Source organism: Lissotriton helveticus, assembly GCF_964261635.1.
Source record: "Lissotriton helveticus chromosome 1_1 unlocalized genomic scaffold, aLisHel1.1 SUPER_1_unloc_8, whole genome shotgun sequence".
In the NCBI taxonomy this organism is placed as follows: domain Eukaryota; kingdom Metazoa; phylum Chordata; class Amphibia; order Caudata; family Salamandridae; genus Lissotriton; species Lissotriton helveticus.
Genome location: NW_027611725.1, coordinates 553,482 through 697,660, shown reverse-complemented (window position 1 = coordinate 697,660; position 144,179 = coordinate 553,482). Strand labels below are relative to the sequence as shown.

Sequence of the window (144,179 nt, the reverse complement as noted above, 5' to 3'; positions counted from 1 at the left end):
AAAAAAGTAAAGTTTTTGCGGCATGGGACCTGGCTAGATGCCAACCATCTGGTCAGCTCTCAGCCTGAGTTGGCATCATCTTGCCAACCACGAGCAGCATCTCCTTTTTGATTCTGGTGCAGAACATGTAAGCCCTGTGGGACCCCCCAGGATGACAAATGTGCAACTTGCGATAACGCCCATTGTCCACAATTGCACGGCCTCAAGTTTACACTATGGGAACTGTTGGGGGACACATTTCAGTTGAGGTGGAGTTTTCCGCTTCACTACACCTTTCTTCCCATATCCTTAATTCCTCCAGTTCTCAGGAATATTCACCATGACTGGTCTGAAGCCATTCTTACCACCCATCACTGGTCTTAACGTTGGAGCAGAAACCTCCCTACAGATGAACATACACACAGAAAGGCTTATTCATTAGTACATCAGAAAGCGGCCTTGGAAAGGCAGACAGAAGATAATAATGAAATGCAATATTTTGCTGAGGCAAGCAACGTGAACATTTTGCGACCTACTTCGGGCCTAGTTAAAGCAACCTAATAGGAACTGCAAAAGCTGCAAAAGCTAATAGAGTCACAAGTATACATAGGGGTCACTCATTACTCAGATAGCTCAGTGGGTTGTACAACATGAAATGCGAATTGTATCTATTTAGCCTCGCAATGCTAACCTAACATACTTATGATGTTATGTGACGGGAAGCATTACGCAAATGGGGATTTCAAGTCTAACAGATCCTCCTTTTAGCATAAGTGGCTAAAAAATGCTTTAATTGGCATCAGGTAGGATCTTCACAATACTAAGGGGGTGGTCGAGGTGAGGGAAGCAATAGGCACACACAGGATATAACACTCAGGATATAACAGAGGAATACAACACTCTTAAAAGCATCAATAATGATGCCTTCATCAATCAGCATCAGATCCTGAACTTCTTGCATCATCTCAGATGAAGCCTTTGCATCATGTCCTGGTATTTGCGGAGCAGGTATTATTTTCCTCATACAATAGGTACTGCATGCTGGAATGAAGATAATACAAAGGCAACGTGTGAAGATGACGCCTGCGATAACTATCAGGACAAGGAGTATCTTCCAACCCCATGATGTCAGCAGGTCCCAGAACCACCCTGATATGGACCATGAACCATTATCCTCATGTATTTCTGAAGCAATTCTGTATTTCTGAGTATACTGTAGGGGCAGAATCAGGAATGAAAACACAGCAACTATTGCCGATGACGCAGCAAGCTCCGCCCCATCAGCTAGTATGACATCTAAAACCATCCTATTTTGAAGAGCAACAAGCTTCGTAGCCTGAAGCTCAAACGTGATATTAGTCAATGTACTCGCAGTAGTGTTAATCACTCCCTCAACTACTCTGGTCAAGCGACGTATATTGCAGCTATTGAATATGGGACCCCAGAATGGTATAATGCCCTTCATTATGTCCGTAAATTGATGGAGAGAAGTATCTGTCTGATAGATCTTATCTGAATCAATCACTCTCTTAACTCTGTAGACATGGAGATCTCTTCACTGTAACTTGCTATGTTTGTGATAACTGGGCAGGGAAATGTAGATGGGAGGCAAGAGGAAAGAGACATAGCAACGACCAGACCAGCCCCTAGGAAGCCAAGTATAAGCTCTGTCTCCACAGATGAAATATACGTTTGGAGGTGTAAGCAAAGGCGGGCTACTACTTATAATCAACCTATAGGTGTTACTACAAATGCACTGCCCCACTGGTACATTCCCTGAACCTTCGACACAAAAACTGGCTGAGGCATTGATCACTGGTACGGGCATGGCTTGGTCTTCTGTAATGTTTAGTTCTTGGAAACATTTAAAATACTCAGTAACACTGAACCCCTTGAAGTCTAACATCTCACCTTGCAACCATTCTCGTTAGCTGTGAACAAATTCCTACAGGCTTCGGGATGCAGAGTATCCTCCTTACCATCCTTCCCAGGCGTATAACCCTGGTGTATCACTATATACTCCAGCACTGCTTCATAATCATCCTCTCCCATTTTCATAACATTGCCATAATAATGCATATACACCATGGAAAGCAACTGGAACTAGGCCTCACAACTACCTAAATATGATAGGGGCAAAGAGACTAGCAAATCACCCAACAATTTGTGATATTAGTAGTACTGTGCTCCCGATGAAGCATTTGAATAAATGCATTATCAACATAGGTCTGTCAGTGTCTCTCCTTATGCCGTGCTAATGAAACAAACATATGCTCAGATGGGGATGGGGTAGTTCCCACTAAAATATGCACCGGACACACACATATAGTCCTGGCAGAGAAAGGTGGGAGGGAACTTGGCAGGACGCTCAGCCGCAAAGAGTGGGAGGGGAAATACTACCGGGCTCGTCATTCTCGGGCTCGGTGGCCTCCGGAGTTGGGCCCCACTCCGACCCCGGTGTCGGAGGTGAAGAACCTAGGGGTCTGGTTAGACGCCGGTCTCACATTCATAGGGCACACCAAAAAAAACTGCAGCCTGTTGCTTTGGACTCTTAAGAGGCTTAAGGCCAGTGCTTAGGTTCTTCGATGCCCCCACCAGACAGCTTGTAGTCCAGGCAACCATCATCTCCCGTCTGGACTATGCAAGCTCTTTGTTGGCTGGGGCTAACCAGGCTGAGTTAACCCGCCTGCAGCGGGTGCAAAACGCCGCGGCGAGAGCCATTGTTGGCTTACCTAGGTTTTGCCCGGTGACTAACGTCCTTCGCTCCCTGCACTGGCTCCCGGTCAGGAAGCGTATTCTTTTCAAGGTCTTGTGTTTGACCTTCAAAATCCTAAGAGGCATAGGCCCTGAGATTCTGGCCAACTCTATTTCCTTCTACGTCCCCACCCGCAACCTCCGATCTCAAGGTCAGGCCCTTGCTGTTGTCCCTAGATTTAGGCTCAGCAGGATGGGGGGTCGTTCTTTCAGGGTGAAAGCGGCGTTAATCTGGAATACCCTTCCAGTTGAAATCCGGCTGCTTGAGGACCTGTTGTCTTTCCGTAGAGCCATCAAGACCTTCCTGTTTTAGCCTCTTTTTCTGTGGCATTGTCTCCCTGTTATGTTATGTTGCTCCGTTGTCGCTGCGCCGGGATGCTCCTTCGCTGGGGTCGCTGTGCGCACAATAAATTGTTATAACATAACATAACATAACATAACATTCTGCATACCATATGGGATTGACGGAGACCTTCACAAAAGTAGTGACATATTGGTACTATACTCCGGAGAGGCTACATGCACTGGATCGCCAACGAGAGAAGAACTGCTGGCGTGGCTGTGGCCAATTAGGCACTCTGGTGCACTTGTTGTGGGAATGCGTACATATCCAACCTTACTGGACTCAGGTGCTGGCGGAAGTGGATAAGCATTTTGAGACAGAAATTCCGCGCTTTCCAGTTTATGTGCTCTTGGGTCTTCCTAACCCCTTAACTTACCCGCTAAAATCCCGTAGAGGCAGACAGATAGCTATTGCTTTAGGCTCAGTGGTACAATATACTTACACATTGGTGCACTCCCAACATACCCTCCTTCGCGGGTTGGCTTCATCGACTGTGGCATGTCCTTGGGATGGAGAAGTTGACCCTTACTATGGCGGGAGAGGGATCTACCTATGATGAGCTTTGGCACCCATTTCTGTCGCTCTTGGCGACGGAGTTTCGTAAAGTATTATGCCCACGATATCTTAGATTGCTACGTCTTACAGAACCACGGAAGACGGATTGCTAAATGGGTCATCAGGGGGTTAGCGTGGCAGGGAGGAAGGGGAGGGAGTCAGCGAAAGATAAGGGGCACTGGACCAGGGGAGAGGGGGTTTTCTAGGGAAAGGGGGTTGTTTTGTTCCTTATTCTGCTTATTATAGTTTCCTTCCATATACATGCAACAAACTGATTCTGTCTGAAGCTGGGCTCATGCCCTTAATTTACACTGGCCGGTTGTATTGCATAGATATTGCCTGGCACTAGCCAAATGTATATGGATATGCTTATGTGTTCAAAAATCAATAAAGACATTTGAACCATAAAATATGCAACGGATGCTGTTCCTCCAAATACTAAACCACCCCGAACAGCGTTTTCATCACCATGAGTATAAACACTATCACCACTACCTTACTTCCTGTTGACCACCCGGAACACCCATTACCATTCTGTCTAGGTGGTGGAACCATCAGGGGCTGTTCCTCTCTCATAATTAGATGGCCAAAAGGGAGCATTTTCAATAAAACTTCAATAAAACTTCAAACAACCTATACGTACTATAAGGATACAAAATTTTCACAGGCTAGAGCCACTATTGCAAATACAGCATCAGAGGGAACAAAAGCAAAATCTTCTTTCCACTGTCCATTTATTGACCCTGCACTGGTAGACTCCTATTGTTCATCAGGCGTAGGTGCAGTTGAGCACTGGCGCTGGAGCTGCTCTCTGAGCTCGTATTCTGAACTCAAAAGTCTCTTCTTTCAGGATAGGGCACCCCTCCCTCCTTGGAGGATACCCTCAACGAATCCTGTCCAGTGTTCACACTCAGTGACCAATGTTGTTCGTTCTACTCTAACAGGCACCTTAGGCAGAGCACATGTGCCCTAAATTTAAGTCCTTCCCTAGCTCCTAAACTGCTCAGCTGGTATCCCGTTCTTCTTCCGGGGCCGTAAGTTATACCTGGTTACACTTGGCACTGTGTCATCAGCAAAGCGGGGTTGGAGCTCAGGGTCAGGCAAAGATCTGGGCTCTGAAACAGGCGCATTGGGGGCAGAGTGATCTGAGGCAGCCCTTATCTCCTTAGGAACTGCTTTAAGCAGGACTGTGTCACTCTCCTCATCCGTCTCCACCCCCCTTAATAGAGCATTAGAGAAAGGAACAAATCGGGGCACCTGCCCATATTCTTGATCAGGAATGCCGTCGCTGACTCAGCGGTCATATGGAAGAGAGAGTGGCACTCTCTATGTGGCTTCCGTGCACCCAGTGCTTCCTTACTTACACATTTACTGAGGAGCGGGTGGCAAGCAAGACGATCAGTGGGCCTTTCCACCACGGTTCCAGACTGTTCTTCCTCTGAAAATTCTTGATCATTACATAATCGCTGGGCTGTATGCAGTGCCCGGGCCCATCTGGTACTGGTCGCAATGTGGCATGCACCTGTTGGTGAAGAGAACAGAGATCTTTAGACAACTCATATAAAAAATCTACAAGCAAGGGATACTCTATCTCAGAAAAAAACACTTGGGTCTTGGAATGCCCCAGATATTAGGAGGGCGCTTGAAAACCACTTCATAGTGAAGGACCGGGTTTTCTAAGACCCAGCGGTGCCAGGGATAACACCTAAAACCTTCGTGAGTAACCTGTTCTGGCGTACAAATGACAGAGACACGGGACACTTCCTTCGGCGTCAAAGATTCGAGGTTTATTACTGCAGGGAACACAGAAGTCACGAGAAATACATCGGCTGTAAGTTCACGGAGGACTGCTTCAATTTGCCACAAGTGGGTCGCTCCTTTTATACAGTTTTCAAGCATAGGACAACATGGTACACAAAGGTTTACGACTTGGTTCCCATCGTATAATTCAAAGGGGTCGCTTTCAAATATTCAGAGCCCGGAACATGATTACTGTAACATTTGGCAGTTCCCAACTGTAAAAGTATACCTTCCCACCATTAGTACATTCCAATCAGTAATAAATGAATCGGGGAAGGGACAGAAACAGGTGTAGAGGAAAACGAAGACAGTGAGCAGATCGGAAAGGGTGTAAAAGGGGTGGTATCTGGAAACACGAGTTACAGGCATCAAAGGGGTGTGCTTAATGAAATGCACAACTGAGACAATAGAGCGGCACGGCAAGATGAGCCTCGAGCGGGGCCATCTGCCTTACAGTGCCATTTCCCTTATCATAAAGACACCTTCAAAGAAAACGTGTCTTCCGTAAGAGTTTGGGAATCCCAGGGTCGCGAAGCGGACAGTGTCCGTTCGCTGGCTACTTGAGGGCAAGAAACAAAATGGATGCCGTATCTAAGATGGAACCCGTGGGCTCAGATGTAGAAACCCACAAAACAAACAAACGGTTCAGGACAGTGTAGCGAAAACGCGCACACCCACCAAACTCGTCATTTGCGGTTCATAGATACCAGACTCGACCATATTTGTGCGAGTCGAAAACACCACTTACAATTGTCACAGAACCTCAGACGCTCCTTTTGCCCTCATGTAGGCAAGCACTAGTCGGAATCATAATCGATCTCGATATTCATCAGACCCTCTAGATGCTGCTGCAACATAATTCTATCCAACAATGTTTCCTTGGTAACGGGTGGCTGTCTTATACACGTCGTAGCACAGAGGCCACATAAGGCAGGACCACACTGCACACAAAGACAACACGTGAACAGGAATGCTGCAACAACTCCGATAATCATCAGAATCTTCCAACCCCAAGTCGACATAAGGCCCCAAAACCACCCGAGTAGCGTCCAATCCCCTACGTCCACGTGTATGGACTCAGAGATCTTATGCAACTTCGAGATGGCTTGGTAGACAGTCGGAGCGTTGTCTGGAATAAAAATACAACAGCTCGAATGGATCACTCTACATACTCCACCCCGATCTGCTAAAACGACGTCTAAAACCATACGATTTTGCAACGTCATAAGTCTGTCAGCCTGGAGCTCTGCTGTGATATTACCAAGGGCACTGGCAGTGATATTAGCTGTCGATTCCACCACTCGAGTCAATTGTCTCAGGTTCCTACTATTGACCATAGGTCCCCAAAACGGCAAGAAACCCTTGAAAAAGTCTCCTGCCTCTTGACCGGCAGTGTCTTCTTTGCTAATCACGCCCCTCACAACTCTGGTGTTGTGGTAGTCGGAGGCAACCGTAAACGTTGGAGGCAACAGGTTTGCAATATAACAGGTGCCCGCAAAGTCGAGGGGCAACCATGTATATGCACGGTCGTAACAGACAAAGTACGTACCCTTGGCAGTCAGGAGAACAGGAGAAGAGAGCATTGGTAAGACATACGTCTCAGAGCAAGCACTCTCTCCAAGGTGAGCTCTCGGGCTTCGGCCATGACCTTTTAGACAGAAATTACCAAGGTGGGGTACGACCCATATCGGAGATGAACTCCTAAGCTGTCTTTCGCCCACAAGCGCACTATACTCGACCTCACTGAGATCCCTATAGGCTCGCACCTCTTCCTCTGGGATGAGCGACGGCTCATAGATATCCCTATCTAAATCTGCGATCGCTATTGCCAAAGATTTATGGTACGGGCCGGGACCAAAGTGTGGGGAACGTGGCTCTCGATTGGGGTAAGAATCTAGTGCACTTCGAAACATTGTTTGCAATGCTCGAGCTGAACCCTGGGAACTATAAGGAAGAACTTGATACGGAATTCCCTTATCGGTGGTATGGGGCATTAACCCACACACCCAACAGTTGGTAGTGTTCACCACCAACTGGTGCTGATGAAGGAGCTGAATAAAGGAATTGTTCATAAACTCTGCACGTCTAGCCTGCTCATGTTGGGGTAAGATGTGAAAGGAATGAGGAGAAACAGTGGTAGTAAGTGTAGGTTCAGGAGAAGGGGTAGGTGAGGCAGAAGGCAAAAGTGACTGTATCATATAATACACCCCACCCACCAATAACGAAGAAACAGTTAAGAATAGAAGGAACACCTGAAACATGAAGCATTTTGTACGTGTAATCTTACGCAGTTCGAATCTTTGGGCCTGAGCCTTTTCTAATTCCGACAGCTTCGAGAAAGCCATCCTCTAAAACCGTCCGCAACGTTTTTGACGCACTTCGTTCTGTGTAGCAATAGTCAATCCCTAGGAGTTCCTAGGAATCGACGGCCTTCGACCTAGTGTCAAGACCTACTAACCAGAAGGAAGTACCCGTGCGGCCTTACGGTCCACCCGGATGTAAGGTATCTGAATCAACAATATATACACAAATCTTCTAGCTGTGGAAATAAAAACACATTCATAGAAAAAGACTCAAATTTACAATATTACGATTTCGCAAGTGTGTTCAGACTGGATAATGGCAATGGGGTAACGTAGATGTCAGGGGAGAAAGCAAAATACTCTTATTTATTAGTCTTTGGGATTGGAACGGAGAAAATATTGATTTCTCCCGGGACGTGTCTGTTCGTCAAACAATTGGTCCGGTGGCAAAACAGAGTTCTGTTGATCAGTCAATTGTTCGGATCTTGAGTTTGGTGATAGCAAATGCTCAACAATATCGTTCTGCTGCACTGAGGTATCTCCGACAAGCTGGGCGTCGCTGAAAGGGACGAATTTCGGTATTGTCTCGGTCTCAGATGAAGCGATGCCCTTCTTCACCCACGAGTCTGCTGGCAAAGGTATAGGTACCTTTTTGGTGTGGGTGGCATGTACCCAGTGTTTACGTCCTTCCAAACGAACAGCAGTCCTCGTGGCAAGAAGTACCTGGTAGGGTCCAGTAAAACGAGGCTCAAGGTTGTGTTTTCGGCTGAAGTTCCTCGTTACCACCCAGTCTCCGGGCTGGAGCTGGTGGCCTGGACCCTCCGTCTGCGCCGGCAGTGCTTCAAAGACCTGTTGGTGAATTAACCTCAGTTTAGCAGTCAGATCATGAAGATAATCGATCAACATTGGGTACTCAAGATCAGAGAACACACTGGGTCTAGGGACCCCCCAAACATTTGCAGGGCGGCCGAACACAATCTCGTAGGGACTGAGCCCTACTCGGGAGTGTACAGTCGTCCTTGTTGACAGAAGAGCTAACGGCAAGGCGTCAGGCCATGAGAAACCAGTTGTAGCCTGAATCTTCGCTAATTTTAGCTTAAGGGTGCCATTATACCCTTCAACCAAACCTGCTGACTGAGGATGATTGGCGCTGTGGAATTTTTGTGTAATTCCAAGGCCCTTACACACTTTCTTCATCACACTCCCCACAAACTCACTTCCGTTATCAGACCATACAATCTGTGGCATTCCGTACCGAGGAAAGTATTCCTTCAGTAGGATTTTTGCAGTGGACAGGGCAGTATTGTCTTTGAGAGGGTAGACTTCGATCCATCGGGAGAATGCGCAAACCACTACTAAAACGTATTTCAGGTTATTGCATCGCTCCATATGGATGAAGTCTAGCTGAATCACTTCAAAGGGACATGATGGGGGAGCAAAATGGCCAGGGGGTGTAGGAGTTCCCTTACCAGGATTGTACATCATACATATCATACAATTCTTGACCAATCTCTCAGCACACTTAGTAATGCCATCGTTCTTCCATACAGGGGACAACAACTTACAGATACCTTTCGCACTGATATGTGCCAACCCATGTGCCATTGTCACAACAGCTAACACATATGCATCCGGCAGCATCCATCTCTTATGTTCCGACAAATCAATCCAGCAACCATTCGCATCCAACTTTCCCATACTTTCTTTCCACTTCGTCTTTTCAGTCTCGGTGGCCTCATTCTGAATCGATTTCACACTCTCAATAGTGTCTTCACACATACCAGTTTCCACAGGCCAACTTACCGAACTCGTCACATACATTCTAGTTGTAAGATTCCTTGCAGTCTCCTTAGCAATCTCATCCGCAAACGCATTGCCACGACCAACATCATCCGTCACCTTACGGTGTGCACTACATTTAATAATCGCCACCTGCTTGGGCAATGTAAGTGCATCCAAAAGATCATTCACAAGCTGTCCATGCTGGATCTTCGTACCATGCGATGTCATAAAACCTCTCTCTCTCCACAAACGTCCGAAACTGTGTGCAACACCAAACGCATACTGACTGTCAGTAAACACATTCACCCGTTTCCCTTTTGACAACACGCACGCTCTAGTTAAAGCAATAAGCTCTGCCGCCTGAGCAGAATTCTGATTCAATCTCGCAGTTTCCACAACCGTACTCAACGTCACCACAGCATACGCAGTCGTTACATCACCATTCGGCAACTTAAAACACGAACCATCCACATACAGTGTCCCATCGGGATCTTCCAATGGAGTATTTTTCAGATCAACACGGCCTTTAGTTTCCTCTTCTGTTCGCAGGTAGCAGTCCTGGACTGCTACCTCGTCTGATTCTGTGGAATTTTAGTTTACGAGCTGAACATCATCTGCGCCAGCTTGTCATCCACGTACAACATGCACGACAGCCATTTTGGGTATTATGGTCTCCCTGTCCACGATCGATCGCCAGCGCGCTCCTCTGACCCTGCAAGCATCCTCCGCGCACCCTGGCTCCCCCTCCCTCCCTCACATGAGCAAGTCATAACCCTTCTCCTCCTGCATGACCCTGTCCTTGGGAGTCACGCTCGCGCCTGACCAGCACCTCCTCTCCTTCCATGAATACCCCTCTATTGATAAACCATCCCTCCGTGCTTGATTGTCCACGCGGCATGAATACCTCTCCTTTGATGACCCCTTCCCCCGAGTCCGACTGTCCACACAGGTCTGAGGCCATCGCCTAAGCCGGGAGATACAGTTTACTGCCCTTATTGTATGGAGTCACTCCTCTTCAAAGGACCCACTATTGATCATGGGCTCCCCACCCCGTGGGATACGATCAGGCGCACACATCCTAAGAATCAGCGAAACACTCAGCTGCGTGATGGCCCCCTCCTCTTATCAGCAGGTTGAGGACCTCTATTGTGGATGTATGTGGGGGTGGGATTGACACGAGGATTACGGGGATGTCTTTTTCCTTGCTTCACAATGTATTGATTGTAATAAAGAAAGGTCACATGCCATAAACCAGTGTATAAGAGGCCAGGCCTCAGAGAGGCTGTTAGAGCACCTCGAGACGATACCTTGTTGTCTGATCTGATGTGTTCTGCTCCGTCGGAATAAAACTTCTGCTTTCCTGCCTTCCAGTCTCCAGCGCCTGCCTCATTGCTTGGTAAATTGAATGGTATAGAGGCGGTTAGCGCCGGGCAAATCTTGGAGAAGGCCATAGCCCTACCCTTCTTTAACAATTGGCGTCCCAAAGCGTGGGGCCCATCAGCGACACGTGGATCCAGTGGGAGAGGTCCCGACGACAGAGTGAACGACTGCAACGATCGGGAGAGCTCGTGTCCGATAGACCCTCGTCTGACAGCCGATCATCCGACCTTCACTAGTTCCGAACAGACCTCTCTCGAGTGATCTACGGTCCTGACTGGGAACCATCAGGAGTGCCGCGAACATCACGAAGATTAGAGGACGATCGGGCGCTGGATTCGGAAGACAGGAAACCGTCCATGCGGTCCGGGTAAGGTCGTGTAAACACGACAAATTGAGAAATAATTGTTTGATTTGGATAATACTAGTATTACTCTTTTGTTGATTCCTCTGGAGATTCACCGTCTGCAAACGGAGAAACGACAGGCTCTCTCTTTGCAAGCAGTGAAGGATAGGTAACGCAGACTTTTGTCCCCATTGTAATCCGTCGTGCCTATCTTCCTCCCCCACTGTTTTCCCGAACTGTCGTTCGTGGATTGTTGTCTGGAGATTCTCTGTCGGCAAACAAGGAGGAGCAAGGTCTCTCTCTCTTTGCAGGTAGAAAAAGAGCGGGTAACGCAAACCTTTAACACGTCGTACCCACTTATTCTCCCCACTGATTGTTTGATTGACCGTACATTAAGTGTTCGGTATTGGTTCTTTTGAGGTATTCACCGCCTGCAAACAACGGAGAATAGAAATATTCTGCCTAGTCTTTGCCCGCCGTGATAAGATAGGTAGTGCAGACTTTTGTCCCCGTTGTAATCCGTCATGCCTATCTTCTCCCCACTGATTGGTAGCCTGTTTAGCCCGGACCGCTTATTAGAGATGAACCATCCAGCTCCACTGGAAGGCACCCCTAATAAGGACATGTTCACCAAGCATGGACTAGTCGCCATCGCCTATACTAGGTTATGGCATAAATATACAAAAACGGACCTCAAAAGTCAGTGGCCACTGATAGGTTCCTTGGATGACGATAAAATAAAAACATTAGAAATAGCGCTACAGAAAAATAAGACTACGCCTACTATGCTCGATAGCTTCGGCATGTGGCGCAAAGAAATGGAACAACGAAGAAAGAGAGGAGAAGCAAAAATAGGGAAAGAATTACGAAAGGCAGCCCACCTAGCCGCTAAGCAACTAGAAGAAGAAATAAAAGAAAGAAAGGAAGCTACACAAAAACAAGAATCAGGGTCGACAGGTCAATGTCCTGTTAGGACCCCCTCTGCGCTCTACCCTGAATTGCCCTCCAAACAACGGGCGAACGATGAGTTACTGCTAGGTCCCCCAATCATCTACATGCCCCCTCCATATGCCCCCTGCCAACAACACTTGCAAGCCCCGAGTGCGAGCGAGAGTGACCTCAGCGCTAGTGCACCAGCCCTCACGGCCTCCACACCAGCCACATTAGCAACATTGCCAGATGACCCCGAGGCTAGCAAGCAACCACCAGCCAGACCAAATAGGTTGAGCAAAGATGAGCGGGATGGGATTGACAGAATAGCAAAGACCCTAGTAGAACGAAAGGAGAGCGAAGAATACACAATGAACATGTATAATTCGCATGCCGACAGCCACAGACGGCATTTCATCCTACGATTCAGCTACCACACCCTGAATGCATATGAGGATAGGTATCAGACTAAGGGCCCCGCTAAACTGACAGCGCTATATAGAAAGATTGATGTTGGAGATGGGACTGAACGTGATGCGACGGACCTCTTCATGCAAATGCTTGAGGTCTTCCGCCACCTCACGGAACAAAAACCAGAAGTCAAGGTTACAGTCCCTGAAACAACCGAGCCCTCATCAGGAGTAGTCAACACTATGATGCCCATCAGAGAGGCGGCCCCTTACTGGGTTCCGCCACGTGGTCAGGGAACAAACGACGATATTAACCACGCAGATGCAAAGGGAAGGGTTGTGTACAATTGGGTTTACCAACCATGGGACCGACAAGATATCTTAACGTTTAGACAAACTCTGCCTGATTTAAGAAAGAACCCGACAGCATTTTATACCGAATTAGGCACCGTCTTGGGCTCAACGATAATGACTTTAGCGGACATTGACTTGTTTTTCGGGTTGTGCCTGCCAGCTGACGTGTGGAAGCAAATCTGGAAGGCTGACCACACGGATCTGTTCGGACATACCTGGAAGCAACTCAGTGACCTAGACAGACAGCGAGAGCCCGGAAGGAAGCCAGTAAAGGACATATTAGAACTCCCAGACAAATTAGTTCAGAAGCTAAAGACACTAATCCCAGAGAAAAAGGTAGATTGGTCGGTAGTCACGGCCTGTCGTCAGAAACCCCAGGAAGATGTATCAGAATACTTCTCCCGATTCGAGACAGTGTTCTCCGACTACAGTGGCCAAGACATGACCACCGCAACCGGACAACACCTGTTTGTACAGAATTATGTGAAGGGGCTATCACAAGAGGTCTCCCAAAAGCTGCAGACGAGTGAGAGTAGTTGGGGGGCCTCCAAACCCGCAGCTATCCTTCAGATGGCTCAATATTACGAGCACCAGAAGAATGAGAATGACAGGGCATCCGAGAAAAAGAAGAAAGATTTGAAAGAAAGGGTAATGATAGCCCAGATACAAGGTATAGCGGTCGGACGGGAACCCCACAGGGGGAACTACCAATCGACCGCCCCTAGAAATCCACCTCCTAAAGACCACACCCCAACACCCCACACTGGACGTAGAGACATTAGCGATGACCAGTGTGCCTTCTGCAAAGGATTCGGCCATTGGAAATCCCAGTGTCCGGTTCTGCTAGAGATGAACAGAAATAGGGACCCCAAGGACGTAGCGGGTGGACCAAGAAATAGGGGACAAGGACGAGGGCACACAAACGACACCAACAATGACAGATCAGGGAGATCGAACACATTTGACCGTCCCCGACAGAACCAGTATCAATTATCTGACTGTGAAAATACCCCCGATTTTGCATAGGACTGCCAGGGGCAAGGGAGGGATCCAGTCGAGCTCTGTGTTGACCAGCAAGGTCCTTACGTTACTGCTAAGGTCTTGGGAACAGAGTCTCCATTTTTGGTAGACACTGGGGCGACACGTAGTGTGTTATCAAAACGACTGATTCCAAGGGCACCCTTGTCTGGCTCACACATTACATCGATAGGTTTCGATGGAACGCCCTCCACTAACCCCCTGTCCGTGCCTATCTCCTTTGACTTAGAAAGCAACACCACTGACGTGACATTTTTGCTCTCCTCCAACTCCCCTGACGCCATTATGGGCATTGATTTACTGAAGCATTTTCGAGCTACTATCAGGTGTTCCCCAGATGGAGTCCGAGTCATCCTGTACGACAACCCGGGTGTGTCTAAACCCTGCCTAGCACGACACATGTACTCCCTGACTGACTGTGATCTGTCCTTGCTTGACGCCCTGCCCTCGTACCTATGGGCCAAAAATGACTCTGATGTGGGGCGAATGATGATTGACCCCATACTCATAACTGTAAGACAGGACGCCATGCTCCCGAAACTCCCACAGTATCGGATATCGCCCGAGGGTGAGAAGGCACTGGTAGCGATCATTCAGTCTCTGGTAGATGCGGGGGTGGTTGAAGAAGTGGTTAGCAATGTCTGCAACAGCCCAATCCTACCTATTGTCAAGAAGCAAGGCGAGGGAGATGAGAAAGCTACCGCTTCATCATCGACCTACGAGAGATTAACAAGGTGGTTGTACCCCAATACCCCGTAGTCTCAGACATCACCACCATTCTGACCCTCATCCCGTCCACTGCCACCACCTTCACTGTCATTGATCTTAAGAATGCGTTTTTCTCTATCCCCATCCACCCAGACAGCCGTTATCTCTTCGGCTTCACCCTAAAATCCCGCTCGTACCGGTTTTGTAGAGCTCCCCAGGGGTACACTGAAAGCCCCAGCATTTACAGCCAGGCCCTCAAAAGACAGCTGGATGCCTTCCAGCTACCAGATGGAGTGGAGTTGATCCAATATGTCGATGATATCCTTTTGGCGGCCGACACCACCCCACTTGCAATCACAGCCACTGTTCAACTCCTACACTTTCTTGCAGAAAATGGCCACAAAGTTTCCAAAAAGAAATTACAGTTCTGCCAGCCACAAGTGACATACCTAGGCCATCTCCTGTCCAAAGAAGGGAGGAAACTCACACCCGACCGAATCCAGACCATCCTAGACACCCCCATCCCCAAAACACAAAAGCAAGTCCGCTCCTTGGTTGGCCTTACCTCTTTTTGCAGAAAATGGCTACCCAATTTCAGCCTCATTGTAAAACCCCTACTTGCCCTGTTGGCCAAAGATGCCCCCTTCCCGCTCCCTTGGACCCCTGAGTGTCAAGCATCCTTTAAGGAGTTACGGGATGCCCTTTGCTCGGCCCCCGTCCTAGGAACACCGGATTACTCCAAGCCCTTTTCCCTCTTTACCCACGAAAGGGAGGGATGCGCATTGTCTGTCCTGACTCAGTCTATAGGTCCAAAGCAGCGCCCTTGTGCCTACTTCTCTGCCACTCTTGATCCTGTAGCCAGAGCTTTGCCTGCCTGCCTTCGAGCAGTAGCTGCAGCTGCTGTCTCTATCCGTCAGAGCGAGGGAATTGTACTTTCAAACTCTCTCACTGTGTTAGTACCCCATGCAGTCGACACCCTTTTGAACCAGACAAAGACCCAACACCTGACTAGCGCACGACTGACAGGGTACGAATTGACTCTACTTGCACCCCACATTACACTGAAGAGATGCACGACTTTGAATCCTGCCACCCTGTTGCCCTTGCCTGAAAATGACCCCGACGTGTCTCCCATACACGACTGTGTGACCCTCACGGACGAACAGACTAGGAGTAGAGTTGACCTCCGAGACACTGCTTTTACAGACCCTGATGGAGAGCTATGGGTAGACGGCTCATGCATCAAGCTCCCAGATGGCACCACTTCAGCTGCCTATGCAGTAACAACAGCCCGAACAGTAGTTGAGACAGCCCGCATCACACAACGATCTGCACAGGCGGCAGAGCTCATAGCCCTCACACGAGCATGCATCATAGCCACAGGAACCACCGCGAACGTGTATACGGACAGCCAATATGCCTTCGGGGTGGTTCACCATTTTGGGCTCCTGTGGAGGGAAAGGGGATTCCTGACGTCCCACGGCACGCCCATCCTCCACGGAGATCTAGTCTCCGCCCTGATTGAAGCAGTTCTCCTCCCCAAACGATTAGCGGTGATCAAATGTCAGGCACACAAGAAGGTGACAGACTTAGTCGGACAAGGGAACGCACTGGCCGACATCACTGCACGAACCACAGCTGAAAATAGGACGATGACACGCATGTATGTGACCAGGTCACAAGCAGAGAAATGGACTGACGCTAGGGAAACAATTAGGGACATCCAGTCAGCCAGCACCCCTCACGAACTGACCGAGTGGACACGGGTGGGTTTGAAGGATGATGAGGGCTGCTGGCGGACAAAAGATGCAAACAAATGGTTGCTGCCTGACTCATACCTGATCCCCATACTGACTATGGCTCATTGCCCTGCACACATAGGATCTGCACCCATGATCGAACTCATTTCCAAAGTCTGGCACAACGACAAAATCCCCGACTCAGCTAGACGCCTAGTCCAGCAGTGCCTTATCTGTTTGCAACACAACCCCGGGAAAGGAACTGTGGTACCCCGGGGAGGGTTTGGGATTCCTGATCATCCCTTTGAGGTCCTTCAGATGGACTACATCCAACTAGAGAGATGCCAAGGCTTGAAGTATGTACTAGTCATTGTATGTGCCTTCAGCAAATGGGTAGAGGCCTATCCAACCCGTGACAACACTGCCATGACTACTGCCAAAGTACTTCTGAAGGAATTTTTCCCACGCTACGGCCTTTGTCGAATTTTATGGAGCGACAATGGCCCCCACTTCATAGCTGAGGTTATCCAATTAATCTTAAAAGGGTTGGGGGTGAAGCAAAGGTTTCATGCGGTCTTCCACCCCCAATCCGCCGGTCTGGTGGAACGCCATAATGCCACACTGAAGTTGAAATTGTCAAAAATAGTGGCCACCACCGGACTTAAATGGCCAGATGCCCTCCCCCTGGCCTTGCTATCGATGCGCTCCACTCCCACCAAACACCATTTGACCCCCTACGAGGTTGTATTCGGGCGACCGATGAACCTCTGGACTGCTCCCAAACCGACCTCCATTCATGACGTCCCGGACGTCCTACTGTCTGATTATTTGTGCAAGTTAACTAAAACGTTGTCTGTCATTCATCAACAGGTGCAGCAGGCTATCCCCGATGCTTCCAGGGGCCCAGGCCACGACATTCAACCGGGGGACTACATACTAGTCCGCAACTTCCAACGGGCCAAGAGTTTGGAACCCCGGTGGTCGGGCCCCTGGCAAGTGCTGATCACCACACGGACGGCGCTTCGAGTGGAGGGGAAGAAGCACTGGCTGCACGCGCACCATTGCCGGAAGGTCCCCGCAACCCTGGCCACGACAGAAAACGTCAACATCCAAGAAGAGCTCCTGAACAAAGACCGACCAACGTTGAACTGTTATCCCGATACCGAGGCACTTGAACTTTCAAAATTCTCTGATCCCACTGTGCCATCCAGAGAAGGGTATTTCCTGCGTCGAAAGGAGGGAGCTTCGGCTAAGTAGGCCACGGACTAAGTTGAATCTCAGAACGGTGACCTAAACACAACCAAGGGTTACCGGGAGAGAAGCTAAACGAAGTCTGTGGTTCTGCCTACCACCGAGCACCTTGAAGATGATGGAAGCGCCAGATAAGAAGATGATGGAAGCGCCAGATAAGAAGATGATGGAAGCAACAGGAAATACCCACTACAGGAACCCAAAGACTGACAATTTGCACAAATCAAAGACAATCGCCTTCTTCATTGTCTTCCTCTTTTGCCTCCTCCTCATGACCTCCTTCTGGATCCTGGAGGAAAACACACCTGCTCATCGGGCATTGCTGCCCACTGCGCAACCAACCCCCATGAAAGAGCATCACCTGATCTCCCTGTCGCCTCAGCTCCGAGAGAGGCGCAGGGAGTTCTGGAACAATTCCTTCGTGCAACTGTTGCACCAACACAACCTTGCTGCAAATGCCACGAACTGCTGGATCTGCGGGTTGCTCCCGCATGCCACTGGACACTCCATCCCCTTCATCCCTTCTCCATTTTCAGTTCACGGCTCCTGCCTCGCCTGGTTGATCCTCATACAAGAGAGCCACAAGGAAAATACCACTTCTGACCAGACTGTGTCGCACTTCTACTCTGGGTTTTGGCTGAACAAAACCGGAAGGACCTCTGCTCCCCTGTGTCCTGTGCTCACGGGCGCCACCTCCCTCAAGAACATTCCAGCCAAAGAACGTGTCGAAGTGCAGGTGCTCCACAATCCAGCTAGATCCACCTTCTCTCATCTGCAAAAACAAACAGCCGCCACTCTGACGGTGGCTCTGTCTGTTATCAACGCCACAGGTCTTGTGTGTCTCGAAGGCCAGGGAACACGGCTGGTGGGTCACAGTTCCTGCCGCATCACCAGAACACTGGACTCAGTTGACCCCCCTTCCTTTGTTGCTTCTCCAAATATGTACTTTGTGTGCGGCACCAAAGCTTACACCTGGCTCCCGAAAGGTTGGAAGGGTATCTGCTACATTGCCTTCGTTCTTCCCCCCACGTATGTAGCCCCTGCCAACCATCACCGGCAGAGGCGTGCAGATGACATTGGACAAGCCGACTCCACTGGAGCACAGTTCCTAGATGCAGCAAAGGGACTTGTTCCTCTGTGGGGCCCAATGGCAAACAGCCGCGCTATCCGACACCTGACTCAAGCAGTAGAAACAACGATCAACATCACGGCTGGCATCCTCGCTAACAACACGGCTGAACTTCAGGCGGTCCGCCTTGTGACCCTTCAAAACCGCCTTGTTCTAGATGTGGTTCTAGCCGATCGAGGAGGAGCATGCCACATCATCGGATCTAGCTGCTGCACCTACGTACCAGAGAACTCGCCCTCAGTCTACAAAGCAATCGAGCACCTCCACAGACTTTCCTCAGAGGTTCACCAAGAGCAAGAAGGATGGTCGCTTGGGAGCTGGTTTTGGGACACTTTGAAGGGCTGGGGTTGGAGGTTGTTTTCCTTCGTACTGATACCCGTTGTGATATTATGTGGGTGTTGTTTAGGTATCCAATGTCTGCTATCTTTATGCGCACTCGTTTCTAACTGTATGTGCCCAAAGACTTTGGACTTCCGAAATGAGCACATGAGTCCCCTTTATGAAGTAGAAATACGTGGCCTTATGGGGATAAATCCGAACTGACAAGTTGGCGAGACATGTTAAAAGGGAGGACTGTGGAATTTTAGTTTACGAGCTGAACATCATCTGCGCCAGCTTGTCATCCACGTACAACATGCACGACAGCCATTTTGGGTATTATGGTCTCCCTGTCCACGATCAATTGCCAGCGCGCTCCTCTGACCCTGCAAGCATCCTCCGCGCACCCTGGCTCCCCCTCCCTCCCTCACATGAGCAAGTCATAACCCTTCTCCTCCTGCATGACCCTGTCCTTGGGAGTCACGCTCGCGCCTGACCAGCACCTCCTCTCCTTCCATGAATACCCCTCTATTGATAAACCATCCCTCCGCGCTTGATTGTCCACGCGGCATGAATACCTCTCCTTTGATGACCCCTTCCCCCGAGTCCGACTGTCCACACAGGTCTGAGGCCATCGCCTAAGCCGGGAGATACAGTTTACTGCCCTTATTGTATGGAGTCACTCCTCTTCAAAGGACCCACTATTGATCATGGGCTCCCCACCCCGTGGGATACGATCAGGCGCACACATCCTAAGAATCAGCGAAACACTCAGCTGCGTGATGGCCCCCTCCTCTTATCAGCAGGTTGAGGACCTCTATTGTGGATGTATGTGGGGGTGGGATTGACACGAGGATTACGGGGATGTCTTTTTCCTTGCTTCACAATGTATTGATTGTAATAAAGAAAGGTCACATGCCATAAACCAGTGTATAAGAGGCCAGGCCTCAGAGAGGCTGTTAGAGCACCTCGAGACGATACCTTGTTGTCTGATCTGATGTGTTCTGCTCCGTCGGAATAAAACTTCTGCTTTCCTGCCTTCCAGTCTCCAGCGCCTGCCTCATTGCTTGGTAAATTGAATGGTATAGAGGCGGTTAGCGCCGGGCAAATCTTGGAGAAGGCCATAGCCCTACCCTTCTTTAACAATTCCATACTGATTGGCAACAAAGTCGCCGGGTTCAGGACATTACAACGTTTTATTTGAATATGACTTGCCAAAAGCGTCAGTTCATAACCAGACAACCTTGCACTCGTCAGATGTTGAGTTTTTGTACGATTCAGGAGAGTATCAACTGCATGCGGAACCATCACCGTAAGCATATTATCCATGACCAATCCTGCAGATTGTCGGATGGACGCCGCAGCAGCCGCTGTTGCTCTCAAACAACTCGGCAATGCTCTAGCTACTGGGTCCAAGGTCGAGGAAAAATATGCACATGGACGCTGCTTACCACCGAATTGTTGCGTCAGGACACTCAACGCACAACCTTCCCCCTCGTGAACGTATAGTGTAAACGGTTTACTGTAGTCAGGAGTACCTAACACAGGAGCCGAACACAACGCATCACGCAGTTCAGAAAAACTTTTCTTACATTCTTCCATCCATGGCAAAGGAGTTGGAACATCCTTACACGTAAGAGCCACCAATGGTTTCGCTAGCAATGAGAAATTTGGAATCCATTGCCTGCAGTATGACGTGATACCTAAAAAGGCACGCACATCTCTCTGAGTTGTTGGCACAGTCATTCGAGCAATCGCTGCAATTCTCTCTGTGGTCAACCTTCTTCCCTCCTTTGACAATAAGTGACCTAGATAGGTTACTTCTTGACAACAATACTGTAGTTTAGAAGGTGACACCTTGTGATTTAAGTCACAGAGATGTTGCAGCAATGATACCGTAGCAATTTTGCAAATGTCCTGAGTATCCGCAGCCACCAATAGGTCGTCGACGTATTGGATCAAGGCCGCACCGGCCGGCATCATAAACGCATCAAGTTGGCTCTTCAAGGCTTGGCTGTATATCGATGGACTCTCACAGTAGCCCTGAGGAGCGCGTTTGAACCTAAAGCTGCGGCCACCAAGAGAGAAACCGAAAAGGTCCCTACTCTCTTCAGCAATCGGAATACTAAAGAAAGCATTCTTCAGATCGATCACTGAGAACCAAGATGCAGAAGCTGGAATCAGAGTTAGTAGAGCCGTAATGTCAGGCACCACAGGGAACTGAGGAATCACAATTTTATTCACCTCCCGTAAATCGATAACAAAACGATAAACAGGGGGCTTTGATGGATCAGTGCGTTTTAAAATGGGCAGCACAGGACTATTGCACACGTTTCCCCGAGTCTCCTCAACAACATCTTTCTTAATCAAATCGTAGATGATCGCTAACAGTGCTCGTTCACCATCAAGGGAGATACGATACTGGGGAATACGTGGCAAACGCACATTGGATTTCAGATGAACAACATAAGGGGAGATATCAAGCAGGCCCACGTCATTGGGGCCTGTCGCCCACAAGGATGCAGGAAGAGAACTTAATTCCGGTGGAAGCTTGTCAATGGACAAATACATAGGAGATATTATTTTCTCACCCAATGTAAGCTTTACTCCCGCAGGAGAACAATACAAAGTCGCATACAGACGTTTCAGCAAATCCAGGCCCAAGAGATTTTCACCACAACCAGTGGTCAAAATCAAAGGAGCTTTCAGCTCACGGGGCCCAATTGCAAGGGGCAAAGGGCGTGAGACTGGATTGCTAACGGGGGCGCCAGAGAATCCAACGGAAACATTGGTTAAGCCAGACAAAGGTGCGCCAGGGAGTTTCGAATGCATGATGGAACTTTTCGCTGCACCAGTGTCCAACAGAAAAGGCTCAACGACGCCCGAGGTGGCAACTGCGACGTAAGGCCCTCTCTGATCAACCGGAACTGATACTACTCCCTCTCCTTGTCTATGGCTGTCCTAGTAACTACCGTCGTCAATGTTCTCATCGACGTAATAATCGTCTACATTGTACTGAGCGGATCTGCCTTGCGATGATCCACGCTGATCGAAACAATTATTCGAATCGGAAGAATTATTAGAACGATCATTTTGAACACCACGACCTCTACCACGTGATACTTGTTGAGGACCACTACGACCTCCTCTAGATGAGTTACCACTATTTCGATCACGCAAAACTGGACAATCGAATTTCAAATGACCCTCTTGTCTACAATATGCACACTGATTGTACCCCAACATAGGTCTCTCTGAAGAGGAGTCATTTCGCGTTTGCGATCTATTCGGCTGAGACTGCGATCGATTCCGTTGTTGCGAATCATTCTGATTCGAACGTGGAGGATACGCTTGTTGCAACAACACTTTCGTTTTAAGCTCTTTCGTCTTTTTGTCAGCACGATCAGTTTCTTCTTTCTCTCTATTCTCATAATATTGGGCCGTGGCCAATATCTGAGCAGAAGTGGAAACAGCCCAAGCACTTTCTGAATTTCTTAATTTGTTGCTTAAGTCCGGCAACAAATTCGATACAAACTTGTCTACAAACAACCTCTGACCTCCTTCAGTGCCCATATCCTGACCACTATGATCAATGAATGCCTCCTCAAATCTCGTAAAGAAATCGGAGACACTCTCATCCTTCTTTTGCTTGCAAGCGGACAACTTGTCCCAATTAACCTTCATTGCTGGCATAAGCGTTTTCATAAGGGTGATTATTCTCTGAGGGAGATTAGCAATTAGCTGTTCGGGTTTAGCCCCACCAGTTTGTAAGGCATCCGCAGCGGTAAGCGCACGCCAGTCACCGCCTAATTCTGCTGCATGATCTTGCTGACGAATCTTTGCCCATACTGGTTGCGGTACGACATTGCCAAACAACATGTCGATGTCGGCAAGGTTCATTATCGTAGCATCCACTAGCTGCGATAATTCTTTATAGTACCCTGCAGGATTTTTCCTAGGGTCGGGCAAAGACTGTTTTACCTGCAAAACTTCTGACCGTTTCCATGGAAGATGTATCCACACTCTCTGGAAATGTGGTAGGATCGGAGGTTGAGCACCAGGGTTACCTGGCATATACACTGGAGGAACTTCTCTCATAGGGTACTGACCAGGCGCTATTGATGATCCCTCAATGTCTTCTAAGAACAATGCTCGAGGGATTATACAAGGACGGAGAGATAGCAACTGCTCGACAGCACGTCGAACATTGCTTCCCACTATCATTCCGCTCGCAAACTGAAGCTGAAGATTAGTTAGAGTAGTCAATGTATCATCAGACGCATCGACCGATATTTGGTCACGCAAAACCTTGCACATTTCCTCAAATACAAACCTTTGTGTCGGTTCATTAAATTGAGAGAATGTGTCAAGTACCACACGTGGTGAATTTCTAAGGGGATATTTCATCCAAGTCATCGCCATATTATATAGGCAGTCACGTTCCCTGCTACCGGGAAGCTGACTTCGCCTTTGGGGACCATCAGAACCAGCTGACTCGAGAATCGGTCCAAGAGAATTAAAAATGTTAGCAGCAACAGAAGGGACACGACGTCCAGTAGATGGGGTATTAGGGTAAAGCAAAGGGGTGACTAGAGAAGTATCAGAATCAGAGGGAACAGCAGAAGTAACCAGAACAGTAGGAGTAGCGAGAACAGGAGTATGAGGGAGTACAGGCGGAGGAGCAGTGGGGACAGGAGCAGGTAGAGAAACAGGAACAATTGGAGGAACGAGAATAGGTTGGGGAACAGGAACAGGAACAATTGGAGGAGCAGGAGCAGGGGGAACCACAGGAACTACGGTACCCTGTGCATACGGAGGTGGTGACTTCAAGAGTTAGGACATTAAAGGGTCTTCTGTAACTTCCTCCTTCTTATCCGTACCCGTCGGTAAAACGGGGTAACATTTATCTATATTCATACGCTGTAATCTATCGAAAACTTCCTTTTCTTTCTCCTCTTTATCTCGCTGAAACTGCTCTGCGTTTCTTACCGTAGTAACAATACCTTCTCTCTTATTGCGTTTAAGCTGCTTGATTTCTTTCTGCTTGGCTTCTTTACGCCACAACCGAAAGGAATCAAACATGGCTGGCCTTGCTTTCCTTTTGAACAATTTAGCTTCAAGGTTATCTAAAATCGGAGTCTCAAAACTACCATGAGGTGGCCAACTAAGGACACCGTCTTTTTTAGTATACCGAACCCAACACGCATTGAATGTAATAGGACCTAAGCCGTGTCGGCTGTACAGCTCATTGGAGTTCCAATCGGAGGTATCGGGCACGAGTCCTCCAATCGGGAATCCGTACCACAACTTCTGAAGCAACTGAACAAAGTACTACAGTTAGGCATCGTGCACACTAACCGAGTTTCACAAACTTCAAGGGTTACAGGACAACAATATCCCTACAAGAGCAAAACCCTCGGTTTTTGGCGACTGCAGACGTCAAATAATACAACAAAGAACAAAATACTAAGAACCACAAATGCAATGGAACCATGCAACAACAAAGCGCCAATAAAGCGCTAACAACGACTAAGGACTCTGGGAGCGACCCACAAATACTTAACTCAAAGATCAATGGCGTCACCAGGAAGGCCCGTCAATCGTCTCGCTGTACAAAGGTCTACGCCAGGCACCAAAACAGGTCGACAGGCAGGGCATCAGTCCGTCGCAGCCGTCAGGAGGCGGGAATCTTCGCGGGAAAAGTCGTCGGGCCACTTATTTCGACAACAGGATCGATGAAGCGGGGTGCACCTTCCCTCGGAGATTTCACACGAAGTTCCTCACGATCGTCGGGCTTGGACCGGTACCGCTGATGTCGCCCCACGTGTCGGGCGCCAACTGAAGGACCGGGTTTTCTAAGACCCAGCGGTGCCAGGGATAACACCTAAAACCTTCGTGAGTAACCTGTTCCGGCGTACAAATGACAGAGACACGGGACACTTCCTTCGGCGTCAAAGATTCGAGGTTTATTACTGCAGGGAACACAGAAGTCACGAGAAGTACATCGGCTGTAAGTTCACGGAGGACTGCTTCAATTTGCCACAAGTGGGTCGCTCCTTTTATACAGTTTTCAAGCATAGGACAACATGGTACACAAAGGTTTACGACTTGGTTCCCATCGTATAATTCAAAGGGGTCGCTTTCAAATATTCAGAGCCCGGAACATGATTACTGTAACATTTGGCAGTTCCCAACTGTAAAAGTATACCTTCCCACCATTAGTACATTCCAATCAGTAATAAATGAATCGGGGAAGGGACAGAAACAGGTGTAGAGGAAAACGAAGACAGTGAGCAGATCGGAAAGGGTGTAAAAGGGGTGGTATCTGGAAACACGAGTTACAGGCATCAAAGAGGTGTGCTTAATGAAATGCACAACTGAGACAATAGAGCGGCACGGCAAGATGAGCCTCGAGCGGGGCCATCTGCCTTACAGTGCCATTTCCCTTATCATAAAGACACCTTCAAAGGAAACGTGTCTTCCGCAAGAGTTTGGGAATCCCAGGGTCGCGAAGCGGACAGTGTCCGTTCGCTGGCTACTTGAGGGCAAGAAACAAAATGGATGCCGTATCTAAGATGGAACCCGTGGGCTCAGATGTAGAAACCCACAAAACAAACGAACGGTTCAGGACAGTGTAGCGAAAACGCGCACACCCACCAAACTCGTCATTTGCGGTTCATAGATACCAGACTCGACCATATTTGTGCGAGTCGAAAACACCACTTACAATTGTCACAGAACCTCAATAGGGCTACAATCCTACTCGTGAATATGCAGTTGCTCTAGTAGATAACAGGGCTAGGGGAAGCGCATCTGGCCATCGCAATCTTGTACTTTCTTGAATCTTTGCCAGTTTCAGTTTGAGAGTACCATTGCACTTTTTAACCAGGCTTGCTGCCTGGGGGTGGTTCGCTGCATGAAACTTCTGTGTAATCTGTAAACCTTTGCACTCCAATGCAATCACTTTAGCATTAAAGTGACTTCCGTTATCACTCCAGATCACGCGTGGCAATCCGTAGCGCGGGAAGTATCCCTTTGAATGGGCCTTCGCCACAGTTGTATTCTCTTTAGTAAGGTAGGCCTCGATCCATTTACTGATTGCGCAGACCACCACTAACACGTACTTCAAATTATTGACTCGTTCCATTTCAATATAATCTATTTGAAGGTCCTCAAATGGGAAGGAAGGTAGGGCAAAGTTACCAGTGAGCGTAGGAATGCCTTTTCATGAATTGTGCTTCAAACAAATAATACAAGTCTTCACTAGGTGCTGAGCTACCTTGCTAATATTATCATTTTGCCTTATAGGGTCTAACAATTTACATATTCCGTTACTGTTAATATGTGCTGGACCATGGGCCATTGTAACAACAGGAAGCGCATATGAAGTAACCATTGCTGCTTTCCTGACAGATCAATCCAACGCTCATTTTCGTCAAATCGGCCTGTCCTCTCCTCTCCTCCTGCCAATTTGTCTACAGTAGGCCCGCCTTGAATTTCTCTGACATTGTCCAGTGTATCCTCAAACATGCCATTATCCGGAACCAACCTAGCAGGACCAGCTACAATTACCTGAGTCATTTTTGATCTTGCTGTATCCTTGGCAACTTGGTCCGCAAACGCATTGCCCTTCCCCACATCACCTGTAATGGGTTTGTAAGCACTACACTTTATTATTGCTAAATTATCAGGGAGCGCCAAAGCGGACAGCAATCTTTGTATCAATGGGGTATTCTGTATCCACTGTCCATGCAATGTTAGGAAACCTCTCTCCGCCCAGAGGCGCCCAAAGTTACGGGCTACCCCAAAGGCGTACTGGCTGTCTGTATAAACATTAACAGCGAGTTCCTCACTCAGCTCACAAGCCCTTAAAAGCGCAACTAATTCTGCAGCTTGGGCCGATTGGTGTGGGATGCAGGATGTCTCAACTACGGAATGCAGTGTCGCGATTGCATAGGCTGCAGTAGTGATACCATCTGGCAGCTTGAAGCACGAGCCATCAACATACAGTTCCCCTTGGGATTCAGATAAGGGAACGTCAGTCAGGTCTACCCATCCCTTTGTTTCCTCCTCAGTCTGAAACAAACAATCATGGACGTAATTGTCCTTTTCTTCCAACGGGAGAGGTAGTAACGGGGCTGGGTTCAAAGTAGTAATATGCTGTGTAAACAAAGTCAATTCATATCCAGTATTTTAAAAATCTATCATGAGCACTGTTCATGCAGAGGATTCAGAGGGTAGTACTGTCCATATAAATACTTTGGATTTGTTTTCTTTACCCATTTAGTTAAATTACTATGTCAAAGGAAGTTCAGAACTATTAAGAATCTCTTCCCAGATATGGCCCCATACCAGTTCACTTGTCTCTGACATGATAGATTTTTAAAATACTAGCATGCCACGCAATGCAGGAATATCCATGAATTTTAAGCTGACCCCCTTAAATATACTCACGCTTATAGACTACAAGCATAAATAAAATCAAGTTCTTCTATCTTTATTGGGTGGTAATTACCCAGATCAATCCCCCGAGAGAGATCAGCATGACTTTAATATATTTAGAATTTTTTCCTAATTTCCATATTCGTTCTCTACTTTGCTCTAGTCCACTTTCTATATTCGAAATTGGAGCATCAGATGATCTGGGGCCCCACCGGGTTGGAAGTATCACCGGCAGAGCGGTGAGCTTCAACTTTACCTACTGTGCCTTGCTGAGAAATAGTCTCGTCAGGCCCTGTGTTTCAAACTACATACATCTTATTCTTATAGCAGAGTTTATACCAAACCTCTGCTAATGACTTCGTCCATATCTTTCTTCCCCTCCCCTTTTCTCTTTTTTTCCCTTTTCCTTCTATCTTGTCGTTTTCTTCTTCTCTTACATTTATACAGACCTATTTGCTCAAACACAGCTACCTAGAGGTATGTGTTGGATTGCACTGTAGCGTTTCACTGACTACGATATTCACTCATGTCACTTAGGTCACGAATAAGAGTGCCGAGTGTCACATAAGAATGATTTCACCACAGACTCACTGATTACTGCACACATGCCCACTGCATCTTTGCGGGTGTGCACACTTGCATGATACCTTTTTTAAGCACAAGTTGCTGTTATGGTAACGTAAAGCTAGAAATATGATTCAAGACGTTGATAGTTCAGCATGATCACGGGTTTTGAAATCTTCCCTTCTTGTGCATCGCACAATAAGATGTCTTCCACATACCATCTCAGGATCCTCGACGCAGTCACGTTACAAAATTGCTTGATACTGGTCTTCACCGCCGGTCACGGTATACTCAAGTTGTATTCCATCTTACTGTATATGTATACTGTCCACAACAAGTTTTTTCTGTGTTATTTCCAGCCCTGAAGATTCGCGTGATGCGATGAAACACGTGTCGGCTGGCTGTTGTTAAGCCTTGAAAATTAAAAGAGGACACAAGGATTCTCCCTTGTCATTATATTCATTTCCTATTATTGTTCACTCCAACTGTTTCTCTGCATGTTTTTACAACTATGAAGAATGTATACATTGACCTACGTCTACAGAAATTTATAGTGTGTGCATAGGGTACGTCTTTGTAGTAATTGTTAGGTCCTGTCAGCTCGCTGGCATCACCATTGGGTGGTTACATGGTTTTCCACTCACCCAGTTGCACCACAAACTACTGCACATTAGTGCTTCCATACAGGCAGTGCGCCCATTTCAAGATTGACATCTAAAAACCATTCCCACTTTTAACCTTCAAGCTCCTCACCCACGCACACAAGGCCCTCCACGGCACCGAACCAGCGTACCTCAACAGACGACTCAGCCTTTAAAATCCCGCCCACCAGCTCCGCTCCGCAGACCACGCCCTCACCACTGTCCCCTGCATTTGAAGAATGACCGCCGATGGCAGATCATTCTCCGAACTCGCCGCCAAGATGTAGAACACCCTCCCCATCCGCCTACGGCAGACCGAAGACCTTCTAAACTTCAGAAGACTCCTCAAGACATGGCTCTTCGAACAGTAGCAGCACACCCCCTCTAGCGCCTTGAGACCCTCACAGGTATGTACTGCACTTTACAAATGCTATGATTGATTGATTGATTGAAGCCCGGCCTGGTGATAGGCGGAGGTCAAGTCCAAGGATGAAAAATGCCTTGCCCCCTCAAGAGAATCCAACATTTTAGTTATGTTGGGTAAAGGGTAATGATCAACAATAACTGCTTTGTTGAGCTCCCTCGAGCCGACACAGAGCCTGGCTTCCCCATTGGCTTGCGGGCCATAATAACAGGAGGGACCCACTCCGTTGCTTCAACTTCTTGAATGATGCACTTGGCTAAGAGATTGTCTAATTCAACTTTCATGCACTCCATTACTAACAGAGGTGCATTCCTAACCTTAGCAGTTTTTGGAACAGCATTAGATTTGACCTTTATCCGATGTACATAGCTTTTGAGACACACCCAGCTCACCAGCAAAGACCTCAGGGAATTCCTTGATCCAGTTTCGATTAGCATTACTAACAACCCCAACTGGTAGTAATTCTTTTACGCAGACAGATCTCATCGTGATCAAGGCAGATATGTAGATCATGCTGATGGAACCAACTTATGAGCGAATCCCCTTTCATCAAGACATAGGTTTTAACAGGCATGGCTCTACCTTTGAAGTCAATTGTGCCCCAGAAATAACCCAGCAACTCAATAGTCACCTATTGGTCTTATGTCTGGCTTCAACAGGGTGACTTCGCCCAGCAAATTACGCTCATAAAATGTTTTTGGGACTAGAGTTATCTTGGCCCCAGAGTCGAACAGCATGCTCATTGGAGCATCATTGATCAAAACTAGCTCCTGAGGGCCATCACTAGCTTTCCCTGTGACTGGGAGAATATTGATTCCTTCCAATTCTTCTTCATAATATTCAACTTCCATGACTTTTTTATGCTTGTTACCCTTTCTGCAGCTTTTTGAGACGTGACCTTTTCTCATGGCCTTCCAGCCTGGGCGGTCTTTAAAGTTGGCCATAAGGCCAGGGTTGCCACACCTGAAGTACTTCACCTGAAAATTCTTTGTGTTAAAGGGTTTTGAAGTGGAGCTCGATTTGGGTTCAACGAATCTATCCACCAGCACCTTGACATCAATGTACTCCTTTTTTCACCTGAACTGTCTGTGCGTATAATATCAACACACGCTCTTGAATGCTTGAGACTTTTGGCTATGGTCAGCACTTCTTGAAGCAATGGCTTTTCTTTTTGCCACAGGGCATCTCTCGTTTTGCCGAGGGCGCATCCCAACATGAACTGATATCTTAACCGCTCCTCTAAGCTGCACCAAAATTGCACGTGGAAGCCAATTTGCGCAAGGTAGTGATGTACTGTTTGATTGACTCATCCTGCCTTTGCATCCTTCTCCCAAAGTGATATCGTTCAAGGACAGTACTCACTTTGGGGAGGTGGTGCAAGTCCAACTTTTTGAAGCAGATTTCGTATTCATTAAGAATGGCAGAGTCACTATCAGAGAGTTCAGGAAGGTGTTCAAAGAATTCTTGTCCCCCAGAGCCCACACAATGCATTAATAATGAGGCTTTCCTCTCTGCGCTGAAGGAAGTGCCACAGACACGAGCATAATGTGTGAAAACCTTCTTCACTTCAGCCACGAGAGAGAAGGAACTGCTGGAGATGTCAACAAGAAGGGAGGGGCAGTGACATTTTGTATGATGTACATGCTATGTTTTGACTTAGTTACTACTTAAGGGTGAACTTCAGTGATCTGCTTACAGTGCGCAATATCCACAAGCCTTATACGCTGTGCGTATCAGCGAAACTGCGTGAAACTTCAGCAATAAAAATGTTGTCCAATGTGTGCAATCCCAGAAACTGTATTTGCTGTGCGCACCAGTGGAACCATCAGCCCGATTACTGATGGCACATATTCATACAGGGAGGAGTCACATTAGTCTGGTACTCAATTACATGTGTAGATGTGAGTCTGGTGGTGCCTGATAACTGAAAGGCACACATTTGTTTACATACAATTTCATATATGTCTGATTTATTATTCCTATTACAGTGCCTTCTACATTGAGAAGGCCCGTCCTAGACCAGTGGGAGGACAAAACCCATGCCTACAAATGAGCGACCTGAAGTGTAATACTGAGAAAAAGTAACCTGGAGGAATGCTGCAAATTAAAGTAAATGAAAAACAATTAATAAAGAACTACATAACAACAGCTGTGTGACCTGGAAGCCAATTGTTTCTCAATTTAGCCCTAGTTTGTGATTACCTTACAGTGCTCACATTATCATCCGCGCTAGAAGAGATGGGAGCCTGGGGTGTCTGGTCACAGAAGCTCATTTACATACAAAGGGGGTGACAGCCTGTTCACAACGCACAGCACAACTTGTTTACGTAAAGTGCTAGTACACAGAACAGGTTAAAGTCTTGTGTCTCTTTTTTTCATTTTCTTTAATATATCCTGCACCTTGCTCTGTTCTTCTCTTTCTCTCATTTCAATTCATCATAAATTACTCAATTCAATTCAAAATTCCTTTATTCGACTGTATGCATTACAGTCATAAAAGTACAGTAAAAAACATATACATACATGACACTATAAAAACATTTCATCAGGAGCGAGAAAGCGCACAAGATCATATAGTCTCTAAAACAAATATAAATATACTGTTTATCTGAAACATATTTCCAGGGGACGGATGATTCAAAGAGCTTTTTCTAAATTTCAGGGCTGTTTTTAGAAAGTTACATAGAAACAAAGTGCTTTCACAATGTAGCATTTGGAGATAAAGCAGTGCTGGCCTTATTTGTACATAATTCAATTGTTTAAAAAGGGGTTTTAAAAACAGTTTTCTAGGTATCATATAGTAGGAGCATATAAATAAAAAGTGAGCCAGGTCTTGCGGAGACTTACTGTCGCAGCCGCAAGCTGGCAACACTTGTCCCCTATGGGCCCCACTAGGCACAGATAGCAACAAGTGAAATAAGTCAAAGCGAAACCTAGACAACAAGAAGCGTTCATGTCTAGAGATGGACCAGGATAGGTAGGGTTCAATTAGCATACACGATTTTGTTAAAATATGCCTCCTCACACTACCTTTTTTAAGCTCTGACTCTTCCCTAGCAAGCTGTCGATTCAACAGAAAGGTGTCCTTTACATAAGTTACATCGTGTTTAGATACTTGCTGCGGTGCTAGGAAAAGTTCCAAACGACCCAGTTCATGAAGACAGTTTTTGATGTATTTTAACCAGGGTATCTTAAGTTTTCCTTCCCAGGTTAGTGCTTCAAGAAGGATATTTTTGGTAAAAGGTATGTCATCATTCGTCCAGCAGTTTAACCAGCACAACAAGGGGTTTACAGCAATCTTGTCCCCCAAGTAAGGCATACCCAATTCCTCGTGGATAGAGAAATTGGCTGTGCCTTTAGGTAGACATAATACCTGTTTTAGGAAGTTGTTTTCAGTTGTTACCAGGTCGCCCGCAGGGACAAAACCCCAAATTTCACTCCCGTAACAGGCTACGGATATGCTTTTAGCTTGGTACAATTTCATCAAAGCAACCACTGGTGTGTTTCCGATTTTACGTGCAAAGTCAGCTATTGCAGCATTAGTCCTTGCTGTTTCTCCCTTTTTCTTCCTTACTGCAGGACCCCATGTGAGTTTATGATCAAACAGCACACCTAGGTATGAAAAAGTCTTTGTTATTGGTATTTCTTCCCCATTAACAGAGGAGGGATAAGACTTTTTTGAACCAGATCCTAACTTCATAACAAATGATTTAGTATTATTAATGCTTAGGCCCTGTGATTTCATAAATTGGAAGAAAGAGTCAAGAAATATTTGAAGGCCCAGTGCAGTCCTGGAGATAGGACGGCGTCGTCTGCATAAAGCAGAACAGGTACGCCCTTTCTCCCTATGTATGGGTAGTCAGTTTTTGTTTTTAAAAGATGCTCCTCGAGTCCATTAATATATAAATTAAAAAGAAATGGCGCTAAAATACAGCCCTGCCTAACCCCCTGATTTATCTTAAAGTCTCTAGTAACTTTCAAGTCTTTGGTATAGCGAACATTTGCTCGCGTGCCACTATGAAGATCAGCTAAAAAGTTAATCAAGTTCTTCTCGACCCCCATTTTGAGTAAAACGTCCCAGAGCTTATTTCTATCAACACAATCAAAGGCCGATGAAAGGTCCATAAAGGCCATATATAAAGATCCATTTCTGGCCAGGGTATACTTGCCAGAGATTAGGTATAGATTCAGGCATTGAGTTATTGTTGAGTGCCCTGGCCTGAACCCGTATTGAACGGGTGACATTACATTGTTATTTTTAGCCCACGTGGTCAGCCTATTTAAAATTATTCCTTCCACTACGTTGGCAACTGAGTTTATCAGGGAGATGGGCCTGTAACATGCTGCGTTACTTCTGTCACCCTTCTTGTAAACGGGTACTATAGTTGAAACCCCCCAGGATTTTGGACTCCCGATTGCAACAGCAGCATTGACAACCGCAGTAAGAATTGGGGCCCAAAATGAGATGTTTGATTTGTATAGATCCGGGGGAAGGCCGTCTGGGCCCGGGGCCTTATTACTGGTTAAATCACGGATCCCCTTTTCGACTTCTTTGACTGTGAATTGCAGGGATGCTTCCTCTGGAAATTTAATTTCTTGTATCGTCACCGGATCATCGCTCTTGAAAATTATACTAAAATGAGAAACCCACTCATTCTCAGGTATGTTGGTTCCAATACTGACAGCATTAGGGTCATCAAACAGCGGTTTATTGATTATGTTCCAAAACTTAGAGCTATTTCTCAAGATTGAGGGATCGAGCAAAGACTCCCAAATATTCGCTTTTATATTCTTTTTGCGGGATGCCAAGGTTGATTTATATTAGAATCGCAAGATTTTGATGTAAGCGGTATCCCTTGGCTTTTTCTTGAGAGCCATTTTCAAATTTCGATTAGCTGCTGAACAAGCGTGGTCAAACCATCTAGGCTGGCAAACATTTGGACCTTTTATTGGAACAGATAGCAGTTTGTCAATCCTTTGAAGGATAGTAGCAAAAGCAGATAGAATAGTTTCAGGTGGGGTAGACTCAGAGGCACAAATATTCAGTTCCAGATTGCAACTTGCTTTTACAGACTTATACAAGGTGTCACTGTTTATCATGGACCATTTCAAACGACGATTTCCGTTGATCAACTTTGAAGTACCCATATCTCTACGTTTTTTCCGTAGTTCAAAAAGACCCTCTCCTAGTTCAATTGTGATTGGGTTGTGGTCGCTAAAAATGCTTTCATGTATATTACAATTTGAAACTAAGTTTACCAAGTCAACAGAAAGAAGAATATGGTCTATGAAAGAGCCGTGCTCAGAGCCATTATAAGTTGGTACTTCATAGATGAAGGAGTCATCTTTCAGGGACATAGCGATGCTCAGATTCAGGTAATCTATTAGCTTATTGACATTAGTACCTCGCGGGCAATGAGCAAAATGAAGTCCCGACTTATTCCCACATCCCAAGGAGTCCAAGGTTGTCTCAGTCGGATTTCCACAGATATGTGCGTTGAAATCACCGATGATTATCTTATTCCGTGGCAATTTTGCTAATTCATCTCGCAAATAGTTGTGGAGCTTGATGATGTTGCACTCTCCTGATGGTGTTACTGAATTATAAAAGTTAACTACGGTTAGTGCTTTTTTACCCTTCCTTAGCTCCAAGACCTGGATGTTCCTGTTTTCCAGTTTCTTGGTGTTAACCTTGAGAATGAGGGAAAGGCTGATAAATGTTGCCAGACCCCCCTTTGATCTGCCACTAGGCGATGGAATTGCCGGGACAAAGAAGCTCTGAAACCCCTCAATGGAGACACTATTATCTGTAAGCCATGTTTCCTGGAAACACAGTATAGCAAATTTCCTAATAAATTTCATCCACGTCTGGTCTTTTACTTTTGCGGCCAATCCTGCGATGTTCCACGAGAGAATTTTTATAGTGTTAAATACATCGTGATCTTTCAGTGGCTCATAAGTCGTGTTAGGAGATAGGTGTGGATTTTGAGTAGGTCGGCTCGTTGCAGCTGCTGGTTGGTTGCTAATACTGTGTAACGGGTTAAGAGCTATAGTAGGAGAAGAGCTACCTAATTCAAGAGTGAAAAGAGTAGGTGCTACTTGTGGGGGGAGATTCTCAAGGGAGGGTGTTACAGGCTCTATTGAATTAATGACCGGTCCCACTCTTGCAAGGTCAAAAGTGCTTATTAGATTATCAGTGCTTATGATATTAACTCGTTCCATGCAGTTTGACAAGTCAAGTAAATTACTAGGGGGCGAGACGGATGTCAGTCAATCCACCTCATCCAAATAGTCATAGGAATACAAGGCATCATATCTATTTGATGTCGGAACCTCATATTGATTTTGAAATAGATAGGGATATGCATGATCTCGTTTATGCGTGTATTATACGGGTCCCATTCTCTCGTACGCTATTGGAGGTGGATGATTAATTAGTCTACCTTCCCATGGTTGTGCATGTCTTCGATGTTCAAAATCTAAGGTCATCCTCTGACTAGGGGCGAGAGGGGGTGCCCATGATTGAAGATGGGCTTGGGGCTCCAAAGACCCCTCATGGTCATAGTTTAGTTGGAAATTTTTACTTTGCCCGTGTGTGTTATGGGGGTAAAAGTAGCTTAAACCCATAGTACGAATCAGGCTATTCGTTGACGGACTCCTCCAGTTAATGATAAATTTCGTCACTCCTCTGTCTTTAAAATTAACTACAATACAATCACCCTCTGTTGATTTAAATCGAGAGCCCACCCAATCTACTCTCTTCACTTGGGATATAGTCCCGTTTATATGAGAGGGAAGTGGCCTGTGTGTTGTTAACCATTGCATAACCTTATTTTTTAGTTCCACATAAGTCTCCCCACTGTTTTCTGCCAGTTTGGGAACCCCAATCATGACAATTGTATGTGCGTTAGATTCAGGTGGAAGGTTTATGTGGATAGGTCTTTTTACTATCATCGGTTTAGGCTGATTTGTCCCTGTTGTCTTGATGGGAATATTCGGCGTTAATGATGTAGGGTGCCTCATTGATTCCACTTTTGCTGTAGCTGATTCTGATGGAGAACCCTCAGCAGCCCATTCACTGTCATCGGTTTCATCACGTTCCTGTATAGGTTGTATATTAATCACAGGTAAGGCTATTGCCTGCGATGGATTGGACACTACTTGTGTAGTTATTACTGAGTTAGATGTGGCTGGAGATCCCTGTCGCTGAGATGATGTCTGTGTAACAGTACCTTTTGTAGCTTCTTTAGTGGTTTTCATGATTTTAGTGTTAGTAACTTTAAGAGTTTTGCTTGCTGGGACGAAAGTAGAATTAGAAATAGGCGTGTTTAGCATTTTGAGAATGTTAGTGGATACTTCATTTTGTGCTCTCTCAAATTTGCCTAAAGCCTTCTCTATGTTGATAACTCGATTACTAATAGGCTGTAGGAGAGATTTAACCATAGATTCTATTTCACTCAGGAGGGATATTTTCATTATCGATATTTGATCTATTTGCCTCGTCTGATCTTCAACCAAAATACTTTCAGTATTATTCTTCTCATATCGGAGTGTATCCGAGGCTTGGTTGGATGTCAAAGAAATCCCAGTTGTGGTTACTGTAGAAGGTTTCACCTGTCTAGATTTTTGCCACATATCTTTGATTGATTGTTTCGGTTTAACTATTGAACAATGAGTTTTTCTCGACAAATGTTTTGTTTTTCATTTTTTCTTATGATGCTGAGTTTTACTTATTGGATCTTGAGTTATTACCGGGGTCAGTTGAGTGTCAGGTATTTGATCCTCCACTAATTGAACATCTAGTTCTAAGGACGATGTGTGCAGGCAGCTTATGATGTTATCAAGGCTAGTTGACACCAGAGGACTACTCTCCATTGTATTCCCTGCAGGGCGTGTAAACAGGGATTTCGAGGTATTGCCCTTCATATGCGACCCTGGAAGTTCTGTGAATGACTGCATTAATAAAGATTCCTGGGAATTAATTGTGGCATCCAATTGATTTATGTTATCAGTAGTGTGCAATGACAGGTTTGGAAAACACAAATCTGGGGTCAAGGAAAGTTGTCGCTCTGTGTCCTGGATGGCATCCGCCACTACATTAATAGTTTTTTGTTACATGAGGTCTATGGCAGTTATGATAGGTCGCGGTGTGCTCACAGAATTTGATCTTGTTGTGGATCTCGTTGCCATCGGAGTTTTCTTAACTTTGGACATCCTTGAATTATAGATATATAACTATGTACCGTATGTCTAGTAAGCAGATTACCTTATGACAGGATGCCTTATAAGGAGATGTTAAGGGGGTGGCCCATCCCGGCCGCTTCAGGCCTCTGAGGGCCACAGAGGGCCCGCCCTTTGCCCGGGCTTAGCCCGGCACGATCCCGCGCGCTCCCGCGACGCGGGAGGTGAGTGCCGATTTATAGCGCCTCCTGGCGCGCTCCGCCTCGACGCGACTTCCGGTTGCAGAGGCCTCTGGGAGTTGTGGTTTTTTCTCTGTCTCCCCCACACTGCGGCAGCGCTGTTGGAGTGAGGCTGCGGCAGGGGGATGACAGGCAGCGGTGGAGCAGCGCCGCAGGCAGCAGTGCCGGTGTCTCAGGATTCCCTCTGGCAGGTATGAGGTCCGTTATCTCTGTGCAGGCAGGAAATGATTGTACGAGCACCCGCTCCTCAGCAGGTAAGTGCCGATTTATAGCGCCTCCCGGCGCGCTCCGCCTCGACGCGACTTCCGGTTGCGGAGGCCTCTGGGAGTTGTGGTTTTTTCTCTGTCTCCCCCACACTGCGGCAGCGCTGTTGGAGTGAGGCTGCGGCGGGGGGATGACAGGCAGCGGTGGAGCAGCGCCGCAGGCAGCAGTGCCGGTGTCTCAGGATTCCCTCTGGCAGGTATGAGGTCCGTTATCTCTGTGCAGGCAGGAAATGATTGTACGAGCACCCGCTCCTCAGCAGGTAAGTGCCGATTTATAGCGCCTCCTGGCGCGCTCCGCCTCGACGCGACTTCCGGTTGCGGAGGCCTCTGGGAGTTGTGGTTTTTTCTCTGTCTCCCCCACACTGCGGCAGCGCTGTTGGAGTGAGGCTGCGGCGGGGGGATGACAGGCAGCGGTGGAGCAGCGCTGCAAGCAGCAGTGCCGGTGTCTCAGGATTCCCTCTGGCAGGTATGAGGTCCGTTATCTCTGTGCAGGCAGGAAATGATTGTACGAGCACCCGCTCCTCAGCAGGTAAGTGCCGATTTATAGCGCCTCCTGGCGCGCTCCGCCTCGATGCGACTTCCGGTCGCGGAGGCCTCTGGGAGTTGTGGTTTTTTCTCTGTCTCCCCCACACTGCGGCAGCGCTGTTGGAGTGAGGCTGCGGCGGGGGGATGACAGGCAGCGGTGGAGCAGCGCCGCAGGCAGCAGTGCCGGTGTCTCAGGATTCCCTCTGGCAGGTATGAGGTCCGTTATCTCTGTGCAGGCAGGAAATGATTGTACGTAAAGTGCTAGTACACAGAACAGGGTAAAGTCTTGTGTCTCTTTTTTCATTTTCTTTAATATATCCTGCACGTCGCTCTCTTCTTCTCTTTCTCTCATTTCAATTCATCATAAATTACTCAAATTCACTATTGCTTTATCAGCACGGCACAAGTCGGGGGTAGCCACAGTTTGAAGGGGTCCCCCGACTATTATCTAGAAACAGGACTCAGTTCCACATAGCTCCTTAGCCTGCAACCGGTAATTGTTACTTTGTGCCCCAGCACTGCAGACACAGGCCTCTGAGTGTTTGTTTGTGTGAGTGGCGCAAGAGAGGAACAGAGAACTTGACACAATTAGTCCTTCTATTGCTTAATACATTGTAAATGTGAAACACTTTGGGGCTTAGGGGCTGTATAAAGAATAACGTCAGGAAACAAACGCAAATTAAAAGCACATTTCATTTATTTGCTGAAAACTGTTTAAAAATGTAATTTCCAAGTTCCACATATCTGTTTAAAAATATTTACACTTAAATGCTATGGACCTAGATACCGAAACGGCTGAGTAGGGTGGGCACAGCTGGTGCCTGTAAGGAACTCATCGACCCCACGAGAAAGTAAGGTGGTTGGGGAGGGACTAAAGCACTCTGCAAAGTTGGGGTCCCGGGCGGGGGTTTGTCCGGGGAGCAGGGGAGCAGGGAGGGGGGAAAGAGTTACAGTTAGGTTCTTCTTAAGAGGGAAGGATGGGTTTTTAACGGTTACAAGATTGTTTGTTAGGAACACATATGTACGGCCACATGATACACCATGCCACTCAGGGGGTGTGTCGGTCCGCCTGACACAGCTAGGCTCAAGAGCAGAGAGGAGAAATTGCTTTGTGCTATTCCTACCGAGACTATACCCGTATAGGTCTACACGATGCTTCCACCATTATGGGATTCATTCCAAGCACACAGGGGCCCCCGAGGCGTCTGTGGGCTCTTCGCTGTACGGTGGTACGGCTGCTAATCCGCTGGTGCCTCCTGAGTGCTCCATCTCATGCCTCATAGTCCCCAATGGCTAACGACATGGCACCACTAATGGGAACGGAATCCACTGCTACACAATGCCCGACTCTGTCCTTGTTGTCCTGGAATGTACGGGGCTTGGGAGACAAGGTTAAGCGGGGGTTAGTATTGGCTGCTATTAAGCGACTGCGGCCTACCGTGGCTTTGCTGCAGGAAACTCACCTGGTAGGGGGGGCTGTAAAAGCGCTAGATAGACGGGGTTACAAAATGTGGGCTCATTCTGACTTCACGTCCGGCTCCAGGGGATCGGGCGTTCTAATAAAAAAGAACTCACAATTCATACCTCTATCATCACAAAAAGATGACCAAGGCTGCTTCGCGGCTGTGCATGGGCAATGGGAGGGGTCACTTTTCAATCTTGTGTCAGTATATATTCCTCCGGCATTACACTCAGTACACCTCCCGAGACTAGGGGACTTCCTTCTGACTCTCCCGGAGGGTGAGGTTGTCCTGGGGGGAGACTTCAACGCAGTTATGGACACGCAACTGGATAGGCACCCAGCACCGACCCTGGCAGGGGGGGGACACATACCTGCGACGGTTTGCAACGGCCATGGGAATGACTGACATCTGGAGACAATTACACCCGGGCGCTAAACAATACACCTTTCTCTCCGCAGTACATGGAAGCCTATCCCGCATCGACTACTTCCTGTCGATGGGTGGTGGCCTTCACCACGTAGATAACCTAGTGATACACCCTCGGGGTATCTCAGACCACTCGCCCCTCACACTGAACCTCACCAAGCACACGAGAGCGCGCAAGCGCATCTACCCCATTCATGCATCCTACTTTAAAGTTCCACAGGTCCGCAAGGCCCTTAAATATGCCACGAAACATTACTTTCTTGAAAATGTTCACTCTGTACGCTCCTCAGCGACAATATGGGAAGCCTATAAGACGGTCCTGAGAGGGCATGCAGTTAGCACTATCACCGGATACAGGAGGCAACAATCCCAGGCACTGACCGCTTTAGAGGTGACACTGAGGGAACGGACCGCGGCTCATGAGCTGCACCCCTCCCCCTCCACCCTGCACGCACTCACTCTCCAACAGCAGTTATATAACGATCATCTACGCGTGGTCGTTAAAGGATACATAACAGATACTCAAAATAGAATTTATGATATGGGGACAAAGCAGGAAAAATGCTAGCATGGCTGGATAAGCGGGAGACCAACCACAAGGGGATACAGCGACTCATGGACATACATGGGGTGCCACATTCAGATCCTAGGCGCATCACGGAGATACTAGCGGCCCACTTCCAACAAGTGTACGCCCCAGAACGGATGGTCACATCTGAGACCGCAAGAGCTCTCTTGGCTCCGATTGAGGTCCAAACACTGTCACCAGAGGCATCAAGTGAATTGGAGGCAGATATTACTGTGGAGGAAATCCAGCTGGCCATTCGGGCACTGAACCCTGGCAAAGCGATGGGACCAAATGGTATACCCGTAGAATGGTACCAGGCGATGCCGGAGACCCTCAGTGTGCATTTGTTGGGGATGTTCAGAGACAGTCTCGAACGGGGCTCCCTTCCGCTGGACCAACGAGTGGCGACTATTGTGACAATTCCCAAGCCGGGTAAGCCGCCGGAGGAATGTTCCTCCTATCGACCCATTTCCCTACTAAACGCGGAAGTGAAAATTCTGGCTAAGCTCCTGGCTCAAAGAATTTTGCCCCATCTGTCATCGATCATACATCCGGATCAGTCCGGGTTTATGCCGCACAGAAACACGGCGTTGAACCTGCGACGGCTACATGGAGTACTGGCCAGGACGGACGCCATTACCTCGCCAGCGGTGATTCTAACGCTTGACGCCAAGATGGCGTTTGACCTGGTGGAGTGGGAATACCTGTTTGAGACGCTGACGCATATGGGCTTTGGCCCTCGTTTTCGTGCATGGGTCAGGCTGCTATACACGGACCCAATGGCGCACGTGGTAGCTAACGGCCATATTTCACATGCATTCCCGTTGGGCAGGGGCACGCGGCAGGGGTGCCCTCTGTCACCCTTGCTGTTTGCCATCTCTCTGGAACCCCTTGCAACCCTCATACGAGCTTCACCCCTAGTTAAAGGCATAACATGGCCAGGGGGTTGGGAAGATCGGCTGTCTTTATACGCCGATGACATGCTAGTATACCTAACCGACCCCGATGAAGGCATACCAGCGTTGTTGCGCATCTGCGACACACACGGTAGTGTCTCAGGCTATACTCTGAACTGGGCCAAGTCGGAAGTGTACGTTCTGCGAGGTCCAGCCCCGAATCTCGACAATGCGTGCCCACTGAAGCAGGCGGGCACGTCCTTTAAATATCTAGGAATCCATGTCACTAGGGACCCGGCAGAATTCATGGATAAGAACCTGAATCCACACCTGGTCCGGCTTAAACGAGATGTAGAATTTTGGTCGGGCCTACCGTTGACGCTCCTGGGCAGGGCGGCGCTCTATAAGATGTTGGCATTACCGCGGTTTTTATATGTCCTTGAAAACTCACCATATCCTGTGCCGCCTAAGTTCTTCCAGAAAGTGGCGGCTCTGGTCTCCAACCTTCTATGGGGTAACCTCCCGGCACGAGTGGCACAGTCAAAGCTACACAGAGACTGGTATAGTGGGGGTCTCGCACTACCGAATTTGAAATTGTATTACTGGGCAGCACACCTCAAACCGATTAATCAGTGGATCCACGCACCGCATACTGACCCAGCATTTCATTCGGATAGGACACAACTGGGCGCACATAATTTATTGGGTCCATTGTACGATAGCCGCAAGATACGGAAGCTACTAGGTCCCACGAAGTTAACTGTTCAAATATGGCACACGGCAACGGCGGCCCTGGGTTGGAAAGGGAAGATAACCAAGATGACCCCGCTGTGGGACTCCCGAGCACTGGGCAATCTCAGAAACACCAAGGGGTTCGCACAATGGGACACGATTGGCGTCTCCACGGTAGGAGATCTGTGGGAGAGGGAGGAAGTACTTCCCTTTGCCCGACTACAAGAGCTGTATGATTTCAGTGACAGGGAACTTTACAGATACGTCCAAGTCCGCCATGCACTGCTCACAATACTACCACCCGGCACACCCCTACCGGAGTCTTCACCTCTGGAAGACCGCCTCCTCACTGACTACATGCTAGAAAAAGCGACGTCCCTAACGTATCGTAAATTGCTTAATAATACCCCAGATCCAACACTCCACCTGAAGGAGAAATGGGAGGGGGACATTCACGATATGGATGAACACGACTGGAACGCAGCACTTGAATCGCCTAGGGTGGTGGGCATCTCTGCACGCATGAGACTAATACAATTCAAGATCCTCCACAGGGTTTACTACACGAGGATGGTGCTACACCGCATACAGCGCGCGCCCCATCCTTACTGTTTGCGCGGATGCGGAGAGGAGGGCACATTCTTCCACACCATATGGGACTGTCCCAAAATTCAGGAGTACTGGAGACAAATACACCGCACACTCTCACAAACACTGGATCAATCCCTACTGCCTGACCCGCGGAGGTGCTTACTGAATATATGGGAGCCTACTGACCTGTCCAGATATGAACAACTCTGGTTCACAGCAGGGGTCATGGTAGCGAAACGCGACATAGCACAGCGATGGGGGGCAGCAGACATGCCGACTAGATCCCAATGGTGCCGGACCATGGACAAAGTAATGTTAACCGAAAGGGCAATATACTCCAGCCGAGCCTGCCCGGGGAAATGGAACAAGATTTGGCTAAAATGGAATATATTTAGGGGAGATATTTGTGAGCCCTTGCCCGAGGACGACCAGGGCGACTCCGATGACGGAAATGATGAGGATTGAGGGGGGAGGGAGTGGGGGGTTGGAGGCATGGGTGGATTTCAGACGGGGTATGCCATGCTGATCAGGCAGTGAGGGAGAATGTATTGATTGTTGAACAAACTTGGGCACAAAGGAATGTGGTTCGACTTACTGTCCTCTGAAATGACGCTCTTAGCTGGCACTGTATTGTTTTGTAGCGGACCGTACTGTCGTTCCTAACAGGTTAATGTTACTAGTTTGTTGTTTTAAACAGAAAAAGTGAAAAAGATCACCAAAACCGCATCTTCCGAATGTTTTATTTGCTAATACTGCGCTTTTCGTACACAGCATGTTTTGATAAATACTAGTATGAGCTTTGCCTAACGTCACACTCTTCTACTGTATGTTATAAGTAACGATCCTAAAATGGCGGCCGGCCCGCAGGGTTGTAGGCATCCCGCTGTGTATTGTGCAAAGTGCAATAAAGGTTTTGGAAAAATTAAAAAAAAAAAAAAAAAAAAAAAAAAAATATTTACACTTTCAGTCATTTTTCGATTTTAGTTACAAACTAATAGTGGGCAAAACACATGATGTATAAAAACTGAAACCAAAAACTTATTTTTACATTATTTTGTTTCATGTTTTTAAAACAGGCCGTCAACCTTTCACGTGAAAATTATTATAAGGGCCTGACATCACTTCTTGTGATGTCACTACATGTGACGTCACTGTGATTTGCATATGATAATGGGCTCCTTCACTATTTTCCTTACTTGTGCCCTGTTTATTGGCATGACATGGGTCTATAGGTATTAAAAATAAACATTAAATTCACAGGTGTTCAGCCCATTTCCCTGGTGATGTCACACATTGGCATGTATTTGGCTGCTTCTTCTATTTTTAGATGAGTACAAATAACGTACCGTGACCACCTGGATCTCATCCGAGACGGTCGCTCCCCCCCACGCTCCCTGGCAAAGAATTCTGCTGCAAAATCATCTGGCTGGTATCGTAGCAGCACGCTTGCTCGCACTTGCATCTGTGTCAACGCGCTTGTTTAAATAGCTGCTTCCGACTTCGCGCTCGTGTTATTTAGCCCTTTAAATATCGCGCGTCATTTATAAGGAACTAATAACATCGGACTCCATTGGAATAGCACTGTTAACATCGCGCTCGACATTTAATCACAGCGCCCAAGTAATTTTGCATTGTTAAACATCGCGCACGACAGGATTAGCAAATTCACATAGCGCTTTGTTGACTCATAGCGCCGTACCTCACACTAAGCTAGCATTTTGGTAATACTTCGTGTGACTGCCGCCTTTTATAATCTGCATCTTTTTCTGCTGCCTCAATTGTGTGCACTATTGTTATTTAGCTTTGCACTGACCAAAGGCTGCCCAAGTTTCACTTTCTAACTCCATTTTGTATCCAGGTTGTTGTCTACTCCCTTGCCCCGCCTACCCTCCCGGCTAACTCCTCCCAGCTGACCCTCCCACGCTCCGCCCCCTCCACTATCCATTTAAAGCAGATGTCCCAACGCGCAGCGTCCACGCGCTACGGCCGCGCCGAAGGTGCGCCAAAGGTAAGCCCGTCTACGCCCGTCTGCGCCTGGACCGCGCCGAGCGCCAGACCCCCTGGTCCACGCAATGCCCAGCCCACCCGCATTACATACGACTCAGCCACCCTCCTAGCACTTAATCCTGGCCGACTCCCCAACTGCGCCCAAGCCTCACCTGGACACACCCATGGACCCTTCACATGCATCTCCTGCAAGTTTGACGGCACAAAAACCAATTCCGCATCCACTAACACCAAACATAGATCTGACGCCAACCACCTTAAATGCTTCCTACTGAACACCCGATCGGTCCACAGCCACGCCATCAACCTTTGGAATCTACTAGACACCATCTCTCCAGACGTCGCCTTCCTAACAGAAACATGGATGAACGCCTCTTCGGCCCCAGACATCACCATAGCCATCCCGGAAGGCTACAAGATCATCCGAAAAGATCGCCCCAAACAAACAGGAGGAGGCATCGCCATCGTCCATAAGAACTCCATCCGCATCTCAACCAGCTCAGACGACAACCTCTCTAGCGCCGAACACCTTCACTTCCAGATCCACACCGACCCCAAGACCACACTCAGAGGCACACTCCTATACAGGCCACCAGGACCCCATGCACAATTCACTGAAGACATCACTGAAAAAAACATTCTGTCGCCAATCCAATACGGGTTCAGACCAGGTCACTCCACGATAGCTCAATGTCTGAACCTGTACTTAATAAATGGCAAATACACCATGGCAAGAAAAGGGTCCATCTACATGGCCTTTATGGATTTATCATCCGCCTTCGATTGCGTTGATAGAGGTAGGCTCTGGGAGGTCTTGCAAAAAATGGGTGTGGAGCAAAACCTCATTAACTTTTTAGCGGATCTCCACTCGGACACTAGAGCAAATGTCCGCTTTACACAAGATATGAAAGTAACCAGGGACTTTAGGATAAACCGGGGGGTTAGACAAGGGTGCATCTTAGACCCGTTTCTTTTTAATCTTTACATCAATGAACTGGAGGAACATCTATTAAAAACTGGTACAGATTACCCATACATAGGGAGGAAGGGCGTGCCCGTCTTGCTATATGCGGACGACGCCGTCCTTATCTCCAGAACGGCGATTGGCCTTCAAACTCTGCTAGATTCTTTTTTCGCATTTATGAACTCCTGTGGCCTGAGCATTAACAATTCGAAATCTTTTATTATGATGACTGGCTCAGGTCCAAAAAAAAGTTACCCCCATTCTGTAAATGGCGAAAAAATACCGACAACCAGGACCTTTTCGTATCTTGGTGTCTTTTTTTACCATAAATTAACTTGGGCACCTGCAATACAAAAGAAAAAGGGCGAGGTAGTGCGTGTAAACGCAGCTATAATGGATTTTGCAAAGAAAATGGGTAATAGCCCAGTGGCCGCTGTTTTGAAGTTATATCAAGCCAAAAGCATTGCAGTTGCGTGCTATGGGAGTGAAATATGGGGATCCGAACCCCTAGATGCCCTTGAGGTCACTGAAAATAATTTTTTAAAGCAAGTTTTAAGGCTCCCCAGGGGTACGGCAAACTTCTCTGTTCACGCGGAACTAGGTATGTCCTATTTAAGTGACAGGATAGCTGTAAATCCCTTGCTATGCTGGCTAAATAGCTGGCTAAATCTAGATATACCCCTCACTAGAAACATCCTGCAAGAGGCATTAGAGTGGGAAGGGAAGTATAATATCCCGTGGATAAAATATGTCAGAAGATGTCTCTCTGAATTAGGCCGGCCGGATCTTTTTCTAGCCCCTGAGAAAATAACTAAATCTGATGTAATTTATGTGAAGAACACTTTTATGGCAACTAGGTACTTGGCAAGGGAGGAGAGAGAGTATGAGAAAAATAGTGTGAGATTGCACGCTCTCACAAAAACGAGCCTTCAAATAGAACCTTATTTAGTCTGGCCTTTGTCGGGTTACGAACGCTTTTTGCTGACAAGGTTCCGATTTGATATGTTCCATCTTTTGCTAGCTGTACCAAGTGGGGCACATAGAGGACAAGTGTTGCCAGCTTGTGGCTGCGACAATAAGTCTCCACAAGACCTGGCACACTTTTTATTTTTCTGCTCATATTATACAGTCCCTCGTAACTTGTTTTTAAAACCTTTACTACAACGGCTCCATTTTGCACAATTCAGACCAGCACTTTATTACCTTCAAATGCTAAATAGCGACTGTACCCTGTTTTTATGTAGTTTTTTAAAACTTGCATTTAAACATAGGAAAAGCATGGAAGGTTAATTAATTTTGCTACTGATATGAATCTTTTTAAATTAATATTGTATTTTTATTGCTTTTAAATCACAAATTTGTAATTTCGCTTGTGCTCGTGTTTATGTGGTAACAAACATTTTCTCGTATAAATTTTATTGTGTGTCAAATGTCTTTGAAATGCACTTTTATGATTGTTATATGTAAACAATCGAATAAAGATATTTTACTTACTTACTCACTGACTTTATCACCCAACACGCCCTCTCCTCCGAGGACTACATCCTATTGGGAGACCTCAATTTTCACCTGGAAAAGAGCAACAACAACACCACCCTTCTGGACAATCTCGCCAACCTAGGACTCAAACAACTTGTTAATACCCCCACACACCGCGCAGGACACACTCTCGACCCTATCCTCACCTCCAGCAAACATATTTCCTTCAGTCACACCGCAGTTCTCCAATGGACGGACCACAGCTGCGTTCACTTTGTCTACAAAAAGACCACATCCCACAACCATCCTCAACCTACTCTGCAAAGAAATTGGAACAAAATCACCATCGACCAGGTCTCCACATCGCTTCTTCAAAACCCCCCTGCCCACTCATCGAACCCCAACCAAGCAGCCATCAACCTCACACAATGGCTAACCGACACTGCCGACAACCTAGCACCTTTGAAAAAACGTCAAATCAAACTAGGCAGCAAAAACGCCCCCTAGTTCAACGATGATCTTAAGAAATCCAAGACACTCTGTCGCTCCCTTGAGAAGACCTGGAAAAAAGACCCAAACACCAACACCAGGGACGCCTTCCAAAACGCCTCCCGCATACACCACCAATTGATCCGGACTGCCAAGAAAACCGCATTCAAAGACAGACTAGACAAAAACGCCCACAACAGCAAGGAACTATTCAACATCGTCAAAGAGTTTACCAACCCCATTGCCAACTCCAACGACATCACCCCCTCTCAAACCCTTTGCGACTCACTAGCTTCGTTCTTCCACGACAAAATCGCAGACATCCACAACAGCTTCAACAACCAACCCGAAGACCAACCCACCAAACCCTCTGCCGTACCTTCACCCCCCTTGAACATCCTTAATGACTGGAACCCAATCTCCACTGAGGACACCATTCGCCTGATGAACTCCATCCATTCAGGATCCCCCTCAGACCCTTGCCCTCACCACATCTTCAACAAAACAGACTCCATCATAGCACCACACCTCCAAGACGTCATCAACTGCTCCCTCAAATCCGGCACCTTCCAAGAAAGCTGGAAACACACCGAACTCAGCGCCCTTCTGAAAAAACCCACAGCTGACCCCACCGAACTCAAAAACTACCGCCCCATCTCGCTCCTCCCATTCCCGGCCAAAGTCATCGAGAACGCTGTCAACAACCAGCTCGCCGCCTTCCTCGAAGCCAACAAATCCCTCGACTCCTCACAGTCCGGCTTCCGAGCCAAACACAGTACTGAGACCGCACTCATCGCAGCAACAGACGACATCCGAACTCTACTGGACAATGGAGACACAGTCGCCCTCATCCTCCTCGACCTCTCCGCAGCCTTCGACACAGTCTGTCATAACACCCTGTTACAACGACTTAGAAACATCGGAATCCAAGGAAAAGCACTGGAATGGATCACTTCTTTCCTTGCCGGAAGAACTCAGAGAGTACGCCTCCCACCATTCAAGTCAGAGGCCACTGAAGTCATCTGCGGCGTGCCACAAGGATCTTCACTCAGCCCCACCCTCTTCAACGTATACATGAGCCCCCTCACGACCATCGCACGCCAACACAACCTCAACATCATCTCCTACGCTGATGACACTCAACTGATCCTCTCACTCACCAAAGACCCAAACATCGCCAAAACCAACCTACATGAAGGAATGAAAGAGGTAGCCGAATGGATGAAGCATAGCCGTCTGAAACTGAATTCAGACAAAACAGAAGTCCTTCTCTTAGGTACCTCCCCCTCCGCCTGGGACTACTCTTGGTGGCCAGAAGCCCTTGGAAAAGCACCCATCCCAACGGATCACGCACGGAACCTAGGCGTCATCCTGGATTCCTCACTCTCGATGACCAGACAAGTCAACGCCGTCTCCTCATCTTGCTTCAACATTCTTCGCATGCTCAAAAAAACATTTCGCTGGATCCCCACCGAAACTAGAAAAACGGTCACCCACGCACTGGTTACAAGCCGCCTTGACTACGGAAACACCCTTTACGCCGGTACCACCGCAAAACTTCAGAAAAAACTCCAACGCATCAGCCAGACTCATATTAGACATCCCGCGTAAAGAACACATTTCTGGTCACCTGAAAAACCTCCACTGGCTCCCCGTCAATAAGAGAATAACTTTCCGCCTCCTCACCCACGCACACAAAGCTCTCTACGAACTTGGACCCGAATGCCTCAATTCACGTCTTTCCTTCTACACCCCCCCGCCCACCCCCCCCCCGCCAGCTGCGCTCTTCCAACCAAGCCCTCGCTACTGTTCCCCGCGTCAACAAAACCACCATGGGAGGAAGATCATTCTCCTACCGAGCGGCCAAAAACTGGAACTCACTTTCCATGCACCTTCGCCACACCTAGCATTCAGAAAGCAGCTTACAACCTGGATATTCGAGAAGTAATTCCCCACCCCCCCTCAAGCGCCTTGAGACCCTCTGGGTATGGAGCGCGCTATATAAATTCATTGACTTGACTGACTTCCAATTCGTTCTTTTTTTCCCCCCTTTCTTTGTCTCTCTCACTCTCTTTATCTCTCTCCCTCTCTATCTCCCACTCCTGTTAGCTTTAGCTTCATGAATGCCACTGCCACTTCTGGCATTCATACGACAAATCCTTCAGAACATTTGAGGACAAGGGACAATAAAGTGTGGAAGATGAATTGCTGGGAGTGCAACTGATTATCCTGTCACATATATGCTTTTGATGTGGGATTTCGCTATTTCACCACATTCTTCAAACAGAGTCTACTGCTTACAATGGCTCAATTCTGATACAAAGTAGAGTTTGGCAAGTCACAAAATGAATAGGGAGAGCCAAGTCGGAGAGGAGCCACTGGTCGCACTTAGTAATAATGCGCGAGGCACGAGCTGAACCATCAACCGATAACAGTGTGTAAAAGATACAGCAAACGTTACTGAAAAACAAGGTATATGCTCTTTTATATCTAAAAATAGGTTATTTCTTGAACACCTGTGCTTCGCTTTATTTCATTACATATACTGCAGTGGCATTTGTTAATAGTAATACATGCATTTTACCAATGAAGCTTCCATCTCCAGAGCCCTGACAACATGTCCACTCTGGGTGTTTTGAGTTTATAGGTTTTATCACTAATCCGACAAGTTAGCTGAAAATACCAGTTAGTCCCAGTATTGTTCAGTGTTGCTTTTACAGGTAGTGTGATCAGGTGCGATTGAATGTTTTTCTTTGTATCTCTTCTTCACCAAATAAAAATCAACAATGTTTCTTTTCTTTTAATCCACATTGTGCTTGTCTCCCACTGTGTATCCTGGTACATAATGTCACTTTGCTATGTGTACGGAAGTGAACAATCACTGGAAGCAAACACTTTTATAATTCTGCAAATACTGTTATCTGTTTTTCTTCTTTATTGCTATTTGGGTCTTTTATCATCTGGTATTTCAATGTCCTACATAATTTAAATGTTATCTTTTTCCGTAATTCATTCCTCTTACAATAACTGCACTGTTTTGCTCTTTTCTATGTCCTCAGAAGTGGAGAAGTGTGGCTCAATGGTTAGAGTGGCAGACCCTGATGCAGAGGTCTGGCCTCGGTGCCTATTCGAATCATTGGTCCCACTCTGCAACTTTGGGCAATAGCTTGCTTAATCTCCACAACAGCCCCAACAGCGCTGGGATGCCTGGCTTCACCTTGGGGGTGCCCAGGAGTGGACATTTCACAGGGAAAAGCCAGGAAGGGTTCCACAGCGGTATGCGTTACAGCGCCAGGACACCCCAGTTGGGGTACTGGTGCACTTTACAGGTACAAATTACATTTACATTTACAAGGGTCAATATTATTTTTGATGTTCTTAAGTTCTTTCCGGTATCTCTGCAGCTCTAGGATTATTTCCATGTGAGTTAAATGAAGGAGTGTATTCACTGAGGACTGTGTGGGATCAAAAATTGACAAAATCACTTCTCACTTTTTAGTGCCCTTCTATGTTTTCCTCCTGTGTGTTCGCTGATGACTTTGTAGCTCTAATTGTTGACACATTCATTGCACTTGAGTGGCTTTCCCCCTGTGTGTGTTTGTTGATGTTTTCGTAGGGTTGATAACTGACTAAAGCTCTTCAAACATTCACAGCAATCATATAGTTTTTTCCCTGTGTGTATTCGCTGATGTGTTTGTAGGTCTGATAATAGACTAAAGCTCTTCCCACATTCATTGCACTTGAATTGTTTTTCTACTGTGTATGTTCGCTGGTGATACCTTAATGCTGAAGAGCTGCAAAAACTACTGTAACATTCACTACGATAGGGTTTTTCCCCCGTGCGTGTTTGCTGCTGACTTTTTAAGTCTGATTAACTGACTAAAGCTCTTTACATATTAATTGCACTTGAATGGTTTTTCCCCGTGTGTGTTCGCTGATGTCTTTAAAAGGTGTGATAACCGACTAAAGCACTTTGCACATTCACCGCACTTGAATGGTTTTTCCCCTGTGTGTATTCGTTGATGTTTTTGGAGGTTTGATAAGTGACTAAAGCACTTTGCACATTCACTGCACTTGAATGTTTTTTTCCCTGTGTGCGTTCCCTGATGATACCTTAATGTTGAAGAGTCGCAAAAACTACTGTCACATTCACTACAATAATAAGGTTTTTCCCCCGTGTGTGCTCGCTGATGACGGTGTTCGGTCTGATATTTGACTAAAGCTCTTCCCACATTCGTTGCACTTGAATGGTTTTTCCCCTGTGTGTATTCGCTGATGTTTTTGGAGGTTTGATGAGTGACTAAAACACTTTGCACATTCACTGCACTTGAATGGTTTTTTCCCTGTGTGTGTTCGCTGATGATACCTTAAAGCTGAAGAGTCGCGAAAACTACGGTCCCATTCACTACAATGATAGGGTTTTTCCCCTGTGTGTGTTTGCTGATGACTTTATAAGTCTGATAACCGACTGAAGCTCTTTGCACACTCACTGCACTTGAATGGTTTTTCTACTGTGTGTGTTCGCAGATGATACCTTAATGGTGAAGAGCTGCAAAAACTATTGTCACATTCACTGCACTTGAATGGTTTTTCCCCGGTGTGTGTTCGCTGATGGCTTTGAAGGTGTGATAACCGACTAAAGCACTTTGCACATTCACTGCACTTGAATGGTTTTCCCCCTGTGTGTATTCGCTGATGTTTTTGGAAGCTTGATAAGTGACTAAAGCACTTTGCACATTCACTGCACTTGAATGGTTTTTCTACTGTGTGTGTTCGCTGGTGATACCTTAATGCTGAAGAGCTGCAAAAACTACTGTAACATTCACTACAATGATAGGGGTTTTCCCCCGTGTGTGTGTTCGCTGCTGACTTTTTAAGTCTGATTACCTGACTAAAGATCTTTACATATTAATTGCACTTGAATGTTTTTTCCCCGTGTGTGTTCGCTGATGTCTTTGAAGGTGTGATAACCGACTAAGGCACTTTGCACATTCACTGCACTTGAATGGTTTTTCCCCTGTGTGTGTTCACTGATGTCTTTGAAAGGTGTGATAACCGACTAAAGCACTTTGCAAATTCACTGCACTTGAATGGTTTTTCTACTGTGTGTGTTCGCTGGTGATACCTTAATGCTGAAGAGCTGCAAAAACTACTGTAACATTCACTACAATGATAGGGGTTTTCCCCCGTGTGTGTGTTCGCTGCTGACTTTTTAAGTCTGATTAACTGACTAAAGCTCTTTACATATTAATTGCACTTGAATGGTTTTTCCCCGTGTGTGTTCGCTGATGTCTTTAAAAGGTGTGATAACCGACTAAAGCACTTTGCACATTCACCGCACTTGAATGGTTTTTCCCCTGTGTGTATTCGTTGATGTTTTTGGAGGTTTGATAAGTGACTAAAGCACTTTGCACATTCACTGCACTTGAATGTTTTTTTCCCTGTGTGCGTTCCCTGATGATACCTTAATGTTGAAGAGTCGCCAAAACTACTGTCACATTCACTACAATAATAAGGTTTTTCCCCCGTGTGTGCTCGCTGATGACGGTGTTCGGTCTGATATTTGACTAAAGCTCTTCCCACATTCGTTGCACTTGAATGGTTTTTCCCCTGTGTGTATTCGCTGATGTTTTTGGAGGTTTGATGAGTGACTAAAACACTTTGCACATTCACTGCACTTGAATGGTTTTTTCCCTGTGTGTGTTCGCTGATGATACCTTAAAGCTGAAGAGTCGCGAAAACTACGGTCACATTCACTACAATGATAGGGTTTTTCCCCTGTGTGTGTTTGCTGATGACTTTATAAGTCTGATAACCGACTGAAGCTCTTTGCACACTCACTGCACTTGAATGGTTTTTCTACTGTGTGTGTTCGCAGATGATACCTTAATGGTGAAGAGCTGCAAAAACTATTGTCACATTCACTGCACTTGAATGGTTTTTCCCCGGTGTGTGTTCGCTGATGGCTTTGAAGGTGTGATAACCGACTAAAGCACTTTGCACATTCACTGCACTTGAATGGTTTTCCCCCTGTGTGTATTCGCTGATGTTTTTGGAAGCTTGATAAGTGACTAAAGCACTTTGCACATTCACTGCACTTGAATGGTTTTTCTACTGTGTGTGTTCGCTGGTGATACCTTAATGCTGAAGAGCTGCAAAAACTACTGTAACATTCACTACAATGATAGGGGTTTTCCCCCGTGTGTGTGTTCGCTGCTGACTTTTTAAGTCTGATTACCTGACTAAAGATCTTTACATATTAATTGCACTTGAATGTTGTTTCCCCGTGTGTGTTCGCTGATGTCTTTGAAGGTGTGATAACCGACTAAGGCACTTTGCACATTCACTGCACTTGAATGGTTTTTCCCCTGTGTGTGTTCGCTGATGTCTTTGAAAGGTGTGATAACCGACTAAAGCACTTTGCAAATTCACTGCACTTGAATGTTTTTTTCCCTGTGTGTGTTCGCTGATGTCTTTGAAGTGGTGATAACCAACTAAAGCACTTTGCACATTCACTGCACTTGAATGTTTTTTTCCCTGTGTGTGTTCGCTGATGTCTTTGAAGTGGTGATAACCAACTAAAGCACTTTGCACATTCACTGCAATTGAATGGTTTTTCCCCCGTGTATGTTCGATTATGACGTTGAAGGTGTGATAACAGACTAAAACACTTTGCACATTTACTGCACTTGAATGGTTTTTCCCTTGTGTGTTTGTTGATGTTTTTGGAGGTGTGATAACCGAATTAAGCACTTTGCACATTCACTGCACTGAAATGGTTTTTCCCCTGTGTATGTACGCTGATGTCTTTGAAGGTGTGATAAGACTAAAGCACTTTGCACATTCACTGCCCTTGAATGGTTTTCCCCGTGTGTGTTCGCTGATACCTTAATGCTGAAGAGCTGCAAAAACTACTGTCACATTCACTACAATGATGGGGGTTTTCTCCTGTGTGTGTTCGATTATGACTTTGAAGGTGTGATGACCGACTAAAGCACTTTGCACATTCACTGCACTTTAATGTTTTTTTCCCTGTGTGTGTTCGCTGATGTCTTTGAAGGTGGGATAACCGACTAAAGCACTTTGCACATTCATTGCACTTGAATGGTTTTTTCCCTGTGTGTATTCGTTGATGTTTTTGGAGGTTTGATAAGTGACTAAAGCACTTCGCACATTCACTGCACTTGAATGGTTTTTCCCGTGTGTGTTCGCTGATGATACCTTAATGCTGAAGAGGCGCGAAAACTACGGTCACATTCACTACAATGATAGGGTTTTTCCCCTGTGTGTGTTTGCTGATGACTTTTTAAGTCTGATAACCGACTGAAGCTCTTTGCACACTCACTGCACTTGAATGGTTTTTCTACTGTGTGTGTTTGCAGATGATACCTTAATGCTGAAGAGCTGCAAAAACTATTGTCACATTCACTGCACTTGAATGGTTTTTCCCCTGTGTGTGTTCGCTGATGGCTTTGAAGGTGTGATAACTGACTAAAGCACTTTGCACATTCACTGCACTAGAATGGTTTTTCCCCTGTGTGTATTCGCTGATGTTGTTGGAGGCTTGATAAGTGACTAAAGCACTTTGCACATTCACTGCACTTGAATGGTTTTTCCCCTGTGTGTATTTGCTGATGTTGTTGGAGGTTTGATAAGTGACTAAAGCACTTTGCACCTTCACTGCACTTGAATGGTTTTTCCCCTGTGTCTATTCTAAGCATGGGCGGCAAATCCGTTACGTCCACGGATTTTTCGGATTTTTGGTGAATACGCAATCCGTGTATTTTACGTATTTTCCCAAAAATCCGACAAAATCCGCGGATGTAACGGATTCCCCCCACCCTTCCCCCCACCCACTCATGTAATGGCGCCAGCAAGCTTCCAGCGCCGTTGTAAAATAGTTACAAAGTTAGCTTGCACAGAGCAGGTGCAGCTAACTTTGTAACTATTTTTCAACGGCGCTGGCAGCTTGCTGGCGCCGTCGGAAACAGTGCACACATGGTCCCTGGAACTTGTTGAAGCTCAAATGCAGTGACTCACTCATCAGCCCAGAAACAATCGAGAGTGCTGTCTTGCAACTTTCAAGACCGAGCTTAAAATCCTTCTGACCCATTGATATGTTGACTGCTAGCTAGACGTTTCAGGGGCTTTGTTTTATTTCTGTTCTTTGCCTAACTTTCAGGCCTCCGTTTATTTATTGAGGTGGGTTTGCACCGTCGAAAGTCCGCTTTGATGCTGGATAGAGAGGCCTTTGCATCCTTGACTTTCACGAGCACAATCCCTGTGCTGTCCCTGTGAGCAGGAGTCTCTGCATCTTCATCTGATCGGCCTCTGACCTTTTATACACACAAGAGGCATGCCCACTCGCATGGAAGCCCGTCCGTTTGGCCATGAGTAGCCACATTGTGTTCGCACGGGTTTCTGCACGTTCGCGAGCGTTTTGTACAATAAAACCCTCGCGAACTTGCAGAAACCCGTGCGAACACGCAAAAAAAAAATACGCTGGGATCCGCGGATTTTGCGTATTGTCGCAATCCGCAAATACGCAAATACGCAGATCCGCGGATTGCCAATACGCAAAATCCGCCCATGCTTAGTCTATTCGCTGATGTTGTTGGAGGTTTGATAATTGACTAAAGCACTTCGCACATTAACTGCACTTGAATGGTTTTTCCCCTGTGTGTATTCGCTGATGTTGTTGGAGGTTTGATAATTGACTAAAGCACTTTGCACATTCACTGCAATGATATGGCTTTTCCCCCGTGTGTGTACGCTGATGTATCTGTAGGGTTGATAACTGACCAAAGCACTTTGCACATTCATTGCACTTGAATGGTTTTTCCCCTGTGTGTATTCGTTGATGTTTTTGGAGGTTTGATAAGTGACTAAAGCACTTTGCACATTCACTGCACTTGAATGGTTTTTTCCCTGTGTGTGTTCCCAGATGATACCTTAATGTTGAAGAGTCGCGAAAACTACTGTCACATTCACTACAATAATAAGGTTTTTCCCCCGTGTGTGTTCGCTGATGACGTTTTCGGCCTGATATATGACTAAAGCTCTTCCCACATTCATTGCACTTGAATGGTTTTTCCCCTGTGTGTGTTCGCTGATGATACCTTAATGTTGAAGAGTCGCGAAAACTACAGTCACATTCACTACAATGATAGGGTTTTTCCCCCGTGTGTGTTCGCTGATGACGTTTTCGGTCTGATATCTGACTAAAGCTCTTCCCACATTCATTGCACTTGAATGGTTTTTCCCCTGTGTGTGTTCGATGATGATACCTTAATGCTGAAGAGTCGCGAAAACTACTGTCACATTCACTACAATAATAAGGTTTTTCCCCCGTGTGTGTTCGCTGATGACGTTTTCGGTCTGATATCTGACTAAAGCTCTTCCCACATTCATTGCACTTGAATGGTTTTTCCCCTGTGTGTGTTCGCTGATGATACCTTAATGCTGAAGAGTCGCGAAAACTACGGTCACATTCACTACAATGATAGGGTTTTTCCCCCGTGTGTGTTTGCTGATGACGTTTTAAGTCTGATAACCGACTGAAGCTTTGTGCACACTCACTGCACTTGAATGGTTTTTCTACTGTGTGTGTTCGCAGATGATACCTTAATGCTGAAGAGCTGCAAAAACTATTGTCACATTCACTGCACTTGAATGGTTTTTCCCCCGTGTGTGTTCGCTGATGACGTTTTCGGTCTGATATCTGACTAAAGCTCTTCCCACATTCATTGCACTTGAATGGTTTTTCCCCTGTGTGTGTTCGCTGATGACACCTTAATGCTGAAGAGTCGCGAAAACTACGGTCACATTCACTACAATGATAGGTTTTTTCCCCCGTGTGTGTTTGCTGATGACGTTTTAAGTCTGATAACCGACTGAAGCTCTTTGCACACTCACTGCACTTGAATGGTTTTTCTACTGTGTGTGTTCGCAGATGATACCTCAATGCTGAAGAGCTGCAAAAACTATTGTCACATTCACTGCACTTGAATGGTTTTTCCCCTGTGTGTGTTCGCTGATGGCTTTGAAGGTGTGATAACTGACTAAAGCACTTTGCACATACACTGCACTTGAATGGTTTTTCCCCTGTGTGTATTCGCTGATGTTTTTGGAGTTTTGATAACTTACTAAAGCACTTTGCACCTTCACTGCACTTGAATGGTTTTTCCCCTGTGTCTATTCGCTGATGTTGTTGGAGGTTTGATAATTGACTAAAGCACTTTGCACATTCACTGCACTTGAATGGTTTTTTCCCTGTGTGTATTCGCTGATGTTGTTGGAGGTTTGATAATTGACTAAAGCACTTTGCACATTCACTGCAATGATATGGCTTTTCCCCCGTGTGTGTACGCTGATGTATCTGTAGGGTTGATAACTGACCAAAGCTCTTTACACATTCACTGCACTTGAATGTTTTTTCTCCTGTGTAGGTTTGCTGATGAAGCTTGCGTAGTGATGACAAACTAAAGCTCTTGCTGTATGTGTAGGATTCTTCTTTCTTGGTTAGTGTCTGTGGGTCGGGTATATATTTGTCTACATCACAGGACTGCATTTCCTGATGGGCCGACATGGCTGATAAAGCACTTGTGTTTTTCTCACACACTTTATATGTGTGCAATAATTTGCACGTTTGATTTCTGTTTTAACAATAAAATGCGATAGCCACCAAATATTTGCCACACTCCTAATAGAAGCTGTCTTTGTAGGCGATTGTGCCTTTAGATTGGATTATGGCAATGCACTCTTGCGGGTAAAGATGTATCTTCCTTCTGGCCGGTGCAAATCGGGACAGTCTGTCGTATTGTAGATATAAGAACTCCTCTTTCCTTTACCCGTCAGTTGTCTGGCTCCACTCTGTTGTGCTCTTCTCTGGTTACTGTGGTTTGGCCAGAAAGAGTTTACAATTCACCTAGAGCACGGAATGATGGCTTGTCATCATTTTATAAAACAGAGCACTGTGGTAATCACATCATACCGATCCCATGATCAAAGCTGGTGTTGGACACTTGTTCATACAGGAGGCAGTTTGTTATTGTTGTTGCCTTAATTTTACTAAGGTCATTTCTTCGTCTTGTAGCGTGGAGGTGCACAGCTCAGACTCTTACAATCACCGAACTGCCCTTGATGCTTCATCCGGGATCTGTCAGTATGTGTGCAGGTTCCTCTGTCGCCGACTGCGCTGATGTTTTCCTGAATACTGTAGCTCAATATTTCTGCTATTATTGAAGATTTACAGCATTCACTTCATTATTGATGGTCATTTCATACATTCAAGGCTTGTTTCTGTTGGATGTAAAGATATTTTAAATTACTAAATTGAAACATAATGGAATGAGAATACACAATGTTTAACTGGTTGTAACAGACATTTCAGGGGAGATTTACCAAATCTCCACACAATGCAGCGCAGCCCTCCCCCGCGAGGCTACGTTGCGTGGTGCGACAGGAAGGGAACAGGAGAGCACCATATTTTCAGAGATATGGCTCTCTCCTTTCCTTTCCCTTGCGCCGGCACTGATTACAGATGGCCTGCGCCATGCACACACTTTAGCACCAGAGCACTAGGGTGTGTGTGTCTGTGAGTCCAGCATGGGTTTTGTAAAGGAAGGACACCCTTACTGTACAAATTACTATGCCTCAACACGAGGGAAAGCTTTTACCATTTTGCATACGTGTTGCACAGTGCAGCACACATGCAAAGTCAGAAAAGGAAGGAGAAAGGAAAGCATTTCTCCTTCCTTGCACCTAGTTTTGTGGTTGCACGGGAACGCCCATGCACCACCCTTGGCATGCCCCATGGCACAAAGTAATGCGAAACAAAGGTATGCGCAGTGTCACATTACTTTAACGTTATTTCCAGTCTTAAACAAGTTTAGCGCTGGAAAGTAAATTAGGAGAAAAGATTTTGCGCAATTTTGTGCCTCTTTTGTGACGCAAACACAGTGCAAAATCTTAGTAAATCTCCCCCTTCTTCTTTATCGCTTTCGAAACTTAGCAAGGAATATTTCATCATACACAGATATTTAACTAAAAGTTCTGTTGATCAGGTGACATCTTATTAATGTCTGAAAAGGAGGTGATTTACCAGTGTTTACAGAGTAACTTTGCAAAGTAAAGGCACTCACGGAGCACCCAAGTGCTTGAGGTATAGCTTAAGATAGACGCTTATGGTCAAGATTTCATTTAAAGAACAATAGAGTTTAGAGAAAGAGATGGATCAGGCTGGGCTGTAAAATTTCCAGTAACTCTTTACGAAGTATAAAACAAAAATAACTCCATTTACACACTTTTTCTCATTCTTTCCGATTCACTTAAGATCATCTCAAATATCAACTCCTGTCTTTACTCGCTGTTCATAAGTCACCTTTGACACTTTCAACAGCTCCCTTGGTTCAAGCATTCCTGGTTTCTTCTAACCTGGAAGATTGAATATTATTGTGAGTTGAGGGGAGTTTCCTATCACCATAACATCTCTCCATCTCCCTGAAACTAGTGCCGCTTACAGTGCACGGTTCTGGCCCAGAAAGATAACTTTAAAAAGCAAGTCTTTAGTTCTTCCTAAAGTAGATAAAGTTCTGTAAGATGCAGCTCCTTCCGGGGCTTTTGTGTAAAACAGAACGAGGGGTTCACTGTAACCCCCATCCTTTACATTATAAGCGCTGATAAGGTAAACCAACGTTGATTCATATATTTTAATATTCAACTTGATCAGTCATTTAGTACTTAAAGAGAATCCATCACAACCAATAATTTACCTGACATATCCCCGCAGCAGATGTGTGCCTATTACTCTTTTCCCCCCTTTTCCAACATTACATGGCATCTGGCATGACGTTGTCCTTTTGGGGCCCAGGATGCCATTTGTGACCGGATGGGCATTTGGAAGAGCGGGAGGAGGTGTCAGTTATCCACAGGTGATGCAGCATTTCTACCTTTCCATATTTCTCATATTCAAGTTTATCTAATTTCATGTCCTTCGGCCCCCCTACTGCCCTCTGGCTGCACACTCACTCTGTGGGGTTCATCAGAAGTCAGATAACTGCCTCAGACTCACAAGGCCATGGATCTCACTTCTTCTACAACACTTATTGCAGACAAAGGGCCTAGTTAGGAGTTTGTCCAACAGATTATTGCCTCAAAACTAGGGGTGGGTAAAGAATTCCGCTCTGCCGGCGGAGCTCGCAAAGTTTTGCCCACTCCTGGTCCAAAAAACTCCATGTAGAACAGAGTTATTTTCTCAAGCGGTTCGCCAACGGTAAGGTGACGAGCGCTTGTGAGAAAATATAGCACGCTAGACCTCCTCCTGGTAAAATTTCTCATTGCGGGAGGTCAAGGCAGGTCGCGACCACTCGAGTGTTAAAATCTGCCATTCTTGTTGATGAAGCTGCCACTCGATTAGAATATCAATTAGAGCGGCAGAAAGCAGCAATGCCCTCTGGCACGACGCGTAGTGCTGTTCGTGCTGATTTTACAGTGGGGGTTAAACTCCTGGCACTAAAAATCAGTACGAGCAGTGCAACTTAAACTCTGCCACTAGCGGAAGTCTGCAGAGTGCGGCGGAGTTTCCCTGACACTTCATGGAGTTCCGCGGGGTAAACTCTGCAAACGAAGCCAAGGCATTATCAAAATGTGACAGATATCCTGCCTGCCTTATTATAATTGCCACAGGATGTAATGCATTTTTAATGGGGCGGGCAGGATACCTGTCAAATTTGTGATGAAATAAACCATCCGCTGAAATATAAATCAGGAATTTGGTGTACATTGCGTCCACTGTGGCTAGCTGGGCGTGAAGGATCTTGTGGTTTGTGGGTCTCACACTGCGTTGAGGTCACCGCCAGGCAGACCTTCCATCAGCTGTGTCCTGTGCAGATCTTCCTTCCAGGCAGGACCTCCGTCAGCTGTGCCTTGTGCAGTTCTTCCTTCCAGGCAGGACCTCCGTCAGCTGAGCCTTGTGCAGATCTTCATTCCAGGCAGAGGCTTCGGTCAGCTGTGCCTTGTCATGCAGATCTTCCTTCCAGGCAGGGGCTTCTGTCAGCTGTGCCTTGTGCAGATCTTTCTTCCAGGAAGGGGCTTCGGTCAGCTGCGCCTTGTGCAGATCTTCCTTTCAGGCAGGAATTCTGTCAGCCATGCCTCATGCAGATCTTCCTTCCAGGCTGTACTTCTGTCAGCGGTGCCCTGTGCAGATCTTCCTTCCAGGCAGGGTCTTCTGTCAGCTGCACCTTGTGTGGATCTGCTTTCCAGACAAGGGCTTCTTTCCTCAATGATCAGTTCAAAGGTCGGGAGAGGTAGTACTGGTCTAGGTCATCTTCTTTATTGCAGTTCAACTGGTCAAGCCACAGAGCTCGTGCTCTGAGAGGACGGAGAGTCTGGGTTTTCTGAGCTCCATGAAACATTAAGACAGTTCTACCGCAGCCAGCACACACTACAAGACTCCAAGAGTCAAGACTACAAGTGCTGCTCCAAGGTTTAATTCTACCACTGTATTTGAACATCCCCTGGCAAATGCCAACTAGAGACTAAACATCCAGCCTGCACCAGCAGAGGGCAGAAAGCTTTTCAAGCAACTCGAGGTAAATGGACTTTCACTATATGTCATAACTGAAGATGTTAATCCTTGGTAACATCAATCCCGTTTGGACAAGGTCCTCCATTTTGCTATAAGATTGCAACTCATCCTGCGCAGACACAAACCCTTTAGTCCCTATTGCATGAAGCTCGGTGGTTCTCCCCTAAAAGAAGGCCCTCCACAAATTGCTGACATTTTCTTACACCCTCTGAAAAACCGTGGCAACACACAGACCAACTACACCCCATCAGAGATCACCCGTCCATCTGCCAGGATCAAGACTCAGATCTTTCACCCTTCTCTGTTACCGTCTTTGGAACGGCCTGTCTCTGGGATTCGTGGAAGCTCCACACTCAGTGAGCTCAGAGTTGCTTTGTAAAACCATCTCATGAGAGTGGAAGAAAAGAACATTAGTGACACGCACCGCACAGAAGTGTAAATAAATCTACTATTATCGTTCCATGTACCATTGTCCTACTGCTGATGTTTCGACATGGATGTTTTGCCGTCTATCACAGCAGCTTCTTCATTTAAAATCTTACTCACCACTGACCTATGTACTGTTTCTGACCCTACAACATCTCTGGCAGACATGCTGGGCTGACTGTTGCTACATTAATAGGAAGTAGATTGCTAATGCAGGGAGAGTGCAGTGTGTTTGCAGTCAGATGCACTTGATTGGGATAAAAGGTACCATGTTTGTTAGAAAAGCTGCAACTATTAGAATAATAACATACCAAAAGCAGCGCACATAATGCAATAACAGACCAGGTACTAGAAAAACGTGACGCAAACAATGTAATAACACAGGCCAGGAACAAGGAAAATCTGATGTAAACAATGCAATAACATAGGCCAAGCGTTGGGAAAATCTGATGTAAACAATGTAATAACACAGGTAAGGCACTAGGTGCATCTGATGCAAACAATGCAATAACACAGTCCAGGTACAAAGAAAATCCGATGTAAACAATGCAATAATACAGGCCAGGCACAAGGAAAATCTGATGTAAACAATGCAATCACACAGGACAGGCGTTGGGAGAATCTGATGCAAACAATGCAATAACACGGGCCAGACACTAGGAGAATCTGATGTAAACAATGCAATAACACAGGCCAGGCACTAGGAGAATCTCACACAAACCATGCAATAACACAGGCCAGGCACGAGGAGAATCTGATGCAAACAATGCATTAACACGGGTCAGGCACTATGTGAATGTGATTCAAACAATGCAATAACACAGGCCAGGCTTGAGGAGAATCTGATGAAAACAATGTAATAACACAGGTCAGACACTAGGTGAATCTGATGGAAACAATGCAATAACACTGGCCAGGCACAAGTAAAATCTGATGTAAACAATGCAATAACACAGGCCAGGCTCGAGGAGAATATGATGCAAACAATGCAATACCACAGGCCAGGCACTAGGTGAATCTGATGCAAACAATGCAATAACACTGGCCAGGCACTAGGTAAATCTGACACAAACACTGCAATAACACAGTCCAGGCACAAGGAAAATCTGATGTAAACAATGCAATAACACAGCCCAGGCACAAGGAAAATCTGATGTAAACAATGCAATGCCAGGCCAGGTGTTGGGAAAATCTGATGTAAACAATGCAGTAACACAGGCCAGGCTGGAGGAGAATCTGATGCAAACACTGCAATAACACTGGACAGGCACTAGGTGAATCTGATGCAACCAATGCAATAACTCAGTCCAGGCACATGAAGAATCTGATGTAAACAATGCAATAACACAAGCCAGGCATGAGGAAAATCTGATGTAAACAATACAATAACACAGGCCAGGCGTTGGGAGAATCTGACGCAAACAATGCAATAACACGGGCCAGGCACGAGGAGAATCTAATGCAAACAATGCATTAACACAGGTCAGGCACTAGGAGATTCTGATGCAAACATGAATTAACACAGGCCAGGCACAAGGAGATTCTGATGCAAACAGGCAATAACACAGGTCAGGCACTAGGTGAATCTGATGCAAACACTGCAATAACACAGGCCATGCACAAGGAAAATCTGATGTAAACAATGCAATACCACCGGCCAGGCACAAGGAAAATCTGATGTAAACAATGCAATAACACAGGCCAGGCTTGAGGAGAATCTGATGCAAACAATGCAATAACACAGTCCAGGCACTAGGTGAATCTGACACAAACACTGCAATAACACAGTCCAGGCACAAGGAAAATCTGACGTAAACAATGCAATAACACAGGCCACGCACAAGGAAAATCTGATGTAAACAATGCAATAACACAGGCCAGGCGCGAGGAGAATCTGATGCAAACACTGCAATAACACAGGTCAGGAACTATGTGAATCTGATGCAAACAATGCAATAACCCTGGCCAGGCACTAGGTGAATCTGATGTACACAATGCAATAACACAGTCCAGGCACAAGGAAAATCTGATGTAAACAATGCAATAACACCTGACAGGCACAAGGAAAATCTGATGTAAACAATGCAATAACAGGCCAGGTGTTGGGAAAATCTGATGTAAACAATGCAATAACACAGGCCAGGCTTGAGGAGAATCTGATGCAGACATTGCAATAACACAGTCCAGGCACTAGGTGAATCTTACACAAACACTGAAATAACACAGTCCAGGCACAAGGAAAATCTGATGTAAACAATGCAATAACACAGGCCAGGCGTTGGGAAATTCTGATGTAAACAATGCAATAACACAGGCCAGGCTCGAGGAGAATCTGATGCAAACAATGCAATAACACAGGCCAGGCTAGAGGAGAATCTGATGCAATCAATGCAATAACACAGGCCAGGCACTAGGTGAATCTGATGCAAACAATGCAATAACACAGTCCAGGCACAAGGAAAATCTTTATGTAAACAATGCAATAACACAAGCCTGGCACAAGGAAAATCTGATGTAAACAATGCAATAACACAGGCCAGGCGTTGGGAGAATCAGACGCTAACAATGCAATAACACGGGCCAGACACTAGGAGAATCTGATGTGAACAATGCAATAACACTGACCAGGCACAATGAAAATCTGATGTAAAAAATGCAATAACACAGGCCAGGCACAAGGAAAATCTGATGTAAACAATGCAATAACACAGGCCAGGCAGGAAGGAGAATCTGATGAAAACAATGCAAAAACACAGGCCAGGCACAAGGAAAATTGCATGTAAACAATGCAATAACACTGGTCAGGCGTTGGGAGAATCTGACGCAAACAATGCAATAACACGGGCCAGACACTATGAGAATCTGATGTAAACAATGCATTAACACAGGCCAGGCACAAGGAGAATCTAATGTAAACAATGCAAAAACACAGGCCAGGCGTTGGGAGAATCTGACGCAAACAATGCTAATAACACAGGCCAGGCACGAGGAGAATCTGATGTAAACAATGCAATAACAGGCCAGGTGTTGGGAAAATCTGATGTAAACAATGCAATAACACAGGCCAAGCTTGAGGAGAATCTGATGCAAACAGTGCAATAGCACTGGACAGGCACTAGGTGAATCTGATGCAAACAATGCAACAACACAGTCCAGGCACATGGAGAATCTGATGTAAACAATGCAATAACACAGGCCAGGCATGAGGAAAATCTGATGCAAACAATACAATAACACAGGGCAGGCACGAGGAGAATCTGATTTAAACAATGCAATAACACAGGCCAGGCGTTGGGAGAATCTGACGCAAACAATGCTAATAACACAGGCCAGGCACGAGGAGCATCATACGCAAACAATGCAATAACACAGGCCAGGCACTAGGAGAATCTCACACAAACAATGCATTAACACAGGCCAGGCACTAGGAGATTCTGATGCAAACATGCATTAACACAGACCAGGCACTAGGAGATTCTGATGCAAACATGCAATAACACAGGCCAGGCTAGAGAAGAATCTGATGCAAACAATGCAATAACACAGGTCAGGCACTATGTGAATCTGATGCAAACAATGCAATAACACAGGCCAGGCACGAGGAGAATCTGATGCAAACAATGCAATAACACAGGCCAGGCACAGGAAAAATCTGATGTAAACAATGCAATAACACAGGCCAGGCACAAGGAAAATCTGATGTAAACAATGCAATAACACAGGCCAGGCGCGAGGAGAATCTGATGCAAACAATGCAATAACACAGGTCAGGCACTATGTGAATCTGATGCAAACAATGCAATAACACTGGCCAGGCACTAGGTGAATCTGACACAAACACTGCAATAACACAGTCCAGACACAAGGAAAATCTGATGTAAACAATGCAATAACACCGGCCAGGCACAAGGAAAATCTGATGTAAACAATGCAATAACAGGACAGGTGTTGGGAAAATCTGATGTAAACAATGCAATAACACAGGCCAGGCTTGAGGAGAATCTGATTCAAACAATGCAATAACACAGTCCAGGCACTAGGTGAATCTGACACAAACACTGCAATAACACAGTCCAGGCACAAGGAAAATCTGATGTAAACAATGCAATAACACAGGCCATGCCCAAGGAAAATCTGATGTAAACAATGCAATAACACAGGCCAGGCTCGAGGAGAATCTGACGCAAACAATGCAATAACACAGGCCAGGCTCGAGGAGAATCTGATGCAAACAATGCAATAACACTGGCCAGGCACTAGGTGAATCTGATGCAAACAATGCAATAACACAGTCCAGGCACAAGGAAAATCTTTATGTAAACAATGCAATAACACAGGCCTGGCACAAGGAAAATCTGATGTAAACAATGCAATAACACAGGCCAGGCGTTGGGAGAATCTGACGCAAACAATGCAATAACACGGGCCAGACACTAGGAGAATCTGATGTAAACAATGCAATAACACTGGCCAGGCACAAGGAAAATCTGATGTAAACAATGCAATAACACAGGCCAGGCACAAGGAAAATCTGATGTAAACAATGCAATAACACTGGCCAGGCATTGGGAGAATCTGACGCAAACAATGCAATAACACGGGCCAGACACTAGGAGAATCTGATGTAAACAATGCAATAACACAGGCCAGGCACTAGAAGAATCTCACACAAACAATGCAATAACACAGGCCAGGCACTAAGAGAATCTGGGACAAACAATACAATAACACCAGCCAGGCACTAGGATTGATGCAAACAATGCAATAACACATTCCAGGCACTGGAAGAATCTGATGCCAACAATGCAATAACACGGGCCAGGCACAAGGAGAATCTGAGGGAAACAATGCAATAGCATGGACCAGGCACGATCAGAATCTGATGCAGACAATGCAATAACACAGGCCAAGCACTAAGAGAATCTAATGCAAACAATGCAATAACACATGCCAGGCACTAGAAGAATCTGATGCAGGTGAGCATGTAATAGCTGGTGGGATCTAGTGTGAAAGACAGGACTCTAACAGGATAAACTGATTCAACACAATTATGCGGTCAATGTATTATTTATTGCCTTAATGGTGTTAAAGTCACTCTGGAATTAAATCAATACTATTCGAATAATCAATGTTCGATTTATAATAGAGGCATTGCTGTGCTGCAATAAAAGAAAGCAGCAGCAACAATAGCTATTCTCACAACGTACGTGTACTTATTTCAATATTTTACAAGAAGGGGATAAAGCGACAACTGATAGACAACATTATAAAGCTTACCAACTTGCCTTATAAAGGTTACTGGTACTTTTATAACAACACAAAGGTTGAGGAAAAGCCGAAGTATCAAGGTAGACAGTGTATCTGCAATGGCGGACAATAACCCCTTACTAATAGTGACCACATACCCACCGTCTCCAGGTAGGAGCGCCTAATTACAAAAGACCTGCTAATACGGTGAACGACTACAGTGCATTAAACTGTGACTATGACATTGGCCTATCAAAACATTTGAATTCTGCGTTTGTTCTTCTCGTTAGGTCTTGATCCTGGAAGATATAGGCTGATGGGTTTCGGGCTTGTGCTTTATGAACGCTTCAGGACTTCGCGGAACGAATGTCACCCAAACATCGCACCATTTGAGGAGGCCATTGGGGTGAGAGTTGGTCACTTAAAATGGAGCGCCACGATAAAAGAACTGTTCGAAGAAGCACTGGGGTTACCAGCTTCTCAAAAGGCATGTCCTCTGTTTAGATAGCTGTCCAGAGGGCCAGAGACCTGGGTGGGGCCATCAATGTAAGCAATGGCCCGTAGCCACCATGGCTAACTTGTAACTCCTGGGTCAGTTTGCCTGTGTGGTGGCAGCACAGTAAAAATATACAAGTCACTATTCATAGTGCACCAACCAGGATTCAAATTTGCGACCCTCCAGTTTGAGACGAAGACATCAGAAATTATAACACTAAGCCCAGTGCCCCAGGCGATCTGAACGGCATCGGAGTTGAGCCCATTTACGTAATGCAGGCCACAGGCTGTGTGTCCAGCAGCTTCATACGTGATCTCAAACTCCCAGGCGATCTGAATGGCATCGGAGTTGAGCCCATTTACGCAAATGCAGGCCACAGGCTGTGTGTCCAGCAGCTTCATACGAGATCTCAAACACCCAGGCGATCTGAATGGCATCGGAGTTGAGCCCATTTACGTAAATGCAGGCCACAGGCTGTGTGTCCAGCAGCTTCATACGAGATCTCAAACTCCCAGGTGATCTGAACGGCATCGGAGTTGAGCCCATTTACGTAAATGCAGGCCACAGGCTGTGTGTCCAGCAGCTTCATACGAGATCTCAAACTCCCAGGCGATCTGAACGGCATCGGAGTTGAGCCCATTTACGTAAATGCAGGCCACAGGCTGTGTGTCCAGCAGCTTCATACGAGATCTCAAACTCCCAGGCGATCTGAACGGCATCGGAGTTGAGCCCATTTACGTAAATGCAGGCCACAGGCTGTGTGTCCAGCAGCTTCATACGAGATCTCAAACTTCCAGGCGATCTGAACGGCATCGGAGTTGAGCCCATTTACGTAAATGCAGGCCACAGGCTGTGTGTCCAGCAGTTTCATACGAGATCTCAAACTCCTAGGCGATCTGAACGGCATCGGAGTTGAGCCCATTTACGTAAACGCAGGCCACAGGCTGTGTGTCCAGCAGCTTCATACGAGATCTCAAACTCCCTGACATACCAAGCCGCCTAAACATCTCCATCATAAAAGGCTACTCCAGGGAGTCAAAGGCCTTATCGGCATCAGCTGACTTCATGTCTGGGTTTACCCGATGCAGCACTGCGAATACCGTCCGTAGATGAACCGCTGTGGATTTATGTGGGACAAATCCCGACTGTACCGGGGAGACTATTTTCTCTAGTAGGAGGGATAGCCGAGTCACATCACCTCAGGCAGGAATTTATTATCACTGTTACGCAGTGGCAGAGGGCGATAAGAGGTACACTTACAGGGTCTTTCCAGGCTTAGGGGGCACCGATATGACTGCATCACTTATAGACGTGGATTGTAGGTGAGGTTTCAGGGGGCATCTCTAAGATGCCCTCTGTAGTGCATTTTGGGATTAAATTTGTTATATTGGTTTAAAAAAATACAGTGCAATGCATTGTTGAGTCCATGAAAACATGCATATGACAGACTTAAGTAACCACTGGGCATGAAGTTGCGCATACTCTGCAAGGGCTGTCAGGCCCCACGGATTTGACATTAAATCCCACACTGGCTTCAGTGTGGGTTTAATGTGCTGAGAAGTTTGATATCAAACTTGTCAGTCTTCAGTGTAGCCACCATGGTGCTGTGGAGTTTGTAATGACAATCTCCCAGCACCATATACTCTTAATGGCATCACTACACTTACAGTGCACAGGAATGGCTCTGGGTACTGTAGGGGCACAGGGCTCATGTACATGTGCCCACACCATTGGCATAGGGTACCCAGCTAGAGGGGTGGCTGATGTATGCCAGGGCAGTGGGTGTGTGGGCATGGCACACAGGGATGTGTGCCATGTCGACTCTTTGTTTAGTTTTGCACCAGGACACTCAGCCTGCAAAGGAAGTGTGTGTGTGTGTGTGTGTGTGTGTGTCAGGGTACATGGCCCCTAAGGGTGGCACAATAAGTGCTGCAGCCCTTAGGGGTATTCTCTGGTCACAATGCCCTGGGTACCTAGGGTACCATTTACATGGGGCTGACATGTGGCCAGGGATGCCAATTGGGTTTAGGCTTTAGTACAGTTTTTAGAGAAGGAACACAGGCCCTGGGCACCTGATTGGCAGGGACCCAGAGCACACCAAGGAAAAGTGCATCAGGTATCAGGTAAAAAGTGGGGGGGGGGGGGTACTGCAACAGAAACTCACTTTCTCACAGTCCGTAGATGAACTGCTGTGGATTTATGTGGGACAAATCCCGACTGTACAGTAGAGACTATATTCTCTAGTAGGAGGGATAGACGAGTCACATCACCTCAGGCAGGAATTTATTATCACTGTTACGCAGTGGCAGAGGGCGATAAGAGGTACACTTACAGGGTCTTTCCAGGCTTAGGGGGCACCGATATGACTGCATCACTTATAGACGCCAGCGACACACCGCCCTTCAATGCCTCAGCATACACCTCCAGCAGGTATGCAGCTGGTATTTGTTTGTAAAACTCGACACCAGACCTTCAGATCCCGGTGCCTTTCCTCCTCCTAGGGCGTCTATAGCGGCAACAATCTGTGGCCCAGAGAGCGATGGCTTATGACGGGATATGAGAGCCAATTTATATAGCGCTGCACAGCTAGTTCAGGAAAGAAGTGTCCTGGCGCTAATATGAGCACATAAGTATCAAAATCCCACAGCCCCTGAACACAAGCAGAAAGGTTTTGATTTATTTCCTGAAAGAACTCATGTTTTCTTGGGTGCACAGGGCAGGTGGGACGGCATTCCATTCCAGGTACCTGCAGTCACCACAGGCAGAGAGCAGCCATCTATTCTGATTTTGCTAAACTTACGAGACTTTACTCAGAAAAGCATGGTGGGATCTCACCACTTGGCAAGCTGATGCCAGGGAAAATGAAAGGACAAATAAGAATGAACCCCTGATTGTAGAGTGTTTATGACATAAAGTGCTTTAAATTGACATCGTTTCAGGACAGGAAGCCGGTGCAATTTGACCAGTTTGATGGAGATCAACGTTGATTTTTTTATCCACAGAACCAACCCAGCTGCTGTTTTTGTAGCAGCTGCAATCTACGAAGGCGATACGTATAAAGAGATGTAGAAATTCCTTCTCGATAGAATCAGAGCCAGGTCCTTCCTAGATGAAGCAGGGATGAACGGAAGTGTTTTTCTGATAACTTTCAGCAGTCAGAAGCCTGTAGAGCAGGTGATTTTAAAGTATCCTTTTAAGGACAGATGGGAATCCACCCAAACTCCCAGGTTAATGACCCGATGGAATGGGTGGACAGAGATCCCAACGACACCGGCCGCCACCCTTGTGCCGCGAGGCTCCAGACCCAAATACCACTATTACCGTTTTTTTCAATGTTCAGCGTCAGGAATTTGAGCTCATCCAATCATCAACTTCCTGGCGGCAGCTCCTGAAATTACTGGGCCTTTTATCTGTATTTAATTCTAATCTAATGCTTTGTGTATATTCGAGTAGAGGTGATGTCGAATGACTTGATCAGGCTGGCCAAGTGGGCCATGTAAAGATTGAAAAGATTGTGGCTCAAAACAAGTCCCTGGGGGGCTCCTGTGGTGATCGTCTGAGGGGCTGAAGTTAGCTGATGCCACCCTTGGGTCAGATCTTTCAAAAAGGATAATAACCATTCAGGCACTTTACCCTAAGACCAACCATCCCCAATCTCTGTAGTAAAGTGGAGTGGGGGATGGTGTCAAAGGCTGCAGCCAGATCTAATCAGATCAGAGCCCCCACCTCCCCACCCCCTTACATAATGTCTCTAATATCCCACGTGGCTTTAGCCAGCACGGTCTCTGCAGAGAGCTCTGTGGGGGCCCTGGATGGACTTTGTGCAGAAGTGGGTGGGACTCAAGGTATTTGGTGAGCTGCTTGTTCACCCTGGCCTCAGTTACTTTGGTGAACATCAGGAGAAGAGAGACAGGCCGATCCTTAGAGTTAGAACTGCTGTGACCACTGGAGCAGACATCTGGAAGTAATGTTGGGTGAAACACTATGAATGGCTGCACGTTGAGGTGCGACGGACAGCAAGAACAAGAAGGCTGGACAGGGATGTGTCCCAGAGTAATTACCAGAGCCTGCGATGAACTCAAACATTCCACCCATCATTTCCCTTATTCCTAAATACGACAGGTGTGCATAGATGTGGGTACCGTGCTCGCTGCAGCGCTGAAATCAAGCTGCACCCTAGAGTCAGGGCCCAGATGCGGGTCCCTTGCTCGCTGCACCGCTGGAATCAAGCAACACCCTACAGTCAGGGCTCAGACGTGGTCCCAAGCACGCTGCACCGCTGGAATCAAGCTGCACCCTACAGTTAGGGCCCAGATGTGGGTCCCGTGCTCGCTACACCTCTGGAATAAAGTTGCACCCTACAGTCGAGGCCCAGATAGGCTGAAACCAGTCTTGGGTTGCTTCTGTTCCGGTTCAGAAAGGATCTGATTGGCTCTTCAGGCTGGAATGCTCCTATTGGAAGGAGTCTAAAGCTGATTTGCAAATGTCTGCTTCCTGTTTGAGGTGGCATTGTGGCCAAAAACCAGTTGATCTCCCACTCTGACTTGGCCTGGTTGGGACCAGGAGGTGAGCCGGAGTCTAGTGAGCACTAGCATGTGGGCAGGGCTTGTTATAGACCAGGATGTGAGCCGGAGTCTAGTGAGGGCCAGGACGTGAACTGGGGCCTGGTGGGGGCCAGGACGTGAGCCAGCACCTTGTGAGGACCAGGACGCTAGTCGGCGCCTGGTGGACCAGGCCATGAGCCAGGGTCTTGTGAGGACCAGGATGTGAGCCAGGGTCTTGTGAGGACCAGGACGTGAGCTGGGGCCTGGTGGACCAGGACGTGAGCCAGAGCTTTGTGAGGACCAGGACATGAGCCGAAGTATGTTGAGGACCAGGATGCTGAGCCGGGGGCCTGGTGGACCAGGATACTGAGCCAGCTCTCGCTCCCTTTGTGAGGTCAGACTAAACACCCGGTCCATCCTCTCTTGCAGGACCAGGCACGGGCCAGCACAGTGATCCAAGGACACCAGAGCCTGGGGCGCTGGACTTGCACCCCCAGTTTTTCATTGTATTTCTCCCTGAAACAGATAAAACTGTGTGACATCTCCTTGAGAGAGATCCACGTTATCTCTGATCTCACTGGACTCACAATCTGCAGAAAGAGGTTGAGAATGAAAGTCCTTGCACATTAACTGTTCTATTCTTCTCTGCCACGATGCCCAGAGAGGTACCAAATATTTCTGTAGAGTGATCCCCCGAATATTCATGCCTGTACTTTCATATAATACATAAGTGCATTCGGGGGTTGTAGTATCCGTTACTTCACTAAAGACAGTGGTTTAAAAAATAAACTCTATACTTGATGGAGATGTGTGCCTTTGTCAGGAGCCATCTGGGGCTAAATAATAACTCGGGGTACTTTTCAAAAACTCGGATTATGAGCTCTTAAAATAAAATTATATGTGTGAAAAGGAGTATCTCTGGGCGGTGAGAGCAGCGGCTGAGGCATTCCACACTCCTCCTACCCAGAGGACAAGCCAGGACAGGCCTCTCCTCCTAACCCAACATGGCAGGTTTCATAACAGCACAGGACAGGAATCACCTCCTTTGCATCACCCCACTAGGACAAGACAGACCTCTCCTCCTACCCGCGCAGGACAGGCTTCACCTCCTCTGCATTCCCCTGGACAGGCCTCAGCTCCTCTGCATCCCTGGACAGGGTCCGTCTCCTCTGCAACCCCTGGACAGGCCTCACTTCATCTTCACCCCCTGGACAAGCCTCACCTGCTCTGAATCCCTTGGACAGGACTCACCTCCACTGTAACCCCTGGACAGGCCTCACCTCCAATGTAACCCCTGGATAAGCCTCACCTCCTTTGCATCACCCCCACCAGGACAAGACAGGCCTCACCTCTTCTGCACCCCCCCACCCCCCAGACAGGCTTTACCTACTCTGTACCCCCTGGACATGCTTCACCTCCCCTGCACCCACTGGAAGGCCTCACTTCCTCTGCACCTCTCAGGACAGGCCCCACTTTCTCTGCACACCATCTGGACAGTCGTCACCTCATCTGCACCCCCTGGACAGGCATCACTTCATCTTCACCCCTGGAGAGGCCCCACTTCCCCTGCACCCCCATGGACAGGCCTCAACTCCTCTGCACACCCTGGACAGGCCTCACCTCCACTGTAACCCATGGACAGGCCTCACCTCATTTGCACCCCTGGACAGGCCTCACCACCTCTGCACCCCCTGCACACACCTCACCTCCTCTGCACCCCCATGGACAGGCCTCACTTCCTCTGCACTCCTAGGACAGGCCCCAACTCCTCTGCACACCCTGGACAGGCCTCACCTCCTCTGCACCCCCTTGGACAGGCCTCACCTCCTCTGCACCCCCTTGACAGGCATCACTTCCTCTGCACCCCCTGGACAGGCATCACTTCATCTTCACCCCCCTGGACAGGCCTCAACTCCTCTGCACACCCTGGACAGGCCTCACCTCCTCTCCACCCCTTGGACAGGCCTCCCCTCCTCCGCGCCCCCTTCACACACCTCATCTCCTCTGCACCCCCAAGGACAGGCCTCAACTCCTCTGCACCCCTGGACCGGCCTCAACTCCTCTGCACCCGCTTGGACAGGCCTCACCTCCTCTGCACCCGCTTGGACAGGCCTCACACCTCCACACCCCGGGAGAGGACTCACCTGCACTGTACACCAACCCAGAACAGGCCTCAACTCCTTTGTACTCCCCTGGACAGGCCTCACCTCCTCTGCACCCCTCCAGGATAGGCTGCACCCCGACTGCACCCCCGGCCCAGAGCAGGCCTCAACTCCACTGCACCTCCGGCCCAGGACAGGCCTCACCTCCTCAGCACAGTACAGGCCTCAACTCCTCTGCACCCCCTGGACAGGTGTCAGGGTGCAGGAAAAAGGAATCAAAGCTCTTCTTTGTTCCGCAGTATCTGCCATTGAACCGGCATTGCAAGGATCACCTGCTCGCAAAAGGTCGCGGGTGATTATAACGCGGAACCAGGCATTCTCCCCTGTACTACCAACAGGGAGGACAGCGGTGCAAGTTGCCGGCCTAGTCCTGCGCTCCTGGACACGGGCGTGAGGTCTAGACTAGCTGTGAAGTGCGCCGGTTTATTTTAGAACCGAGGCACTTCACCAACGGATTTTCAGAGATTAGTCATGTTCTTTCTGTAGTCTAGTTAGATAGAAATAGTGCAGTTTTATGCCAGGCTTAGGCACAGATTTGAGTGCGGCGGTTAGTTAGTTCGGTAATTTAGAACTAGAGATAAATACCAATTTAAAGTAAATAGGAAAAAAGAAATATAAAGAGAAGAATTAATACTTACCCATTGAATACTTCAGTTCCTGATTTCTTCGATGCTTGGTTGACAGCGGAGGCTCCAGAAGGTTCCTAAGGGAGAAGTAAGAAGAATTCAGATAAGAAAGTAAGGCAGAGAGTGAATGAACGAATGAGTGAAAAAGAATAAATTAACTCACAGAGTTAAAGGGTGCTAAAATGTTGTTTATAATGCAGGTTACCAAAGAATAAAGTACTTATATTAGCCCCTTCGCTGCGGCGGCTATTCCGCCGCAGCGCTAAGGGGGAGGCGGGGCCGCACGGCGCTCCCGTACTCGTGACGGAACCGCTCCGTCACGGCCCTTGGGTGAGCTGTGCTTGTGACGGAACGGTTCCATCACGGCCCGCCCGCTCTTTAGAACGTCAGTGGAGGTGCGGCGAGCGGGCCGTGACGGAACCGATCCGTCACCAGCACAGCCCACCCGAGGCTCGTGACGGAACGGTTCCATCACGAGCATGGGAGGGGTTAAAGAATAGAAGAGGAGCAAATGCCATAGGCACTCTGGGTAAGCACATATATATATATATATATATATATATATATATTACCTACTGGCGGTCGCCAGTAGGTATATATAGTTAGGATTTTTTCTCTATGGGATTTTTGAAAATTCTATGTCTAATAACTTTGGCGTTTGTGGACGGGATTGGCTGAAATTTTCAGGAAAATTGAACATTTTGTTTCTGAGCAGCCCCTGACAATTTGGGGGGGTTTCATCAAGGGGGGGCCGAGAAAAAAGGGGGGTCCCAAAACGCATTTTTCCCATGTTAATTTCCATAGGGCGGTTGGCCTCACTTTTAGCTCGAACGGCTGAATGGATTTGCACGAAACTTGGCAAAATTGTAGGGACTGTTAGCCCGATGTGCCTTTGCTAGGTCTCAATATATGTGCTCCAGTGGATTTTGAGTAATTTAGGTTCAAAAAAAGATATATATCTGGGCGGAGCCTAACCACACATCTGATCTGATTGGCTGTCAGCACTTCATCCAAGAAGTGTTGGCAGCCATCTTGGGACCAATATACATGATAGCACCTCATTAAAAAGCATGGTAGTTAATAGAGGGTTTTAGGACTTTAGTTACATTATAAATCATTTGTTGATGGTACCATACTCGTTTTAGGAATTGTGGTGGGTTCTAAGGTGATTTTACCATGTGAAAAAACCTTCTGCTGTGATATCATGAAAATTGTTTGAAAGAAAACTAATATCTCATGATTTTCCCACAGTGGTTTGGAAGGGGATCTATAAGCTAAACTGAAAGCATATTTTCTGTAAATTCACATTATCTTTCTCAGTCATGTGAAAATGAAGTCTGACATTCTCAGTAAAACATAAACATCCAACAAGGACAGAGACTGTCAGTTGATTCCTTTGTGTTCTACTGCAGCCTCCTAGAGTGTTCTAAAGAACAACTAGAGCGCTAACAGTCCTACTTATTACAAAGGTATGGCACACCTGAAGCCATCTTGATTGGAATAAAGTGGTAACTCTTAAAACATTTAATTTAAAAAGAAACAACATGAGGGGGTATATTTTGCCATAGAAAGTATGATTAGTGCTGCAGAATGAAAAATTAGGGCACATTTTGAGTGACTTCTCAAATCCTTTTCTATTTCATTAAAACATTCTGACATGCAGTCTCCCAAAATGGCCACCAGAGACAAAAGAGCCCAAATGTAGCCCAAATATCACCCAGATGTAGCCCAAGTATAGCCCAATGACAGAATGTCCCAGAGTGTTCTAAAGAACAACTAGAGCGCTAACAGTCCTACTTATTACAAAGGTATGGCACACCTGAAGCCATCTTGATTGGAATAAAGTGGTAACTCTTAAAACATTTAATTTAAAAAGGAACAAAATGAGGGGGTATATTTTGCCATATGAATTATGATTAGTGCTGCAGAAAGAAAAATTAGGGCACATTTTGAGTGACTTCTCAAACCCTCTTCAATTTCATTAAAAAATTCTGACATACAGTCTCCCAAGATGGCCACCAGAGACAAAAGAGCCTAAATGTAGCCCAAATATCACCCAGATGTACCCCAAGTATAGCCCAATGACAGAATGTCCCAGAGTGTTCTAAAGAACAACTAGAGCGCTAACAGTCTTACTTATGACAAAAGTATGGCACACCAGAAGCCATCTTGATTGGAATGAAGTGGTAAGTCTGAAAACACTCAATTTAAAAAGGAACAACATGAGGGGGTTAATTTTGCCATAGAAAGTATGATTAGTGCTTCATTAAAAAAATTCTGACATGCAGACTGAAACATGCACTTTGAATACCAGCAGCAGACGTCCCTGGTGAGCAGTAGCTTTACTACAGTGATCTAATGTGCAACTAGAGTGCTAATATTCAGAATTTATGGCAAATGTGTGACACATCTGAATGCCTTCTTGATGGAACCAAAGTAAACAAGCATTGAAAATGCAATAGATCTCGCCCTCGTTTAAGTTAAAGCCATTCTGTTTGTAATGAGGTGGCTTTTTAGCTTTGCTTTTATTAGTGTTTTTTCAACTTTCATGTAAATAACATGCATCTGTATGCATATAAGTATATGTATGCATGCATTTATGTTTGTATTTATATAGATATACAGATGATATATGTTTATATATGTATGTATATATATATATTCACTGAAAAAACCATAGGCTATAGACCATATATAGTTAGGAATTAGCATTTACAAAACCTTGAAAATTCACTGAAAAAACCATAGGTTATAGACCATATATAGTTAGGAATTAGCATTTACAAAACCTTGAAAATTCACTGAAAAAACCATAGGTTATAGACCATATATAGTTAGGAATTTGCATTTACAAAACCTTATTTTACTCACACAAAACCATTGAAATTCCATATATAGTTAGTTGCACTAACTATATATCGCGCACCCGCAATCCACTGCTGATGATGTCACATATTACATCATTCATGACATGGTCAGTGACATCACTGATGACATCACTGATGACATCTCAAATGACATCACTGATGACATCTCAAATGACATCACTGATGACATCTCAAATGACATCACTGATGACATCACTGATGACATCTCATTTGACATTACTGATCACATCACTGATGATATCATTCATGTGATAATACGATGAACCTCTTCAGACTCTAATATAACCTTAGATACAATCAGTGTAAACAGACACTCACAGACTGTCACTCATCCATGGAGTTACTCACACACCTAGTCAGTCATGCAAAGAATCAATCACACCTCCATTTCCTCAACTATACAGTTATACAAACTTTACTTATTCAAACATATACTAACACATATTTACTCTCCTATACAATCCCTGATACAAGTTCACAATGATCCATACAGCCACTCACACATTCACTGGCTCTTATGCACAGTTATTTATATATGTCAACTCTCACATGTACTGTGTTTTACATATGTACTTACTTTGACATGTAGCACTGAGATATCCATTCACTCACCAATACACTCATGCACACAGTCAACCGCCCATACAGCTGTTTCCACATGCACTTTTGAAACCATACATCTAGTGAATCAACTGCTCACACATCTATGCACAGAGTCATACACCTCCCAGCCACCCACACACACACTCAGTCTCCCATACAAATACTTGGGCAACCAATCAATAACCCATATAGTTACTCATATAGCTACTTATCAACACATGCAACAGTTTACAGAACAACAGACATAATGATGCACAAATTAAGACAGTTTAGTCACTAACCCATGCACTCAGTGAGACACATTTAAACACTCACTCATACAGTCAGTCATGCATCTACTAAATCCTTCATCCAGACACTTATACATCCACTCATTCTTCAATATGTAAGACATATTTTAATTTTACAGAAACATACAGTCACATGAGGTACGTAAAAGATACACACAGAAAAAATGTAGAGTCACACACGGAAGAGATAAACACAGAAAAAACTGCAAACGTACAAGTTGCAAGTCACTCAAGGAAGAGATACAAATGGATATACTCAAAGAGTCACATAGGAATGGTAGAGACTACAAAGGTCTACTGCACATACTAGTGATTAGAGTTATCTCTATATACATAGGGAAGGGATACGAATGGATTTACTCAAAGAGTCACATAGGAATGGTAGAGTGTACAGGTCTACTACATATACTAGAGGTTAGAGTTATCTCTATATACATAAATATACAAATAGTAGATTTTCTCAGGTCTAGACCCAAAAAACCAGGAGAGCAGAAATCCATTAAGGAGGGGGGACGTAGTCACAGCACCAAGGGAGGGTGGGAGGGATACAAGGGAATGGAGAAAAGGCAAATCAGAGGATCGTCAAAGAGGAAACGAGGGACAAAGGGTTAAAGGACGAGGGAATGGACAAGATGGCCGGTCAGGGTCCAGAGAAAAGCGGCCGAGAACAGCAGAAAAATGGCGGGCAGGACAAAATTAAAGAAGTCCATGAGAGTGACCCAGTTAGTATGAATCAAAGTGCCAGAAGAAGTCCAGGGGGGTACACAGTCCAGAAATCAAATTAGTAATGGTGTGCTTTTCTGGTACAGCGATTTCCACTCATGCTTGAAGATAGAGAGGGAGTAAGAACGGCATAAAATGGAGTACAGCAGAAAGGAAGAAGTAGAGTGGAAGAGCAAGAAGGTCAGGTAGTCTCTTCTCTGTCCCATACCCCTTTCTCCCAGCTGGGTTCGCACGGCCACTAGTTAACTCTTCAGTTGGTGGCTGTGGGAAAACCAGTGGTGGAATTTGAAAAATCTCATCGTTCTGCTCCTGGGCGTGTCGGCACTGTGAGTAAACACAATCCTTGACAACAGGCCTCCCCTGCACCCCCTGGACAGGCCTCACCTCATCTGCACCCCCTAGGACAGGACTCACCTCCTCTGCACCCCATTGGACAGGCTCACCTCCTCTTCTCTCCCTGGAAATGCTCACCTCCTCTTCTCCCCAGGACAGGCCTCACCTCCTCTGCACCCCTGGACAGGCCTTGACAACTTTGGACCCCCTGGACAGGCCAAACCTCTGCACCCCATGGATATGCCTCACCTCCTCTGCACCCCAGGACAGGCCTCACCTCCTCTGCTCCCGCTGGAGAGGCATCTCCTCTGCACCCCTCAGGACAGACCTCACATCCTCTGCACCCCTGGACAGGCCTCTCCTCCTCTGCACCCCAGGACAGGCCTCACCACCTCTACACCCCCTAGACAGGGTCACCTCCTCTGCCCTCAGGATAGGCCTCACGTCCTCTTCTACCCATGGACAGGCCTCAACTCCTCTGCACCCATGTACAGGCCTCTCCTCCTCTGCACCATAAGTGAGCAGTAATTGGGCCAAACCATACTCTAAACCGTAATAGGTAAACATTTGATGTTCTGATGGCGAGGAATCTTTGGTTTTTGTCTGACATGTATGGTTCAGGACACACTCTGGGCAGTGATCTGTATTTTCTTACAAAGCAGACATCCCTCACTGAAGGACGACTATTATGACAAATACTGGCCTCTCAAGATGGAATCATTGGGCCAGATGCATCAAAGGGTTTTGCCCATTCTGTGTCTATGGGAAAATGTGTTCATGCATATGGCCCATTGTGGTTAAGCTGCTGCCGAAGTCTAATTCTATCACAGCTCTGTGGTAAGTATTAGCGGTGAAACCTCGCGGCTCCAACCACAACCGTTTAGTTGGCACTGCCTTCTTTTCTGATACCTTGTTCATACTGATAACGCAGGATTCATCCAGCGGTGTATCATAAGCATATAAACACATTTCCATACACAGAATTCCTTACAGTTTGTACCAAGGAACAACAAAAGCCTGCTGGAACAGACAAGATTGATAAGAGTTTCCCTTCCTTAGCCCTGATACCAGCTAATCACGAGTATTGCCATTTCATATTTGAGCATTGCTACACGGCTTGTTCTCATATCAGTTGTGCCTCGCTAGCACAGGCAATGGAAATGGCTCTGGGATCTAATCAAGCCCTCCACGACTCTCACGTAGCACTCTCCTTTGGGTAGTTTTATCGCCCTTTTTGTGCCTCTGTAAAAAAAATGAGGTCTTGTTCGTTGACGATCCTATAAACTCATCACCAAGTATCACTGTAAGTTTTGTTTGGGACTGCTGGTAAGACTGCAATACCTCAGTCATAAACCTGTCTACCCCGCCGCTTGCCTCACAGTGAGGTCAAGCTGGGGTACACCAATGAGTTTTCTATATGGCCATTATGTGTTGCAATGTCACAGTCATTCAAATGAGAATCCTTTACACCTTGTGAGATGATACTTTGCTGTAAGTTGAAATGAAATCTTCAGAACTGTCTCCTAAGAAAGGATTCCTCACACCCCTGCTCTTGCCTGATCTATTAGAAAAGCTAACCATCACATTGCCGGAGAAAACAGAGCTGTACTTGAGATACACTCAAACATTTATGTCCATTTCTGACTTACGGCTGGATCACAGAAGTTTTGTAAATGCCAGCTTGGGTCTGAAATGCTTGTTACTGTATTTTATTGCTTTGCAATACCTTATGCAAAATGTATACTGTATATATATATGATACTGATTTTCCAGTACAGTGGACACCATGTCATTTTATAGAATTTTTTTCCTCAAGCGAAAGCTTCACTGTGTAAAGTCAATATTGTCATAGTCTGCACTACACATAAGAGGTACATTTTTTTGGAAGACCGTATAATTGATTTATGAAGTAGGCCAGGCAAATTGATTTATGTGCAGTGCTAGTAGATTTGTGTAGCTTATTGTCCCTTGGACAACTAGATTTGTAAAATATTTCCACATCCCAGATAGGGTCACACTCTATCTGCGTTGTGCATTTTGTTTCCTTAATTTTCCAGGCCACATATAGATCTGCATACATTGGTGACATATTCTAGAACTAACTTTTCACACAAAGCAATTGCAACACCCAACTGAACACACTGTAGCCAATATAATTAAATAACCAGGTTCTGATGGACATGGGGCAACCCCATTATTTTGTAAGGTAACTTTCTATAAGTGGCATTTTCAGAATTGTAATTTAAAATTCGACATCAACATGAGTTAGGATTTTAATTCAGGATTCCAGAGACACCAAACTTGAACCAAATATCTCTTACCATTAGGAAATTACACTTCTAAAATGTAACAAGGCAACTCCAATGTTATCCTTTGGGATGACAGGCTGCGCTGTAGTAAAAAACAAATGCAAGAGCTTTTCACTACCAGGACACGTAAAACCTAAAAGTACATGCCCAACTTTTTTAATACTGCACCCTGCTCTTGGGGCTATCCAGGGCCTTAGAACACCAAAGGAGGTCCCAGGGGAATTTTTAACGACCCTAACTGCTAAGCCCCCTAAATGATAATGAAACCAACAAAGAATAGCAGTGAGTCAAAAGGCCAACTAAATTATGTATCCAACAGAAAAAACAACCAGAGTGTTGAAAAACAAGGAAGAGCCGTCAATGTGAGCGAGTTCCCATCAGTCCACCATCGAGACCGCCCTTCATCATCTGGGATCTCTTACTCGTTTGGAGAACTGGTAGACCACAACAGACCAGCAGATTTTGATGACCAGGTCTAGGGTGTACCAGACACACTAACTCAGATGTGAACAGGGTGTGCCTAGTGGGGAACTGAATAGCAGTGCTAAAAAGTGTTGAAGTGAAAAAAGAAAAACAAAGAGAAAAGCTCTAAAATTGGATAGTGATAGGGGAAAAAACTTTTAATATGCACCCTTTCACTCCCAAATCAATAAAAACAGTGCAAGTAGTAGTATAACAAATGACTACCGACAAGAATGTTAGGTCGACATGTTTCTGCAGTCACTGGAGCCACTCGGTCTCCTGCTGCTTCCTCAGGACCATTAGTGCTACCGCTATATGTTAAAAGGTAAAGGATATCACCTGATAAGTGCGATATGCATTCGTCTTCCCAACTTTAAATCCAGATGTTCAGCAGGGGAGATGTATGGATACATAAAAAAAGACCAAAATAAAGCACAGTCAGTGATTTTCCTAACGTGCATTGATTGTGATGTTTTCATCTCAATAGACAACATGCTGGTTATAAAAGACCAGCCTATCGTGGACAATAACAATTTGTCATATATGTTTGTTTTTCACTCACCCATTTGCTGGGAAGGAACAACCCCACCTCACCTGGCACCAGCTCAGGTAGTGGGTGCACCACTCTGCAGTAAAAATAGAAAGGTTTCGCTTTAAATATGGGGAAAGTATCCCTCACACTCCACATGTCACCGGTCCCTCGCACGCCCCATCCGGCGCTGTACTCTCTCACAATTTAAATCATGTTTTTACGTTTGCGAACCCCAGCGTTTGATAGTAAAGAATCGCTGGTTTCACTCTCTGTGTCACTGATTTAAATGTGACACATGAATCGATGTCTCTAATTACACTCGGGTGACGAAACAGCCAAAGGAATCGTCAGTGTCCTCCCCATTAAAGATTATCTCAAGGGAGTATGCTTGATTAATTACAAATGCGCAGCTGTGCCCCTTAGTACGCGTGAGCCTCTTACCTCTCCGTCGGTACACCGGTCGTCCCTCTGGATCTTTTTCGTGGGGAGGTGCCGCCACGGTGTACCGGCGGTCGCTATATTGTTTCTTGCTTCCGCGTTGGGCGTCAGCCGCGTGCGTGTGCTTGGCGTCATGACGCTTTGCGGTACTCGGGAAATGTAGTTCCCGTTTTACTTAGCTGAGACCCAGGAAAGGTACCAACGAAAAGAGTCACTTTCAGCAATTTTATTAAAGAATAACAAATATCATAGTGTTACATAATCCTATCTGAGGGTCGCAATCATAACAGAACTGGCGATCACGGTCCCTGGAAGTTATATTCCCCATTTGAAAAAAAGGCTGGCACCTAAATTGTTGCCGTCTACCAAAGGGGCTTTTATGATTTATCAAGGTGTGCTATTCCATGCTCTTATGCAGGGCATAGTATCCTGCTGAAACTAGCCTATACCTTATAAAAATCAATCGATCTAAAGAATTGGCCCACACGAAATATAATCTGAGTCAAGCAGACACGTTAGGCTAAACACCAGGTTAGGATGTAAACAGTGACATGGGTTCTCAGAGTGACATCCAGGGAATTTCTTCATTTAACCCTGATTTGTCTGTCTTAAGTCTAAAGACCCATTTTTGTTCCCGTTTGAAAAGAAATTTGGGAATGTCAGTGACTGCTGATGGAATCCACGGTTGGTCAAGTACTGTCCAAAACAGATCCGAGGGTTGATGTCCCACTTCTAAGAAATGATTAGTCAGTTTCGTCGCTTGTCTGCTGCATCTAATGGAACTTTTGTGCTCAGAGATTCGTACCTTAATTTTCCTCGTTGTCATCCCTAAATAGTTCATTTTGCAGGGACATGTAATTAAATAAATAAGATTAGAGCTGTTACAATTTGTGAATCTTCTGAGTTGCCATGGTCGGTCAGTGCCTATGTCGATAGTGTGTGTCCTAGTTGTTTGTGGACACGCCGCACAGTGGCCACAGGGATGATGTCCCATGACGGCAGGCATATCCCACAAAGTACCAACTGCTCGTGGGATAGTTGTTTTGGGTCTGGTGTGTACAAGCTGATCCTTCAAATTCTGTCCTCTTTTAAAAGCAAACAAAGGAAGTGTCAACATAACAGTGCCCGTATTTAGAATCTTCCAGTGTTTCTTTACGATTTTTTAACACACGTGATTCTTTCTTGTTTAGGTTTTGGGGGTGTCAACTCCAAAAGGCTCTCCCTGTTATTATTGGAGGCCCTTTTCTTAGCATGTCGAATCAGGCGTCTCGGATATTTCTTGACCACCAAATTCTTTTTCAAGTACTTTTGAGTGTTCTTTGAATGCAGATTTCGTGGAGCAATTCCTCTGAATACGGAGGAATTGCCCAAAGGGCAAGTTATCCCTAAGGGCTTTCGGATGGAAACTTTCATAATTTAATAGGGAGTTCCTTGCCATTGTGTAGGAATGCAGGAAGCATGTTTAAATTCAAGGAGCTTTATTCAGCAGCACAGCATCATGTAATCAGCTTCAAAGTCCAAGTACAACTGACTCAAGGATGCAGAATGTATCACCAGGAAAGTTCTGAGAACCAGAACACCATGAACAAGGTCTCATGCCATTAAAGGGGAAGTAATAAAAGGTAAGATGTATAATGCAGGATGTAACACATTGGCTTTCGGTACAACTCCGATTGTAATCCCCCTCCAGATGAAGAGATCAGTAAGTCTAGGAAAGGCAGTTGATGTTTGTCGAATTCTATGGTGAAGTTGAGAAAACGATTCCTACCATTCAACCATAGATGGAATTGGTGGAGCTCCTCAACAGCACCCCGCCACACTACCAGGATTTCGTCTATATACCTCTTCCACACTCGCAGACACCGAAGATGGGGGTTGGTGTCTGCGAGTATGTGGGCCTGCTCAAATTTGTGAACATACAGGTTAGCGAGACTAGGGCCTACCTTAGGGGTAACCTACATGTATTAACAGGTACTGGCATAGCCAATAGGTCTCACCAGCTTCAAAAGAGACCTTAAAATACACTTTCTCACTAAATATTGGGGAAATTAATTCCCTGCTCTCCTTTCTGACTACTTTCCCTCCTCCCTCCTCAGGCAACTCCGCCTACCTCTCGCACTCACACACCCCCCTCCTGACACCCCTCTCTCCTCCCTTACCAACCCATTCTTTTCTCAATCCCTCCACTGTTCGCTTTCCTATATTCTCTCACACCCTACCAAGTCTGCCGAGCCCTCCTTGGTATACAGTAAAATTGGTATCAATGAAGACATTCTTGTTCTTTTAATTGGTTTTTGTTTACCTTCTACTCACTCATCTCACTACGAACTCTACATTTTTCTTTTTGCTCTGTCAGACCACCTTGTATAATTTGTTTCACTCATAACAATTGTTGCTTTCTTGTTTATAATCTTGCAAATGTAAAGCGCTCTGATACCCTCGGTGGAGCTAGCGCTATATAAAACCTTGAAAATAAACCTTTGGGATCTTATAAGTGATTAGCCAGAGCTACAAGAAGGGGGGGTTTGGCCCAGTAGGGAAGAGGGTAGGTAGGGCCTGTAAATACCAAAAATGCAATTTACCTATGCCTCTATGTACATGATTGTGACATTTAATGTAACTCAAAGAGAAAACCACACTGTTAGTTAACTCAGACAATTGATTTATGTCAATTATTTTTCGAACTCAGAAATTGTCAATAATTTGCGACAAGAGAAAAATACATAGTCAACTTTACATTGAAAACACAAAGCAAGAATTTTGCAAGGGAAAAAGCGTAATAAACAACGTGTAAATCATAATTGTAATTGTGTGCATTATAGTGAACATATCACCAAAAAATACATACACATTGTGAGCAGTGATTATAAAATTGTGTCAAAACAGTAAACAACAGACTTTCATAAGTTGCAATGAGATAATGAGCAAATGTTGGGGGTACGTCTTAATCAATGCCTGCCCAACCTCCTGTAACACTGTTTGTAGTAAGATTCACAGTTGTGTGGATACAGGAAAAGAACCCAATGTTAATTAGGACATGCCAGTGATTTTTGGCCAAAACAATGATACTACATGCCAACGCGTTTCGAATACCAATGGTTGAATCATCGGATTCTCATCAGGGCGTGGAGTTTATCCGTTGGTACTGTTTGGGGGAAAAAGGACAAGGGATTGATTTTTAAAAAAATGAACTGTACAAATACAAAAAGGAGCTTTTTCCATGTAAATGCATCATCTGATGCAGCATACCTTATGCGACCAAATAATTAGGGTCGATTGGTTCTTTTTTAGGAAATAGTCATCATATGCCAAGGGAGTCGACCTGCAATGTAGTGACATTGGCGTAGTAAGTATGTGTAAAATTCAGTACAGGCAGGCACTAAACCGTGTATACATTTATGAAAATTACCTCTGTTTCTGGAGCAGCCGCTCCGAGGTCGAGGCCGGGGGGACTAGTTCTCGGTTCAATAATGTTCCTTAAAAAATCTACAAACACAAGGGATTGTGTATTAGCGAGGAAAAGTGGTGTTTCTTGTGCCCCAGGAAAATGACAAAATTGGTGGATCTCTACCTTGTCTCCAAACATTTGGAAGGCGAAATGTATCATCACCGTGTTTCTGGAAAAAAAACGGGACAGCGGGGAGCTGATCAATGCCCTGTCTAAAATTATGCACAACAGAGAAAACAATGCGGTTATGCGCCGTGCGCCGTCTTACCGTGAAATAATTTTAGACAGGGTATTGATCAGCTCCCCGCTGTCCCGTTTTTTTCCAGAAACACGGTGATGATACATTTCGCCTTCCAAATGTTTGGAGACAAGGTAGAGATCCACCAATTTTGTCATTTTCCTGGGGCACAAGAAACACCACTTTTCCTCGCTAATACACAATCCCTTGTGTTTGTAGATTTTTTAAGGAACATTATTGAACCGAGAACTAGTCCCCCCGGCCTCGACCTCGGAGCGGCTGCTCCAGAAACAGAGGTAATTTTCATAAATGTATACACGGTTTAGTGCCTGCCTGTACTGAATTTTACACATACTTACTACGCCAATGTCACTACATTGCAGGTCGACTCCCTTGGCATATGATGACTATTTCCTAAAAAGAACCAATCGACCCTAATTATTTGGTCGCATAAGGTATGCTGCATCAGATGATGCATTTACATGGAAAAAACTCCTTTTTGTATTTGTACAGTTCATTTTTTTAAAAATCAATCCCTTGTCCTTTTTCCCCCAAACAGTACCAACGGATAAACTCCACGCCCTGATGAGAATCCGATGATTCAACCATTGGTATTCGAAACGCGTTGGCATGTAGTATCATTGTTTTGGCCAAAAATCACTGGCATGTCCTAATTAACATTGGGTTCTTTTCCTGTATCCACACAACTGTGAATCTTACTACAAACAGTGTTACAGGAGGTTGGGCAGGCATTGATTAAGACGTACCCCCAACATTTGCTCATTATCTCATTGCAACTTATGAAAGTCTGTTGTTTACTGTTTTGACACAATTTTATAATCACTGCTCACAAAGTGTATGTATTTTTTGGTGATATGTTCACTATAATGCACACAATTACAATTATGATTTACACGTTGTTTATTACGCTTTTTCCCTTGCAAAATTCTTGCTTTGTGTTTTCAATGTAAAGTTGACTATGTATTTTTCTCTTGTCGCAAATTATTGACAATTTCTGAGTTCGAAAAATAATTGACATAAATCAATTGTCTGAGTTAACTAACAGTGTGGTTTTCTCTTTGAGTTACATTAAATGTCACAATCATGTACATAGAGGCATAGGTAAATTGCATTTTTGGTATTTACAGGCCCTACCTACCCTCTTCCCTACTGGGCCAAACCCCCCCTTCTTGTTGCATTATCAGCGCGGGTTTTTACCCGAGTGGGTAGGGATTGACACTACGCGTCATCCTTATCAACAATTGATTCATTTCACTGCAGGGGATACGTCTCCTGTATACTATGGCAGAGAAAGACACGCTGTCCTTTACGGAGAGCCACATTGCGAGTCTCATTGAATCATCCCCTTTTTCTAACATAACATTGAGTACCTCAGCCAAACAACAAAATGAGACAGACAAATTGACTCGTCTTCAAAAAAAACACATACGAACCGAATTACACGGCCACTTTCTACTCAAACACCTCAAAGCTGGGACTATCCCTTGGGGACTCCAGGTGAAGAACATTGCGGTGATTTTCACCGAGGACGCAGATTATAAAAAAGGTTTTAGTCAAATCAATACTAAATGCAGCAGGGACCTCATGGTCCACACTATACAGACAGCCCAACGTATCTGTAGCCAAGAAGAGAAAGAAATTGAGGAGTTAATTAAGACCATATCTGACAATCAAACGGTAACTGAAGCCAAGAATCTTCTAGATAAGATTGAAAAAGAAATTCAACTTTTCAAGGATAACACACTTAACGCCAAAGTAGCACAATTTGAAAGGGATTCTAAATCCTTCAAATTGGAACAAGTTTATCCATTCTTGAAAGAGGATTTCTACACGTCAGGTGAATCAAGAGGGGCTTTAACATCATTCCAAGGCAGATCCAGGAATAGGTTCCTCACTTTCTCAGATACAACATCGTCTGACTCGTCATCTGAGTCTCGACAAGATAATTCTAAAAGACGAGGGGCTGCTGTATCATCTCCTTTTTTAGGCAGAGGCGGACAGTCACGGGTCCGCTTCAAACAACCATGGGAGATGCGCACACGCAACAAAACCTACAAGAGCTAGAGAAATCAGCCATAGTCAATCTTTCCGATAAACAACTTACCCAGGATGAAGTTAAACTTTTATCCCTTGGCCTCAAGTTTGTCCCCAATAAAAGAACCGACTTCACCCAACTGAAATTAGAGGCATTAGATTTTTGTCGTAAGATTAGGTTGAAGGTGTTTTTCGCGGATGCCGAAATGACGTCCCATTCAGAAACCACAGGGCTTAGAGTTAAATCCAGATTCACTCCGACCCAAAATATTCCTAAACAGGTCATGGCCTTTGAACAAGCCGTCCTCTCCTCCCTCTCAAAACTTGAGAAACAAAAATATTTTGTCCACAAAAACATGTCTAAAGGGTTAACATCTGCCATTCAGAACCTCAAATCAGATACGTCTATTTTAATAAAACAAGCAGACAAGGGTGGGGCAGTCGTAATATGGCCCCGCACCATGTATCTGGAGGTAGGAACAATGCATGTTAACAATCCTGATTGGTACAGACCAATTAAGGAGGACCCTGTGCATGCCATACAAAGCAAGATCGCAAGCATCACCAAGACAGGACTTGATGAGGGATTCCTAGGCCCTAAGGAATTTGAATTTTTGAACAAAAAAGCACCAAGGACACCTGTCCTGTATTTTTTACCAAAAATTCACAAAAATGACAAAACACCGCCTGGCCGACCAATCGTGTCGGGGTGCGATTCTGCACTTGAACCGGTCTCAAAATATATTGATTTTTTCCTCAAACCCTTTCTACCGCAGGTCAAGTCATATCTCAGAGATACAACTGATTTCATTAACAAGATAGAGGGACAATCATTCAATCAAACTACTCAGCTGATGGTGACCCTAGACGTCACCTCACTTTACACCCAAATCCCTCAGGATGAGGCTTTGCAGGTCTTGGAAATATACCTTGAACAACGGGAAAGACCGCACCGGGTCCCCACCTCTTTCATCCTTTCATTGGCTGAAATCACGTTACGCACCAACTACTTTAAATTTGAGAATGAGTTCTTCATTCAAGTTAAAGGCATCGCTATGGGCTGTCCATACGCACCTGAGATGGCGGTACTCTATATGGCACAATATGAACAAAGATACATATTTGAGAACAATCCATTTGTTGGCCATATAACCCAATGGCTTAGATACATTGATGACGTCTGGCTCCTGTGGCAGGGGAGCCAGACGGAACTAGACCAGTTCTACAATTGGCTTAACTCCAGGCACAGAGACATTAGTTTCTCCATAGAATCCAGTACAAGTAAAATGACTTTTTTGGACATCACTGTAGGCGTCCGCGATAATATCCTCACAACGACCCTACACAAGAAACTTACAGACAGGAATACCATCCTTCACTTTAAAAGCTCGCACCCACAGTGCCTGAAGGAAAATCTCCCTTTTGGGCAACTGCTAAGAATAAGAAGGAATTGCAGTGAAATTTCGGACTTTGATCAACATGCCTCAAACTTTTGCGCAGAAATGGCAACAAGGGGCTACCCAAAGAAACTTCTTAACCATTCTAAGAAACGTGCCAGATGCACCGCCAGGGAGAATCTCCTGGAGAAAAAAGACAAAAATGCACCAAATGAACTGGTGTGTGTCACAACTTATGGATCACACACAAATCAGTTTAAACGCATTATTTTGAAAAATTGGCATCTATTGGAAGATTTACCAAGTCCCTTACAAAAGCCCATTTTTGCCATGCGCAAAAATAAAAGCATTGGTCAACAATTGATTAGGGCAGACAGCTACATTCCGAAACCCAAAAGCGACTTGATTTCGTCATGGAACTTAAAACCTATAAGCGGGCATCACAAGTGTGGCAATTGTGTATCGTGTTCCTCTACCTTGGAAGGTAACAGATTTGACCATGATGGGGTCACATGGAAGCATGAGATGTTTACCAATTGTCGTACAAAAAATGTCATCTATGCCGTGGTGTGTCCCTGTGACAAAGTGTACATAGGCAAAACTTGTCAACCTGTCAATTCACGCATCACACAACATCGATCCCGAATAAAGAAAAAAGTGTCCTCTGCACCCATGGTTGAACACTTTACAAGTCATAACCATGTTGAAAATGATTTTAAGTGGACGGTCCTCGCATGGGCGGACCCCAAACAGTATGTACAGGACATTGAGGCGGCACTACTTCGCAAGGAGGCCTATCTCATCATGAAATTTAATACTGTTAACAACGGGCTAAATGTACTCAGTGAAGTCACCAGAATATAATTGGCTTCTCTTTCATCTGTTCTAACCAATGTCCCTATAAACTACATCTCCCACAATCCCTAGCGAGATGGTCCGACGCTCTGGTTGGCTCCTTTCATCATGTTTTAACTCATGTCCCCACAAACTACATCTCCCACAATCCCTAGCGAGATGGCCCGACGCTCTGGTTGGCTCCTGACATCATGTGACCAACAGATACAACTTAGTTCTTTCTACTCGCGGCGGCGAGCTGTTGTGTCCATTCCAAACTTGAAATATACAAAGCTGTCATCCATCAATCTGAGGTGAGACCCACTTTGCAACTAGCGCACACATATGCGCGCTCTTCACGGTGTAACCGGGCACTAATTCCGCTTGGTTCCCCTCCCTTCTCACAGGATTTATTCATTTTTTTAATTGAAAATTTCCCTTCAAGCAGACGGGTGACCCGATGTACTGAGGGTCGCATTTCACGGTAAGACGCCGCACGGCGCATAACCGCATTGTTTTCTCTGTTGTGCATAATTTTAGACAGGGCATTGATCAGCTCCCCGCTGTCCCGTTTTTTTCCAGAAACACAGTGATGATACATTTCGCCTTCCAAATGTTTGGAGACAAGGTAGAGATCCACCAATTTTGTCATTTTCCTGGGGCACAAGAAACACCACTTTTCCTCGCTAATACACAATCCCTTGTGTTTGTAGATTTTTTAAGGAACATTATTGAACCGAGAACTAGTCCCCCCGGCCTCGACCTCGGAGCGGCTGCTCCAGAAACAGAGGTAATTTTCATAAATGTATACACGGTTTAGTGCCTGCCTGTACTGAATTTTACACATACTTACTACGCCAATGTCACTACATTGCAGGTCGACTCCCTTGGCATATGATGACTATTTCCTAAAAAGAACCAATCGACCCTAATTATTTGGTCGCATAAGGTATGCTGCATCAGATGATGCATTTACATGGAAAAAGCTCCTTTTTGTATTTGTACAGTTCATTTTTTTTAAAAATCAATCCCTTGTCCTTTTTCCCCCAAACAGTACCAACGGATAAACTCCACGCCCTGATGAGAATCCGATGATTCAACCATTGGTATTCGAAACGCGTTGGCATGTAGTATCATTGTTTTGGGCAAAAATCACTGGCATGTCCTAATTAACATTGGGTTCTTTTCCTGTATCCACACAACTGTGAATCTTACTACAAACAGTGTTACAGGAGGTTGGGCAGGCATTGATTAAGACGTACCCCCAACATTTGCTCATTATCTCATTGCAACTTATGAAAGTCTGTTGTTTACTGTTTTGACACAATTTTATAATCACTGCTCACAATGTGTATGTATTTTTTGGTGATATGTTCACTATAATGCACACAATTACAATTATGATTTACACGTTGTTTATTACGCTTTTTCCCTTGCAAAATTCTTGCTTTGTGTTTTCAATGTAAAGTTGACTATGTATTTTTCTCTTGTCGCAAATTATTGACAATTTCTGAGTTCGAAAAATAATTGACATAAATCAATTGTCTGAGTTAACTAACAGTGTGGTTTTCTCTTTGAGTTACATTAAATGTCACAATCATGTACATAGAGGCATAGGTAAATTGCATTTTTGGTAAGTAGAAAAGAGAGCGTTTGATGTACCCAGCAGATGGACCGTGAAGTTTGCGAACTTAGTTTGGTGTTGGAGCAAATCCTGCAATGTCCATTTTGACGTGTTGCACTACTACTGCTGAAACAAGGCCCATGGAGGCACCAATGGGTGAGGTGTACTGGCGTCAAGGGTCCTTTGACCTCAGTGCCAAAGTTACTGTCGCTATAGGGTGTGCTACTTCGTAGGCCTGCCTGCAAAACTGGAGGTGAACTTCAGTATGGATTGTGGTAACCTTTATGGTTAACCCACACCTGCCACTGATAGGGTCCACCTGCTGGTGCTGTAGTGTAGTTCCTAGTTTCCCACTAGGCCCTGCGCATTGGAATAACATAAACAGTAGTATCGACGTGGAACTGCTTATATTCCAGGCCTCCACTGACTATGCTAAACTTAATTGGGTTGTGTTACCAACTAGCTCAGAGGTCACTGGAAACTTTCTTCTCTGCATAGGAAGTGATCAGCTTCCTTGGCACAGACAAGAAGGGATTCAGTTTTCCAACAACCGTGCAACATGACAACTTTGCTCCTCAGATCAAGAGTCGATCTCTAGGGTCGTGTGAAACAATAGACATGTATTTCACTCAGTCAGTCTAGTGCAGTTTACTTTCACGAGATGTAGAGAATAGAGAGACGGGCGTGTATCAATAAAGGGTTAACATTTATTGAACAGTCTTTCTTCTCGTACAAGAGAAATGTATTGCCACAATTGCAATAATTGTTATTATAAAAAGTACGTACAGTAGGATAAGTATTGCGAAATAGAACTGTAAAAGCATTGATATGGTTTCTTAGCCATACAATGGTTTAAAAGTAATAAAACATATATACAGTCATATATACATTAGGCTAACATACTCAACTGGTGCTTCTAACTAAGCCTACCCCAGTGTGCCTGACCTAAGCCTAACACGTGAAAAGGGGGAGTAAGTAAGTAGCTTTAAGTTAAGTTGGTTTTGCCAAGGTTTGTTTCAAGAATTCTCGTCTAAGGGTTTAGTCAACACCATACCTCTGAATAGAATGATGGAGGATTGGTATCTCCTTCAGGGGTCTCTCTCGATATCCCAGTCACCCGCGAGGGTAAACCGGAAGCGCCGGGACTGGATTTCTCTGCACGAGAAAGGCAGCGGCTTCTTCAGCGCGTCGAGGAAGGAGGGGGGACAGCGTCCGCGGGCAGCTGGAATCTGCTGGATGTCTTCGCAGAGGGACGTCTGTTCAGCTCCTTAAGCGTACTGCACCATAGGTCGCGCTTTAGCGGCGATAATGGTATCAGCAGCTTCACCACCACAGGATAGCAGGCTGCAGCGACAGAGTGCTAGATTTACCAACACAGGGTCATGAAGGCAGCCAGCATCAGTAGCTCGCAGCTCACAACAGCTCACAGTCGGGGATTGCTTAAGGCAACGTTGGTAATATTTATACCTGACAGGTGCCGGGTTTGACGCAAGTTTGCTGGACATAAGACGTCAATTAAAGATGTCACTAGGAAGTGATAGTTATCAGTTGCTCATTAGAGTTCCATTACTAATCAAAACATAGCAAGCGGGGATTTCCAGGTTTGCTAAGTTTTTATCTTGTTGAAGAACTCGGAGTGTTATCTAGGAATATCAGATAGTGACTGCTGCTCTGTCATTGCACTAATTGGTCGCAAAGGAAGTGGCAGAGGGAACTATGCTGGAATGTGGCTCTGTTCGTGTGAGGCCAGAGATGACTTTTCAGAAAATCGCACTTGAACGGTTATGCCAATATAGGGAATAAATGGATTTATAGCCGAATAGGGGCATAAGGTCACAGTATCGATCAGGAACCTAGATAAACACGCAACACCCACTCGACGGGTTAATGTCCATCAAAATTACTAAAACTAAGCAATTAGATGCATGTGTAACATTGCCCACCCCAAAATACATAAATGCATTCGAAATAGGCGTACTTGTAATACATGGATTTTAGGTACTGTACGTTTTTTAAAGCATAGAAATCATTCAAAAAATTATTGCATATGAAATCAATGAACGATTATGCATAAAGAATTACACATGAAGTATCTCTGACAGAAGAAAAGCGAGATAAATCATCACATAAAAATGCATTGTAATAACATGTGTGCTAGAGGCTGGTGTTATGTAGTTATGTCTCTAGATGTGTTTAGAAATAGAAGTGTGAAGCTTCTGTTCTCTAAGAATAGTTTTTACGTTAAGCAAAGATTTGTTCGTGCCAAAAAAGGGTCAATATTAAAAAAATTGTCCAATTCAAAGAATTATTGCTTGAACGGGGAAAAATAGATTTCCAAAGCTCTTGGCAGTTTTTGTTGATCAAAACTGAAGGCCGAATTCAGAGTTCATGGGAACACTGTGTGTCGGAAAACTTCTAAAAGTTATTGTTTCTCTACGGGTGAGAACATCGTATCAGACAGGCTCTCAAAGAATTGGTCATCAAATTCAGGTGATAGTTCAACCAAATTAGATAGCGCTGTAACTTGGCAGGTGTGAGAATGATTGCTGTCATCGAAGGCAGGACCAGCAATGCTCACAGAACGTTGTACCTGGATGATGTTGCTTTTGTCACTCGCTCCACTGTTACCACTTGGCTGTAGTACAGGAGTCTCCACGAATGCCGTCATCAGGATTGGTAGCCGCTGGGGACAACACAATGCGTGAGCCGTTATTGGACTGAGCAAAGTATCGACGTCCATTGGTACTGCTGATGGAAGTGAAAGACAGATGTCCAACACGCATTCATCGCCGCAAAGCATACACCGTAGCACAGGTAAAATGCAATTTTGCCATATCGGTCTGAATGAAAGGAACCAGGTCATGTTTAGATCTCTCAGCCTGGCCAATCCAAGGACGTTAGTTATCCTGTCCCGGTAGCGCATTGCTAGGATTGTCTCTTCCATTCCCATGGGAGCTATGTCTGAGCCGAGGCTTGCCATAACGTAGCAGGAGGGTTAAAAATAGAATCCCTGCGACGAGTCCCAAAAATAATGGTATGCCGCCAAAAATGGAGTGCACAAAATTAGGAAAGATTCCCAAAATTGCCTGGAAGGGTGTTAGCAGTCCCGTAAAGACTGTCTTAAATATGCCTGGGATGCTTGTTGCACTAGACATGTTAAGGAGTTGGCTGAACATTTCTACGAAATGCACGGGGCAATTTGTTGATAAAAGGTCATGAACCTCAGTAGCCGTCCTTGCGACTAGAAGATCATACGTCTCTTTAGATGACGTTATAGGCACTGTTGTCTGTAAAAGTACAGATTTCATTTTGCTTAATGTATCAATTCGTATAGAATAGAGATTCAGACGAGGCCAGATGGGAGTCACTATGTCTGGAGGCCCACTCGGGAACAATGCTTGCATACAACATTTGACCATGGACGTTACTTGTACTAGATAACTTTTCCCTGGCGTCAGGCCACAACATCTGTGATCCGTTCTAAGAATGTAACTCCCGTTTGCGAGTTGCATAAAGAAGGGCTCTATCTGAGTTGCAGGTGTGACTAGCTGGTGGCATGAAAGGTTGTTTGAATTTCCATCACATGCTCCGTGTAAATTAATACCCTGACACAAAAGTATACCGCTTAGTGAATGTTTACAGTTCTCACCACTAAGAAATACATTTTTGTCGCTGTCACTATAGCAAGAATGAGTGTATGGTAATTTCCATTCAGATTTTACAAATCCTTTACCCAATTGTTCATATTGGCCAGCAGGTATGTATTCAAGGCACTTTTTAAATCGGAAAGTTGTTATCGGAATAGTGATAATTCCGTGTATTATCCATTCAATGACAGGACTCTCTGACATTGTCAATGGTAATCTCTCGAGTTTTTCGATGCTCAGGATTGTATAGTCTGCTCCTTTCTGTGCCAAACTGATCTGTTTATCAGTAAGGTTAAAACTGGAAAATAATGACGTTGTGTTGATTAAACGCCAAGGCACATAGCCTGAACGAAGATTTTGCAGCGTCCAGCCTAATTCTATAATAGAGCGTAATTGAGACTGGCCATGTTGTAACATAAGCAAATCTCTGTCTATCACATCAAAGGCAGAGGATACAATATTGTCCAACGAATATATTCTGGAAGACAGAGTCATTAACCCATTGTCTACCACAGAAAGTGATTTCTCCAAATTAATACGATCAATTTCTCGTATTTTCTCAGCAGTTTCAATTTGCTTTACTTTCCAAGCCTCGTTGTAAGCAGCATAGATGCTGGTCGCTATGAAACGCTTTTGACGCTGTTTGCGTGGTCCAAGAATGAAATCGCGCAAATCAGCACCATCTTTTAGTAAAGACAAGTGTTGCTTAATTTCAGCCAGTGTGGATGATTTTAGCCATTCAAGGCAGAGCTTCCCTACACTGTATGTTGTTATTATTCCTGGATGTTGTCTCTGGGAATATCTTGAGTCTAATCTGGTCATTTTTAAACCCTGTGTTTTGTTCAGGAATCTATCTTGACAGCTATTTGTGTCTGTAGGCCAGATTAACCACTTTTTCCAATCAGGATTTGTTCTGTTGAAATGTAAAATTTGTGACACGTCTAACTCAATATCTGTGGTTGCATTCTCAGGTATTGGCTTTGGTATAGACGGTGTTCTAAGGTCTTTTATCTTAGCTAGGCAAAGACAAGATGTTTGGTGTATTGTGTTATTTAAAAATAACATTTGTTCTGGTATCATGCAGGTTCTAAATAGTGCTTCAATGCCTTGCACCTGCCAATCTTTTGTACCCCAAATTGTTTTCGTTTCAATATTATTTTTCCAATAATCAAAACCAAATGTCATCATTTTTGTCATAAAATGCTTCTGAATATATCAATTTAGAATTTGTCAGCATTGTTTTCATTCCTGTTTTATCTAACAGTTTATAATAAAACGTTTCTGCATCACTGGTGTTAAACCCTGAGAAGTATTTGAATTTCTCAAAAAATGCTTTAGAACTGCTTTTAGGTGGTGTAGAACAATGTTCCCATTGATTATACATAAAAACATTTCTAGGCTGTGCAGATTTATGCAAGTAATGATCCCCATAGTGGGTGTAACAGAATAACTGCTCATAACTAGATGAACCTTGTAAATAATCATGATCTGTGAATCTAGCTGACATTACTAAATCAGACATCATGTCATTAATACTGTTAAAGTCCCAATCATCAGAGAATGTACTAGGTGTTACAAAGTCACTTAAGGAAACCTTTAGTTGATGAGGATACTTCAGGATTTCGACCGGACCATAGATCTCATAGTCTGTTTTCTCCCATACTACCCCACCAGGTATTGGAATTGCTGTGACATTTACTGTTGACAGTTCTCTTTTCTTCACGTGGGATGATCTGTGTGGTTCCAGGACTAGGTTGATGTTCTGACTTGCTGTGTCCATTGTAATATACTTTCCCTCAATGAATTTTCCCAAACACAGTACCATGATGAGCCAAAGCAGGAGGAAAAATACACCTAGACCGAACCAGAACTCTAGCCAAGGGGAAATAAGGTAGATTTCCTTCAGTTGATGAAAGAGTTCCGTTGCTTTTTCTTTAAAAGACTTTTTTGTTTCAGGCATCACTTCGGGCTCGTTTTGATCTTCAGAGAAGTTGTCGAAGTTGATGAAATAACCAGAGGCAGTTCTGTCAATTGATGGGATTGTTCTTTCAATCTGTCTCTCGGTAGCACTTTCTGATGCCACATCATTGTAGACTGGTGTTGTTTCTTGACGAACTGTTTCAATCTGTGTTTCAAGAGGCACGAGTTCCATGGCATTATTGCATAGTCCTTCATTGTGCACTGCAGGCTGATCGAATGTGATGAGTCTTTCAGTTTGAACCTCTTGGATTGTTGCAAGTTTGGGTATTCTGTTGTTTCTTGGGAGTCCACTGGGCCTACTGTTGATTATAGGCCACATGCTTGTGGTTTTACCAGATCGATGGACACGATTCTGTTCTCCTTTTTACCAGCAAGGGGCGGTAGCACAACTGATCTTGTACCGGTGACTGCCAAGACAGGTACTGCTTTTCTGTAAGAAGGCCCAAATTCCTTCTTCACCGCGATCTTTTCTCTGACTAGATCCCCAATCTTTGGAATCCAGACAGGCCTTGCTGGGGCTGTTGCGGGTGGTGCCTCGTCAGTGGTACTTGGCTGTTGCTTTAACTTTATGTTGCTTAATGATTTTCTTGTTTCATTCAGTTCCTGTAAAACAGCCAAACGATCCTTTACATCAAAGTGCGTTGTTTCTTCTTGTACCACTGACATTTGACTACGAGGTCCTGAACTCGCATTCTAATTCCGAACAATAGTTCGTATGGGCTGAAACCTTTTAGAGAATTTCTTGGCATGTTGTTAAGACTCGTCTGGACACTTATTAAATGTTTGACCCACCCAGCGCCTGAACCTAATACCTTCGCTGTTATAGATTGCTTTATGTCACGGTTTTTTCTTTCTACCACACTATTCCCTTCGGGGTGCGACGCACAAGAATACCGCAACCCAATTCCCATGCTGGCCATGGCCTCCTTATAGGCTCGAGAGCTGAAAGCAGGACCCTGGTCAGAATGGAACGTGGTAATTGCATATGTGCCGATAAAGACTCGCAAATCTTTTATAACCGTTCTAGCGTCAGCCGAGCGCTGGGGCCACATCCATATGAACCTCGTACAGGAATCCACTGCTACCATGATATATCTATAGTTGCCGTCCCTTTCTAGGGGACCACAGTGGTCCAGGTAAACGCATGCAAATGGTTTATCCGAGATGAGAAGGGGTGTCTGCACTGGTCGTTTCACTGTTGATACTTTTATCCTTTGGCATATGTCGCATTCCAATACATACTTTTTAGTTTGTATTCTCAGGCGAGGCCACCAATATCTCTGTTTTAATAGTGATATTGTTGCGGAAACGCCAGCGTGTGCAGAAGCAAGCCCTTCGTGTGCCGCTTTGATTAGTCCTAGTCTGTGTTCCCTGTTTGGAATTACTCTATCCCCCACTCCAGGGATTCGAGCAAAAGGAACATTATTTGTATCCGTTAAGTACAAGTACTTTTTAGGAAAGCCTTTTGGGAGTGTTTTCTTATAATTTTTTACTGACGTACTGACAGCTTGTAGAATATCGCTGTCTATTTTTGTTTGTGACCGAGTTATCGCAGCTACGGAAGCCGTTTGCACAGCTGCCTTCGCGGCTTCATCAGCCAATGAATTCCCTGCAACGTGAACGCCATCACGTTGATGACTCAGTGTATGTATCACGTGAGTCTTTTGTAGTTCTTTTTGTAAAAGAACTACCTGTTCCCAAAGCATTTTATGCTTTATTGTGCCACCTTTTGCATCTTTGAAACCATTTTCCACCCAATTCTGCAAGTATTCATTATAAGATTGTACGCAATAGAAAGAATCGCACACTATTAGTGTGGGGAATTCGCGATCGGTATTTTCTAGCGCCATCTTAAATGCTACTAATTCAGCTCGTTGAGCCGAGCAATCTCCTAGAGATTGTGTTTTAGTGACCAGTGGTCTGAATTTTCCATTGTGCCAGCGACCTTTTACAATCGCGCACGCAGCACTGTAAGCTTGCTTACCCCCAACTGCGGGTTGTGCTGATCCGTCAGTATATATAATACTTCCGTATTCTTCAAAAGGCAGGATTTCAATTGGCAGAGGACATTCATATTCATATTGTAAAAATTCCTGTGTTTTTAAGTTAGGATCAAATTCGTAAACTACGTCTGTTGCAGCAAGAGAATTAACCCATTGAATCCATCTCGGATGCAAAGCTTTAGCATTAGGAATGCTTGCTTTAGTTACCGCTTCTAAAGCCGGTATAGGAGTTACGATTATTATTCGTTTACCTTGTGCTAGGGGCCTTTCTTTCGCTACAGCAGTCTGAACCGCAGTTAGAATTTTCTCCGTTGAACTGAATTTTATTTCAGCCTTTGTGTACAAATGTGATTTGTAAGCTATTGGTACCTTTTCTCCCTCATTAGAGGTTAGGTATGTGAATCCGCATCTTCCTGGGATGACTCGGATTACAAGATCACGTGTGTTGTCACGTGTATCTAATTTTGTTTTTGCTAACATGTCTGTTTGCAGTGATCTCAAAATTTCTGTGTGTTTTTGAGTCCAATTGATTTGTTTAAAATCAGGTTTTATTAGTTCGTAGAGAGGTTTAACCCTCTCTGCGTAATTTAGGATGTAAGTTCTTCCGAAATTCAGAAAACCTAGAATGGATTGTAAATTGTTCAGCGTTTTTGGAGCTTGGAGTACAGCGCACTTCTCTAAGAAGTTGTCCGCTAGGCTTTTCCCTTCACTTGATAATTCGTACCCTAAAAATAGTACTGTCAGATGGGCAATTCGAGACTTTTTAAAGTTGAATTTGTAACCCTCTGCTGCGAACCCAAGTATGATGGTGTTCACTCTTTTCAAGTGAGTATCCAAGTCGTCGTCTGTGAGATAAATATCATCTACGTAAGATAATGCTTCATCATCATAGATTTGTAGTAACTCTGTTACCCTAGCTGAGAATAGTCCTGGGCTGTTCTTGAACCCCTGTGGGAGTCGACAGAATTTTTCTGTGACCCAAATGCGGAGAAAGCGGTCAAATATCTGCTTTCTGGTGCAATGTTTTGACAAAAGAAACCATTAGAAATGTCTAATGTCGTTTTATATTTTTTCCTAACTATATTATTCATTAGGGCTGCACTATGCGAGTTTTGTACTGCAAAGGTTTTGCAACATGTATTAAGATGTCTGTAGTCCAAAACTAGACGATATGAATTGTCTGGCTTGGAGACAGGAAACAAAGGATTGTTCATTTGAGAGGTGCATGTTTCAATCACCCCCTGGTACTCAAGTTGATCTAAGATCTCCCTGACTTGTTTTTTAGCTTCTTGCTTTATGGGATACTGCCGTTGGGCAGTTGGTTCACTTTTTAATTGGATTTTGTGAGGAGGTGAATCCTCATCCCATCCTACATGATTTTTATATAACGCAGGTGCCTGGGCCACTGCCCATTTCCTTGCATATGTATATTTTTTATGAATCGGAATGTGATTCGAGAAGGCAGGCATAATCACTTCTTCGCCACGAGGGCACTCCCTGACAAACTCTGGGGGCCAATCTTTTTCAGCTAACAGAATATCATAGCCTTTTGAGAGCTTATCCCAAAATAGACCCTTAATTTTCCTAGTCTTATCACCCTCTATACGCAATGTTATTTCGTATATTTTATGGGGCTCGCTAAGTCTGGCGTCGGCAGTTTCAACCTGAATGTATTCATTCGCGTCCACTGTCTCCAGATGACTCATCAAGATCTTGCGCGCTATACTGATCTCTGCTGCACTGTCCAACATTGTCAATGCCCACTCCCCGTTTTTCAACTGTGTCCTCAGTATTCTCGGCATGGTTGATTACTCTAATACTGGCTACCTTCTTTTTAGGAAATTGAGATTTCTTATTTTGAGCCGGTTCCTTGTCTTTGGACTTGGTGTGCTCTCCTGGGTCTGACCGTCCTCTTCTTTCCGAATTCTGTGGAAGAGATCGAGAGGGACGTTTATCAATACTTTGATATCTATCAGGTTTTTTCAGATTATCCCTATTTCTAAGGTTATATCTTTTCTCAGAGGGCTCCCGCTGGGGAGACTGGCGTTCTCGAGTCGGAGTTCTTTCCCTCCGTCGAGGAGACCTTCCTCTGGACTGGAAAACCTTTTCCTTGGGAGTGGATTGTTTATTTCCATCCCAGCTCTTTTTAGGAGTGTTTAAATTATTTTTAATAAATAATTTTTCAGGATTTTCAAGCAGTTGGGGCTTTACCGGTTTCCCACCCAAGCTGTCTCTACCTAATTCTTCATAGCATTTTTCTATGATTTTTGCTAGCTCAACAGGATCTTTTATATCTGTTTCCTTCAACTTCTGGCGAATCGCCACAGATGCTGCTTCTCCCCTAATGTTGGCTAATAATATAGCCGAGACCTGCTTGAAGTCTTTCAGTAATTTCATACCTAGATTTAAAGCGGGCTCTGGACCGAATTCATTTTGAATCTGTTTTAGCACTTCTGGTATTACCGCCATAGACGGAACACCGTGTGTTTTTGTGTAAATGGAAGCAAAGACTGTACCCCAAGTGTCACAGTCCTCCACGTGTGGTGCGATTCCCATAGGAAGGCAGATGGTCAAGATTCTGTGTTTCTCAATAGGGGTAGTATCAGGAAATACTGCCTCTATTTGAGTGATTTTCTGTGCTAACCAGAAAGGAATTTGTTCCCGTTTTACGGGTGTTTTACCAAGACATGACTATGTTCTGTGGTGTAATTTTATTTGTGTTCCCCTGATGAGGGGTCAGCTGTGGTGTATTAACAGCTGGTTGGACTGTTGCAGTCCGCATTACATATTGGACTAATTGCCTATGTATTTTAATTAGTGTTTTGAGCTGTGCTAACAGCTCTTCTCTAGACATTTTTACAATGTCCGGATGTGGTGTGTAGCTGGCTAGAACCGGCCACGTGGCTCCTGGTCTACCTAGTGGACCGAGCCTCGTAATGTGATCATTGTGTTTTAGGGCGCCATTAAACCAGAGCAGGTGCTCTTGAAATTTAAGTGGAATTTCAATCTCCTCGAAAGGAGCGTACTCTTCCGGAGGTTTCTCTATTTTGTAATAGTGAAACTCTTTTGTTCTAGCGTTTACCGCTGGAAAGTTTATCCATGAATAGAATACCTCTGTCTGCCGATACTCGTGAGCCTCTATCACGAAGACTACTGTACCACCTTGAGGTGTCAGTCCGTTCTCTATAAGTTTTAAAGTTATAGATCTTCTTTTGTGGACCGGGATGATAATAGCATCCGGGTCTGTGTGTTCGGGACCTTGCTGAGTCGCATCTGCTGCGCCCCCAGTGGTTCCGTTATTTTCTACTGACATTGTATAAATGCAGGTTTTGCAGAGTAGGTCTCCAAGGAGACAAAGATTAGGTGCACAATATTTTGGAACACTGTATCCTTCAACGTTGAATAAACCAGAGCTTTACATAGGAATCTCTTCCTACTAAGGTCGGGCGGATTTTAACCTTTCACCCACTCCAGACGTCTATTGGAGTATTTACGGGAGAAAGGGGTGTGAAATATGCACGACTGAGTTACTCTAACTGCCTTGCGTTAGTTTATCGCCTTACCAAACGTTGGGCGCCATGTAGTGTAGTTCCTAGTTTCCCACTAGGCCCTGCGCATTGGAATAACATAAACAGTAGTATCGACGTGGAACTGCTTATATTCCAGGCCTCCACTGACTATGCTAAACTTAATTGGGTTGTGTTACCAACTAGCTCAGAGGTCACTGGAAACTTTCTTCTCTGCATAGGAAGTGATCAGCTTCCTTGGCACAGACAAGAAGGGATTCAGTTTTCCAACAACCGTGCAACATGACAACTTTGCTCCTCAGATCAAGAGTCGATCTCTAGGGTCGTGTGAAACAATAGACATGTATTTCACTCAGTCAGTCTAGTGCAGTTTACTTTCACGAGATGTAGAGAATAGAGAGACGGGCGTGTATCAATAAAGGGTTAACATTTATTGAACAGTCTTTCTTCTCGTACAAGAGAAATGTATTGCCACAATTGCAATAATTGTTATTATAAAAAGTACGTACAGTAGGATAAGTATTGCGAAATAGAACTGTAAAAGCATTGATATGGTTTCTTAGCCATACAATGGTTTAAAAGTAATAAAACATATATACAGTCATATATACATTAGGCTAACATACTCAACTGGTGCTTCTAACTAAGCCTACCCCAGTGTGCCTGACCTAAGCCTAACACGTGAAAAGGGGGAGTAAGTAAGTAGCTTTAAGTTAAGTTGGTTTTGCCAAGGTTTGTTTCAAGAATTCTCGTCTAAGGGTTTAGTCAACACCATACCTCTGAATAGAATGATGGAGGATTGGTATCTCCTTCAGGGGTCTCTCTCGATATCCCAGTCACCCGCGAGGGTAAACCGGAAGCGCCGGGACTGGATTTCTCTGCACGAGAAAGGCAGCGGCTTCTTCAGCGCGTCGAGGAAGGAGGGGGGACAGCGTCCGCGGGCAGCTGGAATCTGCTGGATGTCTTCGCAGAGGGACGTCTGTTCAGCTCCTTAAGCGTACTGCACCATAGGTCGCGCTTTAGCGGCGATAATGGTATCAGCAGCTTCACCACCACAGGATAGCAGGCTGCAGCGACAGAGTGCTAGATTTACCAACACAGGGTCATGCAGGCAGCCAGCATCAGTAGCTTGCAGCTCACAACAGCTCACAGTCGGGGATTGCTTAAGGCAACGTTGGTAATATTTATACCTGACAGGTGCCGGGTTTGACGCAAGTTTGCTGGACATAAGACGTCAATTAAAGATGTCACTAGGAAGTGATAGTTATCAGTTGCTCATTAGAGTTCCATTACTAATCAAAACATAGCAAGCGGGGATTTCCAGGTTTGCTAAGTTTTTATCTTGTTGAAGAACTCGGAGTGTTATCTAGGAATATCAGATAGTGACTGCTGCTCTGTCATTGCACTAATTGGTCGCAAAGGAAGTGGCAGAGGGAACTATGCTGGAATGTGGCTCTGTTCGTGTGAGGCCAGAGATGACTTTTCAGAAAATCGCACTTGAACGGTTATGCCAATATAGGGAATAAATGGATTTATAGCCGAATAGGGGCATAAGGTCACAGTATCGATCAGGAACCTAGATAAACACGCAACAGTGCCAAGACACCAGGGCTTCGAAGGTCCAGCTGGGCCTCCTAAGGTCTAGCATGGGAATATGCTCCCTCAGGAGAATGGCCTGGTGGTCTGGTAATGAAAGCTGAACCTGGTTCCCCAGTTCCAAATTCGGCATCTTTGGCCATAGAGCCAAACTCTCACCCCCACTGAACACCACACTGCCCCACTGAGAAAAACTTGCAGTGCCTTCAGCTACAACCCAATTGTGCCCCGCTATAAACACCTGGATGCGACACATTTCAAATTATGCAACAGACAAGAGTAATATGCTGCCTGAAAGAAAAACAAGTAATAACATCCTAGAAAATCAAACACTTATAGGGAATGCAAGATTAGGTAACGCATGTGAAATATAAACAGGAACAACATGGTTACCTCAACACTTTTACACTCGCTATTTAGAAATCAAAGAGTGCGTTGCCTGAAAAGCAATGGACATGACTACAGGGCCTGGAAGGGACCCGTTCAATGTCCATTGCTTATATCCTTATAAAACGTAAGCAGTATGATTTAAAAAGACCACATCCCTGAACACAGAGCTGCGGTACACATTTTATAAACAAAAATAAGGAAAACAGCCGATAAGGATTGCATTGAACGTTTTCCACTCCACGCACCAACAGAAAGACGAGAAAACGAAAGTACTGTTTCACTGGCAAACTCTGTGAAGTGGCGCTAATGTGTTTAGGTGTGAATAAAACCAATCTGGCCACTTTGCGACCCCTCTTTTTTGCTTTACTTTATTATTTTTCTTATTTTGAACCTTTTTAGGCCGAGGACTGCGTCGCACTGCGTAGCACTGCGTAGCAGTGTGGGCGGAGCTCTGAGATTTAATGTTTCTTAGTTAAGGGGCTTGAACCCGCCCCTCTTCTCCATTGCTGGCTTCCTAAACGGAGGCCAGCCATTGGAGGAGAGGGGAGTCACTCGGTTCAAGCCCCGTCTTTTATGGATTAGGGGGCGTTTTTTAAGCTTCTTTCTTGTTTTCTTTCTCTCCTCTTCGCATTGGCTGGAATTTTACCTTCCAGCCAATGGGAAGAGTAGAGAAAGAAAACCACCCCCCCAAATCGGAAAATGACTGTGCTTTCTCCGAGGCATTTTTTCCTCGCCTCGGAGAAACATGGTTGGTGTTATTTAACTCATTTCTTTGTTTTTTTGGTCCTCGTCTCTGACCCTGCCTCCACAGCGCTCTGAAGCGCAGTAGCCTTACTCGGTTTGGTTGTCAAATGGCTTCAGATAGCAAAACAAAAATGTTCGCCCAATGAATAGCGATCATAAATATAGACGCACTTTTCCCAGTTTTGTAAGGCAAGTCCAAAATCAAACCCTCGAGCAGTAAAATTGATCGGACGTTTACTTGTTTTATCTACATTAAAAATAATGAAAGAGCGAGTCGGCCCTTGGGCCTCTAATTTTTCACATGCCGGTTGCGCAGACCTCTTTTAAGTGGGTGCATTGACCCGCTGAGCTGCCTCGCCAGCCTGCAGGCCAGGAGGTTGTTATGTGTCATTAGAGCTGCAATGATGCATTGTTTTACGCCACATCAGCCTCCTGCAGAGGCTCGTGCAGCGTACTGAGGGGTTGTTGAACCGCTCCTCCTGTCAGGATGAGAGGGGGCTGTGTCATGCGCGCGCAGTTTATTTCCCAGATATCTCGCGCTCTCCAGTGACGCCTAGATTGATGGATCGAATACAGACTGCGCAGCACACATTTTTTGAATTAGGGCCCGGTTGCCATGGAAACGCCGCGACAGCCACGCAGCCTCCAGGCCCAGGGCAGCCATTATGGGCCGGCCCGGGCAGGGTGACCAGGCGGGGGAGCGAGGCCTGGCTGTAGCACCGCCGCTCGGCTTAATGTGTAACTGCTTCGGAGATAGGCGTCTGCCGCAGAGTAGGAGCCGGCGACCCAGGGCAAAGGTAACCCCCCCCCCTTTCAGCAGAAATGGTGACTGTAGTCTGGCTTGCTGACTGAAGCAGTTTATAACCGCTGATAGTATCTTAATGCGGAACACACGGCCTGGGGAGCCGAGGCTGGCGTTTCTGTAAGGAAATGTCGCGATTTCGGTAGCATGGTGTCTATGATGTTCTAGCAGGGCTGGTCCGTTCATTAATCCATCATCCCTTTCCCCTGGCCTATTTAAGAAAGATCTCGCTGTACGTTGACAGTGCTGCTAAATGAGCACTGAATAGGAAAACTTTAGGAAGTAAAGTTAATTTGGTGTAGTGAAATAATATTTCACTGGGCATATATGCCTGTAGGGATGTTATTTAGACCTTACGTTACAACACCCCCACTCAGTTCTGCTTATTTTTATAATGGGGTATTCAAATTATCTAACTGTACTTTCGTTGTCGACATCTTCACCCCAGAAGGCAAAAACGTAAAGCTCAACATCGTCTCATAATAACAAAGAATCAGATCCCTATTTATAAAATAATTAAAAAAACTAGCAATCTTTAAAGTTGACTGAGCTGTTGTTTGTGGCCCCCTTACATGCCACTTTTGGTTGTTGGTGTCCTCCAGAATGGCTATATGTCTTATCAGTTTCATGAATGTGCTGAGGTCCGTGTTTAGTTCATCCTTTTCAACGTATACATGAGCCCCCTCGCGGCCATCGCCCGTCAACACAACCTCAACATCATCTCCTACGCGGATGACACTCAACTGATCCTATCACTCACCAATGACCCTAGCACCGCCAAAACTAACCTACACGAAGGAATGAAAGAAGTAGCCGAATGGATGAAACACAGCCGTCTGAAACTGAACTCTGATAAAACAGAAGTCCTCATCTTAGGCACCTCCCCCTCCGCATGGGACGACTCCTGGTGGCCAGAAGCCCTTGGAAAAGCACCCATCCCGACAGACCACGCACGGAACCTGGGCGTCATCCTGGATTCCTCACTTTCAATGAACAGACAAGTCAACGCCGTCTCCTCATCCTGCTTCAACATTCTTTGCATGCTCAAAAAAACATTTCGTTGGATCCCCACCGAAACTAGGAAAACGGTCACCCACGCTCTGGTCACGAGCCGACTGGACTATGGAAACACCCTCTACGCCGGGACTACCACTAAACGCCAGAAAAAACTTCAACGAATCCAAAACGCCTCAGCCAGGCTCATATTAGACATCCCGCGTAAAGAACATATCTCTGGTCACCTGAAAAACCTCCACTGGCTTCCCGTCAATAAGAGGATCACTTTCCGGCTCCTAACCCACGCACACAAAGCACTCTACGAAATCGGACCAGAATGCCTCAACACACGACTGTCCTTCTACACCCCCTCCCGCCAGCTTCGATCTTCCAACCAAGCCCTTGCCACTGTACCTCGCATCAACAAGACCACCATGGGAGGTAGATCCTTCTCCTACCTTGCAGCTAAAACCTGGAACGCACTTCCCACTTACCTTCGCCTTACCCAGAACCACCTAGCATTCAGAAAGCAACTTAAAACGTGGATATTTGACAAGTAACTCCCCACCCCTCCTTAAGCGCCTTGAGACCCTCTGGGTATGTAGTGCGCTATATAAATCCTTTGACTTGACTTGACTATATTAAAGAGTTCTAATTTTTCTAGGACTCGCAAGCCTGCTTTGATAATAGGCATCCATTATTTAAAATCAAAGTATTGGCAGATTTTGAAGCCAGAGTCAGATGCCTTAAACACAAATTAACTTCCAGTTGAGCAGGGGTCATTTATTTTATTAAGAAAGAAGTGGAAAAGCTAAACACAAGCATATTTAGTTTAAACAAATATTTTTCTTCTAACCTGACACCTTTGGTTGGTTTGTATTCCTAGCCCAGATAAAACATGCCATTATCTTTACACAGTCACACTGTTGAGCAGCTGCCTTTGATATGAGATAACAAATGCACAATATGCTAATCTGGTCCTGCCCTCTATTGACAAAGCATAAAAAACTTGAAGACCACCCATATAGAGATGTCTTTTTGGCTCAGTCTGTCTGAGCACATGCTGTAGTTAGAGACACCTTCTAGCTCAGAAGAGTAGCATCTTGACTTCTGACACAGTGCTCTATTTGTACCTCATAGAAACAGTCTTGCATGCGACCCGTTAATGTGTGCTTCACGATTTTGTTTTTTTTTAAACTCACCCTCCATGTGTGCCACTGCACTGTTTTTTTTAAATATATTTTTACTTCTAATCCTTCATTTGTGTGTGTGGGGCGCTGTGTGTGTGGGGCTGTGAGGGGGGCTCTGTGTGTGTGGGGGGGGGCTCTGTGTGTGTGTGTTGGGGGGCTCTGTGTGTGGGGGGGGGCTCTGTGTGTGTGGGGGGCTCTGTGTGTGTGGGGGGGCTCTCTGTGTGTGTGGGGGGAGTTCTCTGTGGGGGTGTGTGGGGGGGGCTGTGTGTGTGTGTTGGGGGGCTCTGTGTGTGTGGCTCTCTGTGTGTGTCGGGCTCTGTGTGTGCGTGGGGGGCTCTGTGTGTGTGTGTGTGGGGGGGGCTCTGTGTGTGTGGGCTCTGTGTGTGTGTGTGGGGGGGCTCTGTGTGTGTGTGTAGTGGGCTGTGTGTGTGTGTGTGTGTGTCTGGCTCTGTGTGTGTGTGGGGGGGGTTATGTGTGTGTGTGTGTGTGGTTGGGGGCTCTGTGTGTGTGGGGGGCTCTGTGTGTGTGTGTGGTGGGCTCTGTGTGTGTGTGTCTGGCTCTGTGTGTGTGTGTGGGAGGGGGTTTCTGTGTGTGTGTGGTTTGGGGGCTCTGTGTGTGTGGGGGGGGGCTCTGTGTGTGTGGGGGGGGCTCTGTGTGTGTGGGGGGGGCTCTGTGTGTGTGGGGGGGCTCTGTGTGTGTGGGGGGGGTGGGACTCTGTGAGGGGGCTCTGTGTGTGTGTGGCTTTCTGTGTGTGTGGCTCTGTGTCCGCGAATACTCTCTACTACTCTCTAATGCTCACCTATTGCCATTGTAAATGACAATACCATTTATTTATGTTTTTTTTTTAAAAATGAAAAAAAATGTCATGAACAATGCCAATAGCTCTACCTTTAATAATGCCGAGACCATTGCATTGTAAATGTTTGTTTTCTCTTCATCCCAAGGCTGCACTTTGGAATAGAAAAAATTGAGAACAAGACTACAATTCCAGCAAAAGTGTTTCTTTCTCTTTTGGATATCTTTCACAGGGGAACAAATGAAGGAAAAGAGAGGGTAAGAGCCATGTCATGAAGTCACGCTTTCATTCAGCAAGTGAGGAAGAGCGAGACAGAGAGAGGGAAGAAGAGGAAGAAAGGAGGGGCTGCTGACCACGGCAAAGCAGGAGAAGTGGACACTCTCCTTGTCAGAGTAGAAGGCGGAAGTGTCTCTTTCTGGCCAGACACACCCAGGCGCGGCCTGTGCGTCGATGGGTGTGCGAGTCCAACCTCTCATGGTATAAAATAAATCAGCAACAATGAGAATTTAAATGTCCCTCAAATGTGCAGGTGAAGAAGTGTGGTGGCAAAGATTTCTCACAGTGCAGTATAAAGCAGTGCAGTGATAATGCATCTCTCCTAGTGCAGTAAACAACAGTGCAGTGTACACATTTTCACTGTGCATGCCCCCCTGTAGTGCAGTACAAAGCAGTCCATTGTGAACATAGTCCTCATAGTGTAGTAAAAGTAGTACAGTGTGCAAAGATTTCTCATTGTGTGGTAAAAAGCAGTACATTGCACAGAGATTTCTTATAGTGTGGTAAAAGCAGTACCCTGTGCACAGATTACCTCTTTACGCTGTAAATATCCCTTGCAGTGCCATGAAAAGCAATGCAATGTGCACATATTTCTTCTGGTTAAGTAAAAACACGTACAATGTGCACAGATTTCACATAGTGTTGTAAAAAGCAATACAGTGGGCACACATTTCTAATAGTGTATAAGAAAAAGTTTTCTCATAGTGCAGAGCAGGGTGAAGAGAGTTCTCATAGCGTATTAAAACAGCAGTGTAGAATTCATCCATATTTGCTTTGTGAATGCTGCTTGTAGTGCAGTAAAAAGCAGTCCAGTGTGCAGAGATGTCTCAGAGTGTAGTAATACGCAGTCCAGTTCACATAGATTTCTCATACAGTATTGAAAGTCATGCAGTGTGCGCAAATTTAAAGATTAAGCGTTAAATACCTTTGTGAGCAGTGAAATGCAAAGTAACACGCAGGATTCCCCAGAGAGCAGTAAAAAGAAGCACAGTATGCACAGATGTTTTATATAGTAGGCTCTCTGGAAGGGGGGTGGGGGGGGCAGATTTGGAGTCTGAGGGGGGGCAGGTTTGGGGTTTGAGGGGGGGGCAGGGGCAGATCTGGGGTCCGAGGGGGGCAGGTTTGGAGTCTGAGGGGGGGGCAGGTTTGGAGTCTGGGGGGGCAGGTTTGGGGTTTGAGGGGGGGGCAGGGGCAGATCTGGGGTCCGAGGGGGGCAGGTTTGGAGTCTGAGGGGGGGGCAGGTTTGGGGCCTGAGGGGGGCAGGTTTGGAGTCTGAGGTGCGGCTGGAGCTGAAGCTAGCTGCACAGACACCCTGGGAGGGTCCTCCTGCCTCTGCAGTCAGACGACCCGTAAAGAAGTCGGAAGGTATCAGCACGTGCTGTTTATGCTGACTCTGTAGCCCTTGACCCGGAAAACGAGTTTCACCTTGATTGGGCCGTGCACGAGAATTGACCGGAAGTGAAGCGGGATCCGCTGCTGCTGACTCTGCTGTTGCTGATCCTGACGTCCTCCTTCTCACAATGAACGTCGCCCAGGCCGGTCGAACACGACACATGCGCAGACTGCCGAGACACCGGAAGTGACTGGACACCGCTCCTCCGCACATGCGCAGACTGCTAAGAAGCCGGAAGTGGCAGGACACCGCTCCTCCGCACATGCGCAGACTGCTGAAAGACCGGAAGTGGCTGGACACCGCCCCTCCGCACATACGCAGACTGTCCTGGTCGCCGGACGATAAAACCGAGTATTTTCACTTAAATGAGCATAAAACACTCAAAAGGTAAATAGACTTTCTCGCCAGAAATCCACACCCTGCACTTCACGTGAGAGACACAAACCAAAGACGATGTGGCGTAGCGGCCCGAGCTGCCGTCTTTGGGTCGAGTCCCGGCGTCGGCTCAGACCTGTGACCCTGGGCGAATCACTCCCTCGCCCGGGTCAGGAACGAGTGAAGGTGACCGGGTGAGAAGTGACTGGGCCTCATATAAAGCCCCGCCCCCCCAGGAAACGAGGCAGAGCTTCCCCCCCCCCTCCCCCAAGGCAGAGCTCGGATCCAAAAAGAAAGAAACAAAGCTCCAACCTCGAGTTTAACACATCTATGATTCATACAAAACAGAGGAGGAGGAGGAGGGCCCAGAACCCAAGGGAGAGAGAAGAATCCCAGAGGAAAGCAGAGCCCTGCCTACTGCACTGCGACTCACTCACTCCCTGACACTCACTCCGCGCACTGTCACTTCCTTCCTGCACTGACACTGACTCCCTGCACTGTCACTCATTCCCTGCACTCTCACTCACTCCCTGCACTCTCACTCACTCCCTGCACTGACACTCACCACCTGCACTGACACTCACCCCCTGCACTGACACTCACTCCCTCCCTGCACTGACACTCCCTCCCTTCCTGTACCAAAGACGATGTGGTGTAGCGGCCCGAGCTGCCGTCTGTGGGTCGAGTCCCGGCGTCGGCTCAGACCTGTGACCCTGGGCGAATCACTCCCTCGCCCGGGTCTGGAACGAGTGAATGTGACCGGGTGAGAAGTGACCGGGCCTCATGTAAAGCCCCCCTCGCCCCCCAGGAAACGAGGCAGAGCCCCCCCCCCCCAGGAAACGAGGCAGAGCCCCCCTCGCCCCCCAGGAAACGAGGCAGAGCCCCCCCCCCCCAGGCAGAGCCCCCCCCAGGAAACGAGGCAGAGCCCCCCTCGCCCCCCAGGAAACGAGGCAGAGCCCCCCCCCCCCCCCCCCCCCCCCCCCAGGAAGAGCTCGGATCCAAACAGAATGAAACAAAGCTCCAATTAGAGAACTAGACGAAAATTCCAGCAAAAGTGTTTCTTTCTCTTTTGGATCCCTTTCACAGGGGAACAAATGAAGGAAAACAACCTCCAACCTCGAGTTTAACACCATACATGCCAACATTTCAGGAGATTGGAAGTGGCTGCTGCAGGATCGGACATTTTAAACGCACGTTTTTTTCTTACCTTTTAGAAACATTAAGCATAATGGCAGGCAGAGAGGGTGATGCAAGTATTGGGCACTGGTCTGGCAGGTTGTTGGCAGTACATGCACCCCCCACCCCTCTGTGGCAGCCTGGGTTGAAACAGCTCCCCCCCCCCAGTACTTCGCAGGTCTTTAAAAGACGATTCCCTTGTTAATGACGCTTTGTTAGTTTTTCACCCCTTCCAGAGCCCCTGCATCGCTACTTTGTTGGAAGAATCAGCACTTTACACAATACCGAGCCCTGTCAGCTGAAACACACGAGGAATCGGGTTTTTGCTTGTAGGAATCAAAAATTAGCTAGCATTCGCGCCAAGAATTTTCAATTCTATTAAGGACACGGAGGCGAGGATTATGCTTCTCTTTCTTATATTTGCTACTCACAGCAGCCAATGAAAAACGTTTTGTATGCAAATAAAACTACATTTCCCATGATGCTTGTACATACATCACATCCTGTATAGCCCAGTAAGAGCTGCTGTACCCTGTGTCTCCTCCTCTTTCTTTGCTCGAACTTATATAGTCCACACATTAATAAATCCAGTCCAATCCACAGAATATGAGTCCCAATAAACATCTTTCAACATGGAAGAACCATCTTCAAACTGGAAAGATTATGTCTTTTAAGCCAGAAGAACACCTGCTCCTTCCTTTTTTACTCGAAGCTGGAAGAACCCTCTTCAAGCTGGAAAGTTTACGTCTTGTAAGCCAGAAGAACACCTGCTCCTTCTTCGTTACTCGAAGCTGAAAGGAATGAGACAGGAAAACCCGTAACTTCTGCTGATACAGAGTATCAAGTACATGCGGGTGGGTAATTATTACAATACTGTACTAAACCGGGTGGGATAATCCTCGCCTCCGTGTCCTAATAGAATTGAAAATTCTTGGCGCGAATGCTAGCTAATTTTTGATTCTATTACAGGACCGGAGGCTTCGGATTATGCTAGTTCAACGCTTATCCACACTACTACACTCTTAAATCTCCCACCGGTACATAAAATACTGTTTAAATATTCTGAGAAAATCAATCATTAGAATTGAAACTTGTTAAACAATGAGAATCATCAAAACACGAATGATAAGTATGGTTCTTGAACAGACTGCGTCTCACCATTGATTCTGAATACCCATTCCGGCAAAAATGCCCTCAACCATCGGCTATAATAGCCCCGAACCCACATATGAAATGTCAATAATCATCAACAGTAATATGACCAATTATATGTGAAAACTTCAGATAGTAAATCCGAGAATCACTGTTGTAATCCTTCAGGAATGGGAAGAAAACCTCAAAAAAATGCATTACTTCGAATTCGTGTGACCAGGCACTGTCCACATGCATTCCAGACACTGCTTAGAGCAAACTTCTTAGAGTAGATACTGTACCTGTAAAGCGCGGGCTTGCCTCGCCGTAGAAACATCTAAAGGTGTAATACCTCGTAACACAGCTTGACCATATTTAATGTCCGGTCGACATACTATTATTTGTCTATTAATCAAAAGAAAAATCACTAGAATTAATCCGGGCTGGGATTTTTTCCCCATCAAAAAAGAACTCGAAAAAAGGACCCGACGCAAGTTCATTATTGGTAAATAATTCACAAACTAGAGAAATCAGTCCTCACAAGACTGCCACATGGTGTACATACCAACAAAGTGACCCTCTATTGCCTAACCATATTGCGTGAGTGGAAGGACCCAGAAATACGAAATGGTCGCCCTCAGCGTGTTACAAAGACGTGGAAAGCATTCTAGGTACCGGAAACTTGATCCTAAATAAAAGCAAAGCCGGAATACATACCACCTTGGGAAAAAACTGTACTTACCACATTGCCATGTGCACACCCAGATCCGTGCTTACTGAAGGCAACAAGTAACCTACGAGCCGTAGCTCCCTGGTGAATCATAAAACCTTTGCCTCGATCTACATGAGTATCGCTGCATTAGAAAAAAGGAAAATTGAAAGGAAAGGCAAGGGACCGAGCCGGCCGCCGCCGATCCAAGGAGCATTGGAATACAAAATGGAGACCTTCATGCGCGAAAATTGCGACCCCAGTCGCCGGAAATACTCCCAATCGGAGGGAACAAAATCCTTTCCCTCGACTTTCGTGGGAGCAGACCTACATTCTTTTCAGATGGAACTGACGTCCAACTGTAACGACTGTAACTGACAAATCAATCCTGCCCCGAAAGGATCTGTGAGGAAGAACACAAAGGGCTTACAATTACTGACTGTCTCTCGGATGAGATGCCACCCCCAGCCATCTGAAGGTACCAAAGGCACCAGTCCATTACTGTCCTGTATGCTATAGGAGGTATTCCGCAGTAACCCAAATCTGAGAATTTCGGCAGAATGGCCTGAATCCTGGAACGAGTCCACTAAGAAGGTGCCCTATATGCCTATACCCGCTGATAGTTCCCGCAGTCGAGATATTGCGCATGCTGATAGTAAGCCTCAAGAGGCCTGCACGATAAAGAACCAGAATAACAGAAAGATCGAATAACTGATTGACGGTGCCCAACGCACCGCCACTTTGGCACTCACCCGATGGAACACTTGCACTGATACCATCGGAAACATATTTCTAGCACTGTAGTTTGGGTCGTACAACAACTGAGTTGCAAAGGATTGAGATAAACCTGGAAACCTAATCTAAGAGTCACAATTGCATGAAGGTTATAACCTGACTTGTCCAGAACATCATAATCCGATGTCTGGAAGTGTGAAGGCTAAGGCCTGTGACTGTGTTAAGATAGACCTATCCCTACGTATATATACACCGCTAACTCGAAAAGTCAAATAACTTGTTACTCGGAGAGACCTAGAGTGCTGAGAGCTTGGGATAACATACCCAGCATCAACTATCAGAACCGTCACCAAAACAACCGCCAATGAAGGGAAGGAGGAGACCACTAGACGCTCTCCTGAACGCTACATGGAAGAAACTGCAGAATATGATGGGAATATATGCCAGCAAAAAAGTCTACCCATTATAGATGCAACAAATCTGTCCCAGAGGGATCTGTCACAAAAGGCCTACCTGGAACAGATGTCAGGATGCCCAACCTTGAAGGATTTGCGACTCTGGGAGGAGCTGGCGCGAGAGGCGTCCTACCGACGCCTATTGCCGAGCGTGGCTGACTACGACTAGGATATTGATTTGCAGCCTGTCTAGTCTGAATAATCCCTTGCTAGTCTAGATCCCGTCGCACGCCGAAAGGGAAATACAAAATAAAATAAAATAAAAAATAAAAATAGAATAAAACAAAATAGAATAAAACAAAATCATGTTCAAGGATTTGTGGTAGAAGAACAATGACGGGCATCAATCAAGCCCTGTAACCCTGAGTCAGGGAATGTCATACCTGGGGCCCTGTTGACCACACAAGAACTTGGAGAACCTGAGTGTCAACATAATTAATTCAGGAGACTCATGCGCTCCGATCAATTAGTTGTCATCCTCCAATATACATCCCACCAATCACCTTCAAGGGATATCTGTAGTCAATATATAGTAGTGCAAAGCACCGCGCAATGGAGGAGTAGAGGGGGAGCCAACCCTGTGCACACTAAAACAGAGAAATGAATAATGTATCGGCTCCTCAGCAAAGCTGTAGTCATTATTTCAGCCCAGTGGGCGTCGGAGTCATCATAAAATACAAGGAGCGTGTGCGCACTCCGAGGGCCAGCCTATTGTTATCGCCTGGAGGCTACCAGGACATCTGCTCATATAAAGCACGAGGCAATGTGACCTCGAAACAAATAGGGGACGCGTGCGACGTGCGTAGGCCAAATCGCCAAAAATGAAGCTCAAGTGGGTTACGCACACCGGAGCGTTATGACTCCATAACCGCTCTCGGCTACTAGGGAAAGCCTTTGGCGGAGAAAGCGCGAGACCGCGCAATGATCAGAACAAACCTAAGGAAGCGACAGGAATAGTGTTAATTCAGCAATTATAATCATTGAAACATCTAATCTTTGAGCCAAAATCTATACACAAACCACCGTAACTCATTTTGTAGCGCGTTACAGCGCAGTATCGCAGCTCTTGAAGGAGCGTTTGATTCAGTGTGCGGCCAAGCCAGGTCTTGTCATGACAATCAATTGCAGGTCCAACAGGCATGTTGCAGATATCCTCTGCGTGACATTTCCACTCTCGCAGGAGATCGCATTGTGGACTCTGGTGGATGAAACCAATAGCGCTAGCACGTGCACACAAACCATTACAGTACAACAACTGTAAACACTCATCCGATTAATACCAATCTTAAGTGTAATTTAATATAATTTCGTCATTGTGAAAAAACACAACCTGAAGAACCTGGAATCGAACCCTGAACCTCTTGGATAATAGACAAAATCCTTGCCCCTAGGCCACATGGACTTAGGCACGTAAGTCCGAGTGGGTCTGTAGACTCTGTCAATGGGGGAAGGTTACCAGCTACAGCGCGGGTGTGAGGACAGCGGGGCACAATTAAGCCTTATTAGGCCACCCGCGGTGAATTTACACAGCCGAAAAAAACGCCGTTTAGAAAAATACATGGCGGCGTGCGCCCCCTAAAGATCTAACTGGGCCATGACAGCAGCGCGGCGCTCAGAGGCCGCAGGGAGTGAAGCGAAACCCGAACGGGCCGTTGTTGAAATCCTGAAACTCTGCTCCGGGCGGGAGCACAACTTAATTACGGCGCTCCCAGCGGGAACCCTGTCAATCATCAGTGGGCAATCGGGAAAGTGAAAACGTGCCGGGGGGGGGGGGTTCCCAGATAACCACATACAATGCTTCAGTATGAGCCCCCCCACAAAATCACACCGCTCCCAGCGGGAGCTTCTGAGGCCGACAATAGCCTGAAAGCAATGGTGCCAGCGCGCGCTAATCAAAAAACATGGCATTTTACAAGGAAAAAACGTAATGGCCCCTAATAGCCAATACACATACCGAACACAAGTATGTAACATAGCGCGATATAAGCGCAAACATAATCGACACATCACCAAGATAATTCAACAATCAATTACGATCATCACATAATGTTCAGAGCACTTAACTGTCTGCGTGAGCAGCAAAGAAAGAGGAGGAGACACAGGGTACAGCAGCTCTTACTGGGCTATACAGGATGTGATGTATGTACAAGCATCATGGGAAATGTAGTTTTATTTGCATACAAAACGTTTTTCATTGGCTGCTGTGAGTAGCAAATATAAGAAAGAGAAGCATAATCCGAAGCCTCCGGTCCTGTAATAGAATCGGGAGGCGGGAGACTAGCCTTCAAATCGGTAGTCTCACGCCTGAATCGGGAGGGTTGGCATGTCTGTTTAACACATCTATGATTCATACAAAACAGAGGAGGAGGAGGAGGGCCCAGAACCCAATGGAGAGAGAAGAATCCCAGAGGAAAGCAGGGCCCTGCCTACTGCACTGCGACTCACTCACTCCCTGACACTCACACTCACTCCCTGCACTGACACTCACTCCCACCCTGCACTGACACTCACTCCCTGCACTGACACTCCCTGCACTGTCACTCCCTTCCTGCATTCACACTCACTCCCTGCACTGTCACTCACTCCCTGCACTGTCACTCACTCCCTGCACTGACACTCATTACCTTCCCCGGCCCTCACTCCCTGCACAGTCACTCCCTTCCTGCACTGAGACTCACTCCCTGCACTGACACTCACTCCCTCCCTGCACTGACACTCTCTCCCTGCACTGACACTCACTCCCTCCCTTCACTGACACTCACTCCCTCCCTTCACTGACACTCACTCCCTGCACTGACACTCACTCCCCCTGCACTGACTCATTCCCTGTACTGTCACTCACTCCCTGCACTGTCACTCACTCCCTGCACTGACACTCACTCCTTCCCTGCACTGACACTCACTCCCTGCACTGACACTCACTCCCTCCCTGCACTGACACTCCCTCCCTTCCTTCACTGACTCTCACTCCCTGTACTGACACTCACTCCCTGCACTGACACTCACTCCCTCCCTGCACTGACACTCACTCCCTGCTCTGACACTCACTCCCCCCTGCACTGACTCTCATTCCCGGCACTGTCACTCACTCCCTGCACTGTCACTTACTCCCTGCACTGTCACTCACTCCCTGCACTGACACTCATTCCCACCCTGCACTGACACTCACTCCCACCCTGCACTGACACTCACTCCCTGCACTGACACTCACTCCCTGCACTGTCACTCACTCCCTGCACTGTCACTCGCTCCCTGCACTGTCACTCACTCCCTGCACTGACACTCACTCCCTGCACTGACACTCATTTCCTGCACTGACACTCACCCCCTCCCTGCACTGACACTCACTCCCACCCTGCACTGACACTCACTCCCTGCACTGACACTCACTCCCTGCACTGTCACTCACTCCCTGCACTGTCACTCACTCCCTGCACTGACACTCACTCCCTGCACTGACACTCACTCCCTGCACTGACACTCACTCCCTGCAATGACACTCACTCCCTGCACTGTCACTCACTCCCTGCACTGTCACTCACTCCCTGCACTGTCACTCACTCCCTGCACTGACACTCACTCCCTGCACTGACACTCATTTCCTGCACTGACACTCACTCCCTCCCTGCACTGACACTCACTCCCTGCACTGACACTCACTCCCTGCACTGACACTCACTCCCTGCACTGTCACTCACTCCCTCCCTGCACTGACACTCACCCCCTACACTGTCACTCACTCCCTGCACTCTCACTAACTCCCTGCACTGACACTCACTCCCTGCACTGACACTCACTCCCTGCACTGACACTCACTCCCTGCACTGACACTCACTCACTCCCTGCACTGACACTCACTCACTCCCTGCACTGACACTCACTCACTCCCTGCACTGACACTCACTCCCACCCTGCACTGACACTCACTCCCTGCACTGTCACTCACTCCCTGCACTGACACTCACTCCCACCCTGCACTGACACTCACTCCCTGCACTGACACTCCCTGCACTGTCACTCCCTTCCTGCACTCACACTCACTTCCTGCACTGACACTCATTCCCTGACTGTCACTCACTCCCTGCACTGTCACTCCCTTCCTGCACTGAGACTCACTCTCTGCACTGACACTCACTCCCTCCCTGCACTGACACTCTCTCCCTGCACTGACACTCAATCCCTCCCTGCACTGACACTCACTCCCCCCTGCACTGACTCTCATTCCCTGCACTGTCACTCACTCTCTGCACTGTCACTCACTCCCTGCACTGTCACTCACTCCCTGCACTGTCACTCACTCCCTGCACTGACACTCACTCCATGCACTGACACTCACTCCTTCCCTGCACTGACACTTACTCCCTGCACTGACACTCACTCCCTGCACTGACACTCACTCACTCCCTGCACTGACACTCACTCACTCCCTGCACTGACACTCACTCACTCCCTGCACTGACACTCACTCCCACCCTGCACTGACACTCACTCCCTGCACTGTCACTCACTCCCTGCACTGACACTCCCTCCCACCCTGCACTGACACTCACTCCCTTCACTGACACTCCCTGCACTGTCACTCCCTTCCTGCACTCACACTCACTTCCTGCACTGACACTCATTCCCTGACTGTCACTCACTCCCTGCACTGTCACTCCCTTCCTGCACTGAGACTCACTCCCTGCACTGACACTCACTCCCTCCCTGCACTGACACTCTCTCCCTGCACTGACACTCAATCCCTCCCTGCACTGACACTCACTCCCTGCACTGACACTCACTCCCCCCTGCACTGACTCTCATTCCCTGCACTGTCACTCACTCTCTGCACTGTCACTCACTCCCTGCACTGTCACTCACTCCCTGCACTGTCACTCACTCCCTGCACTGACACTCACTCCATGCACTGACACTCACTCCTTCCCTGCACTGACACTCACTCCCTGCACTGACATTCACTCCCTCCCTGCACTGACACTCCCTCCCTTCCTTCACTGACACTCACTCCCTGTTCTGACACTCACTCCCTGCACCGACACTCACTTCCTCCCTGCACTGACACTCCCTCCCTTCCTGTACTAACACTCACTCCTTCCCTGCACTGACACTCAGTCCCTGCTCTGACACTCACTCCCCCCCTGCACTGACTCTCATTCCCGGCACTGTCACTCACTCCCTGCACTGTCACTTACTCCCTGCACTGTCACTCACTCCCTGCACTGTCACTCACTCCCTGCACTGACACTCACTCCCACCCTGCACTGACACTCATTCCCTGCACTGTCACTCACTCCCTGCACTGCCACTCACCCCCTGCACTGACACTCACTCCCTTCACTGACACTCACTCCCTGCACTGACACTCACTCCCTCCCTGCACTGACACTCAGTCCTTGCACAGTCACTCACTCCCTGCACTGTCACTCACTCCCTGCATTGTCACTCTCTTCCTGCACTGAGACTCACTCCCTGCACTGACACCCACTCCCTCCCTGCACTGACAGTCACTCCCCCCTGCACTGACTCTCACTCCCTGCACTGACACTCACTCCCTGCACTGTTTCTCACTCCCTGCACTGTCACTCACTCCCTGCACTGTCACTCACTCCCTGCACTGACACTCAATCCCTGCAATGTGGAGGCGGGGGACTAGCCTTCAAATCGGTAGTCTCACGCCTGAATCGGGAGGGTTGGCATGTCTGTTTAACACATCTATGATTCATACAAAACAGAGGAGGAGGAGGAGGGCCCAGAACCCAATGGAGAGAGAAGAATCCCAGAGGAAAGCAGGGCCCTGCCTACTGCACTGCGACTCACTCACTCCCTGACACTCACACTCACTCCCTGCACTGACACTCACTCCCACCCTGCACTGACACTCACTCCCTGCACTGACACTCCCTGCACTGTCACTCCCTTCCTGCATTCACACTCACTCCCTGCACTGTCACTCACTCCCTGCACTGTCACTCACTCCCTGCACTGACACTCATTACCTTCCCCGGCCCTCACTCCCTGCACAGTCACTCCCTTCCTGCACTGAGACTCACTCCCTGCACTGACACTCACTCCCTCCCTGCACTGACACTCTCTCCCTGCACTGACACTCACTCCCTCCCTTCACTGACACTCACTCCCTGCACTGACACTCACTCCCCCTGCACTGACTCATTCCCTGTACTGTCACTCACTCCCTGCACTGTCACTCACTCCCTGCACTGTCACTCACTCCCTGCACTGAAACTCACTCCTTCCCTGCACTGACACTCACTCCCTGCACTGACACTCACTCCCTCCCTGCACTGACACTCCCTCCCTTCCTTCACTGACTCTCACTCCCTGTACTGACACTCACTCCCTGCACTGACACTCACTCCCTCCCTGCACTGACACTCACTCCCTGCTCTGACACTCACTCCCCCCTGCACTGACTCTCATTCCCGGCACTGTCACTCACTCCCTGCACTGTCACTTACTCCCTGCACTGTCACTCACTCCCTGCACTGACACTCATTCCCACCTGCACTGACACTCACTCCCACCCTGCACTGACACTCACTCCCTGCACTGACACTCACTCCCTGCACTGTCACTCACTCCCTGCACTGTCACTCACTCCCTGCACTGTCACTCACTCCCTGCAATGACACTCACTCCCTGCACTGACACTCATTTCCTGCACTGACACTCACTCCCTCCCTGCACTGACACTCACTCCCACCCTGCACTGACACTCACTCCCTGCACTGACACTCACTCCCTGCACTGTCACTCACTCCCTGCACTGTCACTCACTCCCTGCACTGACACTCACTCCCTGCACTGACACTCACTCCCTGCACTGACACTCACTCCCTGCAATGACACTCACCCCCTGCACTGTCACTCACTCCCTGCACTGTCACTCACTCCCTGCACTGTCACTCACTCCCTGCACTGACACTCACTCCCTGCACTGACACTCATTTCCTGCCCTGACACTCACTCCCTCCCTGCACTGACACTCACTCCCTGCACTGACACTCACTCCCTGCACTGAAACTCACTCCCTGCACTGACACTCACTCCCTGCACTGTCACTCACTCCCTCCCTGCACTGACACTCACCCCCTACACTGTCACTCACTCCCTGCACTCTCACTAACTCCCTGCACTGACACTCACTCCCTGCACTGACACTCACTCCCTGCACTGACACTCACTCCCTGCACTGCCACTCACTCACTCCCTGCACTGACACTCACTCACTCCCTGCACTGACACTCACTCACTCCCTGCACTGACACTCACTCCCACCCTGCACTGACACTCACTCCCTGCACTGTCACTCACTCCCTGCACTGACACTCACTCCCACCCTGCACTGACACTCACTCCCTGCACTGACACTCCCTGCACTGTCACTCCCTTCCTGCACTCACACTCACTTCCTGCACTGACACTCATTCCCTGACTGTCACTCACTCCCTGCACTGTCACTCCCTTCCTGCACTGAGACTCACTCCCTGCACTGACACTCACTCCCTCCCTGCACTGACACTCTCTCCCTGCACTGACACTCAATCCCTCCCTGCACTGACACTCACTCCCTGCACTGACACTCACTCCCCCCTGCACTGACTCTCATTCCCTGCACTGTCACTCACTCTCTGCACTGTCACTCACTCCCTGCACTGTCACTCACTCCCTGCACTGTCACTCACTCCCTGCACTGACACTCACTCCATGCACTGACACTCACTCCTTCCCTGCACTGACACTCACTCCCTGCACTGACACTCACTCCCTCCCTGCACTGACACTCCCTCCCTTCCTTCACTGACACTCACTCCCTGTTCTGACACTCACTCCCTGCACCGACACTCACTTCTTCCTTGCACTGACACTCCCTCCCTTCCTGTACTAACACTCACTCCTTCCCTGCACTGACACTCAGTCCCTGCTCTGACACTCACTCCCCCCTGCACTGACTCTCATTCCCGGCACTGTCACTCACTCCCTGCACTGTCACTTACTCCCTGCACTGTCACTCACTCCCTGCACTGTCACTCACTCCCTGCACTGACACTCACTCCCACCCTGCACTGACACTCATTCCCTGCACTGACACTCAGTCCCACCTGCACTGACACTCACTCCCTGCACTGACACTCACTCCCTGCACTGACACTCACTCACTCCCTGCACTGTCACTCACTCCCTCCCTGCACTGACACTCACTCCCTACACTGTCACTCACTCCCTGCACTGTCACTAACTCACTGCACTGACACTCACTCCCTGCACTGACACTCACTCCCTGCACTGACACTCACTCCCTGCACTGACACTCACTCACTCCCTGCACTGACACTCACTCACTCCCTGCACTGTCACTCACTCTCTCCCTGCACTGACACTCACTCCCTACACTGTCACTCACTCCCTGCACTGACACTCACCCCCTGCACTGACACTCACTCCCTTCACTGACACTCACTCCCTGCACTGACACTCACTCCCTCCCTGCACTGACACTCAGTCCTTGCACAGTCACTCACTCCCTGCACTGTCACTCACTCCCTGCATTGTCACTCTCTTCCTGCACTGAGACTCACTCCCTGCACTGACACCCACTCCCTCCGTGCACTGACAGTCACTCCCCCCTGCACTGACTCTCATTCCCGGCACTGTCTTCACTCCCTGCACTGTTACTCACTCCCTGCACTGTTTCTCACTCCCTGCACTGTCACTCACTCCCGGCACTGTCTTCACTCCCTGCACTGTTACTCACTCCCTGCACTGTTTCTCACTCCCTGCACTGTCACTCACTCCCTGCACTGACACTCACTCCCTGCACTGACACTCACTCTCTGCACTGACACTCACTCCCTGCACTGACACTCACTCCTACACTGTCACTCACTCCCTGCACTGCCACTCACCCCCTACACTGACACTCACTCCCTTCACTGACACTCACTCCCTGCACTGACACTCACTCCCTCCCTGCACTGACACTCAGTCCTTGCACAGTCACTCACTCCCTGCACTGTCACTCACTCCCTGCATTGTCACTCTCTTCCTGCACTGAGACTCACTCCCTGCACTGACACCCACTCCCTCCCTGCACTGACAGTCACTCCCCCCTGCACTGACTCTCACTCCCTGCACTGACACTCACTCCCTGCACTGTTTCTCACTCCCTGCACTGTCACTCACTCCCTGCACTGTCACTCACTCCCTGCACTGACACTCAATCCCTGCAATGTGGTAGATTCAGAGCATACGGTTCACTGACATCTGAGCCAACAGTGATTGAGCAGAGTCTCTCCAGCAAAGCAAAAATGCACAGGAGAGGTGAAGAAAGTTTAGGAGTAAGCATCCAACAACTATAGCACAGAGATCAGGAGGAGCAGGGGAAACACAAGGTTTGGCTGGGGTAAGAAGTGTGGGACAGGGACATCACAGCAAGAGGCGGGGTGCATGGACAGACAAGGCAGTGTCACGCGCAGTAAGGTCATAGACAGCAGGGTTAGAGTTTTCATGATCAGAGGTTGTAGAGGCTGGAGGAACTGATGGGACTAACTCAAAGAGTGGAAGGCGCTGCACACATAGCCGGTCACCAACTGGATCTGGTCTTTTCTAATATTGACCAGCTTAAGTGTAAGGTACCGGAACCCTTCCCTCGGACGGATCATTTTTTGATTGATGTGATGTGAGGGTGATGTGAGCGCTCTATAAACTATTAAACTAAACTGAACTAAACAATCCAGGTCCCTCCCTGGACTTAAAACAATCATCCTGGGATCAGTTTCGGAGTAACACTCCTTATCAGCCCGGCTAGCTTGAGTCCAGTGGCACAGCGAGCAAGAGACCCACGTCTGGGCATACCCATCCCACTTAGGGTGAAAAGTGCTGCAGCAACAAATCATGGACGGAATGCTGAATGAATGAAACATTCACCCCCCAGTCAAGAGATCTGGGTTAAATCCATTGTTGATTTGCTCACTTTACCACCCAAGTTTGGACCCAGCCATATGCAAATTAGTCTTGACCATGTGCCTCATGGGAACAGTCCAGCCCGAACTGCAAATCCAGGTCCTCCCTGGACCGGAAACAAGCATCCTAGGGCGGATTTCAGGGTAATACAATCAGCAAGAAGCTGTCTAAACTCTAATGGACAATCGACATGCGGTCGTCAAGAGATTGTATAGAGTTTCATATATCCCGTTCCATATCAAAATTACATGCAACTCCTCAGTCCACTCTTCCCAAGAAACTCCTTGACCTGACTCTGTGAATTCAGCTTAAGAATCTCCCTTGAAACCTGCAACTTGAAAGAAAGCTTCTCCAATAGTGCTCTTCTTGAATCGTGTGCGGCAAGAACTAAAGCTAAAGTCCAGGCGGTGGTTGCTAGCTGGAAAAAAAGGGCCCTGGATTTTGCTCCATGCTGTCACCAGCGACCACAGTGCGTCATTGCATCAGCAGCCCATATAAGATAAACAGAACCACGTCACTCGTATCCCTGCACCTCCTGATAGGGATGGGCGATGTTTCAATGAGCTGGGAAGAAGGACCAGTTCTGCGGGAGCCACTTCTGTAAAGGCAGTAAAGGCTCTGCTAGTCCAGTGTGTAAAGATAGTTCACCTATTACCGACCTCATCCACAAGCGTAGGCGCTGTGACAGGAAGGCAGTAATAATGGGAGGAGCCAGCCTCAGCATCCATAGTCTGCACTCGAACAATGGTTTCTAATGCTGCTTTGGCTCCCCTTACCAGGAAGACTTACGTATCTGGATAACACTGATCGTCGCCTCCAACTGTCCAAGATCCATCCTCTTGCAGTCTGGTAAATATGACAGTGCTCTCCTTCTGGGTGACTCTGTCTTCCAGCTCTTTGCATCACCCCTGGGGAAGGAACAGGAAGTGCCCAGGCATCCGCAGGTCTCGTCAGATCCTGCAGGATGGGAATTCAAGGACAACTCTTCCACTTCCGGGTCCCTGCCAGGAGGTACCCTGCTGCAGCCAAAACCAGCTCTTGCCCTGGGCCTAGGTAAGTTGCTTCAGGTCATGCAGAACTTTAAAATTCAACCACTGGAGTTTAAAATCCATAGGGAAGAGCCCATTATGCTAGCCCAGAGGGTCTCAAGGCGCTTGAGGGAGGGTGGGTGCATTATTTATCGAATAGCCATGTTTTAAGCTGCTTTCTGAAGGAGAGGTGGTTCTGTGTGAGGCGGAGGTGAGTGGGGAGGGAGTTCCAGGTCTTGGCCGCTAGGTAGGAAAAGGATCTTCCTCCCATGGTGGATCTATGGATGCGCAGAATTGCGGCGAGGGCTTGATTGGTTGATCGTAGTTGGAGGGTGGGTGTGTAGAAGGACAGTCGTGTGTTGAGGCATTTGGGTCCTAGGTCGTAGAGGGCCTTGTGTGCGTGGGTGAGGAGACGGAACGTTATTCTCTTGTTGACGGGGAGCCAATGGAGATCTTTCAGGTGACCGGAGATGTGAGTTTGACGGGGTATGTCCAGTATGAGTCTGGCTGAGGCGTTTTGGATGCGTTGGAGTTTTTTCTGTAGTTTAGCTGTGGTTCCGGCATAAAGGGTATTTCCGTAGTCAAGTCGGCTCGTGACCAGTGCGTGGGTGACTGTCTTTCTTGTTTCGGTGGGGATCCAGCGGAAGATTTTTTGGAGTATGCGTAGGATGTTGAAGCATGAAGATGAGACAGTGTTGACTTGTCTGGTCATTGAGAGGGAGGAGTCTAGGATGAAGCCTAGGTTACGTGCGTGATCAGTGGGTATGGGTGCTGTACCCAGGGCTGGTGGCCACCAGGAGTCGTCCCAGGCAGAGGGGGATGATCCTAAGATGAGGACTTCCGTTTTGTCCGAGTTTAGTTTTAAACGGCTGTTCTTCATCCACTCGGCTACTTCTTTCATTCCTTCGTGTAGATTGGATTTGACAGTGTTTGGGTCTTTGGTGAGGGAGAGGATCAGTTGGGTGTCGTCTGCGTAGGAGATGATGCTGAGGTTGTGTTGTCACGCGATGGATGCGAGGGGACTCATGTAAACGTTGAAGAGGGTGGGACTGAGAGATGAACCTTGTGGTACGCCGCAGATGACTTCGGTGGCTTCTGATTTGAATGGGGGGAGGCGGACTCTCTGGGTTCTTCCGGCGAGGAACGAGATGATCCAGTCCAAAGCTTTTCCTTGAATTCCAACGTTGCTGAGGCGTTGTATGAGGGTGCTATGGCAGACTGTGTCGAAGGCGGCGGAGAGGTCGAGTAGTATGAGGGCAGCTGTTTCTCCGTTGTCCAGTAGTGTTCGGATGTTGTCAGTTGCTGCGATGAGGGCGGTTTCGGTGCTATGTTTGGCTCGGAAGCCGGCTTGTGAAGGGTCGAGGGATTTGTTGGATTCGAGGAAGGTGGCGAGCTGGCTGTTGACGGCTTTTTCGATGACTTTGGCAGGGAATGGGAGGAGCGAGATGGGGCGGTAGTTTTTGAGTTCCGTGGGGTCAGCTGTGGGTTTCTTCAAAAGGGCGCTTAGTTCGGCGTGTTTCCAGCTTTCCGGGAAGGTAGCGGAGTTGAAGGAACAGTTGATGACATCGCGGAGATGGGGTGCGATGATGGAGTCTGCTTTATTGAAAATGTGGTGGAGACAAGGGTCGGTAGGCGAACCTGAGTGGATGGAGTTCATCAGGCGGATGGTGTCTTCAGTAGTGATTGGGTTCCAGGCGTAGAGGTTGTTAGGGTGTTGTTTAGGTTCGGAGGTGGGTGAGGTGGACTGTTCTTCGGGCTGGTTTTCAAAGCTGTTATGTATGTCGGCGATTTTGTTGTGGAAGACAGAGGATAAAGAGTCGTAGAGGTCTTGGGAGGGAGTGATGTCGTTGGAGCCGGCGGAGGGGTTGGTAAATTCTTTGACAATGTTAAATAGTTCTTTGCTGTTGTGGGCGTTGTTGTCGAGACGATCCTTGAATGCTGATTGTTTGGTGGATCGGATCAATTGGTGGTGTTTGCGTGTGGCGTCCTTGAAGGTGGCAAGGTTGTCAGTGGTTGGTTTTTTTCTCCAGGTTTTCTCGAGAGTACGACATAACTTCTTGGATTTCTTAAGGTCATCTTTGAACCAGGGGGCCTTTTTGCTACCTTGTTTGATTTGATGGTTTTTCAAGGGTGCTAATTCATCAGCGCTGTGAGTGATCCATTGTGTGAATTTGGTGGCCGCTTGGTTTGGGTCCGATGATATGGCGGGAGGGTTTTGGTTAAGTGAAGAGTTGGTCGGTGGTAATTTTGTTCCAATTTCTTCGAGGAATAGGTTGTGGAGGGTTTTGGGTCGTGGTCTGTTTGTAGCTGAAGTGAGCACAGCTGTGGTCCGTCCAATGGAGAGCTGTGGTGTGATCGAAGGAGATGTGTTTGCTGGAGGTGAAGATGGGGTCGAGCGTGTGTCCGGCCAAGTGGGTGGGGGTGTCAACAAGTTGTTTTAGTCCGAGATTGGCCAGGTTGTCCAGAAGGGTAGAGGTGTTGCTGTCGTTTTTCTTTTCTAGGTGGAAGTTGAGGTCTCCTAATAGGATGTAGTTCTCGGAGGTAAGGGCGTGTGGGCTGATGAAGTCCGTGATGTCTTCGCTGAATTGTGTGCGGGTTCCTGGTGGTCTGTAGATGAGGGTACCTCTGAGTGTGGTCCTGGGGTTGGTGTGGATCTGGAAGTGAAGGTGTTCGGCGGTAGTGAGGTTATCGTCAGAGCTGGTCATGATGCGGATGGTGTTCTTATGGACGATGGCGATGCCTCCTCCTGTTTGGTTGGTGCAGTCCTTACGGGTGATCTTGTAGCCGTCCGGGATGGCTATGGCGATGTCGGGCGCTGATGAGGCGTTCAACCATGTTTCCGTAAGGAAGGCGACGTCCGGCGCGGTAGTGTCGAGTAGGTCCCAGAGTTCAGTGGCGTGTCTGTGGACCGATCGGGTGTTGAGCAGGATGCACTTCAGGTGGTTAGAGTTGGAGCTGTGTTTGGAGTTAGTGGATTTGGTGTGGGTCCTGATGCAGGCGAACTTGCAGGAGTGGGAGGTGAAGGGTCCATGGGTGTGTCCTGGGGTAGCCTCGCAGCATTGTGGCGTTCGACCGGGGTTCAGGGCAAAGAGGGTTGCGGCGTCGTAGGATATGCGGGCGGAAGGAATGAAGCGGGGAACAGGGAGTCTGGCGCTGGGCGCGTGCCAGGCATGGGCGGGCGTAGACGGGCTTACCTTTGGCGTACCTTCGGCACGCATAGGGCGCGACCGCTGCGCGTGAACGCTGCGCTCAAAAGCATCTGTCATATGTGGGTAGTGGAAGGGGAGGGGCGAGGGAGGGTCAGCTGGGAGGCGGGAGCGGGGTGGAGATCAGGGCAGGGAGGCAGAACAACAACAACAAAATGGCAGCAAGCAGCCAATATCTAAACAAGACTGGGGCACAATCCAAAATAGCGTGATGCAAATGGCGGAGGCGCAGGCACAATCAGGCACAAATAAAACTGCAGGCAGCACAGCACAAGTTCTAATGTCGGACAAGCGCACCTTGGCAGTCGAGCGCTACGATCTAATTAACCTCAGCAGATATTATAAATAATACTAAGCAGGCGGGGCAATCTAGCGCTACGAACTAGGTTAGATAATTATACAGGCTTAAGCAGTAGGCGAGATAGGCACTCAGCAGTCTATGATACCAGGTGAGGAGGCTGGGAGCCGCGTGTGGAGCGACCGCTTCTGCTGGGAGCAGGACGGTCACAACGCTACCACGGCAGAGCGGGGAGATCAGTATCAGTGGGAGGGAGGGTCAGCTGGGAGGCGGGAGCGGGGTGGAGAATGGAGATCAGGGCAGGGAGGCAGAACAACAACAACAAAATGGCAGCAAGCAGCCAATATCTAAACAAGACTGGGGCACAATCCAAAATAGCGCGATGCAAATGGCGGAGGCGCAGGTACAATCAGGCACAAATAAAACTGCAGGCAGCACAGCACAAGTTCCAATGTCGGACAAGCGCACCTTGGCAGTCGAGCGCTACGATCTAATTAACCTCAGCATATATTATAAATAATGCTAAGCAGGCGGGGCAATCTAGCGCTACGAACTAGGTTAGATAATTATACAGGCTTAAGCATATGATGTCCATTAGTTCTAGTCAGACCCCCCCCAGGATATTGAGGCCTAGATTTGCAAATTTTGCGGCATTAAAATTGAAATTTAGCGGCACAAAAATGAAAATTGTGCGGCATTATTCCAGCACTTTATTTGACCCGTAATCATCCTTTTTCAGCCTTAAATCAATTGAACCTGTTTTAGCAGAGTATTCCACTTTGAAATAGACATGTTTAAAGTTTCTCCAACTCTACGGCAGCGTAGCTCTAATCCTAACCTCATGGGAGAGGGTCGTATTTCTCTCTGAGATGTTCTAGTGCCCATGCATGCACCCCTGCCGGGACACCACTTTCACCACTCCCTGCTTTCAGTCACACAGCCCCCTTCGCTCCCTGGTTTCAGTCACACAGCCCCCTTCGCTCCCTGGTTTCAGTCGCACAGCCCCCTTCGCTCCCTGGGACTGCCCCCTTCGCTCCCTGGTTTCAGTCACACAGCCCCCTTCGCTCCCTGGTTTCAGTCATACAGCCCCCTTCGCTCCCTGGTTTCAGTCACACAGCCCCCTTCACTCCCTGGTTTCAGTCACACAGCCCCCTTCGCTCCCTGGGTTTAGTCACACAGCCCCCTTCGTTCCCTGGTTTCAGTCACAGAGCCCCCTTCGCTCCCTGGTTTCAGTCACACAGCCCCCTTCGCTCCCTGGTTTCAGTCACACAGCCCCCTTCGCTCCCTGGTTTCAGTCACACAACCCCCTTCGCTCCCTGGTTTCAGTCACACAGCCCCCTTCACTCCCTGGTTTCAGTCACACAGCCCCCTTCGCTCCCTGGGTTTAGTCACACAGCCCCCTTCGTTCCCTGGTTTCAGTCACAGAGCCCCCTTCGTTCCCTGGTTTCAGTCACACAGCCCCCTTCGCTCCCTGGTTTCAGTCACACAGCCCCCTTCGCTCCCTGGTTTCAGTCACACAGCCCCCTTCACTCCCTGGTTTCAGTCACACAGCCCCCTTTGCTCCCTGGTTTCAGTCACAGAGCCCCCTTCGCTCCCTGGTTTCAGTCACACAACCCCCTTCGCTCCCTGGTTTCAGTCACATAGCCCCCGTCGCTCCCTGGTTTCAGTCACACAGCCCCCTTCGCTCCCTGATTTCAGTCACACAGCCCCCTTCACTCCCTGGTTTCAGTCACACAGCCCCCTTCGCTCCCTGGTTTCAGTCACACAGCCCCCTTCACTCCCTGGTTTCAGTCACACAGCCCCCTTTGCTCCCTGGCTTCAGTCACAGAGCCCCCTTCGCTCCCTGGTTTCAGTCACACAGCCCCCTTCGCTCCCTGGTTTCAGTCACACAGCCCCCTTTGCTCCCTGGTTTCAGTCACACAGCCCCCTTCGCTCCCTGGTTTCAGTCACACAGCCCCCTTCGCTCCCTGGTTTCAGTCACACAGCCCCCTTCGCTCCCTGGTTTCAGTCACACAGCCCCCTTCGCTCCCTGGTTTCAGTCACACAGCCCCTTCACTCCCTGGTTTCAGTCACACAGCCCCCTTTGCTCCCTGGTTTCAGTCACAGAGCCCCCTTCGCTCCCTGGTTTCAGTCACACAGCCCCCTTTGCTCCCTCGTTTCAGTCACACAGTCCCCTTCGCTCCACAGCCCCCTTCGCTCCCTGGTTTCAGTCACACAGCCCCCTTCGCTCCCTGGTTTCAGTCACACAGCCCCCTTCGCTCCCTGGTTTCAGTCACACAGCCCCCTTCGCTCCCTGGTTTCAGTCATACAGACCACTTTGCTCCCTGGTTTCAGTCGCACAGCCCCCTTCACTCCCTGGTTTCAGTCACACAGCCCCCTTCGCTCCCTGGTTTCAGTCGCACAGCCCCCTTTGCTCCCTGGTTTCAGTCACACAGCCCCCTTCGCTCCCTGGGTTTAGTCACACAGCCCCCTTCGCTCCCTGGTTTCAGTCACACAGCCCCCTTCGCTCCCTGGGTTTAGTCACTCAGCTCCCTTCGCTCCCTGGTTTCAGTCACACAGCCCCCTTCGCTCCCTGGTTTCAGTCACACAGCCCCCTTCGCTCCCTCGTTTCAGTCACACAGCCCCCTTCGCTCCCTTGGTTTAGTCACACAGCCCCCTTCGCTCCCTGGTTTCAGTCACACAGCCCCCTTCGCTCCTTGGGTTTAGTCACACAGCCCCCTTCGCTCCCTGGTTTCAGTCACACAGCCCCCTTCGCTCCACAGCCCCCTTCGCTCCCTGGTTTCAGTCACACAGCCCCCTTCGCGCCCTGGTTTCAGTCACACAGCCCCCTTCGCTCCCTGGTTTCAGTCATACAGACCCCTTCGCTCCCTGGTTTCAGTCACACAGCCCCCTTCGCGCCCTGGTTTCAGTCGCACAGCCTCCTTCGCTCCCTGGTTTCAGTCACACAGCCCCCTTCGCTCCCTGGTTTCAGTCACACAGCCCCCTTCGCTCCCTGGGTTTAGTCACACAGCCCCCTTCGCTCCCTGGTTTCAGTCACACAGCTCCCTTCGCTCCCTGGGTTTATTCACACAGTCCCCTTCGCTCCCTGGTTTCAGTCACACGGCCCCCTTCGCTCCCTGGTTTCAGTCACACAGCCCCCTTCGCTCCCTGGTTTCAGTCACACAGCCCCCTTCGCTCCCTGGTTTCAGTCATACAGCCCCCTTCGCTACCTGGTTTCAGTCATACAGCCCCCTTTGCTCCCTGGTTTCAGTCATACAGCCCCCTTCGCTCCCTTGCTGCACTCATACAACCCCCTCTTGTGTTGCGTGTAAATGTAAAATGCAAATGTACATGTATTTATATAGCGCAAATCGCCGACCCGGTATCTAAGCGCTTGCTTAGGGAACCCGTCCTGGTATTCCCCTGTGAGATAACCCCAGCATGGTATTCACAAGGTGAAAGCGAGGCATCCCACCGCGAGGGGCCATTGTGGAGATTAAGCAAGCTATTGCCCAGAGTCGCAGAGTGTGAACCCGTGAGTCGAGTAGGCACCAGAGCGAGAATTGTCGAGTCCGTGGAATTTTTGAGCCCATGACCCGCTGAGGCGGGGAATTGAACCCTGGTCCAAGGCCGATCTCAGCTTCCGGGTCTGCCGCCTCTAACCCCTGAGCCACACTTCTCCATGCGTGCACTGGCTCCCTGCCCCCTTTCCCCCCCCATGCTTGGTCTGGGCTCTTTTCATGTCCGTGAAAGCTTTATGAGGTCTCTCTGAAGATACAATAGGGTCCCATTAAAGACACTGAATGAGCCATCAGCCCTTTCTTGGTCTTTATCCCAGAAGGAGAAAAAAATAGATCCATCCATGAAGCTTTTTGTGCAAATGTGTCCACAGAGACAAAACCGGGGCAACCCACCTGGGTCCTATTGATACAAGAAGACACACACATTTTTTTGGGGGGGGTCGCTATTTAGGAATAAACCAACTGTGTCAAATGTTCCTGTTAAAATGCATAGATTTCAAGTAGTGGTAAATATAACAAAGCACAAAGGACATACCAAAGGGACAGATTTCAAGTAGCGGGAAATATAACAAAGCACAACAGACATACCAAAGGGACAGACCAAAGCTCCATATTCAAATCATTCTCATGGTATATTTTATAATTATTATTCAGCAACAGAAAGGTGCACAGTAGTGCATAATGTGGAAGTGAAATGCCCAAGTGAATTTAGTGTGCATAATACAGTGAAAAGACAAAGCAGAAAAGAAAAATGGAACAGCGGCAGTCATAAATTTAGGCAAAGTTGGAGGTGGGGAATTAGTCAAACAGTTCCCCTTAAGCAGACCATGCAGGGACAGATTTTGAAGAATGAGCATCCCGAGGAGAAGTTAATTAATCCAAGGAGACAGGACTGACTTGCTAGAGGACATAAAAACCGTGCGGAATCCAGGTAAATCCCCAGAATGTGCGCTGATAAATGGCATACAGAATCAATAGTTCAGGCAAAGAGACAGTGAAACCATCACCCTCCTCCTGAAGCCCAATATCTTCAGCACAGTTCAGTAACATTGCCTCGAAATATTCTACCAATCTGGTTCTAAAATGCAGCTTTGTTTTTTGGTATACTTATCGCTATTTGGCTTCTGCACATTTTCTGGCATAAATGGTTTATTCCTAGTAGGAGAGAGGGGTTGGCCTAACGGCTAGGTCGTTTGACCTCGGACCTTGGGAACCAGGTTCAAGTCTCGGCAATGATGCTGAACATCCTGTGCTTCTGGGCAAATCACTTAATCTCCCCGCGCCTAACAAAAATGAATATGTCCTCATGTAAAGCAACTGGTGCTATGTAAGGCAGTCGGATACATGATTCTGGTCAAGTTCGCGCTATATAAAACTCTGTAAAATAAAAAATAAAAAAGGACAGAGGTCTAGAATCAATGGACATGAAGGAATGATTTTAGTTCTTTTCATGCCCCTTTTCTAGCGCACCGAACCTCTGCCTCTGGTAACAGATCTCTTCCACAGGCAGAAGCTTTATCAGCCGCAAAGTGTGAGATTCCCTTGGAGCAATGCCCAGTCATCGTTTTCCAGCACCACTCTAAAGAAACATGCTGACTGTACGGGTGAGACCTGATCGTCTTGGCTATGACCTTTCCCTGTGCTCACGAGCTGGAATCTTCATTTCTAACACTCTTCCAATAATACGAAGGCTCGGAGCACTCGTAGTGTAGTGTAGTTCCTATATTCCCAATAGGCTCTGCGCATTAGAATAATATATCCTATAGATTTGACGTAGGACTGAGGTCGACTAGGTCTCTATCGAATATCTTAAACTTAATAGTGAGTGCCAGCTAGCTCAGAGGTCACTAGAAACTTTCTCGAATTCACAAGAAGGGATTCGTTTCTGACAACCGCATAAACATGACAACTTTGTTTCCCAGGAGTAAGAAATGTATCTCTAGAGTCGTGGAAACAATAGATAGGTATTTCACTCAGTCAATCATGCATGCTTCGTTTCACCAGAGGTGTAGAGAAATAGAAAGATGGGCGTTTTCAATAAAAGGATTTATTGAGTCTTCTTTCTCACACAGAAGAAATGAACTGCTACAATCGTAATACAGGTTGCAAAGTATAATGCGTACAGTGTAAACAGTAATATGAAATAATACTGTATGAGCATTGTATGGTTTCTAAGCCATATAAAATAACATACATAAATAACAATGACTAAAAGTACTCAACTTGTGCCTCTAAAATACGCCTACCCCGGTGTACCTAATCTAAGTCTAGTACGAGGGCATAAGTAAGTGTGGTGTAGTATAGGTTTAGTGTTCTTTGCCAAGAATCTGTCCAAGATTTCTCTTAGGGTCTAATCAGCTCCGTACCTTGGTTTTAGAATGAAGGAGGTCTGGTATCTCTGTCTCTGACTCGATTTCCCAACACCCCACAAGGGGAGCTTGGAAACACTGGAGCTGAATTTCTCAGCGAGAAAAGACAGCTTCTCGATCAGTGCGTCAGCTGGAGGGTCGGCTTCGTTCGGCACTTGCTGTAGCGAGCTGCGTCGTGCAAGTAGATAGGCGAACTGCTCCAAACCACTGTGTGTTTGCTAGAGCAAGTGAAGGCATATTTATACCTTGAAGGTGCCTAGTTTGACGTAAAGTCGGGCATAATAACGTCATAAAAGAACCCCAAGGGAATGGTAGTTCTTTGAAAACTCTATGAGCTCTTGGACAAATCAATATTCAAGCAAGGGGAGGTCCTTGACTTCTCTAAGCCGATTTACCAAGAAATTGTTGCGGCTTTTCGGAACTGGTGGAAGTAGCCATGCATGTATTCAGACTGCTTGAGCTACGTCTAAATATGGGTATGATTTCTATGCCTATATTAGGGCAATGTGAAATGTACCTATATAAGGGCATGAATCGGGAAAATTGTACTTGGATCCTAAAACGCCAGACAGCACCCACTCCACTTTATTATGTTCGACATAACTAATTTTTAAGTATTTTTAAAACATATCTAAATCATGATGTGTAAAAATCCCACCTAAAATACATAAAATGCATTCAAAATGGTTGTACACAAAAAAATAAGCATTTGTGCTGTACGCATTTTAAAAGCAATGGTTTCATTCAAAGCATATAGTACGACATTGGAAATGCTATCCGAATGAATCATGAAATTACATTTATGAAATGGCTCTTAATACAGAAGAAAAAGTCGAGACCATTCCATGGCAGAATATATAAATTATTTCAGTTGTGGACAAGGTCAAATATTGTCTCTTCGAAGTATTCAAAGAATTCTTGTTCTCTATGAATAGTTCTACTTTAAGCAGATTACTTTGTGCCAGAAAGGATATACAAATTTGGAAAAAAGTCTGATCATAGAAAAAAATAGAGTTCCGAAGTTAGAAGTTTGTTTTGAAAAATGAAGGTCGAATACTTTCAAAAGTCAGTGTCATTGTTTGGAGAAAACATCAAATCTCCTAAGCTCGAAAAGAATTTGTCTACTACTGTACGTGAAAGTTGGACTACCTCATTAAGCAGATCAATCGTACATCGATGAGAAGCATCACCGTCAGCGTCAGTCGCATTAGCAATGTTCGTTGTCGATGGTACCTGTGTGCCTGTAGATCCACGTATCTCACCGTCAGCAGTTTGCATCTGTGAGACCTCAATGAATGCCGTCATCAAGATTGGTAGCCGCTGGGGACAACACAGTGCATGAGCCGTTACTGGTCCAAGCAAAGTATCAGCTTCCGTTGGCATGACTGATGGGAGTGTCAGACAGATGTCTAGCACGCATTATTCTCCACATAGTAGGCATCGTAGATCAGGTAAGATGCAATCTTGCCAGATTGTTCTGAATGATGGAAACCATGTGGTATTCAGATCTCTTAAACAAGCCAAGCCTAAAATTTGGATTATGCGCTCACGACACCTCATCGCCAGAAGAGTGTTCTCCACGGTGATCTGGGCGTCATTGGTGAGTTGGCTTGCCATATCGGAGCAGAAGGAGCAAAAGTAGTATCCCTGCTACGAGTCCCAAAATGAGAGGCAGTCCGCCACACCCCGAGTGCACGAAGTTTGGAAATATGCCGAGGACTGCTTCAAAAGGTGCTAACAGTCCCGTAAAAACTGTCTTAAATACATGTACAATACCACTCGTATCAGACATGTTTAAGATACAACCTAACATTTCTACGAAATGTATAGGGCAGTTTGTCGATAAAAGGGCCTGTATCTCTGCAGAAGTCCTTGCAACTTGCAGATCATACGTCTCTTTGAACGAGGTCAGTGGCACAGTTTTTTGTAAAAGAATGGCTTTCATTTTGCTTAATGTATCAATTCGTATAGAAGAGATGTTCAGTGAAGGCCATAAAGGCGACTCCCCGTCTGTCTTTGCTTTAGGAAACAATACTTGCATTCAACAAGTGACATTGGCTGACACAGTTACGAGATAGGCTATTCCTGGCAACATGCCACAGCAGCTGTGATCATTCAACATAATGTAGCTTCCATTCGAAAGTTGCCTAAAAATTGGATCTATCACTGCAGCTGGAGAACCTTGCAGGTGGCAGGATAAGTTGGTCGAAGAACCATCACAGGCTCCATGAAAATGAATACCCTGACATAAAAGTGTACTGCTTAGTGCGCTTTTGCAGTTTGAACCACTAAGAAATACTTCTTTTCCCCCACTCCAACATTTGTGCGTGTATGGTCGCATGGTCAACATCATCTCTTACGCGGATGACACTCAACTAATCCTTTCTCTCACCAATGACCCCAGCACCGCCAAAACTAACCTACACGAAGGAATGAAAGAAGTTGCCGAATGGATGAAACAAAGCCGTCTGAAACTGAACTCAGACAAAACAGAAGTCCTCATCTTAGGTACATCCCCCTCTGCATGGGACGACTCCTGGTGGCCGGAAGCCCTCGGAAAAGCACCCATCCCGACAGACCACGCACGGAATCTAGGCATCATCCTGGATTCTTCATTCTCAATGAACAGACAAGTCAGCGCCGTATCCTCATCCTGCTTCAACATTCTTCGCATGCTCAGAAAAACATTTCGCTGGATCCCCACCGAAACAAGGAAAACAGTCACCCATGCTCTGGTCACGAGCCGACTGGACTACGGAAACACCCTCTACGCAGGCACCACCGCTAAACTCCAGAAGAAACTCCAACGAATCCAAAACGCCTCAGCCAGGATCATATTAGACATCCCACGCAACAAACACATCTCTGGTCACCTTAAAGACCTCCATTGGCTACCCGTCAATAAGAGGATCACTTTCCGACTGCTAACCCATGCACACAAATCACTCTACGACATCGGACCAGAATGCCTCAACTCACGACTGTCCTTCTACACCCCCTCCCGCCAACTACGTTCTTCCAGCCAAGCCCTCGCCACGGTACCTCGCATCAACAAGACCACCATGGGAGGCAGATCCTTCTCATACCTGGCTGCTAAAACATGGAACTCACTCCCCGCTTACCTTCGCCTTACCCAGAACCACCTAGCATTCAGAAAGCAACTTAAAACGTGGATATTTGACAAGTAATCCTCCTCCCCTTTCTAAGCGCCTTGAGACCCTCTGGGTATGTAGTGCGCTATATAAATTCTCTGACTTGACTTGACTTGACTATGGTAAATGACAGGTTGACTTGATGTATTCTTTACCCAACCTTTCATATACTCCTGCTGGTATATGTTTCAAACAATACTGAAAATGGAAAATCATCATCGGCAGAGTGATTGTCGCATGTATTATCCATTCTGTCGCTGGTTTTTCAGAAACAGTTAATGGTAATCTTTCCAGTTTTTCAATGCTCAGCACCGTATAGTCTGCTCCTCTTTGTTCCAAAGTGATTTGTTTATCTGTAAGGTTAAATTCAGAAAACAATGATGTGGTGTTGATTAGACGCCATGGCACATAGCCAGAACAAAGATTTTGTAACCTAATAGCATTATAGAACGTAATTGTGTCTGTCCGTGCTGTAGCATGAGTAAGTCTTGTCCATTATGTCTATCGCAGAGGATACTATGTTGTCCAAGGAATACATTCTGGATGAGAAAGTACTTAACCCATTGTCAACTACAGAGAGAGATTTCTCTAAATTAATAAGATCAATGTCTCGTATTCGTTCTGCAGTCTGCTTGTGTCGCTTTCCAAGCCTCATTATAAATGGCATATATACCAGCGTATATAAAACGTTTATGACGCGGTTTAAGAGGCCCTTGTAAGAAGTTCCTCAGATCAACTCCATCTTTAAGTAAAGATAAGTGTTATTTTACCTCTGTTTGTGTGGATTGTTGTAGCCCATCAAGGCACAGTTTTCCTACACTGTCTGTTGTTACTATCCCTGGATGTTGTCTCTGGACCTTTCTTGGATCTGGCCTAGTGAATGTTTACCCTTGTGTCTTGTTCAGGAATCTATCTTGACAGTTGTGTGTGTCTGTGGGCTAGATTAACCATTTTTCCAATCAGGATCAGTTCTGTTTTTTTAGTAAAATTGTTTTTACGTCGACCATCCCCTCTGAAGTGTTTTTACTATCAGGTGTAGGTGTAAGTATGGACGGTTTGTTTAAATCTTTTATCTTGGCTAGGCCAAGACAGGATGTGCACAGTGTCATTCTAAAACATTATTTGTTCAGGGATGATGCAGGCTCTAAATAAGGCTTCTAATCCCTGCACCTGCCAGTCTTTTGTGCCCTAGACAGTTTTTGTCTTAATGTTGTCTTTCCAAAAGTCTAAACCTAATGTGGACAACTGAGCATAAAAGGCCGCAGAATACATTTGCTAGTATTAGTCAACATACTTTTAATTCCTGTCCTATTAACATTTTTTAAGTAAAATGGGGATACTGTTCTGCGAACCTGCTAACCTGGACGGCGTAGCTGTGTGCTGAAGACTCCCTTCTTCAAACCCACGCCTCGCGGTACCCGCTCCGCGGGTCCCGCTTCGGATCTCTTCACACCCCTGGACATTGCAGTGGGGTTTGTGCGAGGCAGCAGGGCTGCGAGCGTTACACCGGACTCACATTCCCAGGAGTCCCGGTGTCAGTGGCCGAGTCACCTGGCCCCGCTCTCCCTGACCGCCCCGCCCCGCCCCACTCCATCACCTGAAAAGGGGCGAGGACTCACTGTTCAGTGGGATACTGTTCTGCGAACCTGCTAACCTGGACGGCGTAGCTGTGTGCTGAAGACTCCCTTCTTCAAACCCACGCCTCGCGGTACCCGCTCCGCGGGTCCCGCTTCGGATCTCTTCACACCCCTGGACATTGCAGTGGGGTTTGTGCGAGGCAGGAGGGCTGCGAGCGTTACACCGGACTCACATTCCCAGGAGTCCCGGTGTCAGTGGCCGAGTCACCTGGCCCGCTCTCCCTGACCGCCCCGCCCCACTCCATCACCTGAAAAGGGGCGAGGACTCACTGTTCAGTGGGATACTGTTCTGCGAACCTGCTAACCTGGACGGCGTAGCTGTGTGCTGAAGACTCCCTTCTTCAAACCCACGCCTCGCAGTACCCGCTCCGCGGGTCCCGCTTCGGATCTCTTCACACCCCTGGACATTGCAGTGGGGTTTGTGCGAGGCAGCAGGGCTGCGAGCGTTACACCGGACTCACATTCCCAGGAGTCCCGGTGTCAGTGGCCGAGTCACCTGGCCCCGCTCTCCCTGACCGCCCCGCCCCACTCCATCACCTTCATTCATTGGATCAAGACCTACAAATAGTGGTGTGCTACGCTGCGCGGGAGCGCGCGGGAGCGACCGGGGCGAAGACCGGGCAAAGAGCGGGCCGTTTGAGGCCGTTTGAGTACGGCAGAGTCCGGCCTAGGCCCACTCCCCCTGGACGTCTAGAAGACCACTCAAAATGCCATTAAGATCAGGGAAGGAACGTACTGTTCAAATCAATACATCCAATGGCGTCGTTTCTGGTCCCTTGGACGCTTTTATCACACGGGCCACTGGTATCTTAGAA

At 46.7% G+C, this 144,179-nt stretch overlaps 1 protein-coding gene across 1 annotated transcript; it reads right to left on the bottom strand.

The window, feature by feature from the left end:
• Positions 1-56,600: 56,600 nt before the first annotated feature.
• Positions 56,601-113,751, bottom strand: LOC144806486 (uncharacterized). Its single transcript, XM_078672840.1, has 3 exons — positions 113,645-113,751; positions 76,111-76,175; positions 56,601-59,311 (listed from the first exon to the last, which is right to left on the bottom strand). Exon 3 carries the CDS (start codon positions 58,596-58,598, stop codon positions 56,661-56,663), a length of 1,938 nt encoding a protein of 645 aa, XP_078528966.1. The 5' UTR covers positions 58,599-59,311; positions 76,111-76,175; positions 113,645-113,751; the 3' UTR covers positions 56,601-56,660.
• Positions 113,752-144,179: the final 30,428 nt, after the last annotated feature.

Coding starts and splice junctions, on each gene's coding strand:
- LOC144806486 (XM_078672840.1), bottom strand. CDS start 58,598: ATGTCGGCCCATCAGGAAATGCAGTCCTGTGATGTAGACAAATATATA.